General features: G+C 49.7%; 2 protein-coding genes across 5 annotated transcripts in view; both read left to right on the top strand.

Annotated features, from left to right (window-relative positions):
- naprt (nicotinate phosphoribosyltransferase) overlaps positions 1 to 43008 on the top strand; it is a 44865-nt gene extending 1857 nt beyond the window's left edge. Inside the window, exons 1-13 of one of the 4 annotated variants that reach the window (XM_063044585.1) lie at positions 1224 to 1451; positions 1822 to 1949; positions 5876 to 5958; positions 8207 to 8337; positions 13862 to 13977; positions 17728 to 17924; positions 19930 to 20070; positions 20155 to 20239; positions 20719 to 20799; positions 27284 to 27386; positions 29260 to 29417; positions 37109 to 37216; positions 41962 to 43008. In XM_063044585.1, the coding sequence (XP_062900655.1) occupies positions 1343 to 1451; positions 1822 to 1949; positions 5876 to 5958; positions 8207 to 8337; positions 13862 to 13977; positions 17728 to 17924; positions 19930 to 20070; positions 20155 to 20239; positions 20719 to 20799; positions 27284 to 27386; positions 29260 to 29417; positions 37109 to 37216; positions 41962 to 42051 (1530 nt within the window). In that variant the 5' untranslated portion in view covers positions 1224 to 1342 and the 3' untranslated portion in view covers positions 42052 to 43008. Of the gene's footprint in view, positions 1 to 1223; positions 1452 to 1821; positions 1950 to 5875; positions 5959 to 8206; positions 8338 to 13861; positions 13978 to 17727; positions 17925 to 19929; positions 20071 to 20154; positions 20240 to 20718; positions 20800 to 27283; positions 27387 to 27978; positions 28184 to 29259; positions 29418 to 37108; positions 37217 to 41961 lie in introns of those variants that run through there. The other 3 variants (XM_063044584.1, XR_010017463.1, XM_063044586.1) reach the window with 3 other exon arrangements.
- Positions 43009 to 76835: 33827 nt separating this feature from the next.
- Positions 76836 to 140815, top strand: cyldl (cylindromatosis (turban tumor syndrome), like). Its single transcript, XM_063044583.1, has 15 exons — positions 76836 to 77230; positions 79833 to 80317; positions 86427 to 86720; positions 90661 to 90766; positions 95061 to 95272; positions 105373 to 105535; positions 106308 to 106446; positions 117878 to 117988; positions 118986 to 119077; positions 120562 to 120628; positions 123592 to 123724; positions 127764 to 127872; positions 130893 to 131011; positions 134985 to 135195; positions 138377 to 140815. The coding sequence occupies exons 1-15, from the start codon at positions 77197 to 77199 to the stop codon at positions 138559 to 138561; spliced, it is 2460 nt and encodes an 819-aa protein (XP_062900653.1). The 5' UTR covers positions 76836 to 77196; the 3' UTR covers positions 138562 to 140815.
- Positions 140816 to 144179: the final 3364 nt, after the last annotated feature.

The raw sequence follows: 144179 nt of genomic DNA, 5'->3' as shown, positions 1-144179 counted from the left end.
TAACAAGCTAATTAAGGTCTGAGACCTTGGTAAAAGTTATCTGAGAGCTCAAATCTCTTGGGCTGCCCAAACTTTTGCATGGTGCTCCTTTCCTTTTTTTCACTCTAAAATTGTACAAAACAAAAATAACACACTAATCTTGCTTAAAATGCTGAAAAGAATGTTTCATCTTTAACTTTATGACTTTGGAGATTAGTTCATCTTCTACTCACTTAACTATTCACAGTAACAGAAATTCTGACCGGGGTGCCCAAACTTTTGCATGCCACTGTATGTTGAGGTCACACGAGATGTTGGTGAGGCCGCACTGGTAGCACTGTGCACAGTTCTGGCCACCTTGTTAGACAAGAGATGTTATTAAACTAGAAAAGATTTACCATAAGTAGAGGAGACACGGGAAACGCAGAGCAACAGAGACAAAATGCTGGAGGAACTCAGGGTCGAGCTGTGTCAACGTATTGGGCCAAGGCTCTTCATCGGGACTCAAAGCCAGGATCGGGAAAAGATTCTGGACTCAGGGGTCCTGAGTTACTGTAGACCAGGACGTTATTCTTGGGAAGATATGGCATTGAGGGATGGAACCATGTAAGATCAGGAGGGGCATGGACAGGGTGAAAGCACATATATTTTCCCCAAGGGAGGGGGGTGCTAAAGACAATTAGCTATAGATCAGAGACCAGAGATTTAAAACGGACATGGGGGGGGGGGGCGCAGATTCTTCACACAAAGATTGGTGCGTATTTGGAACGAGCTGCCAAAAGTAGAGATGGAGGCAGGCACATTAACACCGTTAACGAGTCATATAGATAAATACACGGACAGGAGAAGTTTAGACTACACAGAGGGAAACAGAAAGCAGAATTTCAACATTCAAAAGTAAATTTGTTTGTTCACAATCCTGGGACTCATTTTCTTGCGGGCATTCACATTAAATATGGAGGAGAATCTATGAGAGACCGCCCACAGGACAGGCAACCGGCGTGCAAAAGACAACACTCTGTGCAAATACAAAAAAAAAATACAAATATGGAGAACACGAGATGAAGAGCCCCTGAAAAGCGAGTCCATGGGTTGTGGGAACAGTTTGGTGTTGGGGCCAGTGAAGTCGTCCCCTCTGGTTCAGGAGCCTGATGGTTGAGGGTTAATAACCTGGTGGTGTGAGTCCTGAGGCTTCCTGGTGGCAGCAGCGAGTAGAGACCGTGTCCTGGTGGTGGGGTGAGGTTCCCTGATGGTGGAGGCTGCCTCCCTGCGACAGCGCTCCGTGTAAATGGTGGGATGGACTGCGTGGTATTCATTACTTTCTGTATAGTCTTGCAGTTAATAAGTGCAGAGCGAGCATACCATGTCCAAGGGTCACATCGCTGAGCGATCGAGAGTTCAAACTTTAATGTGTAAGAGGCCTGTTCAAAAGTCTGATAACAGCAGGGTAGAAGCTGTCCTTGGGCCTGACGGTACGAGCTTTCAGCCTTTTATATCTTCTGCCTGATGGGAGGGGGGAGATGAGAGAATGTCTGGGGTGGGAGGGGTCTTTGCTTTACCGAGATGGGGCGGGAAGTGTAGACAGAGCCCGTGGAGGAGAGGCTGGTTTCCGTGATGTGCTGGGCTGTCTCCAGAACTCTCTGCGGTTTCGGGCAGAGCGGTTTCCGTACCGAGCCGTGATGCACCAGGGTAGGATGCTTCCTATGGTGAGGGTTACCGGATGCGTTTGGGGACTCCCTAACAGTGACGTGGGTGGCTCCCACCCTCAGTGACTGTGGGAGAGGGTGGGGCTGGTCGCTGTTCGGATCAGAGATAACAGGGCCCCACCGCTCTTCCCCACAGACGTACAGTTCCTGCGCTCGGTGCTCCCTCCTGCCACAGAGGAAGGCTTCTTCAACTACCTGCTCAACATCAGCACCCGCGAGGTGACGGTGCGTGCTGTTCCTGAGGGATCGATCGTCTTCCCACAGGTAACCAGCGGCGGGGCACCGGGAATCCCCCCACCCCCCCCAGAACACATCTCCCCTACCTGGTCTCTTGGTGCGTGGTATGTGTGCGCGCACGCTTGTGTCCGAGAGAGAATAATATGTTTGCGTGCATGTGAGAGATAGAGGAATTGCGTGTGTGAGGGACAGAGAGGGTGTTTTGGGTGTGAGAGAGAGGAAGAGGAATATTTATTTATTTGGAAATACAGCACGGAACAAGGCCCTTTCGCACCAGCAAGCAACCTGCCGATTTAACCATAGCCTAATCGTAGGACAGTTTACAGTGATCAATGATTCTACTAATCGGTACAGCTTTGCACTGTGCCCAGAGGAAACCCACATTTGCCTGTGTGTGTGTGAGTGTGTGAGAGTGAGTGTGTGTGTGTGTGTGTGTGTGAGAGAGAGAGTGAGTGTGTGTGTGTGTGTGTGTGTGTGGACGTCTTTTGTACATGAGTTGTCTATCAGCATTTGTCTCTGCACGGTGGATTCTGGTAAATTAGGACACATTGAGACCTGTACATTTTGGCCTAATTAAGCAGCTGCCCCAATTACCTGGCTTCATGAAAATACTTAAAAGATAAACTACTGTTAACTGAATAACAAATTATGTATTTAAATGAAATACAGAGCAAATTAGAACACTATCAAAAGTAGTACAGTACTATAAAACTTTGTATTAATTCCTAATAGTTATCAACAGAGAAATTCATCCAGTGTACACTGCCAGTTCTTTTCATTGACTGTAAATGAACACAATCAATGCAGACACCGCGTGAGATAATAGACTGCCTTCATACAATGCTTTCGGTGATTACATCCAGCAAACCTTCATTTTCGTTGTAATTTTCAAGGTGATTGTTGATACCTTCAAATTCTTCATACGCCCTAACTTGTTGAAGTAGTGAAATTATTTCATTGACATCCTTGGTCATTTCTGGCATTTCCAAGCCTGAATGCTTGAAACTGCAGTGAGCAAAACAGTTTTGAACTGTCTTACTGCTTATTTCTTGCCAACTATCAGTAACAAAAATCACTGCTGTTTGAACAGTAATGTCTAACGGCCATGCAAATGATGCTAGTTTTGAAACTGTTCGGCAACAGTCTCCCGTCCCAATTAAATGGCATTGTGTTCCAAATAAACAAAGGGAATCTCGACTATATTTTGTTCTCTAAGATTCAATGAACCAGAATCCGTCGTATTTCCTTGTTTTCCTGTAGTTGCCCGCAAGGGAATGGACCCCTAGGTAGTATATCATGACATCTACATACTTTGAAACTTCGAGCATATGTGTGTATCTATACAGACATAAATTAAATCTGTATACTCATAGGTACATGTACACAGGTGTGTGCGCGCATGGGAGTGAGTGTATCCAGGTCTTGGTCTGTGCATGGGTGTGTGTGTGGACTTACACAGGACTGTGAGGGTGCACATCATTTCATGTGTCCCTGTTTCTGACCGTGCGTGTGTCCCCTTGTGAGTGCTAATGAACAGGCTCGGTTCAGACCTTCCGAAGGATCAAAGATTAACTTTATTCGCCATACACACTTAAATGGCCAATTTATTAGGTACACCTGTGCACCTGCTCATTAATGCAAATACTGGAATGAAAGGGTTACCGTATGAGGAACGTCTGGCAGCTCTTGGGCTGTATTCCCTGGAGTTCAGGAGAATGAGGGGGGATCTCATAGAAATATTTCAAATGTTAAAAGGCCTGAGCAGATTAGATATGGCAAAGTTATTTCCCATGGTAGGGGATTCTAGGACAAGAGGGCACAAGTTCAGGATTGAAGGACATCCTTTTAGAACTGAGATGTGGAGAAATTACTTTAGTCAGAGGGTTGTAAATCTGTGGAATTTGTTGCCACAAGCGGCTGTGGAGGCCAAGTCATTGGGTGTATTTAAGGCAGAGATAGATAGGTTCTTGATTAGCCAGAGCATCAAAGGGATTGGAGAGAAGGCTGGGGAGTGGGGATGACTGGAACAATTGGAACAGCCGTGATTGAATGGCGGAGCAGACTCGATGGGCCAAATGGCCTACTTCTGCTCCTATCTCTTATGGTCTTTGGGTCTTATATCTAATCAGCCAATCATGTGGCACCAACACAAAGCATAAAAGCAGGCAGACGTGATCAAGAGATTCAGTTGTTGTTCAGACCGAACATCAGAATGGGGAAGAAATGTGATCCAAGTGACTCTGACCAAGGAACAATTGTTGGTGCCAGATGGGGTGGTTTGAGTATCTTGGAAACTGCTGATCTCTTGGGATTTTCACACGTGACAATCTGTAGAGTTTACAGAGAATGGTACGAGAAACAAAAGAAAATCCAGAGGGCGGCAGTTCTGTGGGTGAAAACGGCTTGTTAGTGAGAGAAGTCAGAGGAGAATGGCCAGACTGGTTCAGTCTGACAGAAGGCGACAGTAACTCTACTAACATAGAAACATAGAAAATAGGTGCAGGAGTAGGCCATTCGGCCCTTCGAGCCTGCACCGCCATTTATTATGATCATGGCTGATCATCCAACTCAGAACCCCGCCCCAGCCTTCCCTCCATACCCTCTGATCCCTGTAGCTACAAGGGCCATATCTAACTCCCTCTTAAACATAGCCAATGAACTGGCCTCAACAGTTTGCTGTGGCAGAGAATTCCACAGATTCACCACTCTCTGTGTGAAGAAGTTTTTCCTAATCTCGGTCCTAAAAGGCTTCCCCTTTATCCTCAAACTGTGACCCCTCATTCTGGACTTCCCCAACATCGGGAACAATCTTCCTGCATCTAGCCTGTCCAACCCCTTCAGGATTTTATACGTTTCAATCAGATCCCCCCCTCAATCTTCTAAATTCCAACGAGTACAAGCCTAGTTCATCCAGTCTTTCTTCATATGAAAGTCCTGCCATCCCAGGAATCAATCTGGTGAACCTTCTTTGTACTCCCTCTATGGCAAGGATGTCTTTCCTCAGATTAGGGGACCAAACCTGCACACAACCACATGTAACAGCAGTGATATGCGGAGGAGCATCTCTGAATGCACGACATGTCAAACCTCGAGATGGATGGGCTACAGCAGCAGATCACCAGCATACAGTACATTGAGTAGTGGCTGCTTTATTAGGTACAGGAGGTACTGAATATAGTGGCTGCTGGCTGTGGTGTACATTCGCATTAATGTATTAGGAACTTACTGTGGGGTGTTGGCACAACATCTAACAGAAAAACACATTCAACACATAAACAATTATATAAAATATAAAGTTAGCGGTTAAAGTCTGGATATAGAGTAAAATGTGCATAAATACCTGCATGTATTTACAATGCAAACAACAGTATAAACATGGTTTAAAGTGTTTACGGAGTGCTGCATTGGCAGGGGTAATAGATAGAGGAGGTGGGGGGGGGTTCTAACTAGAATGGCTGATCAGATTACGTGCTTGGGGGAAGAAACTTTTAAAATAGCACAGCTTTTGCTTTCATAGCCCTTTATGCTTTCCAGAAGGGAGCTTTTGCAAAAGGCAGTTTGCGGGGTGGGTAGTGTCCGTAATGGTTTTTCCTGCTGCCCACTTGGTTGTCCCGGGCACATACGAGTCTTGCAGCGATGGTAGACGGCAGCCGATGGCCTGAGAGTTGGCTGTGGTTCTTGTACATGGTGAGAGGGTGCTGCGTCAAGCCAGACAGTAATGGCTGATGTGAGGATGCTCTCTGTGATGGCAGTGTGGAATTGTTCTGGGGAAGATGGAGTTTTACCTGAAGTACGTCCTCTGCTGAGCCCATTTGTTAATGAGGGGGACTGAGCGGGTTGAGATGGGTATTGTGAGAGGATACTGACAGCATTCACGAATCTGTCTGTGAGCCACTGTTGATGGGATTGCTTCTGAACCCCTCTCTCGGTGTTGTTTGTGAATCTCTCTCCAGGTCGCGCTGTTGGAAGTTGAGGGTCCGCTGGCGATTGTTCAGATCCTGGAGACGCCGTTGCTCACTCTGGCCAACTACGCCAGGTCAGGCCCCGTCATCTCTGGATTGTGCTCCTCCTGCTAGTTAGTTAGAGGCCTTGCACACACCACACACCACCGTCACCAAGACCAACAACCACGCGGTCAGCCTGTCGCACTGTCAAACAATCACACAGGCACTGAAAAACAAATACCCTGGAAATCTGGAGAAGATCCAGAAAATGTGGAAATTATTGACCGGCTGGGTGGTATTTATTTATTATTGTCACATGTACCCAGGTACAGGGGAAAAATATTATTTTGCATGCCGTCCATTACAGACCATTTCATTACAAAGTGCACAATATAGAGCAGAAAACAAAAACAGATGCAGAATAGAGTGTTACAGAGAAAGTGCAGCACAGGGAGACAATAAGGTGCAAGATCATAACAAGGTTGACTGTGAGGTCAAGAGTCCTATCTTATCATACTGGGAATCAGTCAGTAGTTTTCTAACGGTGGGATCAAGGCTGTCCCCAATCGTGGTGGTATGTATCTTCTGCCCGGTGGGAGGGGGCAGAAGAGAGAATGTCTGGGTGGCTGGGGTCTGTGATTTTGCCGGCTGCTTTACTGAGGCAGACAGTCAGAGGTGCAGACAGAGTCTATGGAGGGGAGGCTGAGCCATGTCCGCAGCTCTCTGCGGTTTCTTGCGGTCACGTGTAGAGCCGTTGCTGTACCGAGCTGTGATGCATCTGGATGGGATGCTTTCTAAGGCTCCGCCACAATTAAAAGTTTTTTAAAGGTCGATCGGGACGGGCTAAATTTCTTCAGCCTCCTGGGGAGGTAGGGGTGTTGGTGAATTTTCTTAGCTCTGGTGTCTCTGTGTTTGGATTGGGACAGACTGCTGGTGATGTTCTCACCACATGCTTGAAGCTTGCAACTTCAACTCTGCTAATGTAGACAGGAATATGTGCCCTACCCCGCTTCCTGAAGTCAATGACCAGCTCTGGTTTTGTTGACCTTGGCAGAAAGGTTGTCATGACAACGTGTCAGTAAGTTCTCTATTTCCATCCTGTACAACTCATCGTTGCTTGGGTACCACGGTGGTATCATCTGCAAAGGTAGAGCAGGACCTGTCCTCGCTGTCATGAGTACACAGGGAGTAAAGTAGGGGGCTGAGAATATAACCTGGTGGAGCATCAGTGTTGAGAATAATTGTAGCGGAGGTGTTGCTGCCTGTTCTTACTGACTGTGTCCATTGGTCAGGAAGTCAAGGATACATTTGCAGAGGGAGGCATTGACTCCCAGTGTCCGGAGAACTTTTGGAATAATAGTTTGAAGGTGGAGCTGAACTCAATAAGCAGCAGTCTGACATACACTCAGAGCCCCCCTTATTAGCTCACTTTGGTACCGAATGAAGTGGCCACTCAGTGTGTGTTCCTGGCCTTCTGCCAGTGTAGCCCGTCCACTTCAAAGTTTGACAAGGTTCAGAGCTGCTCTTCTGCACGCCACTGTTGTAATGCGTGGTTATTTGAGTTACTGTCACCTTCCTGTCAGCCTGAACCAGTCTGGCCATTCTCCCCTGACCTCGCTCATCAACCAGGCATTTTTAACCACAGAACTGCTGCTCACTGGTTGTTTTTTGTTTTTCTCACCATCCTCTGTGAACTCTAGAGACTGTTGTGTGTGGAAACCCCAGGAGATCAGCAGTTTCTGAGATACTCAAACCACCCCATCTGGTACCAACAATCATTCCAAGGTCAAAGCCACTTAGATCACATTTCTTCCCCATTCTGATTTTCGGTCCGAACAACACCTGAACCTCTTGACCATGTCTGCATGCTTTTATGCTTTCAGTTGTAGCCCCCTGGTTGGCAGCTTAGATTTTTGCACTAATGAGCAGGTCTACCTAATATAGTGGCCTCTGGGTGTAGGTATCTTTATTGTCCAAATGCACCAGGAATGAGTGTAGGGTGAGGGAGAGAGTGGTGGGTGGTGGGAGGAGAAATGGTTAATCTTTCAACTGGAAGCGTAGGACTGCGTGGGGGTGGAGAAACGAGATGGTGGAGGGAGTGTAGAGGGGAGAGGGAGGGTTGGGGAGAGGGGGAGGAGTTGGGACAGGGAGATGGGATGGGAAAGGGGGATTTGGGTAGCGGGTAGCTGGATTGGGGAGGGGATATGGTGGGGGTAGATGGGACGGAGATGAGATGGGAAAGGAGGGTTTTGGGCAGGGGTAGATGGATTGGGGAGGGGATATGGTGGGGAGTAGATGGGACAGGGCGATGAGAGTGTGTTGACCATATTGTTCCCCTAGCCTGGTGGCCACCAACGCAGCCAGGTTCCGTCTTGCTGCTGGACCAGACAGACGACTCCTGGAGCTGGGCCTGCGGAGAGCCCAGGGCCCGGACGGGGGGATCTCGGCCTCGAGGTACTCATACATTGGAGGTGAGGACGACGGAGGGAGAGTCTATTTCAACTCGCACCATGGGAACTGTGTGTCAGAGCAATCACACCACCCCCACCCTGGACAGGATGAGGGGAGGGAGGAGGTTACAGAGACAGGGAGGGGTGTAGGGGATGGAGGAGGTTACAGAGACAGGGAGGGGTGTAGGGGATGGAGGGGGTTACAGAGAAAGGGAGGGGTGCAGGGGCTGGAGGGAGTTACAGAGACAGGGAGGGGTGTAGGGGATGGGGGGGTTACAGAGACAGGGAGGGGTGTAGGGGCCGGAGGGGGTTACAGAGACAGGGAGGGATGTAGGGGATGGAGGGGGTTACAGAGACAGGGAGGGGTGTAGGGGACGGAGGGGGTTACAGAGACAGGGAGGGGTGTAGGAACTGGAGGGGGTTACAGAGACAGGGAGGGATGTAGGGGATGGAGGGGGTTACAGAGACAGGGAGGGGTGTAGGGGACGGAGGGGGTTACAGAGACAGGGAGGGGTGTAGGAACTGGAGGGGGTTACAGAGACAGGGAGGGGTGTAGGGGATGGAGGGGTTACAGAGACAGGCAGGGGTGTAGGGGACGGAGGGGGTTACAGAGACAGGGAGGGGTGTAGGGGACGGAGGGGGTTACAGAGACAGGGAGGGGTGTAGGGGATGGAGGGGTTACAGAGACAGGGAGGGGTGTAGGGGATGGAGGGGGTTACAGAGACAGGGAGGGGTGTAGGGGACGGAGGGGGTTACAGAGACAGGGAGGGGTGTAGGGGCTGGGGTGGTTACAGAGACAGGGAGGGGTGTAGGGGATGGAGGGGGTTACAGAGACAGGGAGGGGTGTAGGGGATGGAGGGGGTTACAGAGACAGGGAGGGGTGTAGGGGATGGAGGGGGTTACAGAGACAGGGAGGGGTGTAGGGGGTGGAGGGGTTACAGAGAGGGAGGGGTGTAGGGGATGGAGGGGATTACAGAGACAGGGAGGGGTGTAGGGGATGGAGGGGATTACAGAGACAGGGAGGGGTGTAGGGGATGGAGGGGGTTACAGAGACAGGGAGGGGTGTAGGGGATGGAGGGGGTTACAGAGACAGGGAGGGGTGTAGGGGATGAAGGGGGTTACAGAGACAGGGAGGGGTGTAGGGGATGGAGGGGGTTACAGAGACAGGGAAGGGTGTGGAGGCCGGAGGGGACTACAGAGACAGGGAGGGGTGTAGGGGATGGAGGGGGTTACAGAGACAGGGAGGGGTGTAGGGGACGGAGGGGGTTACAGAGACAGGGAGGGGTGTAGGGGCTGGGGTGGTGACAGAGACAGGGAGGGGTGTAGGAGATGGAGGGGGTTACAGAGACAGGGAGGGGTGTAGGGGATGGAGGGGTTACAGAGACAGGGAGGGGTGTAGGGGATGGAGGGGGTTACAGAGACAGGGAGGGATGGAGGGGTTACAGAGACAGGGAGGGGTGTAGGGGATGGAGGGGGTTACAGAGACAGGGAGGGGTGTAGGGGATGGAGGGGTTACAGAGACAGGGAGAGGTGTAGGGGATGGAGGGGGTTACAGAGACAGGGAGGGGTGTAGGGGATGGAGGGGTTACAGAGACAGGGAGGGGTGTAGGGGATGGAGGGGGTTACAGAGACAGGGAGGGGTGTAGGGGATGGAGGGGTTACAGAGACAGGGAGGGGTGTAGGGGATGGAGGGGGTTACAGAGACAGGGAGGGGTGTAGGGGATGGAGGGGTTACAGAGACAGGGAGGGGTGTAGGGGATTGAGGGGGTTACAGAGACAGGGAAGGGTGTGGAGGCCGGAGGGGACTACAGAGACAGGGAGGGGTGTAGGGGATTGAGGGGGTTCAGAGACAGGGAGGGGTGTAGGAGATGGAGGGGGTTACAGAGACAGGGAGGGGTGTAGGGGCTGGATGGGGTTACAGAGACAGGGAGGGGTGTAGGGGATTGAGGGGGTTACAGAGACAGGAAAGGGTGTAGGGGCTGGATGGGGTTACAGAGACGGAGGGGTGTAGGGGATTGAGGGGGTTACAGAGACAGGGAGGGGTGATGGAGAGACAGGGAGGGCTGTAGGGGATGGAGTGGGTTACAGAGACGGAGGGGTGTAGGGGATGGAGGGGGTTACAGAGACAGGGAGGGGTGTAGGGGATGGAGGGGTTACAGAGACAGGGAGGGGTGTAGGGGCTGGAGGGGGTTACAGAGACAGGGAGGGGTGTAGGGGATGGAGGGGTTACAGAGATAGGGAGGGGTGTAGGGGATTGAGGGGGTTACAGAGACAGGGAAGGGTGTGGAGGCCGGAGGGGACTACAGAGACAGGGAGGGGTGTAGGGGATTGAGGGGGTTACAGAGACAGGGAGGGGTGTAGGGGATTGAGGGGCTTACAGAGACAGGGAGGGGTGTAGGGGATGGAGGGGGTTACAGAGACAGGGAGGGGTGTAGGGGATTGAGGGGCTTACAGAGACAGGGAGGGGTGTAGGGGATTGAGGGGGTTACAGAGACGGAGGGGTGTAGGGGATGGAGGGGTTACAGAGACAGGGAGGGGTGTAGGGGATGGAGGGGGTTACAGAGACAGGAAAGGGTGTAGGGGCTGGATGGGGTTACAGAGACGGAGGGGTGTAGGGGATTGAGGGGGTTACAGAGACAGGGAGGGGTGATGGAGAGACAGGGAGGGCTGTAGGGGACGGAGTGGGTTACAGAGACGGAGGGGTGTAGGGGATGGAGGGGGTTACAGAGACAGGGAGGGGTGTAGGGGATGGAGGGGGTTACAGAGACAGGGAGGGGTGTAGGGGCCGGAGGGGGTTACAGAGACAGGGAGGGGTGTAGGGGACGGAGGGGGTTACAGAGACAGGAAGGGGTGTAGGGGATGGAGGGGGTTACAGAGACAGGGAGGGGTGTAGGGGGTGGAGGGGGTTACAGAGACAGGGAGGGGTGTAGGGGATGGAGGGGGTTACAGAGACAGGGAGGGGTGTAGGGGATGGAGGGGGTTACAGAGACAGGAAGGGGTGTAGGGGCCGGAGGGGGTTACAGAGACAGGGAGGGGTGTAGGGGATTGAGGGGGTTACAGAGACAGGGAGGGGTGTAGGGAATGGAGGGGGTTACAGAGACAGGGAGGGGTGTAGGGGATGGAGGGGTTACAGAGACAGGGAGGGGTGTAGGGGATGGAGGGGGTTACAGAGACAGGGAGGGGTGTAGGGGATTGAGGGGGTTACAGAGACAGGGAGGGGTGTAGGGAATGGAGGGGGTTACAGAGACAGGGAGGGGTGTAGGGAATGGAGGGGGTTACAGAGACAGGGAGGGGTGTAGGGGATGGAGGGGTTACAGAGACAGGGAGGGGTGTAGGGGATGGAGGGGTTACAGAGACAGGGAGGGGTGTATACCAACCTCACACTGATTCCATTCACAGCTCTCTGTCTGTGCTGTTCCCTTCGCCCATCCACACCACTTCAGAGCAGGTAGACTATAAGGTGCAAAGGTCACAACCAGGTCGACTGTGAGGTCACGAATGAAGTGACATTCAGTCAGCTAACGGCTGAAAGCCCATGAACGTACCTGAACTGCACCTCACCCAAAGCCCCAAGTAGATCTACCAGTTACGGGAGAGGAGAATCTCATTGAAACCTATTGAATATTGAAGGGCCTGGATGGAGTGGATGTGGAGAGGGTATTTCCTGTATTGAGGGAGTCTAGGACCAGAGGACACAGCCTCAGAATAGAAAGATGTCCATTTAGAACAGAGATGAGGAGGAATTTCTTATGCCTGAGAGTGGTGAATCTGTGGAATTCATTGGCACAGATGGCTATGGAGGGCAAGTCATTGGGTATATTTAAAGCAGAGGTTGATAGGTTCATGATTAATCAGGGAGTTACGGGTTTTGGGGAGAATGAGGTTAAGAGGGATAATAAATCAGCCATGATGGAATGGTGGAGCAGACTCGATGGGCCAAGTGGCCCAATTTGCTCCTATGTCTGATGGTCACTACCTCACTATTCCTTTTTTTTTTGTTCTTTTTAATTTATTTTTGTTGTGATTTATAATAATTTTTATGTCATGCACTGTACAGCTGCCAGAAAACAAAATTCCAATGATAGTAATCCTGTCTCTGATGTCACCTCGTCCTGAGTTTCCCGGGATAGAGTCACTGGTACGTGATGATTTGTCCCAGGATAGGCAGAGGTGAGGGTGGGTGTCACCATCTTGGTGTTGAGCTGCATCTTCAGCTCACATTTAGTGTCATAGAGTAATACAGCGCAGATACAGGCCTTTCGGCCCAACCAGTCTATCCCCTCTCACCCTAAGTCTATGCCTTCTAGTTTTAGACATGCCTGATCATCATGTGTCATGTTGTATGACATCATCATCATGTGCCATGTGGTATGACATCATCGTTATGTGCCGTGTCGTATGGCGAGGGCGATCACAGTCTTATCCATGACCATGACTGTACTTGGCAAATTTTTCCACAGGTTTGCCATTGCCTTCTTCTGGGCAGTGTCTTTACAAGACAGGTGACCCCAGCCATTATCAATACTCTTCAGAGATTGTGTGCCCAGTGTCAGTGATCGCATAGCCAGGAACTGTGATCTGCACCAGCTGCTCATACGACCATCCACCACCTCCTGTGGCTTCATGTTCAGGGGTTAAGCAGGTGCTGCACTTTGCCCCAGGGTGACCTGTAGGCTAGCGGGGGGGGGAAGAAGAGCCTTACACCTCCTTTGGAAGAGACTTATCTCCACCCTGTCACCGTACCCTGGTACCCTGGGGTGAGGATGGTTATCTCCATGTTTTCTGTGCCACAGCCAACTTCAAACACTTCTGTAAGACCCCCCTCATTGTCCTACATTCCAAGGAATAAAGACCCAGCCCGCCCAATCTCTCCCTGTAACTCAGGCTCTCTAATCCTGGCAAAGTCCTCATAATCTTCTCTTCACTCTTCCCTGACTAACCATATCTTTCCTCAACAGGGTGAGTAGAATGGTATTCTGCGGCCTCACCAACATCTCCTACAACTGCAGCATAACGTCCCAACTCCTGTAGTTGGTGCCCTGACTGGTGAAGGTCAGGATGCCAAGCGTCATTTTTACTGCCCTGTCTGCCTGTCTCACGGCTTTCTAAAGGTTAAAGATTAGCTCTGCTTGTCACTTGTACGTCAAAACCTACAGTGAAATGCGTCGCTCGCGTCAACGACCATCGCAGACCGAGGTGGTGGGGGCAGCCCGCCAGTGTCAGCAGGCTTCTGGCTGCAGCACAGCATGATCACAGCTCACTAACGCTAATCGGTACACCTCTGGAACATGGGAGGGAACCAGAGTGCCCACACGACGACGGGGAGAATTGTTCAAACTCCTCACAGACAATGGCGGGAGTCGAACCCCGACCAGCGATCGCTGGCACCCTAAATCATTATGCTAACCGCTAGTTACCATGTCACCTGATGCGCGTGTACGCGGAGGTCCCTCTGTTCCGTTACAGTGCCTGGTGTCCCAACACTGCTAGAAACGTATTTACCGAAATACATTGCAGTAATTGTTGCCCTTGTTCCGCGCCACAGGGTTTGACGGTACAAGCAATGTCCTGGCTGGGAAGCTGTATGGTATTCCGTTGTTTGGATCTGTGGCACATTCTTACATCACTTCCTTCACATCAATGTCAGAGGTGAAAGTTCAGGTAAGTGCTTGACCCCCCCACCCCATGGCTTTTGTCCCAGGCTCTCTGACAGCCTGTCGTCTGAAGTAACGGCGCAAGGCACGAAGAGGAAATGGGGAGGGCCTTTGGCATGTTCACTCCGGGTTTAATTGATTTTATTTTGAGAAACAGCACATGGTAACAGGCCTTGCGGTCCAGTGAGCCTGAGCTGCCCAGTTACATCCATGCCACCAATTCGCCTCCCGACCCGTACGTCTTTAGAATGAGAGCACCCGGAGGAAATCTAGGGGCTGACGGGGGGAGCAGGCAGAATTGAACCCCAGTAACTGCTGCCGTGAAGTGTTCCCCTAACCACACCACCCCATGGTTCAGCAGCAGTCCGATAACTTTGCTCTACTGTGGCCCTTGTGAACATGGTATGTAATGTGCTTCTACATACTGGTCTCCTGTTGAAGCTGTTTACGTGACGCCATGAGGCTGTGACGCTGCGGAGGAATGGAACTCAGGCCACGGGTGCTGCAGTAACATCTGGGCAGTGAGCTCCGTGTGTGTACGGGCTGGGCAGCCTGCTAACCTGGCGGCCACGACACGCAGCAGGTGAGCAGGAATGCTGGGCTGGGACGGGAGCCCCGTGGAGAGCAAACAGACCCAGTCAAGACGGGTATAATGCTCTCCTGAGGGAATGGAGAACGTCTGTGCGTGACTTGTTTAACAAGGGGAGGCTGAGGCTCGGGCTGCCACTACACGGTCCTGGATGGGTCAGGGTCAGGGTCCAGTGGCACGGAGTGCAAGGCGACTGGGGACCCTTCACAGCCGCAGCCTTCCTCCACCTTCGCTGTGTTGTGACCTGTCATCATCTTCTGTCAGGTCCACCGCTGAGGCCTTGGTGGGATCACTTTCTGTCTGGACCTTATATTTATTATTTAAATGGGGAGAGAATTCAAAGTTCTGAGATGCAACGGGACTTGGGAGTCCTCGTACAGGATACCCTTAAGGTTAACCTCCAGGTTGAGTCGGTGGTGAAGAAGGCGAATGCAATGTTGGCATTCATTTCTAGAGGAATAGAGTATAGGAGCAGGGATGTGACGTTGAGGCTCTATAAGGCGCTGGTGAGACCTCACTTGGAGTACTGTGGGCAGTTTTGGTCTCCTTATTTAAGAAAGGATGTGCTGATGTTGGAGAGGGTACAGAGAAGATTCACGAGAATTATTCCAGGAATGAGAGGGTTAACATATGAGGAACGTTTGTCCGCTCTTGGACTGTATTCCTTGGAGTTTAGAAGAATGAGGGGAGACCTCATAGAAACATTTTGAATGTTGAAAGGCATGGACAGAGTGGATGTGGCAAAGTTGTTTCCCATGATGGGGGAGTCTAGTACGAGAGGGCATGACTTAAGGATTGAAGGGCGCCCATTCAGAACAGAAATGTGAAGAAATTTTTTTTGCCAGAGGGTGGTGAACCTATGGAATTTGTTGCCACGGGCAACAGTGGAGGACAAGTCATTGGGTGTATTTAAGGCAGAGATTGATAGGTATCCAAGTAGCCAGGGCATCAAAGGTTATGGTGAGAAGGCGGGGGAGTGGGACTAAACGGGAGAATGGATCAGCTCATGATAAAATGGCAGAGCAGACTCGATGGGCCGAATGGCCGACTTCTGCTCCTTTGTCTTATGGTCTTAACACTACCACCATGGGTGACCCCACCAGGAGCAAAGCACCCAACAGCGTCACTGTCCGGGTCTCACAAACTCTCAAGCCTCCCCACCATCCTCAGGGATGAACCATCATTTTGTTTTAGAACATAGTACACAGCACAGTACAGGCCCTTCGGCCCACAATGCTGTGCTGACCCTTTAATCTATTCCAAGGTCAATCTACCTTGTACAAGATGATAAGAGACAAAGATTAAGTGGACAGCAAGGGACTTTACCCCAGGGTGGAAATGCCTAACACACGGAGGGCATGGCTACTGAAATACAGGGCAAAACAGGCCCTTTGGGCTCTTTGAGCCACACCCCCAGCAACCTCCAATCTCACCCCAGCAACCCCCAATCTCACCCCAGCAACCCCCAGTCGAACCCCAGCAACCCCCAATCTCACCCCAGGAACCCCCAGTCTCACCCCAGGAACCCCCAATCAACCCCCAGTCGAACCCCGGCAACCCCCAGTTTCACCCCAGGAACCCCCAATCGACCCCCAGTCGAACCCTGGCAACCCCCAGTTTCACCCCAGCAACCTCCAGTTTCACCCCAGCAACCCCCAGTCTAACCCCAGCAACCCCCAATCTCACCCCAGCAACCCCCAATCTAACCCCAACAACTCCCAGTCTCACCCCCGGCAACCCCCAGTCTAACCCCAGCCTTATCATGGGTCAATTTCGAATGACCAACTGCCCTCCATACCGGTACATCTGTGGACTCTGGGGGCGAAACTGGAGCACCGGGAACGGTACGTGGATGGGAGGGGTACGGAGGTCTGTGTCCGGGTGCAGGCTGATTGGACGACGCAGAGTAAAGGTTCAGCGGGTTGGATTTTAACATGAGAGAAGTTTCTATAAGTCGCTAGATGGGAGGGGAGTGGTCCAGACGCAGGTCAGATAGACAAAGTTATCAGCAGTATAGTATTGGACTGTATTCCTTGGAGTTTAGAAGAATGAGGGGAGACCTCATAGAAACATTTCGAATGTTGAAAGGCATGGACAGAGTGGATGTGGCAAAGTTGTTTCCCATGATGGGGGAGTCTAGTATGAGAGGGCATGACTTAAGGATTGAAGGGCGCCCATTCAGAACAGAAATGCGAAGAAATTTTTTTAGCCAGAGGGTGGTGAATCTATGGAATTTGTTGCCACGAGCAGCAGTGGAGGCCAAGTCATTGGGTGTATTTAAGGCAGAGATTGATAGGTATCTGAGTAGCCAGGGCATCAAAGTTATGGTGAGAAGGCGGGGGAGTGGGACTAAATGGGAGAATGGATCAGCTCATGATAGAATGGCAGAGCAGACTCGATGGGCCGAATGACCTACTTCTGCTCCTTTGTCTTATGGTCTTATAGACCAGGTAAGTACAAGCAGATGCTGCCTGGCCTGCTGAGTTCCGCTGGCACTTTGTGTGAGCAGCCCAGGTTCAGGTTCCCAGCCAGGTGTGAAGTTTGTAGTTTTTGCAGCAGCAATACAGTGCAAGACAAAGAGAATTACTATCACTTACAATAAAAAAATACTTCTAAACAGGTAGATAACCAGTGCAGAAGGGGAATAGCGGGCTGCTGGGAAATCTGATGGCGGGGTGGGGGGGGGAGAGGCTGTTGAGTGTGGGTCTTCAGGCCACTGTACCTCCTCCTCGATGTTAGTAATGAGAAGAGGAGATATCCTGGAGTGTGAAGCTCCTTCACAGTGGATGCTGCCTTCCTGAGGAATTTCATTCCGCCCACATTCCCACTAACTTCCCCCCATTTACCCGCTAAGGACTCCTTATGGCAGCCAGTGAACCGGCGGACGCTGCACTTTGTTGGAATGTGGGAGGGTACCTGGTCACGGGGGGTAAGTGTGGGCTCCACGCAGTCAGCGCTGGAGTCTGGGATCGAACCTGTCGCTCTGGAGTTACGTAGTCGACAGCTTTGTCCGCTACGCCGTGGTGCCCGCTGAGCTCTGTGTACGTAGCACTCCCCTGGTGAGGGGCACGCCGGGAAGAAGCCGTTCTCCCACAGAGCCCAGGAGAAGGATGTCCGGCCTCTTGTTCCCCGTCCCCCTGGGATTTAGTGTCTCTCTGTCTCTCGCAGGGTCTGGGGTCTGCGTGCGGGTCTACGCCAGCGCTGGACTTCGCGTCTCTCTGCAGAGACTGGCTCTCCCGGGTCTGCGAGGTCCTCGAGGTTCCCAAGCGCCAGGTCAACCTGTCCGAGCTGGCGGCCTTCGCCTCCTTCGCCTCCTCGTCGCCCAGGAACTTTGCCGCCGTGGTGGACACCTACAACGTGACAAGGTAGGCGGCCGGAGACACTCTGAGTCACGTCCGTCACGATCCCGTCACGGTGCGGGAAGGGACGGCCACTGAGATCCTCCTGGAGGGGTCGTCACTTCGTCCCGGGGGGGAGAGGCTTGTGAGCGCCTGAGATCCCGGGAGCGATGCCGGCTGGAGCTCGGCTCCTGGTAGGGTCACCCCTGGGGGTGAGGATCCAGACAGAGAGCCCAATGGTGCAGCTGGCAGGAGATGATGGCACATCAGTGAACGCAGAGAAGGGCGGCCTGTCATCTGGCGTTCCATACCTCTGCACCCTGACCCCGATCTCCGTCCAGGACCGCGTGCATCAGCCTCCCCACGTTAAACAAAGTCACGCACAGACGCCCCGTGGGAGGACGGCACGCTGGCCTCGAGTGATCGCAGAGCAAGAAGCTGAGACTGGGGGCTGTGCAGCAAGGGCAGAGGTTTCGGACTGCGGACACGCGGACTGTGGGAGGAGACGCACGCGGTCACGGTGAGAAAGTGTAAACTCCTTGCAGGCAGCAGCGGGAATCGCCAACGCGGTGATAGCGTCACGCTGACTGTACGTTACCTAATCCGATGTTTGCAATGGAGGCAGATACACCTACAGCGACACGTCAGCCAAGCAGAACAGCTAGTCCCGATACTTCTGGAACACGGGGGGGTGGGGGGTGATTTGTGGCTTGCGTGTTCCCGTTAACTTTGGAGTTGGAATTAGTTTACTTGCTGCGGAGGCCAAGCCATTGGGTTTATTTAAAGCAGGATAGGAGCCGTCCTTCAGACTGGTGATACGTGCTTTCGGGCTTTTGCATCTTCTTCCTGGCGGCAGAGAGAAGGGAGAACGTCCAGGCAACGTCCTTGTGAATCTTCACAATCCGGTTTATTAATCTGCGACGCCATGGTAACAGCGGTCAGTTACAGCCCAGTGTGCCGGAGTTCAGAGTTCAGTAAAGTTCACAGAGACTCCACGCCACTAAAACTGTCAAGCGTCCCGTGTGTGAAAAAGAAGGAACAAATGGTGCAAACAAGCCAACAATGATGCAGACAGCATGAGCCGCAGAGTTCCCGGAGCGAGCCCGCAGTCGCGGCCTCGTCGGCACGCTGTGTCACACGTACGCGGAAGCATACAGTGAGGCGCCTCGTCTGCGCTGACCGACACGACCTGGAGGATGTGCTGGGGGCAGCCTGCTAGTGTCACCTCACCTGCTGATGCCAACGTAGCGTGCCCACACGGTTCAGCAGAACAACGGCAATAACAAGCTGCTCCCCTGCCCCACTCTCGCAGACAGACAGGCTGCCACCAGACACGCCCCTCTGATCTCGGGGGGTCGTTCCGTCCTGGATTCGCAGACATCGGCTCTCAACCTCCAGACTCACCAACCTCAGACTTCAACCTTCTATTTCGACCTTTGGTATTAGACCATGAGAGATAGGAGCAGAATTAAGCCATTTGGCCCATCGAATCTGTTCTGCCATTCAATCATGGGTCAACACCATTCCCCTGCCCTCTCCCTTTAACCTTTGACACCCGTGAACCTGGGCTTTAAACACACCTAATGACTTGGCATCCACAGCTGTCTGGGGCAATGAATTCCACAGCTTCACCACCCTCCAGCTAAAGAAATGCCTCCTCTCTGTTCTAAAGGGATGTTCTTGTATTCTGAGGCTGTGCCCTCCAGCCCTAGAGTCCCCGCACTATAGGAAACATCCTCTTCACGTCCACTCTGTCTAGGCCTTTCAATATTCACAATAGGTTTCAATGAGATTCCCCTTCATTCTTCTAAACTCCATCAAGTACAGGCCCAGAGCCATCAAATGCGCCTCACACATTAACCCTTTCATTCCCAGGGCTCCCCGATCATGGACTTTGAACTCTGGGCCTAGAGCCATTGCTTTCTGCTGTCCTGTAACAGGATGACCAGACCTACACACAGTGAATCTGGTTCTGCCGGTCGCGGGTGCAGGGGTGGTGGGGACTCGCTGAGATCTGTGTTGTTGTCCACAGGAGTGGCGTGCCCAATTTCTGTGCCGTGGCTCTGGCCCTCCAGCAGCTTGGCTACCGCGCCCTGGGGCTCCGGCTGGACAGCGGGGACCTGCTCCAGCAGTCGCTGGTGGTCCGACGCATGCTGCAGGCCTGCGCAGACAGGTAAGGGCAGACACCGGCCGCCCCCGCCAGGTCCCTGTCTCCGGCTCCGGTCTCACCCGTCCCTGTCCTCACCCCCCTCTCCAGGTTTGGAGTGCCCTGGTTGTCAGAGATGCAGATCATCGTGACCAATGGCATCAGTGAGAAGGATCTGATGGATCTCCAGCAGCAGGTGAGGTGCAGGGATCCACCACGATGCAGGGGGAGAGAGGGGGGTGAAGACTGACCGGGTGATGAAAGAAAAGAGAGGTGTGTGTGTGGAGAAAGGATAGGAGTAAGGCTGAGAGGAGGGAGAGGGTGGGGAAAGAGGCAGAAAGGGGGGTTTGGAGAGGAAGAATGAGGGGGGGAGAGCCAGTGGAGAGAGAAACCAAGGGGGAAACATTTCTTCAAAGCAAACAAATATATCCCTCAATTTAACTGCTGGTTTCTGTCTTCATCCCCTCACTCCCTTCCCCATCTCTTTACCTCACTCCCCCTTCGCATTACACTCCTTCCCCCTCACTCCCTCTCCCACAATCCCTCTCTCCTTCCCCGTCAATCCCCCACTCCTTCATTTCTCTCACTCCCTTCTCTGCCTTTCCCTCACTTCGTTCCCCGTCCACCCTCAATCTCTCTCCCCCCCACCCCCCCCGTCCCTCCTGCTGCGCACAGCCGAATGCGGTGGACTCTGTGGGAGTGGGCACTCACCTGGTCACCTGCCCCATTCAGCCCTCGCTGGGCTGTGTGTACAAGGTAAGTCAAAAAAAAAACAACAAAGATTTCGTCCTCCTCAACGCCGCCGATAGGCATTTCAGCCAATCAGGCCCTTCCATACTGTTGGGTCAGAGACATGCCAGGGCACAGCAAGATTCCACAAGCATCAGAGTGATAAAAACCGGGTTAAGAGAATCACGGTGAAACTAACAGGCCCTTCGGCCCACATTCTCCCTACCCACCCATCTGCACCTTTCCTACCCATGTACCGGTTCAAATGCCCCTCCAAACTCATAGCACAGAACATCACAACACAGCACAGGCCCTTCGGCCCACAATGTTGTGCCTACCCTTTAACCCACTCCAAGACCAATCTAACATAGATTCCCTCCTACATGGCCCTCCATTTTTCTATCATCATGTGACTATAAGACCATAAGATATAGGAGCAGAATAAGGCCATTTGTCCCGTTGTGTCTGCTCTGCTATTTCATAATGTTTGCTCCAATTTTCCTCTCAACCCCAATCTCATGCCTTTTCCTGGTATTCCTTCATGCCCTGACCAATCAAGAATCTATCAACCTCTGCCTTAAATATACATAAAGACTTGGCCTCCACAGCTGCCTGTTGCAAAGAATTTCATAGATTCACCATGATCTGGCTAAAGAAATTCCTCCTCATCTCTGTTCTAAAAGGACGTTCCTCTATTCTGAGGCTCTGTTTTCTGGTCTTAGACTCTCTCACCATAGGAAGCATCCTCTCCTCATCCACTCTATCGAGGCCTTTCACCATTCGATAGGTTTCAATGAGGTCACCCCTCATTCTTCTGAATTCTAGTGAATACAGGCCCAGAGCCATCACTCTTCATATGACAAACCATTCAATACTGGAATCATTTTTGTGAACCTCCTTTGAACCCTCTCCAGTGTCAGCACGTCCTTTCTAAGATAAGGGGCCCAAAAATGGTTACAATACTCTAAGTAAGGCTTCACCAGCGCTTTATAAAGTTTCAATATTACGTCCTTGCTTTTATACTCTACTCCTCTTGAAGTGAATACTAACATTGTATTTACTTTCCTCACCACAGACTCAGCCTGCAAATTTACCTTTAGGGAATCCTGCACAAGGACCCCCAAGTCCCTTTGCACCTCACTTTTTTGTATTTTCTCTCTATTTAGAAAATAGTCAACCCTTTCATTTCTTCTACCAAAGTGCATGGCCACACACTTACTGACACTGTATTACATCTGCCATTTCTTTGCCCATTCTCCTAATCTGTCTAAATCCTTCTCTAGTCTCTGTACTTACTCAAAGCCAGGGGTCCCCCAACCTTTTTGCACCGCGGACCGGTTTAATATTGACAATATTCTTGCGGACCAGCCGACCGGGGGGTGGGGTGGGGGGTTGTTCAAGTAGGGTTAAACTCACCTCAACATGTCTTTTACAGTTTGGGTTGCCAACTTTCTCACTCCCAAATAAGGGACAAAAGTAGCAGTCAAATCCCGGGACACTTTACCCCAGGAAAGACTACCATGACCATGAAGCCTTGTGCGGGAACCTGTGTGCGTATGCGCGTACGTGCCGATTTTTTTCTCTACAAATCGGTTTTGCCTTAATCTTCCCGATTCTGTTAAGTGAAACTACACTGTACATACATTATTTCTACTTTATATAGGCCGTGTATTTATCATATCATTCCTGCTTTTACTATATGTTAGTGTTATTTTAGGTTTTATGTGTTATTTGGTTTGATTGGGTAGGTTATTTCAAGTTCAACAGTGCGTGACAGGGAATGAGGAAAGGTGCAGCTGACTCCTATCGTTTCATATCGCCAAATCATATCGTTTCCTCGCGGCCCGGTAGCTCATGCTTTGCGGCCCAGTACCGGTTGGGGACCACTGCTCAAAGCTACCTACCCCTCCACCTGTCTTTATATCTTATGCAAACTTTGCAACAAAGCCATCAATTCCATCATACAAATCGTTAACATATAACATAAAAAGAATCAGTCCCAACACAGACCCCTGTGGAACACCACTAGTCACTGGCAGCAAGCCAGAAAAGGTTCCCTTTATTCCCACTCTTTGCCTCCTGCCAGTCAGCCTCTGCTGTATCCATGCTGGAATCTTTCCTGTAATTCCATGGGCCCATAGCTTGTTTAGCAGCCTCATGTGTGGCACCTTGTCAAAGGCCTTCTGAAAATCCAAGTAAACAGCATCATCTAAATCTCCTTTGTCTATCCTGCTTGTTATTTCTTCAAAGAATTCCAACAGATTTATCAGGCAAGATTTTCCCTTGAGGAAACCATGTATATAGCAAAAAGAGTGAAATAAGAGTGTCTTAAATGTCCCTAATGTATCTGCCTCTACCACCACACCACAGGGCATTCCATGCACAACTACACTCTGTGTTTAAAAAAAACCCCTGTCTCTGACTTCCCCACTACAGTTTCCTCCAATCACCTTAAAATTAATCTCCCCTGTGTTTGTTGTTTCCATCATGGGAAAAAATCTGTGGTTAAGAAGGCGTACAGTGTATTGGCCTTCATTAGTCGTGGATTTGGATTTAGGAGCCGAGACCAAAGGTAATGTTGCAGCTATATAGGACCCTGGTCAGACCCCACTCGGAGTACTGTGCTCAGTTCTGGTCGCCTCACTACAGGAAGGATGTGCAAACCATAGAAAGGGTGCAGAGGAGATTTACAAGGATGTTGCCTGGATTGGGGAGCGTGCCTTATGAAAACAGGTTGAGTGAACTCAGCCTTTTCTCCTTGGAGCAACGGAGGATGAGAGTTGACCTGATAGAGGTGTATAAGATGATGAGAGGCATTGATCATATGGATAGTCAGAGGCTTTTTCCCAGGGCTGAAGTGGTTGCCACAAGAAGACACAGGTTTAAGGTGCTGGGGAGTAGGTACAGAGGAGATGTCAGGCGTAAGTTTTTTACTCAGAGAGTGGTGAGTGTGTGGAATGGGCTGCCGGCAATGGTGGTGGAGGTGGATACGATAGGGTCTTTTAAGAGACTTTTGGATAGGTACATGGAGCTTAGAAAAATAGAGGCCTATGGGTAACCCTAGTAATTTCTAAGGTAGGGACATGTTCAGCACAACTTTGTGGGCTGAAGGGCCTGTACTGTGCTGTAGGTTTTCTCTCCACTAGATCTATGCTTCTTATCATCTTGTACGCCTCTATCAAGTCACCTCTAGTCCTCCTTTGCTCCAGAGAGAAAACTCTTAGCTCACTCAAACTATCTTCATAAGATATGCTCTGTAATTCAAGCAGCATCCTGGTCAATCCCCTCCACACATCTCTGAGGCCTTTACTCATTGCTAAATTGGTTTATTATTGTCACGTGTACTGAGGACTCTTACTTCCTCAGGAGGCTAAAGAAGTTCAGAAGACCCCTTAGACCAGGGGCTCCCAACCTCTTTTATGCCATGGACCCCTACTATTAACAGAGGGGTCTGTGGACTCCAGATTGGGAACCCCTGTCTTAGACTGTCACGTACCTTGTGATGGGTTAAAGATCCAGCAGAAATGGAAAACACTTTGGAGTCCGGTATTGTTATTAACTAATGGTATTTATTAGTTACTACGCAATACAGTAATATAAATGCAGGTATATCAAACAGATTAGCAGTGATTATATATAAGTATATCAGTAAATGTGGAAATATATGAAAGCCAAGCTTCTTCATGTCTAGGGGTAAATAGGTAGTCTTACAATGATGAGTAAAGTTCAGTTCAGTTCGTGGTATTGGGTTGAGTAGTGATGGAGAGAGAGAGAGAGAGAGAGAGAGAGGTTTGAGTCTTCAGGTGAGCTGACGCTGTCGATCTTCCTGTTGTCCTCCAAAATCCTTTAAAAGTTACGGACTGTGACCACAACAAAAGGGGACCGTTCTTCTGTGGTGGAGCTATCAACCCAGGCGAGGGTTGGACACACAAATAACTCCCCACCGGTCACACCTTCTCCACACTGCGAGAGCCACTGATTGATCTGCCTGATCGATCCTCCAAAACCCACTTTTTCTGTGGGCACAACAAAGCTCATTCAGTGTCCAAAACCATGTGTCTGAGGTCTATCATCTGACCTTCTATTTATCTCCCCGTGCTGAATACCAACTGCCACTCAAACAGCTCCTCCCTTCTCTGTCTGTAAGAATTTGCAAGCAGGCAGCGTCCTTGTAGAAACGTAAACATACACTGAGCAGTCTTCGCCTCTCCCTCTCTTAGAAACAAGAGGTCGGTGTTAAAAACCTCTCTCTCTTTTCATAAGCATAGTTCATAGGGGTAATTCAGGACCCCGTCACATAGACCCTCACCAATTTTTATCAATTCATCATAAAAATAACCTTTTCAGATGCATCATGACTCAGTACAGAAACTGCAGAGAGTTGTGGACAGAGCTCAGCACGTCGCAGGAACCAGCCTCCCCTCCCTGGACTCTGTCTACACTTCTCACTGCCTCAGTAAAGCAGCCAACATAATCAAACACCCCACCCAGCCGAGATATTCTCTCTTCTCCCCTCTCCCACAGATACAAAAGCCTGAAAGCACGTATCGCCAGGGTCAAGGACAGCTTCTGTCATGCTGTTATGAGACTGTTGAATGGTCTCCAACTACGATGACCTCAAACTACAGTGTTATGACCTTACATCTTATGTGCCTGCACTTCTGTAACTGTACCATGTATTGCATTCTGTTACCGTTTTCCCATGCGCTTTTTAATGAAATGATCTACCTATATTTAAAAAAAAATTGGACAGGTACATGGATATGAAAGATGTAGAGAAATATGGGCCAAATAGGTAAGTAAGACCCGTTTGGATGGTCAGCATGGACGGTTGGGCTGAATGGCCTATTTCTGATTTGAATTACTCTATGAAATTGACGCATGAACCCTTGCTGCATCCTTCCTAACTTTGCCGAAGTTTGGATTGTTGACATCAGGTGGCCAGCCACGTTACTCTGAGCTCTGGGGAAATAACCCTCTCTGCTCTGGAACCTGCCTGATGGTTGGGGCATTGGGGCATTGTGGTTGAGAACCCTCTCCCTCCCGGATCTCCTGGGACAGGCTGAGACAAGGTGAAACTTCTCTTGATGCACAGTGGATGTGTCACAGCCTGTTATGGAAACACCGGTGCCCAGGAATGGGAAAGAATGACAGAAAGTGGTGGATAAACGCAGACCACCACAGGCAAAACCCTCCCCACTACTGGGCTCATTTAAATGGAGCATTGTCACGAGAAAGCAACATAGGTAATCAAAGCCACCTCCATCACAATGTGCATTGGTAATGTTGGAGCCCAAGTGCGAGGAAAGACAGACTCCGATATGGAGATGGTGACCAGAATTTATTCATAAGAATTCCAACAGAACATCGGTGGCTTGGCCAAGCGACACCGCGAGACGTAGCATTCTCAAAACTAGTGCCCCGCGATTAGCGATAATCAGGCGTCCACTTAAATAATAAAAGTAACACAGAATCCTGAGCCTATCAAAATAAACTTAACGAGCTGAAGCAGAAAGCAGTAGCAGACCGCATTACGAAGAGCGAGTTGCTCAAGAAAAACACGGAACTCTATAAACGATTAGCAACACTCATTAAACAACAAATAACCAATTCAGGTGGTCAGAACCCAGTGCTTTCCAGCGCCCCACACAGGTCTGAAGAGCTCATTACACTGCCACTATCCAGGCCCTGTTCTCTTCTCGTTACTACCATCGGAAAGGAGGTACAGGAGTCTTAGCAAGTTCAGGAACTGTTATTACCCTTCAACACCAGATATAGATAACTTCACTCACCACAACTCAGAACTGTTTATGTACAGTTGTTTCCATAAATTCTATAGTATTTCTTTTTTTTCCTGTAAATGCCTGCAAGAAAATGAATATGAAGAGAGTATATGGTAAGATAATAATAGATTTATTTTTTATAGGCATCCGTTAGTCTCATGAGACCATGGATTTGCGCCTTGGAAGGTTTTCAGGGCGCAGGCCTGGGCAAGGTTGTATGGAAGACCAGCAGTTGCCCATGCTGCAAGTCTCCCCTCTCCACGACAGCGATGTTGTCCAAGGGAAGGGCATTAGGACCCATACAGCTTGGCACCAGTGTCGTCGCAGAGCAATGTGTGATTAAGTGCCTTGGTCAAGGACACAACACGTTCCCTCGGCTGGGGCTCGAACTCACGACCTTCAGATCACTAGACGAACACCTTAACCACTTGGCCACGTGCCAAGATTTATTTATAACTTTGAATTTTGAATTGTGCTCTGGGAAAGGGAGTCTCCCCCGCCCCTCATTTATTGGGACGGATTGTGGACCAGCTACCCCCCCCCCCCGTCCGGGACAGGACAGGAGAGGTGGTTGTGGACACAGTGGTCAGATGGCCACTCAGCTGCCCGCTCTTTGGCCAGTCCCCACTTTGGGATCGATGGGTCACTTCCCAGTGATCTACAGTCATGCTCCCCGCGACTGGGGGAGTTCCTGCCTTCCAGTGGCTGACCTGCTCCTTCCTCTGCAGCTGACACAGGTGAACAGCGAACCCCGCATGAAGCTTACCGAGGATGAGGACAAGATGACCCTCCCGGGGAAGAAAACTGCGTACAGATTTTTCAGGGCTGACGGTGAGTGCTCGGGGCCGGATCAGAATCAGGTTTATTATCACTGACGTACGTTGTGAAATTTGTTGTTTTGTGACAGCAGTACAGCGCAGTACAAAAATATACTCTAAATGACAATGAGAAATATCTATAGTGCAGCGAGAGAGCAAAAATATTGAGGCAGTGTTCCTGGGTTCATGCACCATTCGGTGATAGCGTCCGCCAGTGCCTGTCTCATCCTCCCCCTCATCACTCCCCTTTGCACTCTTGGACCCAAAGCAAGGTCCTTCCTCCACAGACGCTGCCTGACGTGCTTTCCCCTTGGGGAGTCAACACTTCCCCAGAGCCCCTGGTAGTGGCCTCAGGGTCTCCCTTGGGTAGAGCCACTGCCTCACAGCTCCAGAGAACCAGGTTGGATCCCAGCCTACACTCTCTAATCTGTGATTCCTCAGCCCTGGGGAAAAGGGTGCTGAAATAGCTTATCTCCTTACTTCACCCATCATCTTGTGATTCATCCTCCCCTCCCTCCATCTCCTCTCCCTGACTCCTCACCTTTTTTTCTCCAGTTCTGATGAAGTGTCTCAGCCCTAAACGTCGACTGTATTCTTTTCCATAGATGCGGCCTGGCCTGCCAAATTCCTCCAGCATTTTGTGTGTGTTGCTTGGATTTCCAGCATCCGCAGATTTTCTCTTGTTTTTTGAGTTGGGACTACAACCAAGGGTTAAGGATGAGAAGTTTAAGCAGAACATGAGGGGAAACCTCTTCACTCAGAGGGTCGTGAGAGTGTGGAACGAACGAGCTGCCAACGCAAGTGGTGCATGTGAGCTCGATTTCAACAATTAAGAGAAGTTTGGATAGGTGCATGGATGGCAGGGGTATGGAGAGTTAGGGTCCCAGTGCAGGTCGATGGGAGTAGGCAGATTTAATGGTTAGGCATGGACTAGATGGGCCAAAGGGCCTATTTCTGTGCTGCACTTTTCTATGACACTATTCCAACAACAACAATTAATTTATGAAATTGCCAGATTCAAGTGGCATGACCCATGTTACAGAAAAACTAAGAAGTTTCTAGAAAAAATACAAAACCAGCTATGCTACAATTATTGGAAAATTCAGTGAACAATTACACATAGGGGTGATTATATAAAAATATAACCAAGCACTGGGTGTCCCTTGGTTAAAAAAGCTTACCTTTATCAGTCGAGACATTGAGTTCAAAACTCAGGAACTTATGTTGCAACTTTATAAAACCCTAGTTAGGCTGCATCTGCAGTGTTGCAGATAGTTCTGGTCATCTCTTTGTAGGAAGGATGTCGAGGCTTTGGAGAGGATCCAGAAGAGGTTTATCAGGATGCTGTCCGGATTAGAGGGCATGTGCTGTAACAAGAGGTTGAACAAGCGTGGGTTGTTTTCTGTGGAGCGGCGAAGGCTGAGGGGGGATCTGACAGAGGTTTATAAGATTATCGGAGACATAGATAGAGTAGACAGACAGTATCTGTTTCCCAGGGTTGAAATATCTAATACCAGATGACACGCATTGAAGGCAAGAGGGGGTAATTTCAAAGGAGATGTGAGGGGCAAGTTCTGTTTACACAGAGAGTGGTGGAATGAGCTGTCAGGGGTGGCGGCAGAGACAGATACTTGGGGGACTTTTAAGAGACGTTTAGAAAGGCGGATGATTGTTAGGGAGATGGAGGATATGGACATTGTGTAGGCAGAAGGGATTAGTTTGATTGGCCAGTTGGTTCAGCACAACATGGTGCATTGAAGGGCCCATTCCTGTCCTGTACTGGTCTATGTTCGTAAGAAAGTTAAACTGCAATAACAAATAACAATCATACACCCTAATCGAATGAAAGTTAATGACAGCTCTCCCTCTCACTACCTCGCCCTCAGGAAGCCCCTTTCTCGACCTGTTGACGCTGGCCAGTGAGCCGGTGCCCGAGGCTGGTGAGGAGGTTTGGTGTCACGTCCTGCGTCCCGGAAGAGGGGCTGTCCCAGTGACAGCAACCAGAGTGGAGCTCCTTCACCACGTTTACTACGAGCATGGGCAGGTGAGTGACAGCACCCCGGCATTGTGGCAGGCGAGCTGTTTGTACAGCTACTGAAAAAGCAAGAAGCTTCTAGAAAGATACAGAGTCGGCTACACGACCATCACTGGAAAATTCACCGAACAATTACACATTACAAATTATAAGCAAGCATAGGAAAGTTAAACTACAGGGAAAGTAACAATTCTAAAGCCTAATATCTTTTCCACCTTCTCACTTCATCCCCCTCCTCCACTCAGCCGCCTTTCTCTCCACCCCCCACCCCAAACCTTCTTATTGTGGCTTCTTCCTCTCCCTTTCCAGTCCGGATAAAGGGTCTGGGCCCAGATCGTCAACTGCTGCTCCACTCTGTAGATGCTGCCTGACCTGCTGAGTTCCGGCATTTTGTGTGTGTTCTCTGGATTTCCAAAAACTCTTGTGCTTATTCTAATCGGACATCTGTTCCCCTTGACTCTAAATCTATGCCCTCTAGTTTTATCAATCCCTGATATGGGGGAAAGATTCCTGCAGTCTACCCTATCTTTACCCCTCATAATCTTATAAACCTCAACCTTGATCCCTCAATCTAGCCTTCAGAAAGCAGCCAGCTTAAACGAAGACCCTCTCCTCAGATGGAAGATAGGAAAAGCTGAAAATAGGCACAACCAGATGCAAGGACAGCTTCTATCCCGCTCCTACTAGTCTCTTGAATGGATTTCTCATTCAGTAACGATGAACCATTGATCTCCCAATCTGCCTCAGTGTGACCATGGACAAGGGAGCAGAATTAGGCCATTCAGCCCATCGAGTCTGCTCTGCTCTTCTATCATGGCTGATCCCAGATCCCATTCAACTCCATACACCTGCCCTCTCACCATATCCCTTGATGTCCCAACCAATCAGGAATCTACCAACTTGGGCTTTAAATATACCCACAGACTTGGCCTCTACTGCAGTCTGTGGCAGAGCATTCCACAGATTCACCCATCTTTTGCTAAAATATTCCTCCTTACTTCTGTTCTAAAAGGTTACCCCCCAGTTCTGCACAGCCCTACCAGAGGAAACATCCTCTTCACATCCACCTTATCTGGTCCTTTCAACATTTAGTAGGTTTCAATGAGCTCCCCCTGCATTCTTCTAAATTCCAGTGAGTACAGGCCCAAAGCTGCCAAATGCTCCTCATGTGTTAACCCCTTCATTCCCAGAATCATCTTCTTGAACTTCCTCTGGACTCTCTCCAATGACAACACATCCCTTCTGAGATATGGGGCCCAAAACTGTTGACAATACTCCAAGTGCAGCCTGACTAGTGTCTTATAAAGGCTCAGCATTATCTCCTTGTTTTTATATTCTATTCCCCTTGAAATAAATGCCAACTTTACATTTGCCTTCTTTACCACAGACTCGACCCGTGAATTAACCTTCTGGGAGTCTTGCACGAGGACTCCTTAGACCCTCTGCATTTCTGATGTTTGAACCTTCTCCCCATTTAGATAATAGTCTGCACCATTGTTCCTTTGACCAAAATGCATTATTGTACATTTCAAACACTGTATTCCATCTGCCACTTTTTTGCCCATTCTTCCATTTTGTCCTGCTGCAATGGCATTGCTTCCTCAGCACGACCTACCCCTCTGCCTATCTTCCTATCTGTTACGTACACGCAACACTGTAAAAGTATCAGCAGCAATGGAACACACCTGGAGTCTGTTTTTGATGTTAAAATCCACTACCTTTATTATAACTACTAAATATAGTAACTTAACCAGGTGATGAAAAGTTAACAGTGTTATGCATATATAGGTGTAGAAGTAAAGTTCCCAAACTTATTCAAGCTCAAGATGGCAAGAGTTACAGTCCTACGATGGTGTGTAAGAAAATTCAGTTCAATCCTCGAGTTAATTAATGCCAGATATTTGGAATCCAAAGGCGAATGTTGTGAGAAGGCAATTAGGTCGAGATTCCACAGATTCCACGACAGCAATACAAAATAACAACAGCAGTAGGTTTTATCTCTGAAGTTGTTCCACTCCACACACGAACTATCACCAACAGTAGCTTATCACCAAGGGGACCATCTTCAAGGGAACCACCATCCAGGCAAGGGTAGACACACCAGTAGGTTCTACACGGTTACCCCAAACACACAACGTGATAGCCACTTATCCAGTTCCACGACATACGAAATAACTCCAACAGTGATTTGCCACAGGGGTGCCTTTCTCTGTGAACTACCACACCCAGACAAAGGGTAACACACACGTGGTATTCACAAAGGTTTTCCCCTCACCAGAGGACCCACTCCTGTGGGTTAACTACATGACAATCACACTTTCGTATCTGAATGGAATCAAACTCACCCTTACGGGCTACTTGGAGAGAGTCCAAAGAGTGATCTCTTTATCACTAGGTTTCTTCTGTTTCAAACCTTTCTCTCCCCTCCTCTTTCTCTGCAAACTTCTTCTAGTTGCAGTACTTTGTGAGAGTCGTTTATCAATACTCTGGATCGATCTCAACTTGCCCCTTTTGGGCTACTGAAAGTTTAAACCAGCGACCCCACTCACTGGTGTCTTTCCTTGATCGAAACCATCTCAACTCTGAACTGTGTCTCTGTATGTGTGTCTGTAAGAGGATCATCTGACCTTGCTTATTCAAAACAAACTGCGAAAAACCATAAATGTTCATTGTCCATCAAACAACTCCACCTCTCTCACCATAGTAACCAAGCAATTTTGCAGTCAGCAGAAATCCAACAGTGTCCCAAAAGTCACTCTCATTCTCTCAGTGTTTTAAAGTGACAGTCCAGAGAAAAAATGAACCCTAGGGGTATATAACAGCATCATCTGCAAACTTTGCCACAAAGCCATCAATTATCCAAATCATTGACTAACATTGTGCAAAGCAGTGGTCCCAAAACTGACCCCTGAAGAACACCACTAGTCACTGCTGCCTGTCAGCCATTCCGCTGTCCATGCCAGTACCTTTCCTGTAACACCATAGGATTTTATCTTGTTAAGCAGCCTCGTGTGGCACCTTATCAAAAGTCTTCTAAAAATACAAGTAAATGACATCCACTGCCTCTCCTTTGTCCACCCTGCTCATTACCTCTTTGAAGAACTCTAAAAGATTTGTCAGACAAGATTTCCCTTTTCAGAAACCATGCTGACTTTGACTTATTTTATCATTAGTCCCCAAGTACCTCGAAACGTCATCCTTAATAATCGACCCCAACACTTTCCCATCCATTGAGGTTAGGCTAACTGCCCTATAATTTCCTTTCTTTTGTCTTCCTCCCTTCTTAAAGAGTGGAGTGACATTTGCAATCTTCCAGTCCTCAGGGACCAAGCCAGAATCAAGTGATTCTTGAAAGATCTTGACCAGTGCAATCGTTATCTCTTCAGCAACCTCTCTCAGGACTCTGGGATGTAGTCCATCTCGCCCAGGGGACTTATCCGCCTTAAGAACTTTGAGTTTGCCTTGCCCAGCACTTTCTCCTTTGTAATAGCGATGGCACTCACTCCTGCTCCCCGACACTCATGGACCTCTGGCACGCTGCTAGTGTCTTCCACAGTGAAGACTGAGGCAAAGTAGGCACGAGCACAAGCTGCTCTAAAAAGCCTTCTCGTGGGCATTCAACAAATTCCCTCTCTTGCGATTGAACACCAAACTGTTTTTTTCCCAGTCCCCTTGCATATTGAAGTCCCCCATTTCAATTGTGTCATTACTCTTATTACATGCTCTTTCCAGCTCCCTTTGCAGTCTCAACCCCACATCTTGGCCACTGTTTGGAGGCCTATATATGATTCCCATAATGGTTTTTTACCCTTGCAGTTTCTTAGCCTTACCCACAAAGACTTAACATTCTCTGACCCTGTCACCTCGTTCTAAGGATGTAATTCCATCTCTTACCGACAGAGCCACACCACCGCCTATGTCTTCCTGCCTGTCTTTTTGATACAAAGTCTATCCTATGATGTTAAGCTCCCAACTATGGCCTTCTTTCAGCCACGACTCAGTGAGGCCCACAACATCATACCGACCGATCTTTAACTGCGCCATGAGTTTGTCCACCTTATTCCAAATGCTACGAGCATTTAAATACAACACCTTCAGTCCTGCGTTCTTCACCCTTATGAATTTTGCTTCTGTGGTACAATTAGTCTTTGCTCTGTCTGCATTTGTACCCAGTCACTGGCTTGTCGTTCCTTACATTCATGATCTGTCTGAGTGGAATGTGAACATCAGCCTGTCACTAGACATTCTCTCTTCTCCCCTCCTCCCTTGGGCAGGAGATACAAAAGCTGAAAGCTCGTACCACCAGGATCAAGGACAGCTTCCATCATGCTGTTATACGAATATTGAAAAAGCTTTTCACTGTGCCTCAGTACACCTGATAGTATAGCTAATAATCACAATGATATCTCCACCTAATCCCCCCTGCTCCAGGGGAAACAGACCAGTTTTTCACCCTCTCTACCCTGCGACATTCTTCAGTTTGCTGGTCGTACCTAGTCCTCCACGTTCGGGGGAGAACAACCTGCCCAACCTCCTTCAACAGTGAAAACCTTCACACTGCTGTTGAGGACAGAAGGCTGCTTGCCGTCCCTGAATAACGTCGGTAAATTTGTGTATTACTGTCACCTGTACCGAGCTTCAGTTTTAAATAAAAACTTGTTTTCCATGCCGTTCTGAGGTAAGACCTGAGGTTTGCTCGATTTAACCGCTGGGCCGAACTGGAAAGGTGGCAGGGTCCAGGCCTGAGAGTGTATCAAGCAACAGGACCAGGGTCTCTGAGCGAGGATCAACCCCAGGTTTGCTCGATTTGAGCGTTAGCATGTAGTGTTGACTGGTTTTGTGGCTGTGGACTTACTTTGGTGAAATTCAATTCTGATTCCTATTTGCTTATTTTCATTGTTTGCGCGATTTGTTTATTCTCCCCTGCACATTGGGTGTTTGACAAGTCTTTTTTTTTAAAATTGAACTCTGTTGAGTTTCTTTGTTCTGTGGCTGCCTGTAGGGAAATGAGTCTCAACATTGTACACATACTTTGCACTTGGATCCTTACAGATAATTCCATCACTGAATTGAGGTAGTGTGAGGGAAAACAGTAACAATGCAGAATAGAGTGTTACTGTTACAGAGAAAGTGCAGTGCAGACAGACAATAAGGTACAAGGTCATAATGAGGTAGATTCCAAGGAGTGAATATCACCAATTGCCTCTCCTGGTCCAACCACATAGAATCCACAGCCAGCTCTACTTCCCCATGAGTCTAATGGAATTCAGAACATCCTCTTTACCTCTCACCAATTTTTATTGATTCACCATAATAAAAAAAATCCTGTCTGGATGCTTCCCGGCTCGGTACAGAAACTGCTCTGCCCGGGACCACCAGAATCTGCAGAGAGTTGTGGACAGAGTTCGGCATGTCACAGGGCCCCAGCCTCCCCTCCCTGGTCTCTGTCTGTACTTCTCGCTGCCTCAGTAACGCAGCCAACGTAATGACAGACCCCTCCCACCCCGGACATTCTCTCTTCTCCCCTCTGCCACTGGGCAGGAGATACAAAAGCCTGAAATCTCGTAGCACCAGGCTGAAGGACAGCTTCTAACCTGCTGTTATAAGACAATCAAACAGTTCCCTGGTACGAAAAGATGAGCTCTTGATCTCACTGTCTATCTCGTCACGGCCTTGCACCTTCTTGTGTGCCCTGTACTACACTGTGCAACTGTAACACTCTATTCTGCATTCTGCGATTGTTTCCCCCGTGCCACCTCGATGTGACTGGTCTGCAGGGCCAGTGTGGCAGTAATCAAACACTTCCCATTGTGTCCAAACCCAGAGGGCACACACAGGTCCTCACGTGGGATCTGAGGATGAATTTCTCCCCCAGAGGGAGGTTAGAATCTGGAACACACTGCCTGATGAGGCAGAGACTTGCAGAATGTTGAAGGGTTCCATCTCCAAGACACCTAAAGCTCTGGACTAGGTGTAAGTAGATGCCTAGTATGGAGGCTCCAATGCACAGGATCGAAAGAGGTTACAGGAGCTTGTAAACTCAGCCAGCTCCATCAAAGGCATCTTCAAAAGGCGATTCCTCAAGAATGTGACGTCCATCGCGAAGGACCCTCACCATCTGGGGCATGCCCTCTTCTCATTCTTACTGTCAGAGAGGAGACCCACACTCAGTGTTTCAGGCAACACACATCAAAGTTGCTGGTGAACGCAGCAGGCCAGGCAGCATCTCTAGGAAGAGGTACAGTCGACATTTCGAGAACTCAGTGTTTCAGGAACTGTTTCTTCCCACCGCCACCACATCCCTGAAGAGTTCGTGATCACTACCTCACTATTCCTCTTTTGCAGTTGTTATTCTTATCCTTATTACTTACAGTAATTTTCTTGTCTTGCTGTGACAGAACAACAAATTTCATGGCACGTTGCCACAGGAGTGTAGAGGTTAACATAAGAACGTAAGAAACAGGAGCAGGAGTCGGCCATCTGGCCCATCGAGCCTGCCCTGCCATTCAGTATAAGATGATGGCTGATCTGACCATGTCACTATTACATCTGGTGGGGTGGAGATACGTCTCTACCTAAGGAGGTGTAAGGTGAACCTTCCCTTCGTTAGCCTGCAGGTCACCCTTGGGCTAGGTGTAGTATCTGCTTAACGCCGTGATCAGGGTGACGTGAAGCCGTGGGAGCAGGTGGTGGATGGTCGTATGAGCAGCCGGTGCGGATCACAAGTCCCGGCTCTGCAGCCACTGACGCCAGGCGGACAATCTCCGAAGAGTATTGATAATGGTTGGGCTCACCCAGGAAAAGGCAATAGCAAACTTTGCTTAGAAACATTGGCCAAGAGCAATCATGGTCAAAGACCATAATCACCCACGTCATACGACACGGCCCATAATGAATGACATCTCCAACGATCCGGGTACAATTCCCGTCACTGTCTGTACGTTCCCCCTGTGACCGCGTGGGTTTCCTCCGGGTGATCTGGTTTCCTCCCGCGTTCCAAAGTCATGCGGGTTAGTGGGTTAATTGGTTACGCGGGTGTAACTGAGCAGTAGGTGCTCATTGGTTAATTGGTTATGTGAGTGTAACTGAGGAGTAGGTGCTCATTGGTTAATTGGTTACTCGGGCGTAACTGAGCAGTAGGTGCTCATTGGTTAATTGGTTATGTGAGTGTAACTGAGGAGTAGGGCTCATTGGACCAGGTGGTCCTGTTACCATGTCGTATCTCTGGAGCTGTGATGATTAAATGGGATTAGTGTGGATGGGCTAGCATGGACAGAGTGGGCCAAAGGGCCCATTCTGCTGGACACCTCTCAGTTGCAGGAAACGTGGGAGTAGAGCAGAGTCTAGGACCAGAGGACACAGCCTCAGAATAGAGGGACGTCCATCTAGAACAGATATGAGGAGGCGTTTCTTTAGTCAGAAGGTGGTGAATCTGCGGAATTCGTTGTCACAGTTGGCTGGGGAGGCCGAGTCACTGGGTGTTTTTAAAGTGGAAGTTGACAGGTTCTTGATAGTCAGGGCATCAAAGGTTAGTCATGGTAGTCATAGTCATACTTTATTGAGAGGGATAATAAATCAGCCAGGATGGAATGGCAGAGCAGACTCAATGGGCCGAATGGCCTAATTCTGCTCTTATGGTCTTAGAAGGCAGGATGGAACCAACGCCTCCCGTTCTAACTCTGCATCCCTTTTGGTTTCAGATGTCCAGGGATGCACCCAGCACGACGGAGATCAGGAGCTATGCCCAGGACTCACTGAGCAAGCTCCCCGCCCAGCACAAACGCCTCGTGGAACCCGTCCCGTACCAGGTAGGAGACCAGATCTGCCGCTGCCCCGGATTCGGTGTTGGCTCAGTGAAGTGTTTACTCAGAATGTTCTTCCTTGTCCAGAGTGCGGAGTAGAATTGAATGAGAAAGATTAGTTTTATCTATCAAAAGTACATCAAAACATACAGTAAAGTACATAATTTCTGTCAGATCAATCCAGCAATGTTTTAAGATGAAGATAAAGATTAGCGTTATTTGTCACGTGTACGTCCAAACATGAAAACACAGGGAACAACAGGAATTCTGCAGATGCTGGAAATTCAAGCAACATACATCAAAGTGGCTGGTGAACGCAGCAGGCCAGGCAGAGGTACAGTCGACGTTTCAGGCCGAGACCCTTCGTTAGGACTAACTGAAGGAAGAGTTAGTAAGAGATTTGAAAGTTGGAGGGGGAGGGGGAGATCTAAAATGATAGGAGAAGACAGGAGGGGGAGGGATGGAGCCAAGAGCTGGACAGGTGATTGGCAAAAGGGGATACGAGAGGATCATGGGACAGGAGGCCCAGGGAAGAAAGACCGGGGGGGGGTGACCCAGAGGATGGGCAAGAGGTATATTCAGAGGGACAGAGGGAGAAAAAGGAGAGTGAGAGAAAGAATGTGTAGAAAAAGGAGAGTGAGAGAAAGAATGTGTAGAAAAAGGGGAAACACAGGGGAAGTGTTTCGTTTGCGTCAACGACCAACACAGTCCAAGGATGTGCTGGTGATAGCCCGCAAGTGTCGCCGTGCTTCTGGACACCATAACGTGCCCACAACTCACTCACCATAACCCCTATGTCTTTGGAATTTGGGAGGAAACCAGAGCACCCGGAGGAAACACACATGACAGGGAGAACAAACAAGCCCTTTACTGACGGCAGAAGGAATCGAACCGCAGTCATTGTCTGCTGGCGCTGTAAAGTGATTGCGCTGACGGCCATGCTACCGGATTTACAAAAACGGCGCCAGGACTCGAGGGTCTGAGTTATAGGGAGAGGTTGGGCAGGCTGGGACTTTGTTGTTAGAAGGTGGGGAACTGAGTGGTGACTTTACAGAGGTGTATAAAGTCAAAATGGTTCAATAGCTCCATTTAATATCAGAGAATGTATACAATACACAACCTCTAACTCTTACTCGTCACAGACATCCTGGAATATCAGAGAACGTATATGGTATACAATCTGAAACTCTTACTCTTCACAGACATCCACGAAGCAAGAAACCCCAAAGACTGAATGATAGGAACATCAGAACCCCAAAGCCCCCCTCCCTCTCCCTGCCCCCTCCCATGCACAAGCATCGACCCTCCCCCTCCCCCCACTTGTGCCAGAGTAATCACCGACCCTCCCCCCAACCCCCACTATGCAAGCAATGGCAAAAACCCCAAAGAGACCGTGATCCATAGTCTATCAAAAGCTGCAGACGGTTAACCCAGCACCTGCGTATCTCATCATCGGGTCGGGCAGGGTGAACGCTGGCAGATGTACTCACCAGGGAAAGGGAACCACAATCCAGAAGGGAAAGATTTAAAACAGACCCAGGAAGCAGCTTTTCCGCATGGAGTGTGGCTCATCTATGGAGTGAGCTGCCAGAAGAAGTGGCTAGGACAGGTATATTAACCATTGAAAAGCTACAACAATAGGAAGGGGTTAGAGAGATATGGGCCAAGCACAGGCAAATGGGAACAACAGGAATTCTGCAGATGCTGGAAATTCAAGCAACACACATCAAAGTTGCTGGTGAACGCAGCAGGCCAGGCAGCATCTATAGGAAGAGGCGCAGTCGACGTTTCAGGCCGAGACCCTTCGTTAGGACTAACCTGACGAAGGGTCCCGGCCTGAAACGTCGACTGCGCCTCTTCCTATAGATGCTGCCTGGCCTGCTGCGTTCACCAGCAACTTTGATGTGTGTCACAGGCAAATGGGACCAGTTTGAGATGGGAATTGAAATGAATTGAATTGACTTTATTTCTTACATCCTTCATATACATGAGGAGTAAAAATCCTTATACTATGTCTCCATCTAAATGTGCAATTTATAGTAACTTGTAATAAATAGTATGTACAACAGGACAGTCAATATAATGTAGAAATACAATTGTATCAGTGTGAATTAATCAGTCTGATGGCCTGGTGGAAGAAGCTGTCCTGGAGTCTGTCAGTCCTGGCTTTAATGCTGTGGTACCGTTTCCTGGATGGTAGCAGCTGGAACAGTTTGTGGTTGGGGTGACTCAGGTCCTCAATGATCCTTCAGGCTCTTTTTACACACCTGTCACTGTAAATGTACTGAATAGTGGGAAGTTCACAACTACAGATGCACTGGGTTATCCGCACCACTCTCTGCAGAGTCCTGCGATTGAGGGAAGTACAGTTCCCATACCAGGCAGTGATGCAGCCAGTCAGGATGCTGTCAATTGTGCCCCTGTAGAAAGTCCTTAGGATTTGGGGACTCGTGCTAAACTTCTTCAACTGTCTGAGGTGAAAGAGGCCCTGTTGTGCCATTTTCACCACACAGCTGTTCACCCTCTCGACCCCTGATCCATTGATGTCAATAGGGGTTAGCCCACCTCCATTCCTCCAGTAATCCACAACCAGCTCCTTTGTTTTTGTGACATTGAGGGAGAGGTTGTTTTCTTGACACCACTGTGTCAGGGTGATGAATTCTTCCCTGTAGGCTGCCTCATTATTGGTTGAGGTAAGGTCAATCAGTGTAGTATCATCGGCAAATTTAATTAGCAGATTGGAGCTGTGGGTGGTGACACGTTCATGGGTATACAGGAGGGGTCTTAGGACACAGCCCTGAGGGGCTCCTGTGTTGAGGGTCAGAGGGGCAGAGGTGAGGGAGCCCACTCTTACCACCTGCCAGTGATCTGACAGGAAGTCCAGGATCCAGCTGCACAAGGTAGGGTCAAGGCCGAGGTCTCTGAGCTTCTTGTCGAGCCTGGAGGGCTCGTAAGCATCTCACATAAGCATCCTTCTTCTCCAGGTGTGTAAGGATGGTGTGTAGAGCAGTGGTTATTGTGTCACCTGTCGATTTGTTGTGTCAGTAGGCGAATTGTAGGGGTCCAGTGTGGGTGGTAGCAAGCTGCAGGTGTAGTCCTTGACCAGCCTCTCAAAGCATTTGCTTATTATTGAGGTGAGTGCAACAGGACGCCAGTCGTTCAGACATGTTACCTTGGTCTTTGTAGGAACAGGAACAATGGTGGATGTTTTGGAGTAGGAGGGCACTCTACACTGGGAGAGGGAGAGATTAAAAATGTCTGTTGGGCCGAACAGCCTGTTTCTGTGCTGTGGTGACGCAGTCATAGGTAATGAGTGGTATAAAACCCTCAGCAAATGACTGTGTCCAGTTACCTACCCTGGGCACATTCACCAGGCTGACACAGTGGTGTAGCGGGTCGGGCTGCTAACCTCTCATCTTCCGAGACCCCGATTCGATCCTGAGCTATGGCGCTGTGTCCGCGCGTTTCCAATGATGTGTGCGTCAGCAGGTGAATCAGCCACTGTAGGTTGTTCCTAGAGTGTGAAGGTGGTGGTGGGGGGGAGATAGAACCTGGGGGGCAGTCTGTGGGACTGAGGGGAGATTACTAAAGTGAGACAAGTCTAAAATGTCATCATAAAGTGTCACTTAAAATGGGTGCCACAAAGTTTTCAAAAGTCCATCCGGTTCCTCACACCATCCGCGATTAAGCGGCCGGTGAGCTAGATGGCACGGAGGCTGGAGGAATTCTTTCCGAGGTTGAGTGGAGCCCAGGGGCAACACCACTGGTCCCAGTAGCCAAGAATAATGGGCCCGGCTAGTTCAGTAGGTCGAGTGTGGGGCTCTCGATCCCAGGGTCAAGGGTTTGGGCCTCATGTTGGGCGCCTTGCTTAAAGTAAACCTGAAGTTAGACCAACATTAAGGACTCCCATGTCTTCCTGTTACAAAACATAACATAGAGGAATAAATGCTTCCTAAATGACATTATTTATAAAATCCATTCTAAAATTAGAACAACGAACAGGAGCAGGGCCTTCAGCCCACGATGCTGTGCCGAACTAATTTAGCTAATCCCAGAAGAACACGCAGAATGCTGCAGGAACTCGGCAAGCCAGGCATTATCCATGGTGAGGAGCAGACAGAAGATGTTTTAGGTCGAGGCCCTTCATCGGGACTAACTCCTGACAGAGGTTTATAAGATTATGAGAGGCATAGATAGAACAGACAGACGGTATCTGTTTCCCAGGGATGAATCTCTAATACTAGAGAGCATGCACTTAAGTTGAGGGTGGGAAGTTGAAAACTTGCGGGGCAAGTTTTTACGCAGAGAGGAGCTGCAACCTCATTTTCTTGCCTTCTCGTTGTAACCCTTAACCCCCTTAAAGACCCATCAGTCTCTGCCTCAAATACCCCCAATCACTTGACCTCCACGGCCGTTCATGGCAACGAATTCCACAGATTCACTGCCCTCTGGCTAAAGAAATCCCTCCTCACCTCAGTTTTAAAGGGACTTCCCTTCATTCTGAGGCTGTGGCCTCCGATCAGAGACTCTCCTATTGGGGGAGACGTCCTCTCCATGTCTGCTGTACCCTGGCCTTTCAGTATCTGATAGGTTTCAATGAGGTCCAGCCACCCCTCCCCCATCGGTTTCACTTCCATTTAGGACCCTCCTGCCACTGAATTGGAGACGGAGATTTGCAAAGTTGTGGCTTCTTTCCTCCACCTGATTTAGCGGCTGTTTAAATGCAGGGCTTTCTTTGTCTTCTGCTGCAGGTTGCCATCTCGATGGAGCTTCACAGACTACTGAGCGAGCTGGCACAGGAGAGGGCCCCTGTCCCCGAGGAGTCCCACTGCGCAGAGTAAAGTTCGGTTCCACTGGGATGTGAAATCAGATGCGTTCAGAGCCTTAGAGCCAATCCCCTGGAGAGGGGAGTCGTCACCTCACTTGTTCCAGGTTCTCAGACACAGATCAAGGGGCTCGATCTCCCCCCCCCACCCCCCGCCACTGTCCATGGGGTTGGCGATGGTGGGTGTCATATGACTTCCTGAACCCACAGCTACCCCGCCCCCTGCTCCCCCATTGGTCAGCAGTGCAGCCAATGGGAGCGCAACCAAGCGATTTCACCTGCAGTGGTTGATTCTAAAATGTCAGGTTTGCTCAGCAGGGAAACTGGCCCTTCGGCCCATCTGATTCATGCCAACCAGGAAGCCCCTTCCAAACTAGACCCATTTCACCATGTCTGACACATAACTTTTTCACCCTTTCCAATTCGTGTACCTGTCCAACTGTCTGTTAAAAGTTGTTATACACTACAGGCCTCTCAGCTCACTGGCTTCTTACCTACTGCAAAACACAGAGCTCTCCATTTTTCTTTCATCCATGTGCCTACCTAATAGTCTTTTAACTGTCCCTAACGCGTCTGCCTCTACCACCACCCCGGACCAGGTGTACCACGCACCCACCACTCTCTACGCCAATCCTGTCTACACACATTGGGTCTGTAGCTGCTCCTCCCTTGGAGATTCGTGGGCTTGTCACTGTCTCTGCCTCCTCAGGCAATGGCCACTGTGTCAGTCACTCTAAACCTCCTTCCTCACACCTTAACCGATTTCCTCCAATTATCAGAGACTGGAGGGGCTTTTGATGGCGACTCTGTCCTCTGACCTGCTCCTGTGACAGGTGGTCAGCTCCAGTGACCCACGACTCGCCCATTCCGCCTCGGTCCAGCCTGGTAGGCCCTGTGCCCACCTGCTGTGTATGTGGCCTGTTTACACAACTAATTTATTAATAAAAACGCTGGAGACGGGAACTAAGTTTCATGGTTCTTTACTGGTAGAGTCTTAACTTTGACACACACACATACAGATCCATATGTGCCTGATAGTGCATGCAACAACGTGTTACTAAAACATAATGTAGTCCCTTATTATAATGTAAGCTATACAGTACTCTCCTCCCCTTTTATTTTAATAGTGTATCAACTTTTTTATGTTTAAGTATGGGGTTAGTAGAGAAACAAAAGAAAAGGAAAACAAATAAAAGGCGCCAATAATCTCATAATCATGTCCAGTGCACAAACGTTGGAGCTCACGGATTCCCTTTCGCTGAGCGACCCCTGGGCTCCAGCCCCAAGCCCAGGCCCAGCGGATCCGGCAACTGTCTCCTCAAGCCACGTCTTCTCTCTTCATCCTCTTCGCGCCTTCTCCCCCAAGCCCGCGCAAACTAACAGCTTTCACACAGACAGAAAGAATAACATCTATCCCAATTGGTTAGTAAATGAATACAAGTCCCATTATCACTAATTTTAACCCAAACATGCTGCTACAGAGAACATTACCTCATCAGTTAACATTATAGAGAAGCCATTTCATTATTAGCCATAGCAAGTAACATGAAAGAAGAAACCCTTACAGCTGTAATGGTCTTTTCCGATGTGGTTGTCTTCATTTTGATGACCTCTGGCCATTTGGAATGTGCATCAACGGCGATTAAAAAGATTGTCCATAAATCGTCCAGCAAAGTCGATGTGCACTCGTTGCCATGGTGATGAGGGCCACTCCCATGGATGGAGAGGGGCTTGTAGTTGTGTGTTGTGGATCTTTTGACATGCAGAGCAGTTCTTGGTCAAGTTCTCAATCTGCTTATCGATTCCTGGCCACCACACATAAGCACAGGCAAGACTTTTCATCTTCACGGTACCCGGGTGCCCCTTGTGCAGTTCCTCCAGCACTGGTGTGTAGCTTGGGAGGAATCACAACTCGTGAACCACACATTAGTGTTCCTCGACACACTGACAACTGCTCGTTCCTCGCTGAGAAGGCTGGAAACAGTGTGTTACCCCGCACTGGCCATCCCTTTACCGTGATGTCATACACTTTTGACAATGTAGGGTCATTTTATGTTTCCCTTTCAATGAGGCTGTTTGTCACTGGTAATTGTTCAACTATTGTTGTGTGAAAAACCTCTAATGAACACCATTTGTGTCGTTATCTCTGAAGTGGGCAGTGGTAAACGTGACAAACCATCTGCATTGCCATGTTGCTTGGTCCCCTTGTGTTCAATGTCATACCTGTGACCTCCTAAGAGAAGATTGAATAAACAAAACTGATTTATTAAGAAACGCTGGTTTAGAAGATGATCAGTCTAAAATTGGGTCTAGCCAACAGTTAAAGTCTCCTCCCATCACCAAAGAATAAAGATTCAGATCTGGTAAAAATGCTCAAAGAATCCTGGATCATCTACATTTGGGGCATACACATTGGCAAATACTATTAATTTATTATCTAGTTTTCCTGAAACTATAACAAAATGTTCATTAGTATTAGACACTACTTTATGTTGGACAAAGGAAAGTGTATTATCTATAAGAATTGAAACTCCTCTAGATTTGGCCTGAAAAAAAGAATGAAAACGAAAGTCCGTTCCAACGGCTAAAAAATCATGGATTATCACATTTGCGTATGTGAGTTTCTTGTAAGAAAATATTAGGGACCTTAAATTTCCTAATATAAGCAAAAATCTTATTACATTTAACAGGGTGATTTAACCCTTTCAGGTTAAAACTAAGTAAATTAATAGTTTGGTCCATTTTTAATATTATTTAAAGGAAGGGTTAAAATGTAAGTTAAAACCAAGCCATAAACCTTGAGAAATGGTAACCAAGCAACAAGTTGGCTAAGACTTTGAAAACAGCTTCTGAGAAAAAAAACCATACCCCCGCCCACCTCCCAAAGAAAGACCGACCGATAGAAAGTTGGCATCTACAACTACGGACAACCCCCCAGTATTCAAACGAAACCATTCGAAGGATCCATCTTTAATGAGATTTTCAGTCAAACTGGGTCGCCAAGGGACGGGTTAAAACCCTTGTTTAAAAAATTTCAACAAAGCTTGTTTAAACTTAGCACGTTCCTGCATAACCTCAAGCGAATAATCTTCGAGAATCTTAATATTCCACCCTATAACTAATTACGCCCCTTCAACGGGATTTGCGAATTAAAAGTTTCTCATTTAATCTTGTGTCTTCTTGTAAGGACAAACTAAACAGCTAGCCTTCGGATTTAGCCTTTGGATTTTAAAAACCTTTGTGCTTCAACAGTTGAACCGAACCATTCGAAAGATCCATCTTTTAGTGTGATTCTGAGTCGGGCTGGGTAGTGAAGGGAAGGCTTGAAACCCTTATTAAAAAGCTTGGACATAACTTCTTTGAACTTAACATGTTCCTGCGTAACCTCAGACGAGTAATCTTTGACAATTCTAATCTTGCGACCATTATAATCAATCATGCCTCTTCGACAAGATACGTGAATTAAGAGTTCCTTTGTTTTAAATTCCTGAAAACAGATTATTACTGATCTTGGTCTCTGACCCTCAGGAGGTCTAAATGCAGGAGATCTGTCATCTCGATCAATCATAGGCACAGACGTCAAAATCTCCAGAAATAATTCTTGCAAAAGGCTTGTAAAAAATTCCACAGGATGATTACCTTCGATTAATTCTTCAAGACCCAGAACCCGTAGGTTGTTTCTTCTACTTCGATTTTCTAGGTTGATGATCTTCTGCCTTAACTTTTCATTGGACTTCAATTGCTTTTCACAAAGCTTTTGCAAATCATCCACCTCCGTTTCCAGAGACGCCAAAATGTCTTCATTATTTATTATATGTTTATCATGTTCATTAAGAGTTTGTTGAATAGAATCCAAATTTACCATCTAAATTCAAAGCTGAATTGTTGAAACTTCTCAGAGGCTTCTCGTGTATGACCTTGCAGTAAGTCCATAATAGAATCCAAAGAAGCAGGGAAATCATCCTTTTTAGTACCTCTGGCCCTCCTTGTATCCATAATGAAAGAATATCACACTTAAAAAATAAGTTTCGAGACAGGTTGGAAATAGTAAGATAATTAAAGTTGGAGCAACGGCAGATTGCTGTTACTCCATCAGCCACCACCAGGAAATCTCTCAGCACTGATTTAAACAGGGCGATCACACAGCACCCCACTGAATCAAATCCTGGAGGAGCCCCCACATTGTAACACTTGTTTTGCCTAGTGGCATGATCTCGGGCTGATAACCCCCTGCCCGGCCAAACCTTAGAAATCTTGTTTGGGTGGATGCTGCGCAATGTGTCCCCTGTTTCAAATCAGTACCCCGTAATGACAAGCCGTACACAGGATGCGTTTAAATAATTAAGATTTTATAACTGTTACTTGAACTAAGGGATTAGTGGAGAACCAAAATATAAAATAAAAAAGCACCAAGAATAATAGACAGTTCATGCACCACGTTGGAGCTCATGCAATATCCTCGGTCCACCATTCGATTTCCTCTGAACTCCGCCGGGTCCCGAGCCCCCACTCGGGGTCCGTTCCATTGGCCAGCTCACAGCATCTCCTTGTCTGAGTCTTCTCTCATCCCCACGGTGCCTTCTCCCCAGATCCCGCGCAAACAACAGCTTTCAGATACACAAGAAAGAATAACATCTCTCCCATTGGTTAGCAACTGAGTACAAATCTCGTTATCTCTAAGTATAACCCAAACATGCTGCTACAGAGAAGCCATTTTATTAGGCTTAGCAGTTAACATGAAAGAAGAAACCCTTACATAAGTTATTAATAAAAACGCTGGAGACTGGAACTAAGTTTCATGATTCTTTACTGGTAGAGTCCGAACTTTGACACACACACACATACAGATACATACGCGCCTAATAGCGCATGCAATGATGCGTTACTAAAGCATAAAGTAGTCCCTTATTATAATGTAGGCTGTACGGTACACCACCCATTATGCCCCATGGTCTCCATTCCAACTCGTTCCAACCCAGTGGGCCCCGTGCCCACCCATTATGCCCCCTGTCCATTCCACCTTGTTTCGACCCAATAGGCTGTCTGCCCACCCATTGTGCCCCATGGTCTCCATTCCACCTCGTTCCAACCCAGTAGGCAGTGCTCCCACCCATTATGCCCCCTGGCCTCCATTATGCCTTTTGCCTGCCCAGTCGCTCACACACTGACCACTTGATAATGCACTTGTTATAAACAAGTCATTACGCGCACTCCTCTGGTATTCATCCCAGTACACTAGGTCAAGTTCAAGTTTAATTCTCATTCAACCGCACACTAATACCCATGTGTTGGTGCACCGCACAGCTGTGGAAGATGTGACAAAGTAAAGGTTACGGTAATGTCCAGGCAGGGATTGTTTACAGAGAGTGTGCAGACAACCCAGGGAAGGGAGGTACACTCAGACCCTGCTTAACACTGAGGATGTATTCCTCGGAGGTGAAGCACTGTGTAAATCAGCACTATGCAGAGTCATTATAACAGTACATAAATCTTTCTTTCTTTTTAAATCTTTTTATTGAGTAAGTATACAAAAAAGGTAAGCCATATAAACATTAATACAATGTTAAAGTATAATAAAATTCCAAAAGATAACAATACCAAAAAGAAAATACTACAAACAATGTAATTTAAGCATAAGAAACCAAGATAACATAATAGTATACTAGATTTTATATATATCAATGGAAAAAAAAAGAAAAAAAACCCCCCAAAAAAAAACCCACCGTGCAACTAACTAAAAGCAAAGCAAAGCAATGGGCTAACTTGAAACCAAACAGAGTTAAACTTAAAATCACGTCCTCAATCCCGACCTCCATTAAAACAGTGAAAAAAAAACAAGAAGGGTAAATATTACATTAAATGAAAATATCGAATAAAAGGTCCCCAAATCTGTTCAAATTTAAATGAAGAATCATAAAGGTTACTTCTAATTTTCTCCAGATTCAAACATAAAATCGTCTGAGAAAACCAAAAAAAGGTAGTTGGAGCATTAAGCTCTTTCCAATGTTGTAAAATACATCTTTTCGCCATTAAAGTAAGAAATGCAATCATTCTACGGGCTGAAGGGGAAAGATTACTAGAAATTTTAGGTAGTCCAAAGATAGCAGTAATAGGGTGAGGAGAGATATCTATATTTAATACCTTAGAAATAATATTGAAAATATCTCTCCAAAAAGTTTCCAAAGTAGGGCAAGACCAAAACATATGAGTTAAAGAGGCTATCTGCCCCGAACATCTATCACAGAAAGGATTAATATGCGAGTAAAAACGCACTAACTTATCTTTGGACATATGTACTCTATGAACCACTTTAAATTGAATTAGGGAATGTTTAGCACAAATAGAGGAAGTATTAACTAATTGTAAAATCTGCCCCCAATCATCCACAGAAATGGTAAGCCCCAATTCCTGTTCCCAATCTACCCTAATCTTATCAAATGGAGCTTTCCTAAGTTTCATAATAATATTATAAATCATAGCCGATGCACCTTTCTGACATGGATTAAGATTAATTATCGAATCTAAAATATATATAGGAGGAAGCATTGGAAAGGAAGAAAGTATAGTACTTAGGAAATTTCTAACTTGTAAATATCTAAAAAAATGTATTCTTGATAAGTTATATTTATTAGATAATTGTTCAAAAGACATAAGGGAACCATCTAAAAATAAATCCAAAAACCGTAAAATACCCTTAGTCTTCCAAGTTTGAAAAGCGCGATCCGTAAAAGAGGGAGGAAAAAATATGTTACCTAAAATAGGAATCGCTAACCCGAATTGATTAAGATCAAAAAATTTTCTGAATTGAAACCAAATGCGCAAAGCATATTTAACTATCGGGTTAGAGACCTGCTTAAGGCGTTTCGAATCAAAAGGAAGAGAGGAACCTAAAATAGAACCAAGTGTATAACCCTGAACAGATTGTAATTCCAATGCTACCCATTTAGGAATAGATAGTATGTCCCGGTCAAGTAACCAAAATTTCATATGTCGAATATTAATAGCCCAATAATAAAATCTAAAGTTAGGTAATGCTAAACCTCCATCTCTCTTAGCTTTCTGTAAATGTATTTTACCCAGTCTCGGATTCTTATTCTGCCAAATAAATGAAGAAATTTTAGAGTCAACTTTATCAAAAAAAGATTTAGGAACGAAAATTGGTAATGCCTGAAACACATATAAAAATTTTGGCAAAAAAAACATCTTAACTGCATTAATACGACCAATCAAAGTTAAATATAAGGGAAACCATTTAGATGAAAGTTGAGTAATATGGTCTATTAATGGTAAAAAGTTAGTCTTAAATAAATCTTTATGTTTACAAGTAATTTTAATCCCAAGATATAAAAAGTAATTATTAATCAATTTAAATGGAAATTTATAATATAAGGGAAGATGTTTATTAATCGGAAAAAGTTCACTCTTACTAAGATTTAATTTATAACCTGAGAAAAGACCAAATTGTGCTAATAACTCTAAAACAGCAGGAATGGATCTCTCAGGATTAGAAATATATAAAAGTAAATCATCAGCATAGAGTGATAATTTATGGGACTTTGATCCCCGAGTTATCCCAGTAATATTTGAAGATTCTCGAATAGCAATTGCAAGAGGTTCTAATGCAATATCAAATAATAGGGGACTAAGAGGACAGCCTTGTCGAGTACCACGAAAGAGAGGAAAAAAAGGTGAGTTTAAGGAGTTAGTACGAACCGAGGCTACAGGGGAGTGATATAACAGTTTAATCCAGGATATAAATTTCAAGCTAAAATTAAACATTTCAAGCACCTTAAATAAATAAGGCCATTCTACTCTATCAAAAGCTTTCTCGGCATCTAAAGAAATAACACACTCAGGAACATTTTGTGAGGGAGTATAAACGATATTTAACAATGTACGAATATTATAAAAAGAGTAACGACCTTTAATAAAACCCGTTTGGTCTTCCGAAATAATAGAAGGAAGTACTTTTTCTAGTCTATTTGCTAATAACTTAGAAAAAACTTTAGAATCAACATTTAATAAAGATATTGGTCTATAAGATGCACATTGAGCAGGGTCTTTATCCTTCTTTAGTATTAAAGAAATTGATGCTCTATTAAAAGATTCCGGAAGTTTACCAAGTTTCAAAGAAGCCTCAAAAACCTTATAGAGCCAAGGAATCAATAAAGAAGCAAAACATTTATAAAATTCAACGGTAAACCCATCAGGGCCAGGAGCTTTCCCCAGATTCATAGAAAAAATAACATTCTTAATCTCATCCATTGTAATGGAAGTATCTAATAAAGAAGACATATCCTGTGAAATCTGAGGGAAGTCTAACTTATCTAAAAAATCATTCATATATTTAGAATCTCGAGGAGACTCTGATTGATATAAAGAAGAATAAAAATCACAAAAGGTTTGATTAATCCCCACATGATCCAATATCAATCGATCATTTTGGTTATAAATCTGATTGATTTGAGATTTAACATAATTAGATTTCAATTGATTAGCCAGCAGCTTGCCAATTTTATCACTGTGAACATAAAAATCACTTCTTGTTTTCTTTAATTGGTTTACAATCGAGGACGAGAGTAGTAAACTGTATTCCATTTGAAGTTCAGTTCTTTGTTTGTATAGCTCCTCAGAAGGAGCCATAACATATTTCTTATCAATTTCTTTAATCTTGTCCACAATTGCCATCTCCTCCTGCTTCTGTTTCTTCCTCAAAGCAACGGAATACGAAATAATCTGACCCCGAATATAGGCTTTAAAAGTGTCCCAAAGAGTGTTAACCGAAATATCTTCTGTATGGTTAATTGTAAAAAAAAGCTCAATCTGTTCATTCATAAAATTAACAAAGTCCGAGTCCTGAAGCAACAGCGAATTAAAACGCCATTGTCTATTGTTTGGTATATTGGCCATAATTTTAATAGAAAGCTTAAGTGGAGCATGATCCGAAATGGTTATAGAATCATAATCACATTTAATCACTGAAGGAATGAGACGAGAATCAATGAAAAAATAATCAATTCTTGAATAAGAATGATGAACATGTGAAAAGAAGGAAAAATCTTTTTCCTGAGGATGCAGAAAACGCCAAATGTCCGTCGACCCAGAATCAGAAAGGAAAAAATTAATCAAATTTGCAGATTTATTAGGTAAAGTCCGTAAAGGAGCCGAACGGTCCAAAGCTGGAGATAAACAGGTATTAAGATCTCCGCCCCAAATCAATGAAAACTCGTTCAAATTCGGAAACTGATCAAACAATGATTTATAAAATTCCGGACAATCCATATTAGGAGCATAAACATTAACCAAAACTACTTTTTTATTAAATAGTAAACCACTAACCAATAAAAATCTACCATTCGGATCAGAGATAATATCCTGTTGTATAAAAGTAACTGAGGAGTCTATAAAAATAGAGACGCCTCGAATCTTAGCATTGGAGTTCGAATGAAATTGTTGTCCCTTCCAGAATTTGAAAAAACGTAGTCTGTCCCCCCTCCGTACATGGGTCTCTTGTAAAAATAAAATTTGTGCTTTAAGTCTCCGGAACACTTTAAAAACTTTTTTCCTTTTAATAGGATGATTAAGACCATTAGTATTCCAGGAGACAAAATTAATAATAGACTCCATAAATCCTAAAGTCAACCCATAACAAGGAGGATTGACAATAGGCGCGACCCACAAACCCGGAGAGGAAACAGAACATACAAAAGATACCGGGGAAAAGGACGCAACCAATACTTCAATAATGTATATAGCCCAAAGAGAAACAAACTAAAACGTGAAGCCCCTCCCACCACCCCCCACCCCAAGACTCCAAGGCGAAATCTAAAGCAGACCCGCCAGAAAGAAGCAAGCGCTAAAACTACCCCCATGACTTCCGGTATACGCTCCCTAAAAAAAAGGTATAAATATGAAAAGGATCAGCTAATTGTAAAACAGTAAAAAAATAAGTAAAAAAAAGTTAGCTCAATTAAAATACACACAGAACAGAACAAAAGCCGGAAAGTATATATTAAAAAAAAACCACAATAAACCTCAAACTCATGAATAGACACAGCAACAAAAAAAATAGGATTATTAACATAAAATGATTATAAAAAGCAAAACAGAATAAAATTTAAAAAAAAACTACAAAATTTAAGGCCGCACAGGAAATACGTAAGATGACAAAAGGGAAGTAACCACCCAGAATCCCCTGGGAAAAGAAAGAAATGACGCAGTTAAAAAGAAAGTTTAGCAGCCATATTAAGAAATCGAAAGTAAACTTTTCTGCCCAAATAGGGCACAGAAAAGTTAAAACCAACTAACAGTACATAAATCGAGATGTGTGCCTGATTTTAAAAAAATCCAAACCCGAGATATGATATTTTATGTAAACACAGTAATTCGTGGAGTAACAAACACATGAAGCAGTTCTCAGTAGCAGGAACTCATGTCAAGAACACCTCTCTTTGCCTTACTGCTTCAGTCCCAGTCGGGGTCATTATCGATGAACTGGTCCATTTGCGTGATTGTGGTGATGCTAGTGCTGAGGAGTTTTGTGGTGAGGTTTCTTGCTGGTGTTTCCTCTTTTCCATCTGTGCCCTCAGATTCACCCAGGAGGCGCCGCTCTGCCAATTCTCGAAGCTCTTCGTTATTAACTGACAACTTTGAGGTCGTCGTCGCAGAAGCTTTTATCTTGTCTGCCTTTCTTTTTAAATGAATCTGATCATCGATGTAGCCAATTTTGAAGAGGTGCCAACATCAACCCGACACTCACCAGCTTCCAAACGTCATATCACTTTGCAGCTTCTTATCCATGCTGATGCTTTTCCGACATATCTTAGATACTACCCTTACTGCAAGTTACAGGTCTTTTTCCAGATAGCATGGGTGAAAAAATGGAATAAATTGGCAAGGGATTAAGAACGTGTACACACGCGGGGGAGGCAGAGTGTGAACTAATATGTGTACATGGCCCAGAGCGTGTGTAAAGTGCTCTCATTGGCTGATTGAATATTTACTGTAAGGGTAGCCACTCGAGAAGTTTTAAGTGTTTATGATTTTTGTCATTTTTAAATAAATTTCACTAAAGAATTGAATAACTGTGTTGTAATGAATCAGCACTATGCAGGGTAGCGTTACACAGGGCCTGAGTGAATTTGAAGAACATAGCTTCCCTTTGCAGAGCAAGAGACTGGGGCCATTTGGCAAACTGAGACAAGATAAGGGTGAACATAAGAAACATAAGAAATAGGAGCAGGAGTCGGCCATCTGGCCCGTTGAGCCTGCTCCGCCTTTCAATAAGATCATGGCTGATCTCCACCTACCCGCCTGTAATCAAACGATGCAAGACACACACCAACTGGGGGACGGTTACTTTACTGATTTCAAAGTATTATTGATTGTTAACTTGTAGTTTTTATTAATTTTAACGCCTGTATTTGAATGGTGATTGATCATACAAATAAGGAATTTGAACATACACACTTTATCGAAAGATCAGTACCCATAAATGCTCATCATTTCTGGATAAAAATGGCATTTCTCTGTTCAGGTTTCAGAAGAGTTTGGTGAGAGGCCTGGCTGTTCTCCTTGTGCACGAGTAAATAAAGTGTGATTGAGGAACGACTGTGAGATTTCAGAGTTCTGTTCATCGGCCACAACATTCAACGGTTAGCAAGAATTACATAAAAATAAGTTAGGGGTTAAAGCATGGATATGGAAATAAAATGTGTATTAATACATAAATAACAGCATTATTTACAGTATCAACAGCGTTAGAAAAAGTGGTTGAACTGTTTACATGCAGACATGGGGTAACAGATGGGGGGGTGAGGGAACTAGAATGGTGAATTAGATTAACTGCCTGGGGAAGAAACTTTTTAAAATAGCATGAAGTTTTTATTTTAATAGGCCTTTAGAGTCATAAAACATTACAGCACAGAAACAGGCCCTTTGGCCCATCTAGTCTGTGCCAAACCATTAATCTACTCAGTCCCGTCAACCTGCACCCAGTCGACAGCCCTCCATAACCCTCCCATCCATGGACCTATGCAAACTTCTCTTACATCGACCCCACACCCACCACTTGCACTGGCAGCTCATTCCACACTCTCACCACCCTCCCAGTGAAGAAGTTCCCCCTTATGTTCCCCTTAAACATTTCACCTTTCACCCTTAACCCGTGACGTCTAGTTGTATTCTCACCCAACCACAGAGCTTGCACTTAGATAGATAGATAGATATACTTTATTGAGCCCGAGGGAAATTGGGTTTCGTTACAGCCGCACCAACCAAGAATAGAGCATAAATATAGCAATACAAAAACCACAAACAATCAAACAACAAAATGCAAACTATGCCAGATGGAAATAAGTCCAGGACCAGCCTATTGGCTCAGGGTGTCTGACCCTCCACGGGAGGAGCTGCAAAGTTCGATGGCCACAGGCAGGAACGACCTTCCTTGTCGCCCAGTGTTGTATCTCGGTGGAATATGGCCGGGGTCCAACAGTAAAAAGTTCAATATCCGGTCTACAAACACGTCCCTCGATCGTAATATGACCAGAATTGCACCATCCGTTGTTAACCACAACAGTAAGCACCCAACTCCTTTACGCTTACCGCTCTCAGTGCACGTCCAGTCAGCCCGAACGGTCTGGAAGCCGTCCATGGAGAAGTTTTGATCGGGAATGTCCTCATGCAGCCCTGTTCCAGTGAAACACATAACACTGCACTCCCGAAATGTTCTCTGACTCCTGGCTAGCGCCGTCAACTCGTCCATTTTATTACCTACTGAACTCCTCTTCTCCATAATTCTCTTTGTCTCGACCTGGTCCTCCTTCCTCGCCCTGTCTATACCTTCATAACTTTGTATACCTCTATCAAATCTCCCCTCAGTCTATGTTCTCAGCCATGAGGATCTACCCTCCCTCATTTACCTCAAGACAGCAATCACGTCTTCCTCTGTAATCTGTATAGGGTCCATGACCATGCTGCTTTGTTTCACTTCTATAGACTCTGTCCAACTCCCGAGTAAACACTGATGCAAAAAATCCATTTAATTGCTTCTTCGCTTCACGCCATTTTGGCACGAAAGGTTTCATAGGAACCCCCCGCCCCCATCTCTTCTGGCTGCACGCAGATTACCACTCTGATCTTCCAGAGGGCCAGTTTTGTCCCTTGCCATCCTCTTGCTCTTAATATATCTGTGGAAGCCCTTCTTCACCCTCTGCCAGGGCAACCTCGTCTTCTTTTAGCCCTCCTGATTTCCTTCCTAAGTGATCCCTTGCATTTCTTGTGGTATATAAGAAATGTGCTACCGGGCCGCGAGGAAACGATACGAGTCAGCTGCACCTTTCCTCATTCCCTGTCACGCACTGTTGAACTTGAACACAGGGTTGCCAACCGTCCCGTATTTGCCGGGACATCCCATATATCGGGCTAATTTGGTTTGTCCCGTATTTCCCCCGCTAAGGTAGAGCGTTCCTATCAAACCTTCCGTGCCGAAATGGTGTGAAGCAAAGAAGCAATTACCATTAATTTACATGGGAAACATTTTTGAGCGTTGCTAGACCCAAAAAATAACCTACCAAATCATACCAAATAACACATAAAACCGAAAATAACACTAACATATAGTAAAAGCAGGAAGGATATGATAAATACACAGCCTATATAAAGTAGACATAATGTATATACAGTCTAGTCTGGAAGGTGAAGGCAAAACCGATTTGTGGGGGGGGGGAAGAGAAAAATCGGCACATACACGCATGCGCACACAGGAGCCCACGCAAGGCTTCATGGTCATGGTAGTCTTTCCTGGGGTAAAGTGTCCCAGGATTTGACTGCTACTTTTGTCCCTTATTTGGGAGTGAGAAAGTTGGCAACCCTAACTGTAAAAGACATGTTGAGGTGAGTTTAACCCTACTTGAACAACCCCCCCCCACCCCCCGGTCGGCCGGTCCACAAGAATATTGTCAATATTAAACCGGTTCGTGGTGCAAAAAAGGTTGGGGACCCCTGTCTTATACCCTCAAACCTCATTTGTTCCCGCCTGCTGTTACTCCTGCCTTTTATTCTGACAGAAACACACAAACTCTGTACTCTCAAAATTACACTTTTGAAGGCCTCCCACTTACCAAGTACATCTTTGCCAGAAAACAGCCCGTCCCAATTACACTTGCCAGATCATTTCTGATACCATCAGAATTGGCCTTTCTCCAATTTCCAGAATCTCAACTTGAGGACCCCATATATCCTTTTCCATATTTACTTTGAAACTAATAGCATTATGATCACTTCTTATATAGGCATCCATTAGACTCGAGAGACCATGGATTTGTGCCTTGGAAGCTTTCCAGGGCACAGGCCTGGGCAAGGTTGTATGGAAGACCGGCAGTTGCCCATGCTGCAAGTCTCCCCTCTCCACGCCACCGATGTTGTCCAAGGGAAGGGCACTAGAGCTGATACAGCTTAGCACCGGTGCCGTCACAGAGCAATGTGTGATTAAGTGCCTTGCTCAAGGACACAACACGCTGCCTCAGCTGAAGCTTGAACTAGTGACCCTCAGATCACTAGACCGATGCCTTAACTACTTGGCCATGCGCCAACACTATGATCACTAGATGCAAAGTTTTCCCCAACACAAACTTCTGTCACCTGTCCCCTCTCATTCCTTAATAGCAGGTCCAGTGTCGCACACTCTCTTGTTGAGACCTCTAGGTACTGATTAAAGAAACGTTCCTGGACACATTTGTCAAATTCTATCCCATATAGTCCTTTTACAGTATGGGAGTCCCAGTCAATATGTGGAAATTTAAAATTACCTATTAGCACAACCTTATGTTTCATACAACAGTCCGGAATCTCTCTACAAATTTGTTCTTCTAAATCCTGTGGACTGCTGGGTGGTCAATAATATAATCCCAATAATGTGATCATACCTTTCTTATTCCTCAGTTCTACTCATAAACCTCACTGGACGAGTTTTCCAGTCTGTCCTGTCTGACCACTGTTATGACATTTTCCCTGACTAGTAACACCACCTCCTCCCTCAATCCCTCCCATTCTGTCGCATCTAAAACAACAGAACCCCAGAACATTGAGCTGCCAGTCCTGCCCCTCCTGCAACCAGGTCTCACTAATGGCTACAATGTCATAATTCCACATGCTGATTCAAGCCCTAAGCTCAACCGCCTTTCCTACAATGTTCCTTGTATTGAAGGGCATTAGTCCCAACCATGCTTAAGCAGGTGGGGAAACTCAGACACGGCAAAGCATTGGGATCGGATGGTGTGAACCCCAAGGTCTTGAAGGAATGTGCTAAGCAGTTGTGTGCAGTTCTCCAGCACAGTTTCAGTCTGAGTCTCAGCCTGGAAAGGATCACGACTGTGTGGAAAACATGTGTGGTCCCAGTACCCAAGAAGGGCCAACTGAAAGTCTTGAATGACTACCGTCCAGTGACCCTGACCTCACACATCATGAAGACCCTGGAGAGGCTGGTGCTGGCTCATCTCCGACCCCTCAATCTCTGCAGTTTACCTACCTGGAGTACATTGGGGCTGACGATGCTGTCACCTACCTGCTGAGCAGAGCTCACTCCCATTTGGATAAGCAGCACTGTGAGGATCGTGTTTTTTGATTTCTCAAGTCCCTTCAATACCATAACAGCCCTTATTGCTGGGGGGAAAAGCTTCGTTCCGTGCAGGCTGGCATTTCTATTGTATCCTGGATAATGGACTACCTGACCGGCAGACCACAGTTCATGCAGCTTCAGAGCAGTGTGTTAGACATGGCTATAAGCAACACTGTGGCCCCACAGAGGACTGCATCGGCTCCCTTCCTGTTAACACTGCGTCATGTCATCTGCTGAAATTCTCTGATGACGCAGCAATAGTTGGGTGTATAAAGGGAGAATGAGAGGATGAATACAGGGCTGTAGTGTGGGACTTTGTCAAATGGTGCAAGCTGAATCATCTGCAGCTCAACATCAGTAAGACAAAGGGGAAGGTGATGGACTTTAGGAAGACTGACTGCACTGCTTCCTGTTACTATTGATGGTGAGGATTTGTATGTGGTGAGGAGCTACAAGTGGGGATCAGGGGTGAGGGGTGAGGGGTCAGGGAGTGTAGAGTGGGGATGAGAGGTGAGAGGGAGTGTAGGATGGGGATGAGGGGTCAGGGAGTGTAGGGTGGGGATCAGGGGACAGGGATGTAGAGGGGATGGGGGTGAGAGAGGGAGTGTAGGTAGGGATGAGGGGTCAGGGAGTGTAGGATGGGGATGAGGGGTCAGGGGTGTAGGATAGGGATGAGGGGTCAGGGGGTGTAGGATGGGGATGAAGGGTGAGGAGAGGGAGTGTAGGATGGGGATGAGGGGTCAGGGGTGTAGGATAGGGATGAGGGGTCAGGGAGTGTAGGATCGGGATGAGGGGTCAGGGGTCAGGGGGTGTAGGATGGGGATGAAGGGTGAGGAGAGGGAGTGTAGGATGGGGATGAGGGGTCAGGGGTGTAGGATAGGGATGAGGGGTCAGGGAGTGTAGGATCGGGATGAGGGGTCAGAGGTCAGGGATGTAGAGTGGGGATGGGGGGTGAGGAGAATGAGCGTGGGGGGGGGAAAGGAAGGGTGTAGGGGTAATTGCGAGGGAAGGGTAAGAGATGCCTCGCCGGCAGCGGTGTTTCCGGGAGGCGGGGAGCGGGCCCGAGTCAGGGCCCCGCCCGGCTGCCGTTTGGACTCCGATCGGCAGAGGGGGATCCCGAGGCGGAAGCGGCTGCGGAGCTGGAGCGCAGCATCGGATCAGCCTGACGGTAAGTGCCGGACTGGACCTCTCACCGCCCCCTCTCCCGGGAGCTCCAGACAGGGCCCCTTCCCCTCTACCCCCTGACCGGCGACCGTACATGCTGGGGGCCCCTACCCCCACCCCCACCCCTGGGGCCGTGAAAGGTTGTCAAGTCCCCGGTCACGGTTCCTCCTTTCGTACTACCTCACCTTACCTTCCTTGTCCCTACCCCTCCCTAACACTAAATTACCTTCTCCCCTCCCCTCCCTCCCCCTCCCCCTCCCCTCCCTCCCCCTCCCCCTCCCCTCCCCTCCCTCCCCCTCCCCCTCCCCCTCTCCCCTCCCCCCCCCCTCCCCCTCCCCCCTCCCCCTCTCCCCTCTCTCCCCCTCCCTCCCCCTCCCTCTCCCCCTCCCTCCCCCCCTCTCCCCCTCTCCCCCTCTCCCCCTCTCCCCTCTCCCCTCTCCCCTCTCCCCTCTCCCCTCTCCCCCCTCCCCTCTCCCCCCTCCCTCCCCCCTCTCCCCCCTCCCTCCCCCCTCCCCTCTCCCCCGTCCCTCCCCCCTCCCCCGTCCCTCCCCCCTCCCCTCTCCCCCCTCCCTCCCCTCTCCCCCCTCCCTCCCCTCTCCCCCCTCCCTCCCCCCTCCCCTCTCCCCTCTCCCTCCCCCTCCCCCTCTCCCCTCTCCCCTCCTCCCCCTCTCCCCTCCTCCCCCTCTCCCCTCCTCCCCCTCTCCCCTCCTCCCCCTCTCCCCTCTCCCCTCTCCCCCTCTCCCCTCTCCCCTCCCCCCTCTCCCCTCTCCCCTCTCCCCTCTCCCCTCTCCCCCCTCTCCCCTCTCCCCCCTCCCCCTCTCCCCTCTCCCCCCTCTCCCCTCTCCCCTCTCCCCTCTCCCCCTCCCCTCTCCCCCTCCCCTCTCCCCTCTCCCCCTCCCCTCTCCCCTCTCCCCCTCCCCTCTCCTCTCCCCCTCCCCTCTCCCCTTTCCTCCCCCTCCCCCCTCCCCTCTCCTCTCCCCTCCCCTTTCCTCTCCCCTCCCCTTTCCTCCCCCTCCCCTCTCCCCCTCCCCTCTCCCTCTCCCCTCTCCCCCTCCCCTTTCCTCCCCCTCCCCTTTCCTCCCCCTCCTTCTCCCCTCTCCCCCTCCCCTAATTCTCCCCCAGTTCCACCCCCATAGCCTAATTCTGCTCTAATGTCGGATGAATTTTCTGGTGTCAGTCCCTCTCCCTCCTCCCCAGGGGACAGATCTACCCGGAATAATAATAAACAGGAGGCAGTTTCATTTTTTTACAGCCGGTGTGTTCAGTGTTCAGTCTGTGTTTCGAGCTGCCAGGGGAAGTGGTTGAGGCTGGTATTTACAAACAAATTCTCTCGCCTGCCACTTCTCTGTTAGGCAACTCATCAATGGCTCCCTGTTACCACATCCTATCTTTCTGTTTTTTAAACCCTTTCTGTTCCTATCCTTACAACAGCTTGAAATTAGGGCAACTTGTGGCCTTAAAGGCTTGGTTTAGTTTCATTATCAAGTACTACAGTTTAGATAAAAGGCCCTTCGGCCTATTTAGTCAATGTCAGCATGACCTTTTGCCTCATCCCATCCACCTGCTCCTGGAGCACAGCCTCTCATCCATGTACCCACCCCATCCGGTCACTCCTGCGGAGAGGTCGTCAGCCTTTCCCGGGAGTCACAGCCTGTCGGTGTCATGCCTGTAGTCAGTTACTGTGATCTAACCTTTGTCAGTCAAGAGTTGGAACTGGAAGATGGTACCAACACTGGAAGGTTTCCATTGTGAGGAGAGACGCATTCCCTGGAGTGCCTGGAGTGTTGGAGCCTGAGGGGAGACCTCATGGAAGTTTATAAAGTCATGAGGGGTGTGGGTGAGGGCCCCCTCATGAGAGGGGAGTCTACAACTGGAGAACATTGATTCTAAGTGAGAGTTAAAAGATCTATGAAGGACTTGAGGCGCGAAAGCCTTTAAAGATTATGGATTCACTTTCTTTGTCACACGTAACCCTCAAGGGTAGCCACGCTTCTGGTTCCAACATCTCTTGCCGACAACTCACTAACCCTAACCTGTCCCGTACGTCTCTGAGAAAGCCCACGCAGTCACTGGGAGATATCGCATGCCACAACTCACTAACCTTAACCCGTCCCGTATGTCTGTGAGGGACCCACGCGGTCACTGGGAGACATCTCATACCCACAACTCACTAACCCTAACCTGTCCCGTACGTCTCTGAGAAAGCCCACGCAGTCACTGGGAGACATCTCATGCCACAACTCACTAACCCTAACCCGTCCCGTACGTCTGTGAGAAAGCCCACGCAGTCACTGGGAGACATCTCATACCCACAACTCACTAACCTTAACCCGTCCCGTATGTCTGTGAGGGACCCACGCGGTCACTGGGAGACATCTCATACCCACAACTCACTAACCCTAACCTGCCCTGTACATCTGTGGAAAAAGCCCACGCAGTCACTGGGAGACATCTCATACCCACAACTCACTAACCCTAACCCGTCCCGTATGTCTGTGAGGGACCCACGCGGTCACTGGGAGACAACTCATACCCACAACTCACTTACCCGTCCTGCACGTCTGTGAAGAACCCGCAGCATGCGAAGGATACCCGTGCGGTCACTGGGAGACATCTCATGCCCACAACGTACTAACGTAACTTGTACACGTGGGAGGAAACCATAGTGGGAGAACGTACAAACTACCCACAGGCAGTGGTGGGAATCGAACCTGCTCAGAGGTTTCTGGCACTGTGATAAATTTATGGTAAGGCGCAGAGGATGGTGGGTTTGTGGAACGAGTTGCCAGAGGACTTAGTAGAGGAGGGTACAATTACAGCATTTACAAGGAATTTGGACAAGTACGTGGATAGCAAAGGTTTAGAAGGAGGATATGAGCCAAACATAGGCAAATGGCAGGCTTGGGCTGGCATGAACCAGATGGACCAAAGGGTCTGTTTCCCTGCTGTATGACTGTACAGTTGGCTAGCACAGTGGTTTTCAATGTGGGCCATTTGGCCCTCAAGGGGGGGGGTCAGGCCTGATTTTAGTGGGGAGGGGCACAAGTCAACAAGAAACTGGGGGGCCACAGGAATTTGTGAATGGAGCATAGTAAGTTTACTGCTTTAATGAGGAGGGCCCTCCGCTAGTCGGGCAACCGTGGATGTTGCACCCCAACTGGCGGTTGGCTGCTGCCCCTCTCCGGGCAGCTGATCAGCCCAAAGGAACTGGAGGAGTTCCACGTACGAGAGGTTCTGCGGATGCTGGAAATCCAGAGCAACGCACGCAGAATGCTGGGGGAGCTCGGCAGGCTTATTCATCTGTCAGAATGAATAAACAGTCAGTTTTGGGCGGAGGACCTTCAAGACGCAGGAGAGTCTGATAGAGTTTTGCACCCGCGGCTTTGCAGAAGTTGCCGGTCAGCATTGAACTCAACGTCGGGGCTCCAGCTCCAGATCTCTCACCCAGGGTTTACTCCCGAAGCCTTCCGCGTGAGTGGGTACAGTCGCTCAGAGTTTTCCTGCTCCGAGATGAGCTGCCAACCCCGGCTGACGGACCCCGTCTACTCAAAGTGACTGGTTTTAAGGAGCCAGTAACCCACCTTTGCGCCTTCTCCTGTCAGTAGAAACGGTTCCGCCGGGCTTCGTAGCTAAACCACACGTGTGGGTCAGGGGCTGGACTGTTTCGTCAGAATCAGAATCAGGTTTATTATCACCAGCATGGGTCGTGAAATTTGTTAACATAGCAGCAGCAGTTCAATGCAATACATAATATACTGTAGAAGAGAAAATAAATAAATTGTAGTTATACCTATATTGAATAGATTAAAAAAGTGCAAAAATCAGAAATACTGTATGTTAAAAAAAAGTGAGGTGGTGTCCAAAGCTTCAAAGTCCATTTAGGAATCGGATGGCAGAGGGGAAGAAGCTGTTCCTGAATCACTGAGTGTGTGCCTTCAGGCTTCTGCACCTCCTAGCTGATGGTAACAGTGAGAAAAGGGCATGTCCTGGGTGCTGGAGGTCCTTAATAATGGACGTTGCCTTTCTGAGACACCGCTCCGTGAAGATGCCCTGGGTACTTTGTAGACTAGTACCCATGATAGAGCTGACTAGATTACAACCTTCTGCAGCTTCTTTCGGTCCTGTGCAGTAGCCCCTCCATACCAGACAGTGATGCAGCCTGTCAGAATGCTCTCCATGGTACAACTATAGAAGTCCTTGAGTGTATTTGTTGACATGCCAAATCACTTTAAACTCCTAATAAGGTATAGCTGCTGTCTTGCCTTCTTTATAACTACATCGATATGTTGGGACCAGGTTAGATCCTCAGAGATCTTGACACCCAGGAACTTGAAACTGCTCGCTCTCTCCATACATCAACTGCAGCGAAATTCTAATGTTCCATTTCCCTCGATGCCTCGGTCGACAACACCATCCTGGAATTGTTTGTCCATATGCTCCACCCCGGAGGCACCATCTCCCAAGCCTCTCCTGGAGAATGTTGGAAAATGGTCGGCCGGCCGGCGAGCTCCAGAATCAGGAACTCACCCACCATAAAAACACACTGTTTAAGTGGCACTTGCAGATCAGGGACCTCGATAGAACCCCAACCACCTTGAAAAGGCAAAAAGGAGACATCAAAGAGAGGAATTTAGTCTGTTTTTGCAGACAAGCTCAGATATTCAGTGGTTTTTGATATTGGTAGGGATGGTTTTGGGGACGGCGGGGAATTTGGGGTCAGGTTAGGGTTTAGGGATTTAGAGGTCAGGGGCAGGAGCTGGTGGTCAGAGCACTCCGTGGTCACGGCCACTGATCCTCATGGACACACGTTGAGTCAGCAGGCGGGGAGGATGAAGACCAGTGATCTTCGTGGGCAAGGGACGAGGCTGGCGGCTCCTGAGGACGAGGGCTGGTGACCTTCCAGGCCGGTCAGGTCTGGGGTCAAGGCCCATGTGGGCAGGAGGGTCAAAGGACAGTGGTTCAGTGATGGCCCCAGTGCAGCGGGAGAGATGCAGACCCAGAATGAACTGTACAGAACAAAGGAAAATAATAGGGCAATAGGGCCACAAACCAAACACTCTCAAACTACGTGTGACAAATAAAGTTGATCTTTATAAAACATTCAAGAGGCATTTACAGCATAGACAGGATCAGACAGATATATTCCGCGTGCAGCTTAACTTGGCATCGTGGTCGGCAGAGACAATGTGGGCCGAAGGGCCTGTTCCTGGTCAGTATCGTTCTATGTTTCGTGATGAAGGTGTTGAGAAGCGCGGCAGTGTTGATATCATGCAAGAGTCGTTGGTTAGACTCCCACAGGTTGGGATCCCCATCTCCTTGTACTTGGGTGGGATGAATCATGAGATGGTGCCAAGCTGCCGTCTCCATTCAGGTCCTGCCTCGGGTTTAAATGCTGCAAATGGTTCTGTTTAGTATCAGAGAACGTATACAACCTGAAATACTTAACCTTCAGAAACATCCACGAAGAACAGAAGGACCCCAAAAGAATGAACCCCCCCCGCACAAGCATCAACCTTCCCTCTCCCCCCACCCCCAGCAAAAGCGTCAGCACCCACCACCCAGCAAGGCACCCAACCAGAGACCATGAGCAAAAGCTATTGCTGACCCAACAGTTCGACATGCCACAGGCTCTCTCAATGGACAGAGAGATATCACCCATTTCATAGCGAGAGAGGAGACTTTACCAGTCGCTGTTACGATATTATGGTGTGCCGCATCGCTTTTATTCCAAGATTCTCCGACTCGAGAATCGGCAGCAAAATCTCTCCATCATTGAGAGAAAGAAAGAGAGTACGATCGCTCACCTACAGAGACCTCAGAATCAGGTTCATTATCACCAGCATGTGACACGAGATTTGCTAATTTAGCAGCAGCAGCTCAATGCAATACATATTCCAGCAGAAAAGAATAAAATAATAATAAATAAATCTTATTCCGTATACTTTATACAGTATACATATAATGAATAGATTAAAAATCGTGCAAAAAACAGAAATACTAAATATTAATGAAGTGAGGTAGTGTTTGAAGATTCAGTGTCCATTTAGGACTCGGATGGCAGAGGGGGAAGAAGCTGTTCCTGAATCTCTGAGTGTGTGCCTTCAGGATTCTGCACCTCCTAGCTGATGGTAACAGTGAGAAAAGGGCATGTCCTGGGTGCTGGAGGTCCTTAATAATGGATGTTGCCTTTCTGAGACACTGCTCTGTGAACATGCCCTGGGTACTTTGTAGACTAGCACCCATGATAGAGCTGACTAGATTACAACCTTCTGCAGCTTCTTTCGGTCCTGTGCAGTAGCCCCTCCATACCAGACAGTGATGCAGCCTGTCAGAATGCTCTCCATGGTACAACTATAGAAGTCCTTGAGTGTATTTGTTGACATGCCAAATCACTTTAAACTCCTCATAAGGTATAGCTGCTGTCTTGCCTTCTTTTTAACTACATCGATATGTTGGGACCAGGTTAGATCCTCAGAGATCTTGACACCCAGGAACTTGAAACTGCTCACTCTCTCCACTTCTGATCCCCCTATGAGTATTGGTATGTGTTCCTTCATTTTACCCTTCCTGAAGTCCGCAATCAGCTCTTTCATCTTACTGACATTGAATGCCAGGTTGTTGCTGTGGCACCATTCCACTAGTTGGCATATCTCAGTTCTGTACGCTCTCTTGTCACCACCTGAGATTCAACCAACAATGGCTGTATCGTCAGCAAATTTATAGACGGTATTTGAGCTGTGCCTAGCCACACAGTCATGTGTATATAGAGAGTAGAACAGTGGGCTAAGCACACACACCCGAGGTGCGCCAGTGTTGATCGAAGGCGAGGAGGATATGTTATCACCAATCTCCACAGATTGTGGTCTTCTGGTTAGGAAGTCGACGATCCAATTGCAGAGGGAGGTACAGAGACTCAGGTTCTGTAACTTCTCAATCAGGGTTGTGGGAATTCCTAATCAGTTCCCCTCTACCACCACTCTGCTCCGTCTAGTGGAATTAGTCCTTACTCTTAATAATTTCTCCTTTGGCTCCTCCCACTTCCTCCAAACTAAAGGTGTAGCTATGGGCACCCGTATGGGTCCTAGCTATGCCTGCCTTTTTGTTGGGTTTGTGGAACAATCTATGTTCCCTGCCTATTCTGGTATCTGTCCCCCACTTTTCCTTCGCTACATCGACGACTGCATTGGCGCTGCTTCCTGCACGCATGCTGAGCTCGTTGACTTTATTAACTTTGCCCCCAACTTTCACCCTGCCCTCAAGTTTACCTGGTCCATTTCCGACACCTTCCTCCCCTTTCTAGATCTTTCTGTCTCTGTCTCTGGAGACAACTTATCCACTGATGTCTACTATAAGCCTACTGACTCTCACAGCTATCTGGACTATTCCTCTTCTCACCCTGTCTCTTGCAAAAACGCCATCCCCTTCTCACAATTCCTCCGTCTCCGCCGCATCTGCTCTCAGGATGAGGCTTTTCATTCTAGGATGAGGGAGATATCTTCCTTTTTTAAAGAAAGGGGCTTCCCTTCCTCCACTATCAACTCTGCTCTTAAACGCATCTCCCCCATTTCACGTACATCTGCTCTCACTCCATCCTCCTGCCACCCCACTAGGAATAGGGTTCCCCTGGTCCTCACCTACCACCCCACCAGCCTCCGGGTCTAACATATTATTCTCCGTAACTTCCGCCACCAACGGGATCCCACCACTAAGCACATCTTTCCCTCCCCCCCTCTTTCTGCATTCCGCAGGGATCGCTCCCTACGCAACTCCCTTGTCCATTCGTCCCCCCCATCCCTCCCCACTGATCTCCCTCCTGGCCCTTATCCGTGTAAGCAGAACAAGTGCTACACATGCCCTTACACTTCCTCCCTTACCACCATTCAGGGCCCCAAACAGTCCTTCCAGGTGAGGCAACACTTCACCTGTGAGTCGACTGGGGTGATATACTGCGTCCGGTGCTCCCGATGTGGCCTTTTATATATTGGTGAGACCCGACGCAGACTGGGAGACCGCTTTGCTGAACATCTATGCTCTGTCCGCCAGAGAAAGCAGGATCTCCCAGTGGCCACACATTTTAATTCCACATCCCATTCCCATTCTGACATGTCTATCCACGGCCTCCTCTACTGTAAAGATGAAGCCACACTCAGGTTGGAGGAACAACACCTTATATTCCGTCTGGGTAGCCTCCAACCTGATGGCATGAACATCGACTTCTCTAACTTCCGCTAAGGCCCCACCTCCCCCTCGTACCCCATCTGTTACTTATTTTTATACACACATTCTTTCTCTCACTCTCCTTTTTCTCCCTCTGTCCCTCTGAATATACCCCTTGCCCATCCTCTGGGTTCCCCCTCTCCTTGTCTTTCTTCCCGGACCTCCTGTCCCATGATCCTCTCGTATCCCCTTTTGCCTATCACCTGTCCAGCTCTCGGCTCTATCCCTCCCCCTCCTGTCTTCTCCTATCATTTTTGATCTTTCCCTCCCCCTCCAGCTTTCAAATCCCTTACTCACTCTTCCTTCAGTTAGTCCTGACGAAGGGTCTCGGCCTGAAACGTCGACTGTACCTCTTCCTAGAGATGCTGCCTGGCCTGCTGCGTTCACCAGCAACTTTGATGTGTGTTGCTTGAATTTCCAGCATCTGCAGAATTCCTGTTGTTAGGGTTGTGGGAATGATGGTTGGTATCAGAGACTATCTGAAGCACTCGCCATTGGGAGCATTTAACAGCTAGTGGGAGCTTGTCCCCGTTACTACCCTCGGCTATAACAACCTTCAGGGACCACCTTAATGGTTTTAATGAAATATTACTAAAATATAGAAATAAAAAAGAAATTAATATGTAATTTTATTGGAACCCTGAATAAAATAAATGGAGAATTGTTAGATTATGCAAATAAGGAAACAAATCAAAATATAATAATAGCTATAACCAGTATAAGCATAAATATTGACTGAATATGAGAATAATTAGTACAGCTGACCAAAGCAGGGCAGCGGTTAGCGTGACGCTGTTACAGATCAAGGTGTTCCGGAGTTTGGGGTTCAGTTCTGGCGACCTCTGTGAGGAGTCTCTGTACATCCGTCCCATGGAATGGGTGGGTTTTCCCCTGGTACCCTGGTTTCCTCCTACAGTCCAAAGACGCACCGGGGAGGTTAATTGGTCATTGTAAATCGTCCCATGGTTCAGTTAGGGTTAATTGGGTTTGTTGGGTGTTGCCGGGGCAACATGGCTCCAAGGGCCTACTCTGTTCCTGAATCACCAAATAAAAATAAATAAACATGTTAGCAACTAACGGAGACGAAGGGACCACAATGGTAAATGGAAGTCACAAATGGGTCATGAACAGAAAAAGATTGAGACCCCTCAGTCGCGCCCCACCATTCAAAGCCGATCTAAGCTGGCCTCAGTTCCTCTTCTCTGATAGTTCCCCGTCATCCTCAGTGCTTCAGATATCGATCCATCTTAAACCCTCCACCATCCCTGGGGGGGGGGCGGGGTGGCAGAGAATTCAACACTGTCTGAGAGAAGAGAATTCCATGCACAAGCATTTGAAACGACCAACTCTTTATTTCGTCGTCGTGTCCCCCTGTTCGTGACGCTCTCACTGGTGGAAACGTCTCAGGACCTATGGTTAGGCCCTCGCAGAATCAGAATCAGGTTTATTGTCCCCGGCTTGTGCCGTGAAACGTTTTGCAGCAGCAGTACTGTGCAGGACACAAAAAGTACAAAGAGATATAAAAATATACAAATACAGGAATAGTGCGGCAGTGATCCTGGATTCATGGACCGTTCAGAAATCTGACAGCAGACGGGAAGAAGCTGTTCCTCAGTCACTGGGTGTGGGTCTTCAGGCTCCTGTGTCTCCTCCCTGATATTGGCAATGAGAAGAGGGCATGTCCCGGGTGGTGAAGGTCCTTAATGATGGATGCTGCCTACTTGAGGCACTGCTCCTTGAAGGTGTCCTTGATGCTGGGGAGGATTGTACCTGTGAAGGAGCTGGTTGAGCCTCTTGTGATCCTGAGCATTGGAGACTCCAGAGCAGGCTGTGATGTAACCCGTCAGGATGCTCTCTGCTGCGCCAGAGTGCTCAGTGACATACCACATCTCCTCAAACTTCAAATCAACCTCATTCTTATGAAGTCCAAGGGAGACGGAGCCAAACTGTCCAGCCTCTCTTGGTACGATGAAGGAGAGATTAGCATGCAACAGTGTCACGGGTACATTGAAATGCATTTTGCTTGCGTCAACGACTAACACAGTCGGAGACCGTGCTGAGGCCAGGCCGCAAGTATCGGCACTTTTCCGTAGCTACAACTTACTGATCCTAATCACATGTCTTTGGAGTGTGGGAGGGAACCCAAACACCCGGAGGAGTCCGACACAGTCATGGGGAGAATGTACAAACTGCTTACAGACGGCGGTGGGAATTGAACCGATTGCTAGCGCTATAAAGCGTTTCACTAACCATTCATCCCAAGAAGTAACGAGTGAGTATCCGTGGGGCTGCCTCCACTGCCACTATAACCTCCTTTGGGTAGGGAGGGCAAAATTGCACTGTGTTCCAGATGAGGCCTCAACAACTCTCTGCACAACGGTAACCAAGAAAACCCTATCCTTTCACCCTAACCCCTTTGTGATAAAGGCCAGTGCATTGTTTGCCATCTGACCTACTCGTGGGAGCTTTGTATCTGTGACAGAGGTATCTCTGTTTGCAGTCTGTCTGTGTCTGTCTCTCCCTAGATCAGGGGTTCCCATCCTGGGTTCCATGGACTCCTTGCTTAATGGTACTGGTCCATGGCAGAAAAAAGGTTGGGAACCCCTGCTTAAGCAATCCGCCATCTGATTTCTCTTACTAAAATGCATGACAGCAACAGTGTTTAAAAGACAGGTTCAAGGATAGGCAAGGTTCAGACCAGGGGTTCCCGACTTGGGGTCTGCAGACCCATCGGTTAATGGTAAGGCTCCATCGTATTAAAAAAAGGCTGGGAACCCCTGGTTTAGAGGGATGTGGGCCAAATGCAGGCAAGTGGGACTTGCTCAGACAGGCACCTTGGTCAGCAATGTTCCCTCTCATTCTTTTTACAGCTGTGTGGACTAACCATTTCTCTGAGCGGGAAATTTCTTTTACACAGACTGAAAATTGTGCGGCACTTTAAATGTTTTTTTGAAATATGCATACCATGAATATTGACTAGAGACCATCAGCGTACAGCAGGCCGGTGGTTTATTGACAATGAGCTACCGACTTCCATTCTGTGTTTATTGTTACAATTTGTAACAGTGTTGTAATTTGAAACACTGACAATGTAAATACAATGAAGCTGCAAAGTGTTTCAAAGTAAAAGTAGTGGTATGTTTATTATTTAGAAAATTAAGGACCATGCAATCAGCAATTGCCTCTGATTCGCCAAACAATTGATACTAGAACGTACAGAATCAAATATCGCTGTGATGATTGTACGTACTAGCATCAATTGTTTGGCGACAATAAAGTATAAAGTAAAGTATCTGGGCTGACATTTATGTGCCAGGCAGCACCTAATTAATTAGCTTGTTTATTTTGGCTTTTTTCTTAAAGTTATGTGCTGGGTGCGTTCCGGCCACCACTGCACCCCTGCATGCTTCGCGGCAATGTATCGGTCTGCAGCCCGGAGGTTGGGGACCACTGGGCTAGAGGGAACAATGTTGGTCAACATGGATCAATGGGCTGAAGGGCCTGTTTCTGTGCTCTATAACTATGTGATCTCAGGCTTCCCTGTGTGAAACTCCTCAGGGCAGTTTTTTAACCCACTTACCTGCACCTCTATGCAGAACTACAGCACAGAAACAGGCCCTTTGGCCCATTGATCCATGCTGACCACGGTTCCCACTTGAGTTAGTCCTGTTTGCCCTTGTTTGGCCCATATTCATAGAAACATAGAAAACCTACAGCACAATACAGGCCCTTCGGCCCACAAAGCTGTGCCGAACATGTCCCTGCCTTAGAACTACCTAGGCTTACCCATAGCCCTCTATTTTTCTAAGCTCCATGTAGCCATCCAGGAGTCTCTTAAAAGACCCTATCGTTTCCGCCTCCACCACCACCGGCAGCCCATTCCACACACTCACCACTCTCTGCGTAAAAAAAACTTACCCCTGACATCTCCTCTAAACCAGGGGTCCGTAACCCTTTGGATGCCGTGGACTTCTTTGGCAGTCTGGTGAATTCTAAGACCCCTCTCAGAATAACATGTTATCACAACTGTAACAAGATATGAAAATATCTGTGATTTATATTGGTGACAAAGTCACAGGTACTGCTAATACTTCATCATTGAAGGAAATGCTACGTTCAGTTAGAAGTTAGTGAAAATAAAGATGTAACTCTTTTCCCATGCAAGTTCACGGAGCCTCTAGAATCTATCCACAGACCCCCGAGGAGTCTGTGGACTCCAGGTTAAGAACCCCTGCAATAAACCTTTCCTTTCCCTGCCTTCTTCATGAGATATCTGCCCGCTTAGTTATGTATCATCAGCAAACCTGGAACTCTTACATTTTGTTCCTTTAACCAGGTGATTAACGTAAAGAGTCTTGGATTGTAATTATTTTGTTATCTGGTGTTCTGAGAGGCGTTTTGTTTGTGAGCCATCCAGACAGATCATTCTGTAGAGAGGTGTGTCAAGGTAGGGCAAAAAGAAAACCAACAGAATTAATGCAGAATAAAGTGTTACAGTTACAGAGAAAGTGTAGTGCACACAGACAATAAGGAGCAAGAACATAAAGAGGTGGATTGAGAGTACAGGAGTCCATCTTATCTACAGGAAGACCATTCTGTATTCTTCTAGCGGGTGGGAGTGGGGTTTGGTCGATGCTTTTGCTAAGGGGGAAGGGGGACCTCGGGGCTTCAATGTTTCCATCGTTCATTCTATGGGGTTTCGAGTTTGGATTTCTTTGTAGCTGCATTCTAGGTGAATACGGCAGGGAGGTGGCCTGTAATAAAACATCATCATCAAGTCGTATGACGTGGGCGATCAGGCCTTTGGCCATTTTTCTGCAGGACTGGTGTGCCATTGCTGTCTTTACAAGACGATGACCCCAGTTGTCTCAATGCTCTTCAGAGATTGTCTGCCTGGCATCAGTGGTCACATAACCAGGACTTGTGATATGCACAAGTTGTTCCCCTGGCTTCATGTGACCCTGATCAGGGGGACTAAGCGGGTGCTACACCTTGGCCAAGGGTGACCTGCAGGCCAGCGGAGGGAAGGAACGCCTTACACCTCCTTTAGTAGAGACGTATCTCCACCCTGCCGCCCCATTTAACAACAATTATACAATTGCTTTTGAATCTGTCAAATGCCAACACAAGTACTCTCTCAGCCTATTTTTACTCTGTGGGAGATATGCGGAAAAGGCTCTGCTGTCACTTGGCCGTTCTCCAGCGTATGAATCAGGAGCAGGGCTTCCACTTAGCAAAGTCACGGGTATAATTGCAACTTCAAGGTGCATTTGCGTGGGTACGTGGGAGGGAGGTGCTGAACACAGACTACTGGGACCAGCAGGGAGGATGCTGTGGTCAGCATGGACCTATTGGGCTGAAAGGACTCTTGGCCTCTGGGGTTCCCTGCCTGAAGGGAATGGGTTGTTTACTCAGTGGGGGCATGGCTACTGTTACTGAAGGAACACAGAATCTGCTGGAAGAACTCATTGGGTCAGAGAGCATCTGTCAGTCCTGATACAGGATTTCAGCCGGAAACATCGACAATTCCTTCCTCCCTCCACGGATGCTACCCGGTCTGCTGAGTCCCTCTGCCAGATTCTCTGTTGCTCCGGATTCCAGCATCCGCAGTCTCTTACCTCCATTTTCATTACTGAAAGGCTGTTTCAGATTTAATTTCCCCTTCTCTCCTATCAAATTCCTTATTGGGACAGGTTGTTTTCTGGCAAGGATGTGATCGGTAGGTGGGAAGCCTTCAAAGGAGAAATTCTGAGAGTGCAGAATTTGTATGTTCCTGTCAGGATTAAAGGCAAAGTGAATAGAAATAAGGAGCCTTGGTTCTCAAGGGATATTGCAACTCTGATAAAGAAGAAGAGGGAGTTGTATGAAATGTATAGGAAACAGGGAGTAAATAAGGTGCTTGAGGAGTATAAGAAGTGCAAAAAAATACTTAAGAAAGTAATCAGGAGGGCTAAAAGAAGACATGAGGTTGCCTTGGCAGTCAAAGTGAAGGATAATCCAAAGAGCTTTTACAGGTATATTAAGAGCAAAAGGATTGTAAGGGATAAAATTGGCCCTCTTGAAGATCAGAGTGGTCGGCTATGTGCGGAACCAAAGGAAATGGGGGAGATCTTAAATAGGTTTTTTGCATCTGTATTTACTAAGGAAACTGGCATGAAGTATATGGAATTAAGGGAAACAAGTAGTGAGATCATGGAAACTGTACAGATCGAAAAGGAGGAGGTCCTTGCTGTCTTGAGGAAAATTAAAGTGGATAAATCCCCGGGACCTGACAGGGTGTTCCCTTGGACCTTGAAGGAGACTAGTGTTGAAATTGCAGGGGCCCTGGTAGAGATATTTAAAATGTCGCTGTCTACAGGTGAAGTGCCGGAGGATTGGAGAGTGGCTCATGTTGTTCCGTTGTTTGAAAAAAGATCGAAAAGTAATCCGGGAAATTATAGGCCGGTAAATTTAACATCGGTAGTAGGTAAGTTATTGGAGGGAGTACTAAGAGACAGAATCTACAAGCTTTTGGATTTACAGGGACTTATTAGGGAGAGTCCACGTGGCTTTGTGTGTGGTAGGTCATGTTTGACCGATCTATTGGAGTTTTTCGACGAGGTTACCAGGAAAGTGGATGAAGGGAAGGCAGTGGATATTGTCTACATGGATTTCAGTAAGGCCTTTGACAAGGTCCCGCATGGGAGGTTAGTTAGGAAAATTCAGTCGCTAGGTATACATGGAGAGGTGGTAAATTGGATCAGACATTGGCTCAATGGAAGAAGCCAAAGAGTGGAAGTAGAGAATTGCTTCTCTGAGTGGAGGCCTGTGACTAGTGGTGTGCCACAGGGATCAGTGCTGGGTCCATTGTTATTTGTCATCTATATCAATGATCTGGATGATAATGTGGTAAATTGGATCAGCAAATTTACTGATGATACAAAGATTGGAGGTGTAGTAGACAGTGAGGAAGGTTTTCAGAGCCTGCAGAGGGACTTGGACCAGCTGGAAAAATGGGCTGAAAATGACAGATGGAGTGTAATACAGACAAGTGTGAGGTATTGCACGTTGGAAGGACAAACCAAGACAGAACGTACAGGGTTAATGGTAAGGCACTGAGGAGTGCAGTGGAACAGAGGGATCTGGGAATACAGATACAAAATTCCCTAAAAGTGGCGTCACAGGTAGATAGGGTCGTAAAGAGAGCTTTTGGTACATTGGCCTTTATTAATCAAAGTATTGAGTATAAGAGCTGGAATGTTATGATGAGGTTGTATAAGGCATTGGTGAGGCCGAATCTGGAGTATTGTGTTCAGTTTTGGTCACCAAATTACAGGAAGGATATAAATAAGGTTGAAAGAGTGCAGAGAAGGTTTACAAGGATGTTGCCAGGACTTGAGAAACTCAGTTACAGAGAAAGGTTGAATAGGTTAGGACTTTATCCCCTGGAGCGTAGAAGAATGAGGGGAGATTTGATAGAGGTATATAAAATTATGATGGGTATAGATAGAGTGAATGCAAGCAGGCTTTTTCCACTGAGGCAAGGGGAGAAAAAAACCAGAGGACATGGGTTTAGGGTGAGGGGGGAAAAGTTTAAAGGGAACATTGGGGGGGCTTCTTCACCCAGAGAGTGGTGGAAGTATGGAATGAGCTGCCAGAGGAGGTGGTAAATGCGGGTTCTTTTTTAACATTTAAGAATAAATTGGACAGATACATGGATGGAAGGTGTATGGAGGGATATGGTCTGTGTGCAGGTCAGTGGGACTAGGCAGAAAATGGTTTGGCACAGCCAGGAAGGGCCAAAAGGCCTGTTTCTGTGCTGTAGTTTCTATGGTTATCAAGCAGTAGTAAACCAAGGCAACTGGACTTGCTGTGTTGTCTCGAAGACGTTTCACCACTCATCCAAGAGGCTCCTTCAGTTCTAAGCCCTGGTGGGTCGTTTTCTGGTTTATAAACTCTGTGAGTTGTTTAAAGGTATCGCAATCACATGCGGGTCATTAAGAGTCGTAGAGATAATGAGAGGGTCATTAGCCTTATCTTTGCATGAATGGAGTTGTGTCTGGCCGATAAACAGATGTGTGCAGTTCTCATTGCACTGGACAGTATGTACAATATTGCTCTGTTTATGTCTGGGTGTCAGGTCCTTGGGATGCACATGTGGTGGGTGTCTGGAATGCACTGCCTGGGGGTGTGGTAGAGGCAGAAACATTAGAGTCTTCTGAGAGGTGTTTCAATAGGCGCATGAATGTGAGTAAAGTGGGAGGATATGGACATCGTGCAGACAGAGGGGATTAGTTTGGCTGGCTGTTTGATTACCACTGTAATTGGTTCAGTATGACACTGTGGGCCGAAGGGCCTGTTCCTGTGTTCTACTGTTCCATGTCTAACAGTACAGTACAGCGCCGGTCCTTCAGTTACTATGCTCCTGTGCTGTGTGCAATACCATAGAAACCATAGAAAAACTACAGCACAGAAACAGGCCTTTTGGCCCTTCTTGGCTCTGCCGAACCATTTTCTGCCTAGTCTCACTGACCTGCACACGGACCATATCCCTCCATACACCTTCCATCCATGTATCTGTCCAATTTATTCTTAAATGTTAAAAAAGAACCCGCATTTACCACCTCCTCTGGCAGCTCATTCCATACTCCCACCACTCTCTGTGTGAAGAAGCCCCCCCAATGTTCCCTTTAAACTTTTCCCCCCTCACCCTTAACCCACATCCTCTGGTTTTTTTCTCCCCTTGCCTCAGTGAAAAAAGCCTGCTTGCATTCACTCTATCTATACCCATCATAATTTTATATACCTCTATCAAATCTCCCCTCATTCTTCTACGCTTCAGGGAATAAAGTCCTAACCTATTCAACCTTTCTCTGTAACTGAGTTTCTCAAGTCCCGGCAACATCCCTGTAAACCTTCTCTGCACTCTTTCAACCTTATTAATATCCTTGCTGTAATTTGGTGACCAAAACTGAACACAATACTCCAGATTCGGCCTCACCAATGCCTTATACAACCTTATTATGACATTCCAGCTCTTATACTCAATACTTTGATTAATAAAGGCCAATGTACCAAAAGCTCTCTTTACCACCCTATCTACCTGTGACGCCACTTTTAGGGAATTTTGTATCTGTATTCCCAGATCCCTCTGTTCCACTGCACTCCTCAGTAAATACCCTGTAAATACCTCTTTGGAACAACTCTCACTGCAGGGTGTGGTTTCCCTTTAAGCAATGTACCTTTAAATTGACTTAATCAACTACAGATGTCATGATCTTCTGAAGGACTCGACAGACTTGACTCTCAAGCAAGCAAGTACGGCGCCTTTAAGTGGTGGCTGGAGGGGTGGGGACTCCAGGCCAGGCTGAAGCTTAGAGGGCTGAGGCCCCCTCTTCCTGGTATCTTGTCACTTGTTGACAAATGTGCTGTTGCTGGAGAGTAAGACTGAGGACCTGAGGGCAAGATTGCTGTATCGAGGGGGGATGAGGAATTGTTGTGTTCTGTGTTTTACTGAGACGTGGCTAACTCAGAGTTTGGCAGATGCAGCGATCAGACCCAAAGGCCTCTCGATACACAGAACGTACCAAACTGCCGATTTGGAAAAGGCAAAAGGTGGAGGTGTGTGTTTCATGATAAACCCTTTGTGGAGCTCCAATGTGGTGGTTTTGGTGAAATCATGTTCCCCTGATTGAACACCTAACGGTCAAATGCCGTCCATTCTATTTATCAAGAGAGCTTTCCTCCGTAATCCTGACCACAATTTACATTCCACCATCGGCTGACTGTAATCAGTCACTTGAGATACTGCATGATGCCGTCACCAAACAAGAAGCAGTCCATCCCAACACATTTCAGATCACAGCTGGGGATTCCACTTAGGCTTGTTTGAAGAAATCCCTCCCCAGTTACAATCAGCATATAACCTGTAGCACCAGAGGTCCCAAGACACTGGACCACTGCTAGACTAAGATAAGGAATGCCATCCGTTCCATGCCCGGTCCCGACTTTGGGAAATCGGATCACTTGGCTGCCCTTCTCCTCCCTTTATACAGGCAGAGGCTAAAGAGCAAAGCTCCAGAGATTAGGACAACAAAGAGAAGATCGCGAGGGGCAATGAGTGGCTACGGGGCTGCTTCGAGTCGCTGGACTGGACCGTTTTCAAGAATCCATCTGTGGATCTGAATGGTTATCATGGACTTTATAAAAACAGTTGTAGGTGAGTGTGCCCCCACAAAATCATTCCGAGTCTTTCTTCCCCAACCAGAAACCCTGGATGAACCGTGATATCCACCATCTGCTGAAGACCAGATCAGAGGTGTTCAAGATTCACGACCAAGAAAGTTACAAAAGGGCCAGGAATGATCTCTGGAAAGCCATCTTGACGGGCCAAGTGGCAATTCCAGTCCAGACCAGGCTTGAATCAATGAAGGATGTTGAAAGCATCCAGTGAAGGATGCTTCGCTTTCAGATGAGCTCAGTGCCTTCTATGCTCACTTTGACTGTCAAATCACGAAGTAACCTTCGCGAACTCCGACAGCCGCTGACGATCCTGGGTTTCGGTCTCTGAGGCTGATGTGAGCGCATCCTTCAGGAGGGTGAACCCACGGAAAGCATCCGGTCCAGGTGGGAAACATGGCCAAGTACTAAAGATCTGTGCTGATCATCTGGTTGGAGTGTACACTGAGATCTTTAACCTCTCACTTTGGCAGTCTGAGTTACCCACCGGCTTCAAGCGGGATTCAATCATACCAGTGCCCAAGAAGATTGTAGTAACTTGCCTCAACGACTATAGTCCAGTGGCACTTGCATCCACAGTGATGAAATGTTTCTGAGTTGAAATATATTTATTCCTGCCTGAGGAGTGATGTGGATCCACTCCAGTTTGCCCCCCGAAACAACAGATCCACAGCAGATGCTATTTCATTGGCTCTTCACTCAACCCTGGAACATCTGGACAGCAAAGGTGCACACGTCAGGATGCTCTTCATTGACTACAGCTCGGCATTCAGTACCATCATCCCCTCAAAACTAATCAATAAGCTTCAAGAACTAGGCCTCAATACCTCCTTATGAAATTGGATTCTCGATTTCCTCAGTTGCAGATTGGATAACCTTCCTCAGTTTGGATTGGCAGCAACATCTCCTCCACAATCAGCGTCAGCACAGGGGCCACGCACGGCTGAGTGCTTGGCCCCCTGCTCTACTCACTTTACGCTTACGATTCCGAGGCTCAACACAGCTCCAGTGCCGTACCTCAAGTTTGTTGGTGACACCACTGTCATAGGCTGATTGAGCTGACGAGTCAGCATGTCGGAAGGAGATTGAGAATCCGGCTGAGTGGTGCCAAAGCAATCTCTCACTCGATGTCAGCAAGACCAAGGAGCTGATTATTGACTTCAGGAGGAGGAAATGAGAGGTTCATGAGCCAGTCCTCATTGGGGGATCAGAGGTGGAGAGGGTCAGCAACTTTAAAATCCTCAGTGTTATCATTTCAGAGGGTCTGTCGTGGGCCCAACATGTAACTGCAATTAAGAAAGCATGACAGCACCTCTACTTCCTTAGGAGTTTGCAAACATTTGGCATGACAACCAAGACGTTGACAAACTTCTATTGATGTGTGGTGGAGAGTATATTGACTGGCTGTTTCTTGAACAGAAAATCCTACTAAGAGTAGTGGATCCAGCCCAGACCACCAGGGGTAAAGCCCTCTCCACCACTGAGCACGTCTACATGGAGCATTGTCACAGGCAAGCAGCATCCATCATCAGGGACGCCCGCACCCAGGCCGTGCTCTCTTCTCACTGCTACCATCAGGAAGGAGGTACAAGAGCCTCAGGACCCACACCACCAGGTTCAGGAACAGTTAATACCCCTCAACCATCAGGCTCTTGAACCAAAGGGGGATAACTTCACTTAACTCCACTTGCCCCATCACTGAACTCTCCCGTGATGAATGGATTTGTATGGCTACCATGCAAAACAAAGTTGTTCGCTGTATCCCAGTACATGTGACAACAATAAACTTCCAAACACATTTCATAGGGAATGCAAGTGCAATGTTAACATTCACTTCGAGAGGACTAGAATATAAGAGCAAGGATGTAATGCTGCGGCTTTATAAGGCATTGGCCAGACCACTTTCGGAGTATTGTGAGCAGTTTTGGGCCCCGTTATCTGAGAAAGGATGTAGGTCCAGGAGGTTGTGAGAATGATCCAGGAATGAAAAGGTTAATGTATAAGGAGTAATTGATGGCTCTGGGCCTGTACTCGCTGGAGTTTAGAAGAATGAGTGGGTATCTCATTGAAAACTACCAAATACTGAAAGGCCCAGATAGAGTGGACGTGCAGAGTAAGTTCCCAATGGTGGGAGGATCTAGGAGCAGAGGCCACAGTCTGAAGAGAAGGACATCCCTGAAGAACAGATTTTTTAAAAATGCACAGTTGAAATTTCACACCCCTTTTCTGAATGTCCCCAAATGCTACAGATGAGGAGGAATTATTTTAGCCAGAGGCCGGTGAGCCTGTGGAATATATTGCCATAAACGCCTACTGGAGGCCAAGTCATTGTGTATATTTAAAACAGAGGTTGGTAAGTTGCCAATTAGTCAGGGTATCAAAGGTTACGGGGAGAAGGCAGAGAGTGGGGTTGAGAGGGATAATAAATCGGCCATGATAGAATGGTGGAGCAGACTCGATGGGCTGAATGGCCTTAATTCTGCTCCTACAACATGTCTGATGGTCCTACTGAAAGGGGCAATGTTTGCTTTGTCTCCCACCTCCCAATCCGTGTTATTTTCTAATTATTTCCCACTCTTCAGGTCACTTGGATGTAACTACACCAAACTGTGATCTCCTTTCTGTCAAGAAGGAAATGAAGCGGCTCTACTTCATACTACTGTTGGACCTCCCCTTAAACAGCCGCGTGTTCCCCGCCGGAACGCTGGCCGCCATCCCCGAGTCGGACTACCTGAAGGAGATGGAGAGGGAGAGGGAGGTGGGTTCGGGCCGCCGACTGAAATTCCAGCTGGTGGACGCGGAGGTGAGCCTGGAGCTGGAGCTGGACACCCTGCAGCTGCTGAGTGAGCAGGAGGCAGGGCTGCTGCAGGCCGTCAGCCCCTCGGCCCGGCGGCTGTACTTCTACCTGGAGGAGAAGAATGCACTGCAGGCCGCCTTGCAGCTGAAGCCGGGCGACCCGGTGATGCTGGAGCACAACTCCGAGGCCCTTCCCGGCATCCTCAGGTACAAAGGCAGCATCGTGGACAACCTCGTGCTCTCCGGCACCTACTTCGGCATCGAGCTGCAGGTAAGCCTCTTTTGCTCCCGATTTGGCACAGAGGACATTTACGGGGACGTTGCTGGGATTTGGGCACCTGAGTTATAGGGAGAGGTTGAACAGGTTAGGATTTGAATCCCCAAAGTGTAAGAGAACAAAGGCACACCTTGTTGCTGTGGACAGGATTATGAGGGGTACAGTGGTTAGTGGTTGTCCGTTGTGTCCGACGTTGACAGGAAACTTGTGTGGGAGAGCTTTTAAAGTGGAAAAGCCATTGTATTGGGGCAAATCCACTGTCTCAGTTTTCTGCAGGTTTGGTCCCCTAATCTGAGGAAAGACATTCTTGCCATAGAGGGAGTACAAAGAAGGTTCACCAGATTGATTCCTGGGATGGCAGGACTTTCATATGATGAAAGACTGGATCAACTAGGCTTATACTCTCTGGAATTTAGAAGATTGAGGGGGGATCTTATTGAAACGTATAAAATCCTAAAGGGATTGGACAGGCTAGATGCAGGAAGATTGTTCCCGATGTTGGGGAAGTCCAGAACGAGGGGTCACAGTTTGAGGATAAAGGGGAAGCCTTTTAGGACCGAGATGAGGAAAAACTTCTTCACACAGAGAGTGGTGAATCTGTGGAACTCTCTGCCACAGGAAACAGTTGAGGCCAGTTCATTGGCTATATTTAAGAGGGAGTTAGATATGGCCCTTGTGGCTACAGGGATCAGGGGGTATGAAGGGAAGGCTGGTGCAGGGTTCTGAGTTGGATGATCAGCCATGATCATAATAAATGGCGGTGCAGGCTCGAAGGGCCGAATGGGCTACTCCTGCACCTATTTTCTATGTTTCTCTCGACCTCAGAAGTCTGGGTCCAGTGATACCAGCAAGCATCACCAACTGGGGTCTTCCTCAGTTCCTTCTTTCTTTTCAAATCTTTTTATTGTTATATTATACAGAAAAAATAACATGAGTATATTGAAGTAACAACACTTACAATGTCTCAAAAAAGACATTATCTTAAAGATTGAAAAAAATTTTTGTGATATCAAAAAAAACCTACTAAGCAGAAAAGTGAGAAAAAAAGAGAACCCATTAGGTGTACAGCCCCGGAGCCATGCGTCATACACAAAGCTTCTAAAAATAAACATCAAACCGCCAGCAAGAAAAGAAAATATACTAAAAAATTTACAATTAGATCGTGGAAAAATTATATCAATTACCTCAAATGATAATAACAAGCAAATGAGCCCCATCTTTTCTCAAAATCAAATAAAGGTTCAAAGGTTCGACTTCTAATTTTCTCCAAACTAAGACACAGCATCACTTGAGAGAACCATTGTGACCAGGTGGGAGCTGATGTATCCTTCCACTTCAGCAAAATGGCCCTCCTAGCTATCAATGTAACACATGCAATAACATTTTGGTCAGACACAGAAATACCATGAATATTTTGAGGAATTATTCCAAAAAGCACAGTCAATTTATTAGGTTGTAGATTAATTTTACATGCTTTAGAAATTGTTGAAAAAACCAACTTCCAGAACTGTTTCAATATAGAACAAGACCAAAACATATGTGTCAGTGTAGCTATCTCAGTTTTACATCTATCACAATGACTACCAACATTAGAAAGTCTCTCTTTTGTCAAATGATAACGATGTACAATTTTGAAATTGAATCAATGAATGGCTAGCACAAATTGAAGAGGAGTTAACCAACTTCAAACTCCGCATCCAATCCTCCGAAGATAAAAGTCAAATTAAGTTCCTTTTCCCAATCCTGTTTAATCTTAGATAAAGGACGCTTATCCCAATGTAAAAATAAATTACAAAAATATTTAAGTAATTTTCCTTACATATTGGAGGCTGACCTGTTAGATACTATTATGAGTATGAATCCTTTGATTAAGGGGTCTTCCTTGGTTTCATTGGATGACCATGACATCTTCTGTGCCTTGCCGTGCCCTTCGCTCTCCATGGAGCGTTGCAGAGCGGCCTTCCTGTCCGTTGGATCTACCCGTTGACCTCACCCGCCCGGTCTGCCAGAGCTGACTCGGTGTTCTGGGACAGGCACGTCTCTGTCTTACCGGGGCGTGAGTCCCGCCGAGCACCTCTGCCTGGTTTAGCCTGCCAGTCGAAGCGGTGTACTGGGGTGTGGCCTCTCTCGCGTGCGAACGGCTGCTCGGAGCCACAGGTGAGAGCTGAGTACCTGGTGGGGAGCAAAGGTGAGTGAGCTGCCCCAGAATGGGCACAGCAAGCCCCTTCGCCAGAGGTGCTACCCCTCCCTGGACACCCCTTACTCCCCAGGAGGGGCATAGATAGGGAGACAGCAAGCAGGCTTTTGACAGTGAGACTAGAATGAGGTCACAGGTTGAGATTCAGATTTATTCATTGCATGTACATTGAAACAAGCAGTGAAATGTGCCCTTTGCGTTAATAACCAGTGCACCCATGGTTAACCCACAAGTGTCGCAACACATTCCAGCACCAACACGGCACCCCCACCGTGCTCGGCAAAGCAGCAACAACACAAATATTAGCAAAACAAGCCCCTTTCCCATCCCTCTCAAACACAGGCAGGCCAGGACAGGCGGCCTTTGGCCCTCCAGTCCTTGTCCCCGGATTCTCAGGCCTGTAAGTTCGGACTTCACCCAGCTCACTTGCTGATCACAGCCCGGGCCTTGATGTACACATGGTGGATAGTTTTAGGGGAATCCGAGGGGGATCATCCTCACTGGGAGGGTGGTGAGAATGTGGACGTGGACCTGGGTTTCACTGCTTAAGAGAAGTTTGGATAGGAGGGGTGTGGAGGGCTATGGTCCAGGTGCAGGTCGAGGGAACTAGGCCAAATATCAGGCCAGCACAGACTAGCTGGGCTGAAGGGCCTGTGTCTGTGCTGTAGTGTTCGATGACTTCCTATAAACCCCAACACACCTTAGATAAATTCCAGGACATCTTCAATGCCTTAAAAAGACAGCATCCATCATTAAGGACCATATCACCCAGGTCGTGCCCTGTTCTATTGCTACTAACAGGGAGGAGATACAGAAGCCTGAAGGCGCACACTCAACAATTCAGGAACAGCTTCTTCCCCTCTGCCGTCCCATTTCTGAATGGACATCGAAACCATGAATACTACCTCACTGCTTTCTAGTTTTCCACTACTTATTTAACTAATACACACACACACACACACACACACACACACACACACACTCACACTCACACTCACACTCACACTCACACACACTCTCACACTCATACACACACATTCACACGCACGCACACACTCACACACACTCACACTCACACACACTCTCACACTCACACTCACACACACTCACACACACACACACATGCACACACACTCACACTCACACTCACACACACACTCACACTCACACCCACACACACATGCACACACACTCACACACACACACACACTCACACTCACACTCACACACACATGCACACACACATGCACACATACTCACACACACTCTCACACACTCACACTCACACACACATGCACACACACACTCACACACACTCACACTCACACTCACACTCTCACACACACACACTCACGCACACACACACACTCACACTCACACACACTCACACTCTCACACACACACACTCACACACACTCACACTCACACTCTCACACACACACACTCACGCACACACACACACTCACACTCACACACACTCACTCACACTCACACTCACAGTCTCACACATGCACACATACTCACACACACTCTCACACACTCACACTCACACACACATGCACACACACACTCACACTCACATTCACACACACGCACACTCACACACACACACACACACTCACACTCACACACACTCACACACACTCACACTCTCACACACACACACACACACTCACACTCACTCACACTCACACTCACAGTCTCACACATGCACACATACTCACACACACTCTCACACACTCACACTCACACACACATGCACACACACACTCACACTCACAGTCTCACACACACTTTAATTCAGCATTTCTTGCTATTATTATGTTTTGTGCTGTGCTGCTGCAGCAAAGGCAACTAATTTCACAGCATATGTTGGTGATATTAAACCTGACCCAGTTTCCCGCCTGTAACTCATTCTCAGGGATATAGCCTGCTTATTCCATCCAGTATGTATGTATTTGCACAGATATTAAAATAGTTCAGTAACTTGTGCACAAATAGAATTGTTAAAGAAGTGCTGAGGTAGTGTTTGTAGGGCAAATGTCCATTCAGAGGTCTGATGGCAGAGGGGAAGAATCTGTTTGTGAGTCGTTGAGTGTGTTCCTGTACCCCCTCCCTGATGGCGGAGGGGAAGAAGCTGTTCCTGTATCACTGAGTGTGTGTCTTCAGGCTCCTGTACCCCCTCCCTGATGGCGGAGGGGAAGAAGCTGTTCCTGTATCACTGAGTGTGTGTCTTCAGGCTCCTGTACCCCCTCCCTGATGGTAGCAATGAGAAGAGGGCACGTCCCGGGTGATGGGGGTCCTCAATGATGGACGCCGTCTTTTTGAGGTGTCACTTTTTGAAGCTGTCCTGGAATTTGTCTAAGGAATATTGGGGTTTATAGGAAGTTGTGGAGTATTGGAGCTGGCAGACCATAAGGGTGCAAGAGTATAACAAGGTAGACTTGCTGTTAAAAGTTTATTTTATTGCACTAGGGGACTGTTGAACAGTTGTGTACTTGACCTACAGTACATCCCTTGCCATTCCCCGCGTATTCGTGGTCTAACAAACTCTTAATCATTGCGATTGTATCTGCGTCCACCATTGCTTATAGCGGTACATTCCAGGCACCCTCCACACTGTGCGGGGGCAAAAAATGCCTCTTTGAATTTGCCCCCTCTCACCTTAAATACAAGCCCTCTGGTATCACCCTGGGGAAAAAATTCTGACCATCTACTCATAACTATCACTCTCATAATTTTATAAACTTCCATCAGGTTTGCCCTGAGCCTGCTATTCTGTATATATTTGCCCAAAGTTTGTAACTCATTCCTGGGTATCTGTTAATCCATGTAGAAGTCCTCCAAATTCCTCAATTATAGTCCAGCCTGTATCCCACTCATGGGCATCTGTTATTCCATACATCATCATCGTGTGCCATGTCGTATGACATCATCATTATCTGCCATTTCAATGACATCATCATTATGTGCCATGTCGTATGATGTGGGCGATCACGCTCGTTGACCGTGATTACTCTTGACAAATTTTTTCACAGAAGTGGTTTACCATTGCCTTCTTCTGGGCAGTGTCTTTACAAGACGGGTGAGCCCAGCCATTATCAATACTCTTCAGGTGTTGTCCGCCTGGCGTCAGTGGTCGTGTAACCAGGACTTGTGATGTGCACCTCTGCTCCCATGGCTTCCCGTGACCCTGATCAGGGGAGGGCTAAGCAAGTGCTACACCTTGCTCATGGGTGACCTGGAGGCTAACAGACAGAAGGAACACCTTACACCTCCTTTGGGAGAGGCATATCTCCACCCCACCACCCAAATTCCATATGCATTACCTCCCAGATTCCCACTTGTAACGGATACCCGGGAGGGAGGTATACATCAGAATCAGGTTCGTTATCACTAATGTATGTTGTGAAATCCTTTGTTTTGTGGCAGCAATACATGAAAAATGACTGTAATTTACAACAGTTTGTACTGTGGTGGAGTCCAGGACCAGAGGGCACAGTCTCAATCCCTTTAGAACGGAGACAAGGAGGAATTTCTTCAGCGAGAGTGGTGGTGAATCTATGGAATTCTTTTACACAAGTCATTGGGTATATTTATAGCGGTGGGTGATAGATTCTAGATTAGTCAGGATGTCAAAGGTTATGGGGAGAAGACAGAAAAATGGTGTGATGGAATGGGGAGCAAACTTGGTGAGCTGACTGGCCTTATTCTGGTCTTATCGTGTTATTAAAAAAAACAAATAGCTCCAAAAACAATCAAATGTCCTGAATCCCACAATTTTCCTTCACACATCGTCAAACATTGAATACTTACTGGTGTTGAAGGGGTGGGGGAATTCACTCATCTGTCCCACCCTCTCCACTGCAAAACCTCCCCTTCTCTACTTCTTGTTGCTTTGTCCAGGTGGAAGCAGACTTTGACGGGCTAAATGATGGAATGTATGGCGGGAAGCAGTACTTCCAATGCAGGGAAAACCATGGGTTCTTTGCGCCTTTCATCAAGGTGAAACCGCAAAGGAGTTCTGTGGATACTAGACAGCTGGCACTCACGGTGAGCCCGAATCACACCAGTACCGAGCACAGTTGTCCTGTGAACCCTGGAGACCGCGTGGCCATCTACACGGAAGACGGGATAAAGGAAGGGACGGTGATGGGCCTCTTTCAAAGGGGATCGATGGTTGCAGTCAGCTTTAAGCAGGTGAGTGGTCACATCTCAGACTGTTCAATGGGAGATAGAAACTAGACTTGGAGCACACAGGTTTATCCCATGAAGGAAGGTTGGGCAACCAAGGCTCCAGTTTTCAGCTGGAGTTCAGAAGGATTGATTGGTTTACTATTGTCTCATGGACTGAGATACGGTGAAAAACATTCGTTTGGGTGCCATGCAGACATATCACACCATATACAAGTACAGTGAGGCCGAGTCAGAGCACTACCACACAGAAACAGGCCCTTCAGCCCCTCTAACCTGCCAAACTGCTACCACAGCCCTCCATGCCTCTCCCAGCCACATACCTATCCAAGTTTCTCTTTAAGTGTTGAAATCGAACCTGCATCCACCACTTCCACTGGTGGCTCGTTCCATACCCTCACCAGAGTTCACAGTAAATTTCTTTCTTTTTGTAATTTATTTTTTATTGAATTTCATCATCAAACAAACATTTCCAGAAGATGTATTTCAGATACTGTACATATATATCATATTTGTCACAAATCTCCACATAATATTTGTCTGAGGTATACACTTACAGAAAGGAGAGGAAAGAAAGAACAATCGAAAGAAGAAAACTATGTACAGAGTAGGGAGTGATTTTTTTTTTACAACATATTCATTGACTTGTGAGAATAAAATCAGGCCTATGAGGTGTTATGTAGTGAAACCACTTTTCCCAGTATAAATAAAATTGTTCCAATTTATGATTAACAGATGCTGTTATCTTCTCCATTTTGTAAATGTCCATTGTAACTTCCATCCATACATTTAAAGTTGGGCTCTCCTGTGATAAACATTTCCTGGTAAGGGTCTTTTACCAGCCACCAGCTGTACATTCATTAAATATTTATCTCTTTTCAACCATTTTTGAGGCATATACCCAAAATATATGGTCTTACTCTCTAAGGGTATTTCACATTTAAAGATGTCTTGTAGGGCATTATGTATCAGTAGTCTTTGATTACGGGGTATTCACAGAAAATATGATAATGGTTTGCATTTTAATTTCCACAATTTCTCCAGCAAGCGGTGGGGGGGGAGGTGGGAGTTACAATCATAATGGGATTTCTGAGAGGGTGTAATAAAATCTCTTATCAAGTTTTTCCACCCAAACTCTCTCCATTTCTGTGAACTGGTACACATCCATTGATACCTCCATATTATTGTCCAGTCTTCCTCAGATATTATTATCCCTCCTTCCTTCTCCCATTTTGTTTTAATGTATGAAGTCGAATGTGTTTTAAGATTTGACAAACCCTTATAAACACTTGAAATTATTCTACGACCGTTGCCTGAATTATATGCTTTTCTAAATAGCTCTATCAGACATGTACTTGCCTTGGTTACATTTTTAACCATTCTATTAACATACTGTCGCATCTGTAAATACTGGTAAAAGTCTTGTTTTTCTAATAAGTGTTTCTCTTTGAGCATTTCAAAACGGAACAATGTTCCTTCTTTCATTATATTGCAAATAGCTGTTGTTCCTTTAGCTGTCCAGTCATTAAATCTAGCATCCAGTTTCTTCGGCGTAAGATCCCAGTCATATGCACACCATTTAAGAGTTGCAATGTCTCTCTCTAGTTTATATTCTTTTATAATGGTTTTCCATATTTTAAGAGTCCATTTCATCCACGGGTTATCAATAGTAGTTATGTAACTTTGTAGGTTGTTATTGGCCAAAATTGCCTGTATGGGGATGGAAAGTATCCTCTCCTCAATGTTTTTCCATTGAGCGTCATACGATGGGTTGCACCAGTATATCACAGCTCTCAACTGGGCTGCAAAATAATAATCTCTAAGAGAAGGTAGGCCCCATCTTCCCCTTTTCTTTGGCTAATTGCAAAGTTTTGAGACAAACCCTAGGCCTTTTACCTTGCCATATATATCTTGTTCCATTCATTGAATTGATTTTGGTTTATCTTTATTGGTAGGGTCTGAAAGAGATATAGTAGTCTGGTCAGTATATTCATTTTAATAGACTCAATCCTTGAACTGAGACCAAGAAAAGGAATAAATATTGAGAACATGAGCTGAAGAGCCCTTGGCAGTGAATCCATCGGTTGTGGGAGTTCAGGGATGGGGCAAGTGAAGTTATCCCTTTGGTTCAAGAGCCTCATGTTTGAGGGTTAGAAACTGTTCCTGAACCTGGTTGTTACCCCCTCTGAGTGAAGAAGTTCCGCCCCATTTTCCCCTTAACCTTTAACCCATGACCTCTTGTTCTAGTCTCACCCAACCTCAGTGGAAAAAGCTTCTTGCAGTACAAATTCGATTATCATTCAACCATACATGAATATAGCCAAGAGAAAAGGCATTCCCCCAGGGCCAAGCTGTAAAACACATTACCAACAACACACAGCATACTACACGTGATACATAGTACAAATAGCATATATGGTTACGATTTCATAAAAACATAAAGTCAGAACAAAAAAAAAATATATATATAGTCCAAGTCCCTGAGTGGCACGACTTGATTGATGGAAAGTTGTCCTGGTCCAGTTTGTTCATTCACCGAGCAAACACTGGAGAGCAGCACTTATGGGAGGGGCCAGCCGCCAACCCAGTACGGATTCGAGTGTGCCCTACAGAGGCCCTCCCACACTGCCCTTTCTCCTGGATGGCTGCTGCAGGCGAGTCCGCGGCCGAGGCCTAGTCTTCGCCACAGCCGAGGCAATGCAGCTCCCTCGCCAGGACAATCACTTGCCCCATTTGTTGGATCACACACTATCTTGGCACAACGATACACAATGACAGTGGTCCCCAACCTCCGGGCCGTGGACCGATACCGATCCGCGAAGCATGCAGGGGTGCAGCGGTGGCCGGGACGCACCCAGCACATCGTTAAGAAAAAAGCTGAAATAAACAAGCTAATTGATTAGGTGCTGCCTGGCACGTAAATGTCGGCCCAGATCAGAGGTGATTGCCGATTGCGTTGCCTCTGATCTGGGCCGACATTTACGTGCCGGGCAGCACCTAATCAATTAGCTTGTTTATTTCAGCTTTTTTCTTAACGATGTGCTGGGTGCGTCCCGGCCACCGCTGCACTCCTGCATGCTTCGCGGCCCGGTATCGGTCCACGGCCCAGAGATTGGGGACCACTGCACAACAAGCCCAGACAACAACAACAGTACACAATAATTCTGGCTCCATTGCTATCAAGCAACTCACTAATGTGATGGTCCTTCAGCACTTGATCTTCTTAGTATCCAGCAGTGACTTATGATCATGAAAAAGACATAAAAGACGAACAAATGTACCTTTGATTGGACCCGGTGTGGCCACTGCATCTGAGCGAGCCCTCATCTTACTGTTTACTATTTACCCTAACTATACTCCTCATATCTATGTCTCTATCAAATCTTCTCTCATTCTCTTGCGCTCCAGGGAATAAATTCCTAACCTAATCACTATTTACCTATAACTCAGGTCCTCAAGTATTGGGAACATCCTTGCAAATTTTCTCTGCACTATTACAATCTTATTGATATCTTCCTCGTAGGTGGACGACCAGAACTACACACGGTTCTTCAAATTTAGTCTCACCAATTTTGCAACTTCAGTATGATATCCCAACTTATGCACCCAGTTCTTTGGTTTGTGAAGGCCAAGGTGCCAAAAGCTTTCTTTACGACCCTATTTGTACCCCTGATGATTTTATTGACCTCTGTAAGATCGCTCTTCATTTTATCTCCAATGGTTCAGTGAATAAAAATCCTAGCCTGTCCAATCTGCTCAGTCTCTCGAATCCTGCCAACATTCTTGTGAATCTTTTCTGCGCTCTTTCCAGTTAAGTAACATCTCTCCTGTACCGCGGTGACTCCTCCGGGTATGGCCTCACCGGCGTCCTACACATCTGCACCATGACCTCCCAACTCCAGTTTTTTGCACCGACCCGCCTGAGGATCTGCCCCCTCTGTTCCAGGACCCATCGAAGGGAGAAAGGCTGGAATCCATGATGACCATCCCACTGGAGTCCATCATCAAGACGGAAATGCTGCAGCCCCCCCGAAACGTCCAACGCAGCGTCTGTGAGTGGTGTGGGGGGACGCCTCAGAGGCTGGGTAGCGGGAGGTCAGGCGAGGTGGGGAATGGAGAATGGGGGGAAGAGACCAATCTGCAGAATTCTCTGTTCAATGAAGCAGTGGAGGCTGCCTCAGTAAATATACTTAAGACAAGGTTGGATAGAGTTTTGCATTGTAGGGGAGTTAAGGGTTATGGGGAAAAGGCAGGTAGGTGGAGATGAGTCCATGGTCAGATCAGCCATGATCTTATTGAATGGTGGGGCAGGCTGGACGGGCCAGATGGCCGACTCCTCCTATTTCTTATGTTCTTGTGACTCTAGTGGGGGGGGGGTTAGGGGATAGAGGCAAGGAGTTTTGATGGGCTGAGAGGGAGAGGTGGGTTTCTACATGTGGGGGATTTTCTGTGTGGTACGAGGAGCTGGGGTGGGGGGGGATCCGTGTTGGTCTTGGACGGGCTCAGTGGAGTTGTCGGCCTGGCACAGTCCAGCCGTTCTTTGCTTCATCCGCTGCTTCTGCCGATAACATTCCAGGCATACAGCACGGAAGCAGACGCTTTGATCCGACCGGTCCATACTGACCAGGATTCCCCGTCAAAGCTAGCCCCATTAGCTTGCACTTGGCGTAGAAACTTCCAATCCTTTCCTACCCCTGCCGTCTTTTTAAATGCTGTTAGTGTACATAAATAGTCAGCCGGCGCTGCAGTGGCATCAGCCCGGACTTTCGGGCGAATGGTCCCGGGTTCGAATCCGGCCAGCTCCCTGCACGCTTCCCATCCGTTGTGGGTTGAACGTCGAGCTAGCAACTCGGCCTCGTAAAATCAGTCAAATGTTACGGAAACGGCAAAAAATGCCACCCACTGCGCCACAGGGCGTGAAAAGGAACAGCAACGATTTGCAGAAATAACAATTCAAGGACAGTTGGACAGGTTCAGCCTCTTCCCCTGTAAGGTCATTCCATATACTGTCCACTCACTGGATGAAAAATTGCCCCTCAGGTTCTCATTAAATCTCTCCCTCCCCAACTTAAACACTCAGTGGCCACTTTATTAGGTACAGGAGTGGAACATGGTGCAGCCATCCACTTCAAGGTTCGACTTCTACGTTCAGAAATGCTCTTCTTCACCGCTGTTGTTAACGGGTAACCATTTGAGTTACTGTTGCCTTCCTGTCTGCTTGAACCAGTCTGGCCATTTTCCTCTGACCTCTTATTACGTCTGCAGAATTAGCATTCACTGGGTATTCTGTGCTTTTCACACCGTGCTCTGTAAACCTGACTGTTTTGTGGAAATCCCAGGAAATCAGCAGTTTCTGAGATACTCAAACCACCCCATCTGGCACCAACAATCATGCCACGGTCAAAGTCACTTAGATCACATTTCTTCCCCATTTTGATGTTTGGTCTGAACAACAATTGAACCTCTTGACCACGTCTGCATGCTTTTATGCATTGAGTTGCTGCCACGTGATTGGCTGATTACATATTTGCATTAATGAGATGGTGTGCAGATGTATCTAACAATGTGGCTATTGAGTGCCCTCCAATTCTTGGTTCCCCAGCTCCGGGGAAAAGACAGTACATTCACTCTGTCTATGGCCCTCAGGACATTATCCACCACCGTTGAGTGGACCTTCCAAAGGTAACACCCATTGTGGGCCTCCATCACCCAGGGCATGCCCCCTTCTCATTGCTGCCATTAGACAGCAGGTACGAGAGCCTGAAGACGCACGGTCAATGATTCAGAAACAGTTTCTGCCCTCCACTATCGGATTTCTGAACAGTCTGTGAACTCACTATTTGCTCGCTTTTTGCACTCATTTATTTTCTTTATTCCTTGTTATAAATTATACAAATTTAAAAAATATCTTTACACAGTTCTGCTGCCGTAAAACAACAAATTTCCAGGCATATGTCAGTAATAATAGACCTGATTCTGAACTTGGTTCACCCCTAGTCACTTTATACCCCTCGACCGCGTCGCCCCTCCTCATTCCGTACCCCTCGACCGCGTCGCCCCTCCTCACTCCACACCCCTCGACCGCGTTGCCCCTCCTCACTCCACACCCCTCGACCGCGTCGCCCCTCCTCACTCCACACCCCTCGACCGCGTTGCCCCTCCTCACTCCACACCCCTCGACCGCGTCGCCCCTCCTCACTCCACACCCCTCGACCGCGTCGCCCTCCTCACTCCGTACCCCTCGACCGCGTCGCCCCTCCACACTCTGTACCCCTCCTCACTCCACACCCCTCGACCGCGTCACCCTCCTCACTCCACACCCCTCGACCGCGTCGCCCCTCCTCACTCCACACCCCTCGACCGCGTCGCCCCTCCTCACTCCACACCCCTCGACCGCGTCGCCCCTCCTCACTCCACACCCCTCGACCGCGTCGCCCCTCCTCACTCCACACCCCTCGACCGCGTCGCCCCTCCTCACTCCACACCCCTCGACCGCGTCGCCCCTCCTCACTCCACACCCCTCGACCGCGTCACCCTCCTCACTCCGTACCCCTCGACCGCGTCGCCCCTCCTCACTCCACACCCCTCGACCGCGTCGCCCCTCCTCACTCCACACCCCTCGACCGCGTCACCCTCCTCACTCCGTACCCCTCGACCGCGTCGCCCCTCCACACTCCGTACCCCTCCTCACTCCACACCCCTCGACCGCGTCACCCTCCTCACTCCGTACCCCTCGACCGCGTCGCCCCTCCTCACTCCACACCCCTCGACCGCGTCGCCCCTCCTCACTCCACACCCCTCGACCGCGTCGCCCCTCCTCACTCCACACCCCTCGACCGCGTCGCCCCTCCACACTCCACACCCCTCGACCGCGTCGCCCCTCCTCACTCCACACCCCTCGACCGCGTCGCCCCTCCTCACTCCACACCCCTCGACCGCGTCGCCCCTCCTCACTCCACACCCCTCGACCGCGTCGCCCCTCCTCACTCCACACCCCTCGACCGCGTCGCCCCTCCTCACTCCACACCCCTCGACCGCGTCGCCCCTCCACACTCCACACCCCTCGACCGCGTCGCCCCTCCTCACTCCACACCCCTCGACCGCGTCGCCCCTCCTCACTCCACACCCCTCGACCGCGTCGCCCCTCCTCACTCCACACCCCTCGACCGCGTCGCCCCTCCTCACTCCACACCCCTCGACCGCGTCGCCCCTCCTCACTCCACACCCCTCGACCGCGTCGCCCCTCCTCACTCCACACCCCTCGACCGCGTCGCCCCTCCTCACTCCACACCCCTCGACCGCGTCGCCCCTCCTCACTCCACACCCCTCGACCGCGTCGCCCCTCCTCACTCCACACCCCTCGACCGCGTCGCCCCTCCTCACTCCACACCCCTCGACCGCGTCGCCCCTCCTCACTCCACACCCCTCGACCGCGTCGCCCCTCCTCACTCCACACCCCTCGACCGCGTCGCCCCTCCTCACTCCACACCCCTCGACCGCGTCGCCCCTCCTCACTCCACACCCCTCGACCGCGTCGCCCCTCCTCACTCCACACCCCTCGACCGCGTCGCCCCTCCTCACTCCACACCCCTCGACCGCGTCGCCCCTCCTCACTCCACACCCCTCGACCGCGTCGCCCCTCCTCACTCCACACCCCTCGACCGCGTCGCCCCTCCTCACTCCACACCCCTCGACCGCGTCGCCCCTCCTCACTCCACACCCCTCGACCGCGTCACCCCTCCTCACTCCACACCCCTCGACCGCGTCGCCCCTCCACACTCCACACCCCTCGACCGCGTCACCCTCCTCACTCTGTACCCCTCGACCGCGTCGCCCCTCCTCACTCCACACCCCTCGACCGCGTCGCCCCTCCTCACTCCACACCCCTCGACGGCATCACCCCTCCTCACTCCACACCCCTCGATAGCGTCACCCCTTGTGACCTTACACACTCGATAGCATCACCTCGCGTGGCCTTACACGCTTGCTCATGTCACCCCTCGTGACCTTACACACTCGATAGCGTCACCCCTTGTGACCTTACACACTCGATAATGTCATCCCACATGGCCTTACACACTTGCTAATGTCACCCCTCGTGACCTTACACACTCTGTAACTTCACCCCTCATCAGTTTTTCCTCTCCGTCAGGTTGCTCCCCGCTTCTCCTGTGGTCCAATGAAGAGAGTGCTGAACCACGTTCGGAAAGTTAACTCACCTTGTAATCCTGCAGCTCCTGCACGGGGATTCCCAGACACCTCCACATCTGCAAGCTTTGTGCTTCTCACAGGGGCTGGCCCTGGACTCTCGCTCACTTACCTGGGCCCTGCTTTGTTTTCTTGCAGCCCGAGAGAGCCAGATGTGGGTGGACGGCGTAGAGAAAGGTGGGAGCCTGCGACACCAGGCCCTGGTGAATGGAGGGAGCCCTCCTCGCAACTGGCTGGGAGTCAATTCTGTCGTGCAGATTAACATGGACCAGGGACCTCCTGTGACTGGGGTCATCCGGTGGACAGGACAGCTGCCGGGGAAGTCCGGAGAGCAGGCCGGTGTGGAGCTGGTGAGTTTAGCACGGGGAGGGGAATCGCAGGGCTCACTGCACCCTCATGGAAGTTGTAATGGGTTTCATTACGTTGTGCAAGCATGAAGCAAGCTGCCAGTAGAAGTGGGAGACATTCAAAGGAAGTTTAAAATAAATTTATCATCAAACAACCCACGTCACTGTGCAAAAGTCTTGGGCAGACTAGATTTTTCAATGGTTTCAGATGGTTTGGCCTCCACAGAGCCCTGATCTCAACATCCGCAGTGCTGTCTGGGATTACCCGGAGAGACGGAAGCAAGTGAGAATCCGGAAGAACTGTGCCAAGTTCTCCAAGATGCTTGGAACAACCTACCAGTCGATTTTGTTTAAAACTGCACAACAGTGTAACTAAGAGAACTGATGCAGTTTTAAGGGCAAAGAGTGGTCACACCATAGAACCATAGAAACTACAGCACAGAAACAGGCCTTTTGGCCCTTCTTGGCTGTGCCGAACCATTTTCTGCCTAGTCCCACTGACCTGCACACGGACCATATCCCTCCATACACCTCCCATCCATGTATCTGTCCAATTTATTCTTAAATGTTAAAAAAGAACCCGCATTTACCACCTCCTCTGGCAGCTCATTCCATAGTCCCACCACTCTCTGGGTGAAGAAGCCCCCCCAATGTTCCCTTTGAACTTTTCCCCCCTCACCCTTAAGCCATGTCCTCTGGTTTTTTTCTCCCCTTGCCTCAGTGGAAAAAGCCTGCTTGCATTCACTCTATCTATACCCATCATAATTTTATATACCTCTATCAAATCTCCCCTCATTCTTCTACGCTCCAGGGAATAAAGTCCTAACCTATTCAACCTTTCTCTGTAACTGAGTTTCTCAAGTCCTGGCAACATCCTTGTAAACCTTCTCTGCACTCTTTCAACCTTATTAATATCCTTGCTGTAATTTGGTGACCAAAACTGAACACAATACTCCAGATTCGGCCTCACCAATGCCTTATACAACCTCATCATAACATTCCAGCTCTTATACTCAATACTTTTTCAAAACATCTTTTAAAAGTTTCTAATGTATCTGCCTCTACCAACACTCCAGGCAGCACATTCCACTGTGTAAAAATATTGCCCCTCATACCTCCTTTGAAATTACCCCCTCTCACCTTCTGGTATTGGACATTTCAATCCTGGGAAAAGGAAGTGTGTTTCTACTCTGTCTATGCCTCTCATAATCTTAGACCATAAGACATAGGAGCAGAATTTGGCCATTCAGCCCATCGAATGCGCTCTGCCATTCCATCATGGCTGATCCCAGATCCCACTGAACCCCAGACACCCGCCTTCTGGCCATATCCTTTGATGCCCAGACCAATCAGGAAACTATCAACTTCTGCATTAGGCACACCCACTGACTTGGGCTCCACCGCAGTCTATGGCAGACCATTTCACAGATTCACTACCATTTGGCTACAAATTGCTCCTTACCTCTGTTCTAAAAGGCCACCTCTCAATTTTGAGGCTGTGCCCTCTATTTCTGGATACCCCCACAAGAGGAAACATCCTCTCCAAATCTATCCTATCTCGTCCTTTCAACATTCAGTAGGTTTCAATTAGATCCCCACGTTCTTCTAAATTCCAGTGAGTACAGGCCCAAAGCTGCCAAACACTCCTCATATGTTAACCCCTTCATTCCTGGAATCATCTTCGTGAACCTCCTCTGGACTCACTCCAATGACAACACATCCTTTCTGAGATATATAACCATATAACAATTACAGCACAGAAACAGGTTATCTCAGCCCTTCTAGTCTGTGCTGAACTCTTACTCTCACCTAGTCCCACCGACCTGCATTCAGCCCATAACCCTCCATTCCTTTCCTGTCCATATAGCTATCCAATTTAACTTTAAATGACAATATCGAACCTGCTTCTACCACTTCTGCTGGAAGCTCGTTCCACTCTCATGGCTACCACTCTCTGAGTAAAGAAGTTTCCCCTCGTGTTACCCCTAAACTTTTGCCCCCTAACTCTCAACTCATTTCCTCTTGTGTGAATCTTCCCTACTCTCAATGGAAAAACCCTATCCACGTCAACTCTATCGATCCCCCTCATAATTTTAAATACCTCTATCAAGACCCAACTTGTTCAATCTTTCTCTGTAACTTAGGTGCTGAAACCCAGGCAACATTCTAGTAAATCTTCTCTGTACTCCCTCTATTTGTTGACATCTTTCCTATAATTCGGTGACCAGAACTGTACACAATACTCCAAATTTGGCCTTACCAATGCCTTGTACAATTTTAACATTACATCCTAACTCCTATACTCAATGCTCTGATTTATAAAGGCCAGCATACCAAAAGCTTTCTTCACCACCCTATCCACATGAGATTCTCCCCTCAGAGAACTATGCACCATTATTCCTAGATCCCTCTGTTCTGCTGCATTCTTCAATACCCTACCATTTACCTTGTATATCCTATTTTGATTAGTCCTATCAAAATGTAGCCCCTACATTTATCAGCATTAAACTCCATCTGCCATCTTTCAGCCCACTCTTCTAACTGGCCTAAATCTCTCTGCAAGTTTGAAAACCTGTCTACAACTCCACCTATCTTAGAATCATCTGCATACTTACTCTTCCAATTTACCACCCCATCATCCAGATTATTAATGTATGTGACAAACAACATTGGACCCAGTACAGATCCCTGAGGCACACCACTAGTCACCAGCCTCCAATCTAACAAACATTTATCCACCACCACTCTCTGGTGTCTCCCATCCAGCCACTGCTGAATCCATTTTAATACTTCAATATTAATACCTAATGATTGAACCTTCCTAACTACCCTTCCGTGTGGAACCTTGTCAAAGGCCTTACTGAAGTCCATATAGACAACATCCACTGCTTTACCCTCATCAACTTTCCTAGTAACCTCTTCAAAAAATTCAATAAGATTTGTCAAACATGACTTTCCACGCACAAATCCATGTTGACTGTTCCTAATCAGACCCTGTCTATCCAGATGATTATATATACCATCTCTAAGAATACTTTCCATCAATTTACCCACCACTGGCATTAAACTCACAGGCCGAAAATTGCTAGGTTTACTCTTAGAACCCTTTTTAAACAATGGAACCACATGAACAATACGCCAATCCTCCGGCACCATCCCTGTTTCTAATGACATTTGAAATATTTCTGTCAGAGCCCCTGCTATTTCTATACTAACTTCCCTCAAGGTCCTAGGGAATATCCTGTCAGGACCCGGAGACTTATCCACTTTTATATTCCTTAAAGCGCCAGTACTTCCTCTTCTTTAATCTTCATATCTTCCATAACTTCCCTACCTGTTTCCGTTACCTTACGCAATTCAATATTTATCACTTCTCTAACTTCCGCTAGGCCCCACCTCCCCCTCGTACCCCATCTGTTACTCTTTTTTATGCACACATTCTTTCTCTCACTCTCCTTTTTCTCCCTCTGTCCCTCTGAATATACCTCTTGCCCATCCTCTGGGTCACCCCCCCCCCCGTCTTTCTTCCCGGACCTCCTGTCCCATGATCCTCTCGTATCCCCTTTTGCCTACCACCTGTCCAGCTTTTGGCTCCATCCCTCCCCCTCCTGTCTTCTCCTATCATTTTGTATCTCCCCCTCCCCCTCCAGCTTTCAAATCCCTTACTCACTCTTCCTTCAGTTAGTCCTGACGAAGGGTCTCGGCCTGAAACGTCGACTGCGCCTCTTCCTATAGATGCTGCCTGGCCTGCTGCGTTCACCAGCAACTTTGATGTGTGTTGCTTCAATATTTTTCTCCTCAGTGAATACCGAAGAAAAGAAGTTGTTCAATATTTCTTTTGGTGCCACACATAGCTGTCCACTCTGATTCTCTAAGGGACCAATTTTATCCCTCACTATCCTTTTACTATCAATATAACTGTAGAAACCCTTTGGATTTATTTTCACCTTACTTGCCAAAGCAACCTCGTATCTTCTTTTAGCTTTTCTAATTTCTTTCTTAAGATTCTTTTTCCATTCTTTCTATTCCTCGAGCACCTCATTTACTCCATGCTGCCTATATTTATTGTAGATATCTCTCTTTTTCCGAACTAAGTTTCCAATATCCCTTGAAAACCATGGCTCTCTCAAACTTTTAACCTTTCCTTTCAACCTAACAGGAACATAAAGATTCTGTACCCTCAAAATTTCACCTTTAAATGACCTCCATTTCTGTATTACATCCTTCCCATGAAACAAATTGTCCCAATCCACTCCTTCTAAATCCTTTCACATCTCCTCAAAGTTAGCCTTTCTCCAATCAAAAATCTCAACCCTGGGTCCAGACCTATCCTTCTCCATAATTATATTGAAACTAATGGCATTGTGATCACTGGACCCAAAGTGCTCCCCAACACATACCTCCATCACCTGATTCAACACTGCCCCTTCTCTAGTTGGTACCTTTATGTATTGCTGCAAAAAACTATCCTGCACACATTTTACAAACTCCAAACCATGCAGTGCTTTTACAGTATGGGCTTCCCAGTCTATGTGTGGAAAATTAAAATCTCCCACAATCACAACCTTGTGCTTACTACTAATATCTGCTATCTCCTTACAAATTTGCTCCTCCAATTCTTGCTCCCCATTTGGTGGTCTATAATACACCCCTATAAGTGTTACTACACCTTTCCCATTTCTCAATTCCACCCAAATAGCCTCCCTAGACGAGCCCTCTAATCTATCCTGCCAGAGCACCGCTGTAATATTTTCTCTGACAAGCAATGCCACACCTCCCCCTCTTGTCCCTCCAATTCTATCACACCTGAAGCAATTAAATCCAGGAATATTTAGTTGCCAATCACACCCCTCCTGTAACCATGTTTCACTAATAGCTACCACATCATACTTCCAGGTATCAATCCATGCTTTAAGCTCATCCAGCTTTCTTATAATGCTCCTAGCATTAAAATAAATGCATTTAAGAAATTTTCCACCTCTTTCTCTCTGTTTACCACTCACGGTGCAAACAACTTTACTATTTTCTTTTTCTTCCTTCTCCCCTACATCTGTTCCTACACGCTGGTTCCCCTCTCCCGTTGTATCTAGTTTAAATCCACTGGAGCCTCTCTAGCAAACCTACCTGCAAGAATATTTGTCCCCCTCCAGTTCAGGGTAAACTGTCCCACCAGAACAGGTCCCACCTTCCCTGGAAAACTGCCCAATTATCTATAAATCTGAAGCCCTCCCTCCTGCACCATGTCTTCAGCCACGTGTTGATCTGCGCTATCTTACTATTTCTAAACCCGCCTGCATGTGGCACTGGTAGCAATCCTGAGATTGCTATCCTGGAGGTCCTGTCCTTTAACTTGGCACCTAACTCCCTAAACTCACCTTTCAGGACTTCCTCACTCTTCCTACCCACGTCATTGGTCCCTACATGGACCACGACATCCGGCTGCTCACTCTCCCTCTTGAGAATACCGAGAACTCGATCCGAGATATCGCAGACCTAGGAACCAGGAAGGCAACATACCATCCGGGATTCTCGATCTCTTCCACAGAACCTTTTATCTGTCCCCCTAACTATCGAATCCCCTTTCACTACTGCTCTCCTCTTTTCCCTCCTTCCTTTCTGAGCTGAGGGTCCTGTCTCGGTGCCAGAGATGCAACCACTGCAACTTGTCCCTGGTAGGTTGTCCCCATCAACAATTTTGGGGCCCAAAACTGTTGACAATTCTCCAAGTGCAGCCTGACTAGTGTCTTATTAGCCTGATTAGCTTTATCTCCTTGCTTTTATATTCTATTCCCCTTGAAATAAATGCCAACATTGCATTTGCCTTCTTTACCAAAGACTCAACCTGTAAATTAACCTTCTGGGAGTCTTGCACGAGAACTCCGAAGTCCCTCTGCACCTCTGATGTTTGAATTTTCTCTCCATGTAGATAATAGTCTGCACTATTCCTAGGAAGAGGTACAGTCGACGTTTCAGGCCGAGACCCTTCATCAGTTAGTCCTGACAAAGGGTCTCGGCCTGAAACGTCGACTGCACCTCTTCCTAGAGATGCTGCCTGGCCTGCTGCGTTCACCAGCAACTTTGATGTGTGTTGCTTGAATTTCCAGCATCTGCAGAATTCCTGTAGTCTGCACTATTGTTTCTTTTACCAAAATGCATTATCATACATGCCCTAACACTGTATTTCATCCAAGTCCTGCTGCATTACATTTCCTCCTCAACATTACCTACTCCTCCACCTATCTTAGTATCATCTGCAAACTTTGCCACAAAGCCATTAATTCCACTATCTAAATCACTGACTAACAATGCGAAAGTACTGGTCCCAATGCTGAACCCTGAGGAACACCACTAGTCACTGACAGCCGACCAGAAAAGGCCCCTTTTATTCCCACTCGCTGCCTCCTGCCTGTCAGACATTCCTCTATCCATGCTAATGTCTTTCCTGTAAAGTCACAGGATTTTATCTTGTTAAGCAGCCTTATCAAATGCCTTCTGAAAATCTAAGTAAATGACATTTACTGCCTCTCCTTTGTCCACGCTGCTTGTTACTTCCTTGAAGAACTTTAACAGATTTGTCAGGCAAGATTTCCCTTTACAGAAACCATGCTGAACTTGACTTATTTTATTATTAGTCTCCAAGTACCCCAAAACCTCATCCTTAATAATAGACTCCAACACTTTGCCAACCATTGAGGTTAAGCTAACTGGCCTATCATTTCCTTTCTTTTGTCTTCCTCCCTTCTTAAAGAGTGGAGTGACATTTGCAATCTTCCAGTCCTTCGGGACCACGCCAGAATCAAGTGATTCTTGAAAGATCATGACTAATGCATCTGTTGTCTCTTCAGCAACCTCTCACAGGACTCTGGGATGTAGTCCATCTGGTCCAGGGGAGTTATCCACCTTAAAACCTTTGAGCTCCCTTAGTATTTTTCCTTTGTAATAGCAATGGCGCTTACTCCTGCTCCCTGACACTCACGGACCTCTGGCACACTGCTAGTGTCTTCCACAGTGAAGACAGATGCAAAGTACACACTAAGTTCAATCTGCCATTTCTTTGTCCCCAATTACTACCTCACCAGCATCATTTTCCAGTGGTCCAATATGAACTCTCAACTCTCTTTTACTCTTTATATAATTGAAAAAACTTTTATTATCCTGCTTTATATTATTGGCCAGTCTGTCCTTATAGTTCATCTTTTCCCTTCTTATAGCTTTTTTAGTTGCCTTTTGTTGGATTTTAAAAGCTTCCCAATCATCCACTCTCTTTTGCTACCTTATACGCCCTTTCCTTGGCTTTTATGCAGTCCTTAACTTTCCTTGTCAGCCACGGTTGCTTTCCCCTGCCATTTGAGAACTTCTTCCTCTGTAGTCGGGAAAATGCTTGAAGCTGTCATTAAGGAAGAAATAGTGAAACATTTAGAAAGGAGTGGTTCCATTAGACAGACGCAGCATGGATTCAGAAAGGGCAGGTCCTGTTTGACAAACTTACTGGAGTTCTTTGAGGACATAATGTGCAGTGGATTGAGGGGAACAGGTGGATGTCGTATACTTGGATTTCCAGAAGGCACTATGGTCATGTTCAGTTGTTCTTTGTTGCTTTTTAAAGTTTTCCCAATCCTCCAGTCTCCCACTACTCTTTGCGACTTTGTACACGAGATTTTAATTTGATACTGTCTTTTATTTACTTAGTTATCAAAGGCTGGCTCTCCCCACACTCACTGTCCTTACTTTTGACTGGAATATACTTTTGTTGAGCACTGTGAAAAACCTCTTTGAATGTATTCCTCTGTTCCTCAACTGCCCTACCAAATAGCCTGTGCTCCCAATCCACATTAGCCAACTCCTCCCTCATCCTGTCGTAGTCTTCCTTATTCAAGCATAATACACTAGTTTTAGATCTAACTATTTCATCCTCCATCTGTATGTGAGATTCAATCATACTATGACCACTCTTTCCAAGAGGACCCCTGACTACAAGATCGTTAATCTTACCTGTCTCATTGCACAGGACTAGATCAAAGGTGGTATTTTCCCTTGTAGGTTCACTAACATGCTGCTCAAGAAAGCCGTCACGGATGCATTCTATGAAGTCCTCCTCAAGACTTCCTTGACCAACCTGATTCACCCAGTCTATGTGGAAGTTAAAATCCCCCATGACAACTGCCCTGCCGTTCTTACAAGCCTCAGTTATTTCCTGGTTAATCGCCTCTGCCACTGCATTATTTTTATTAGGTGGCCTATAGACAACACCCACCAATGGTTTTTTCCCTTTACTATTCTTAATCTCTACCCAGATGGACTCAATATTCTGCTCTGTAGATCTTATATCGTCTCTCATAATCGCCCTGATCTCATCTCTAATCAAGAGTGCCACCCCACCTCCTCTGCCTTCCTGCCTATCTTTCCGTACTACCTGATACCCTTGGATATTTAATTTCCAATCATCTCCACCTTGCAACCAGGTTTCTGTAATGGCCACCAAATCATATGCCTTGGTACTGATCTGTGTCACAAGTTCACTAACCTTGTTTCTAATACTACGGCCATTTAGATAAAGTGCTCTTATACTCATTGTCCTTTTAGAATCTAGTGACCTATGCGATTTTTGCTTTTTACTTTCATGCACTCTACTCTAATTGTTTTCTTCACTAACTCAAGCTTTGGTCTCTGCCTCACTTCCCTCTTCTTTTCCGTGTGGGTTCCCATCCCCCTGCCATATTAGTTTAAAGCTTCCCCAACAGCACTAGCAAGCAATCTCCCTAGGACATTGATCCCGGCCCTGCCCAGATGTAGACTGTCCAGACGGTACTGGTCCCACCTCCCCCAGAAGCGGTTCCAATGCCCCAAGAATCTGAAACCCTCCCTCCTGCACCACCGCTCAAACCACATATTCATTCTAGCTATCCTGCTATTCCAACTCTGGCTAGCACGTGGCACCGGTAATAATCCTGAGATTACCTTTGAAGTCCTACTCTTTAATTTGTCTCCTAGCTCCCTAAATTCAGCTTGTAGGACCTCATCCCTCTTTCTTCCTATATTGTTAGTACCACGACAGCTGGCTGCTCACCCTCCCCTTTCAGAATGCCCCGCAGCCTCTCCGAGACATCTCTGACCCTTGCACCGGGAGGCAACACACCATACAGGAGTCCCATTTGTGGCCACAGAAGCTCCTCTCTATTCCCCTTCCCATGGAATGCCCTCCCACACAGCTCCGCCACTCTTTTTCTTGCCCTCTTGCGCAGCAGAGCCACCCACGGTGCCATGATCCTGGCTACTGCTGCCTTCACCTGATGAGCCACCTCCCCCAACAGACTCCTCTCACGTACCCACACAGTATTCGACATGCTCCTCACATGTACCCACATGGTACTCCACATGGTCTTCACGTACCCACACGGTACTCCACACGGTCCTCACGTCCTCACACGGTACTCCACACGGTCCTCACGTCCTCACACAGTACACCACACGGTCCTCACATACTCCACACGGTACTCCAGACGGTCCTCACGTCCTCACACAGTACACCACACGGTCCTCACGTACCCACACGGTACTCCACACGGTCCTCACATACTCCACACGGTCCTCACATACTCCACACGGTCCTCACATACTCCACACGGTACACCACACGGTCCTCACGTACCCACACGGTACTCCACACGGTCCTCACGTACTCCACACGGTCCTCACGTACCCACACGGTACACCACACGGTCCTCACGTACCCACACAGTCCTCACGTACCCACACGGTCCTCACGTACCCACACGGTACTCCGCACGGTCCTCACGTACCCACACGGTACACCGCACGGTCCTCACGTACCCACACGGTACTCCGCACGGTCCTCACGTACCCACACGGTACACCGCACGGTCCTCATGTACCCACACGGTACTCCGCACGGTCCTCACGTACCCACACGGTACACCGCACGGTCCTCACGTACCCACACGGTACACCACACAGTCCTCACGTACCCACACGGTACTCCACAGCATCTTGGTTCTCTGCAGTGTTCTCCGAGCTGAGGTGAGGGAGGGGGAGGAGGTGTGTGATCACTGGAGGGTGACCTGATCTTGTATGTCCCCGTGCAGGATGAGGACAAAGGGCTGACTGATGGCACCTGGAAGGGGAAACGGTACTTTGAGTGTGGACCCAAGAGGGGATTGTTCGTCCACTTGACCTCCTGCCATCCTGATGCCAGGTTCCAGTCTCTGGCCATAACCCGGGACAATTTGCAAGACACCGATCGAACTAGTAAGACTCTGCTACTTCTCCTGGCGGGCTGTTGGGGCGGGGGGAGAGTGGCGCTGTGTGGGTCGGAGGTGAAGGACAAAGCCAAGGTGGTCAAGAGAGCCGGGAGTGATAGGGGAGTGGTGGGGAGCGGGTGGGGTGGGGTGGTCACGAGGAGGATGTGACATCTGATCGACCCTGGGAGGGCATGGAGGGATTGGGCTCTGGTCAAGAACCATGTCTGGAAAACAAAGGACCCTCCTGGGAGTCGGTGGAGGTTCCCAGCAGCTTCCGGAGTCAATTCTTGTGAGCCTCGACGGGAATGTTGTGGTTGGTGATCTGCCTGCATCCCCCTTCGGTAAAGGATTTGGGTCAAAGTGCTGCAGGGGAGAGGGCAGGGAGGGGAGAGAGAGAGGTCGGGAGTTTGTGGAGTGGGGGAGAGGTTAGAGAAGGGGAAGGGAGGGGGTTTTTGAGGTGAGATGGAAGGGGAGGGGAGGAGGTTGGAGTGAAGGGGAGAGTGACGGAGGGTCACTGCTATGGGGAGGGGAGATGGAGGGGGACAAGGAGAGCATCAGGAAGGGGACAATGGGGAGGGGGAGAAATGGACGAAAGGGGTTGTGAAGATGAGTCGGGTAGGAGAGATGGAGAAGGGGTGAGTTTGGGAAGAGGGTTAGAGGTCAGGTCAGGGAGAGGAGTGAGGTGTGCAGGCAGAAAGGGGTGGGTGTTTGGAGGGTTTAGTACTATTTGATGTACCCAGTCCCTGCCCTCACACCGAACTGCTCCCTTTCCTTCCCAGCCGGCAGCCGGGAGAGTTACGTGGTCTCCGAGGACATCCCTCCGCCAAGGAGCGAGGACGCTGTGAAGATCTTCCGGGGGAGAATGTGTGGGATCCAAGGCCACTGCAATTCCTGCTACATGGACTCGGCCCTCTTCAGGCACGGACCCATAACCACCTGTGGGAGTGAGACCCGCAGGCCTTAATCCGGGGCTGCGCTGAGCTGCTGCTGTCAGATACCCAGTGGGGGTTGAATCAGCCACTCTTTGCCTTGGGGCCCCAGGGTTCCTTGGCTGGAGGTGGGATGGCTCCTAGTGTTCTTGGCTATATGGCTAGGCTGCGGCCTACCAAGATTGGGCCTAGGACTGGAAGTTATCCAAGGAGAAGAGGCACAGGCCTGTACTCGCTGGAGTTTAAAAGTATGGGGGGTGGGGTAGTCTCATTGAAAGCTATTAAATATTGAAAGGCCTAGTTAGTGTGGACATGCAGAAGGTATCTCCAGGAGTGGAACAGTCTAGGAGCAGGGGCACAGCCTCAGAATACTAGCACGTCCCTATGGAACAGAGATGAGGAACCCAGTGGGTGGTGATTCTGTGGAATTCATTCCCACAGCTGGCTGTGGAGGCCAAGTCAATGGCATAGTAAATGGCCTAGTTCTATTTCTATGTCTTATGGTCTAAGAAATCCATTTATCCCTGTGGGATTGCAGTTTCCCACTGGAAAATCAGATACAGTTTGATGCAAATAGGCAGTCTCCAGAAATCTGTCTGGATTAAGGCCCCAGCAGAAAGCGCTGGGCACTTCTTCTTGCCTAGGTGGATGTGAACAGGCTTGTTCAGGCTCCAACATCCCAGGACAACCCCCCTCCGTCCCCCCCAGCCCCTGAGCCTACCCTGGAATGTGCAACACACTGGTTAGCGGGACAGACCTGGGTCGCTCGCTACAGGTTGGCCAGAATCACAATCAGTTTATTATCTCGGACTTGTGTCATGAAATTCAGGGGTTTTTTTTGGCAATAAAAGAGAAATGAATGTGCAAAAGAGGAATAGTGAGGTGGTGTTCATGGATCATTCGAAAATCTGATGGTGCAGGGGGAGAAACTGCTCCTGAAACATTGAGAGTGTGTTCAGGATCCTGTACCCCCTCCCCACTGAGAAGAGGGCATGTCCTGTACAGTAAGGGTCAGGTCCTCAGTGACAGCTGCTGCCTTATTGAAACTCTGCCTATTGATGGTGGGGCCGGTTGTGACGGTTTATTCGCCCTGTACGTGGGGTGACAGCGTTGTGACGGTTTATTCCCCTGTACGTGGGGTGACGGCTGACGGCGTTGTGACGGTTTATTCCCCCTGTACGTGGGGTGACGGCGTTGTGACGGTTTATTCCTCTGTACGTGGGGTGACGGCTGACGGCGTTGTGACGGTTTATTCCCCCTGTACGTGGGGTGACGGCGTTGTGACGGTTTATTCGCCCTGTACGTGGGGTGACAGCGTTGTGACAGTTTATTCCCCTGTACGTGGGGTGACGGCGTTGTGACGGTTTATTCCCCCGTGCGTGGGGTGACGGCGTTGTGACGGTTTATTCCCTCCATACGTGGGGTGACGGCGTTGTGACGGTTTATTCCCCCCGTACGTGGGGTGACGGCGTTGTGGCGGTTTATTCCCCCGTACGTGGGGTGACGACGTTGTGACGGTTTATTCGCCCTGTACGTGGGGTGACAGCGTTGTGACGGTTTATTCCCCTGTACGTGGGGTGACGGCTGACGGCGTTGTGACGGTTTATTCCCCCTGTACGTGGGGTGACGGCGTTGTGACGGTTTATTCCTCTGTACGTGGGGTGACGGCTGACGGTGTTGTGACGGTTTATTCCCCCTGTACGTGGGGTGACGGCGTTGTGACGGTTTATTCGCCCTGTACGTGGGGTGACAGCGTTGTGACAGTTTATTCCCCTGTACGTGGGGTGACGGCGTTGTGACGGTTTATTCCCCCGTGCGTGGGGTGACGGCGTTGTGGCGGTTTATTCCCCCGTACGTGGGGTGACGACGTTGTGACGGTTTATTCGCCCTGTACGTGGGGTGACAGCGTTGTGACGGTTTATTCCCCTGTACGTGGGGTGACGGCTGACGGCGTTGTGACGGTTTATTCCCCCTGTACGTGGGGTGACGGCGTTGTGACGGTTTATTCCTCTGTACGTGGGGTGACGGCTGACGGCGTTGTGACGGTTTATTCCCCCTGTACGTGGGGTGACGGCGTTGTGACGGTTTATTCGCCCTGTACGTGGGGTGACAGCGTTGTGACAGTTTATTCCCCTGTACGTGGGGTGACGGCGTTGTGACGGTTTATTCCCACGTGCGTGGGGTGACGGCGTTGTGCCGGTTTATTCCCTCCATACGTGGGGTGACGGCGTTGTGACGGTTTATTCCCCCGTACGTGGGGTGATGGCGTTGTGACGGTTTATTCCCCCGTACGTGGGGTGACGGCGTTGTGACAGTTTATTCCCCTGTACGTGGGGTGACGGCGTTGTGACAGTTTATTCCCCCGTACGTGGGGTGACGGCGTTGTGACGGTTTATTCCCCCGTGCATGGGGTGACGGCGTTGTGACGGTTTATTCCCTCCATACGTGGGGTGACGGCGTTGTGACGGTTTATTCCCCCCGTACGTGGGGTGACGTGTTGTGGCGGTTTATTCCCCCGTACGTGGGGTGACGGTGTTGTGACGGTTTATTCGCCCTGTACGTGGGGTGACAGCGTTGTGATGGTTTATTCCCCTGTACGTGGGGTGACGGCTGACGGCGTTGTGACGGTTTATTCCCCCTGTACGTGGGGTGACGGCGTTGTGACGGTTTATTCCTCTGTACGTGGGGTGACGGCTGACGGCGTTGTGACGGTTTATTCCCCCTGTACGTGGGGTGACAGCGTTGTGACGGTTTATTCGCCCTGTACGTGGGGTGACAGCGTTGTGACAGTTTATTCCCCTGTACGTGGGGTGACGGCGTTGTGACGGTTTATTCCCCCGTGCGTGGGGTGACGGCGTTGTGACGGTTTATTCCCTCCATACGTGGGGTGACGGCGTTGTGACGGTTTATTCCCCCCCGTACGTGGGGTGACGGCGTTGTGGCGGTTTATTCCCCCGTACGTGGGGTGACGACGTTGTGACGGTTTATTCGCCCTGTACGTGGGGTGACAGCGTTGTGACGGTTTATTCCCCTGTACGTGGGGTGACGGCTGACGGCGTTGTGACGGTTTATTCCCCCTGTACGTGGGGTGACGGCATTGTGACGGTTTATTCCTCTGTACGTGGGGTGACGGCTGACGGCGTTGTGACGGTTTATTCCCCCTGTACGTGGGGTGACGGCGTTGTGACGGTTTATTCGCCCTGTACGTGGGGTGACAGCGTTGTGACAGTTTATTCCCCTGTACGTGGGGTGACGGCGTTGTGACGGTTTATTCCCCCGTGCGTGGGGTGATGGCGTTGTGCCGGTTTATTCCCTCCATACGTGGGGTGACGGCGTTGTAACGGTTTATTTCCCCCGTACGTGGGGTGACGGCGTTGTGACGGTTTATTCCCCCGTACGTGGGGTGACGGCGTTGTGACAGTTTATTCCCCTGTACGTGGGGTGATGGCGTTGTGACAGTTTATTCCCCCGTACGTGGGGTGACGGCGTTGTGACGGTTTATTCCCCCGTGCATGGGGTGACGGCGTTGTGACGGTTTATTCCCTCCATACGTGGGGTGACGGCGTTGTGACGGTTTATTCCCCCCGTACGTGGGGTGACGGCGTTGTGGCGGTTTATTCCCCCGTACGTGGGGTGACGGCGTTGTGACGGTTTATTCGCCCTGTACGTGGGGTGACAGCGTTGTGACGGTTTATTCCCCTGTACGTGGGGTGACGGCTGACGGCGTTGTGACGGTTTATTCCCCCGTACGTGGGGTGACGGCGTTGTGACGGTTTATTCCTCTGTACGTGGGGTGACGGCTGACGGCGTTGTGACGGTTTATTCCCCCTGTACGTGGGGTGACAGCGTTGTGATGGTTTATTCGCCCTGTACGTGGGGTGACGGCGTTGTGACAGTTTATTCCCCTGTACGTGGGGTGACGGCGTTGTGGCGGTTTATTCCCCCGTACGTGGGGTGACGACATTGTGACGGTTTATTCGCCCTGTACGTGGGGTGACAGCGTTGTGACGGTTTATTCCCCTGTACGTGGGGTGACGGCTGACGGCGTTGTGACGGTTTATTCCCCCGTAAGTGGGGTGACGGCGTTGTGACGGTTTATTCCTCTGTACGTGGGGTGACGGCTGACGGCGTTGTGACGGTTTATTCCCCCTGTACGTGGGGTGACAGCGTTGTGATGGTTTATTCGCCCTGTACGTGGGGTGACGGCGTTGTGACAGTTTATTCCCCTGTACGTGGGGTGACGGCGTTGTGACAGTTTATTCCCCCGTGCGTGGGGTGACGGCGTTGTGACGGTTTATTCCCTCCATACGTGGGGTGACGGCGTTGTGACGGTTTATTCCCCCCGTATGTGGGGTGACGGCGTTGTGACGGTTTATTCCCCCGTACGTGGGGTGACGGCGTTGTGACAGTTTATTCCCCCGTACGTGGGGTGACGGCGTTGTGACGGTTTATTCCCCCGTGCATGGGGTGACGGCGTTGTGACGGTTTATTCCCTCCATACGTGGGGTGACGGCGTTGTGACGGTTTATTCCCCCCGTACGTGGGGTGACGTGTTGTGGCGGTTTATTCCCCCGTACGTGGGGTGACGGTGTTGTGACGGTTTATTCGCCCTGTACGTGGGGTGACAGCGTTGTGATGGTTTATTCCCCTGTACGTGGGGTGACGGCTGACGGCGTTGTGACGGTTTATTCCCCCTGTACGTGGGGTGACGGCGTTGTGACGGTTTATTCCTCTGTACGTGGGGTGACGGCTGACGGCGTTGTGACGGTTTATTCCCCCTGTACGTGGGGTGACAGCGTTGTGACGGTTTATTCGCCCTGAACGTGGGGGGACAGCGTTGTGACAGTTTATTCCCCTGTACGTGGGGTGACGGCGTTGTGACGGTTTATTCCCCCGTGCGTGGGGTGACGGCGTTGTGACGGTTTATTCCCTCCATACGTGGGGTGACGGCGTTGTGACGGTTTATTCGCCCTGTACGTGGGGTGACAGCGTTGTGACGGTTTATTCCCCTGTACGTGGGGTGACGGCTGACGGCGTTGTGACGGTTTATTCCCCCTGTACGTGGGGTGACGGCATTGTGACGGTTTATTCCTCTGTACGTGGGGTGACGGCTGACGGCGTTGTGACGGTTTATTCCCCCTGTACGTGGGGTGACGGCGTTGTGACGGTTTATTCGCCCTGTACGTGGGGTGACAGCGTTGTGACAGTTTATTCCCCTGTACGTGGGGTGACGGCGTTGTGACGGTTTATTCCCCCGTGCGTGGGGTGATGGCGTTGTGCCGGTTTATTCCCTCCATACGTGGGGTGACGGCGTTGTAACGGTTTATTTCCCCCGTACGTGGGGTGACGGCGTTGTGACGGTTTATTCCCCCGTACGTGGGGTGACGGCGTTGTGACAGTTTATTCCCCTGTACGTGGGGTGATGGCGTTGTGACAGTTTATTCCCCCGTACGTGGGGTGACGGCGTTGTGACGGTTTATTCCCCCGTGCATGGGGTGACGGCGTTGTGACGGTTTATTCCCTCCATACGTGGGGTGACGGCGTTGTGACGGTTTATTCCCCCCGTACGTGGGGTGACGGCGTTGTGGCGGTTTATTCCCCCGTACGTGGGGTGACGGCGTTGTGACGGTTTATTCGCCCTGTACGTGGGGTGACAGCGTTGTGACGGTTTATTCCCCTGTACGTGGGGTGACGGCTGACGGCGTTGTGACGGTTTATTCCCCCGTACGTGGGGTGACGGCGTTGTGACGGTTTATTCCCCTGTACGTGGGGTGACGGCTGACGGCGTTGTGACGGTTTATTCCCCCGTAAGTGGGGTGACGGCGTTGTGACGGTTTATTCCTCTGTACGTGGGGTGACGGCTGACGGCGTTGTGACGGTTTATTCCCCCTGTACGTGGGGTGACAGCGTTGTGATGGTTTATTCGCCCTGTACGTGGGGTGACGGCGTTGTGACAGTTTATTCCCCTGTACGTGGGGTGACGGCGTTGTGACAGTTTATTCCCCCGTGCGTGGGGTGACGGCGTTGTGACGGTTTATTCCCTCCATACGTGGGGTGACGGCGTTGTGACGGTTTATTCCCCCCGTATGTGGGGTGACGGCGTTGTGACGGTTTATTCCCCCGTACGTGGGGTGACGGTTTATTCGCCCTGTACGTGGGGTGACAGCGTTGTGACGGTTTATTCCCCTGTACGTGGGGTGACGGCTGACGGCGTTGTGACGGTTTATTCCTCTGTACGTGGGGTGACGGCTGACGGCGTTGTGACGGTTTATTCCCCCTGTACGTGGGGTGACAGCGTTGTGAGGGTTTATTCCCCCTGTACGTGGGGTGACGGCATTGTGACGGTTTATTCGCCCTGTACGTGGGGTGACAGCGTTGTGTCGGTTTATTCTCCTGTACGTGGGGTGACGGCTGACGGCGTTGTGACGGTTTATTCCCCCTGTACGTGGGGTGACGGCTGATGGCGTTGTGACGGTTTATTCCCCCTGTACGTGGGGTGACAGCGTTGTGATGGTTTATTCGCCCTGTACGTGGGGTGACGGCGTTGTGACAGTTTATTCCCCTGTACGTGGGGTGACGGCGTTGTGACGGTTTATTCCCCTGTACGTGGGGTGACGGCTGACGGCGTTGTGACGGTTTATTCCCCCTGTACGTGGGGTGACGGCTGATGGCGTTGTGACGGTTTATTCCCCCTGTACGTGGGGTGACGGCGTTGTGACGGTTTATTCCCCCCGTACGTGGGGTGACGGCGTTGTGGCGGTTTATTCCCCCGTACGTGGGGTGACGGCGTTGTGACGGTTTATTCGCCCTGTACGTGGGGTGACGGCGTTGTGACGGTTTATTCCTCTGTACGTGGGGTGACGGCTGACGGCGTTGTGACGGTTTATTCCCCCGTACGTGGGGTGACGGCGTTGTGACGGTTTATTCCCCCGTACGTGGGGTGACGGCGTTGTGACGGTTTATTCCCCCTGTACGTGGGGTGACGGCGTTGTGACGGTTTATTCCCCTGTACGTGGGGTGACGGCGTTGTGACGGTTTATTCCCCCTGTACGTGGGGTGACGGCGTTGTGACGGTTTATTCCTCTGTACGTGGGGTGACGGCTGACGGCGTTGTGACGGTTTATTCCCCCTGTACGTGGGGTGACGGCGTTGTGACGGTTTATTCGCCCTGTACGTGGGGTGACGGCTGACGGCGTTGTGACGGTTTATTCGCCCTGTACGTGTGACAGTTTATTCCCCTGTACGTGGGGTGACGGCGTTGTGGCGGTTTATTCCCCCGTACGTGGGGTGACGACATTGTGACGGTTTATTCGCCCTGTACGTGGGGTGACAGCGTTGTGACGGTTTATTCCCCTGTACGTGGGGTGACGGCTGACGGCGTTGTGACGGTTTATTCCCCCGTAAGTGGGGTGACGGCGTTGTGACGGTTTATTCCTCTGTACGTGGGGTGACGGCTGACGGCGTTGTGACGGTTTATTCCCCCTGTACGTGGGGTGACAGCGTTGTGATGGTTTATTCGCCCTGTACGTGGGGTGACGGCGTTGTGACAGTTTATTCCCCTGTACGTGGGGTGACGGCGTTGTGACGGTTTATTCCCCCGTGCGTGGGGTGACGGCGTTGTGACGGTTTATTCCCCCGTACGTGGGGTGACGGTTTATTCGCCCTGTACGTGGGGTGACAGCGTTGTGACGGTTTATTCCCCTGTACGTGGGGTGACGGCTGACGGCGTTGTGACGGTTTATTCCTCTGTACGTGGGGTGACGGCTGACGGCGTTGTGACGGTTTATTCCCCCTGTACGTGGGGTGACAGCGTTGTGACGGTTTATTCCCCTGTACGTGGGGTGACGGCATTGTGACGGTTTATTCCCCTGTACGTGGGGTGACAGCGTTGTGTCGGTTTATTCCCCTGTACGTGGGGTGACGGCTGACGGCGTTGTGATGGTTTATTCCCCCTGTACGTGGGGTGACGGCTGATGGCGTTGTGACGGTTTATTCCCCCTGTACGTGGGGTGACGGCGTTGTGACGGTTTATTCCCCTGTACGTGGGGTGACGGCGTTGTGACGGTTTATTCCCTGTACGTGGGGTGACGGCGTTGTGACGGTTTATTCCCCTGTACGTGGGGTGACGGTGTTGTGACGGTGTATTCCCCCCGTACGTGGGATGACGGCGTTGTGACGGTTTATTCCTCTGTACGTGGGGTGACGGCTGACGGCGTTGTGACGGTTTATTCCCCCTGTACGTGGGGTGACAGCGTTGTGATGGTTTATTCGCCCTGTACGTGGGGTGACGGCGTTGTGACAGTTTATTCCCCTGTACGTGGGGTGACGGCGTTGTGACAGTTTATTCCCCCGTGCGTGGGGTGACGGCGTTGTGACGGTTTATTCCCTCCATACGTGGGGTGACGGCGTTGTGACGGTTTATTCCCCCCGTATGTGGGGTGACGGCGTTGTGACGGTTTATTCCCCCGTACGTGGGGTGACGGTTTATTCGCCCTGTACGTGGGGTGACAGCGTTGTGACGGTTTATTCCCCTGTACGTGGGGTGACGGCTGACGGCGTTGTGACGGTTTATTCCTCTGTACGTGGGGTGACGGCTGACGGCGTTGTGACGGTTTATTCCCCCTGTACGTGGGGTGACAGCGTTGTGACGGTTTATTCCCCTGTACGTGGGGTGACGGCATTGTGACGGTTTATTCCCCTGTACGTGGGGTGACAGCGTTGTGTCGGTTTATTCCCCTGTACGTGGGGTGACGGCTGACGGCGTTGTGACGGTTTATTCCCCCTGTACGTGGGGTGACGGCTGATGGCGTTGTGACGGTTTATTCCCCCTGTACGTGGGGTGACGGCGTTGTGACGGTTTATTCCCTGTACGTGGGGTGACGGCGTTTTGACGGTTTATTCCCCTGTACGTGGGGTGACGGTGTTGTGACGGTGTATTCCCCCCATACGTGGGATGACGGCTTTGTGACGGTTTATTCCCTGTACGTGGGGTGACGGCGTTGTGACGGTTTATTCCCCCCGTACGTGGGGTGACAGCGTTGTGACAGTTTATTCCCCCCGTACGTGGGGTGACGGCGTTGTGACGGTTTATTCCCCTGTACGTGGGGTGACAGCGTTGTGACGGTTTATTCGCCCTGTACGTGGGGTGACAGCGTTGTGACGGTTTATTCCCCTGTACGTGGGGTGACGGCTGACGGCGTTGTGATGGTTTATTCCCCCTGTACGTGGGGTGACAGCGTTGTGACGGTTTATTCCCCTGTATCTGGGGGGACGGCGTTGTGACGGTTTATTCCCCCTTACCTGGGGTGACGGCGTTGTGACGGTTTATTCCCCCGTACGTGGGGTGACGGCGTTGTGACGGTTTATTCCCCCCGTACGTGGGGTGACAGCGTTGTGACGGTTTATTCCCCCTGTACGTGGGGCGACAGCGTTGTGACAGTTTATTCCCCCCATACGTGGGGTGACGGCGTTGTGACGGTTTATTCCCCTGTACGTGGGGTGACAGCGTTGTGACGGTTTATTCGCCCTGTACGTGGGGTGACAGCGTTGTGACGGTTTATTCCCCTGTACGTGGGGTGACGGCTGACGGCGTTGTGATGGTTTATTCCCCCTGTACGTGGGGTGACAGCGTTGTGACGGTTTATTCCCCTGTACCTGGGGGGACGGCGTTGTGACGGTTTATTCCCCCTTACCTGGGGTGACGGCGTTGTGACGGTTTATTCCCCCGTACGTGGGGTGACGGCGTTGTGAAGGTTTATTCCCCCTGTACGTGGAGTGACAGCGTTGTGATGGTTTATTCCCCTGTACGTGGGGTGACAGCGTTGTGATGGTTTATTCCCCTGTACGTGGGGTGACAGCGTTGTGAAGGTTTATTCCCCCTGTACGTGGGGTGACAGCGTTGTGACGGTTTATTCCCCTGTACGTGGGGTGACAGCGTTGTGACGGTTTATTCCCCCGTACGTGGGGTGACGGCGTTGTGAAGGTTTATTCCCCTGTACGTGGGGTGACAGCGTTGTGATGGTTTATTCCCCTGTACGTGGGGTGACGGCGTTGTGAAGGTTTATTCCCCCTGTACGTGGGGTGACAGCGTTGTGACGGTTTATTCCCCTGTACGTGGGGTGACAGCATTGTGACGGTTTATTCCCCCGTACGTGGGGTGACGGCGTTGTGAAGGTTTATTCCCCCTGTACGTGGGGTGACAGCGTTGTGACGGTTTATTCCCCTGTACGTGGGGTGACAGCGTTGTGACGGTTTATTCCCCTGTACGTGGGGTGACGGCTGACGGCGTTGTGACGGTTTATTCCCCCTGTACGTGGGGTGACGGCGTTGTGACTGTTTATTCCTCTGTACGTGGGGTGACGGCTGACGGCGTTGTGACGGTTTATTCCCCCTGTACGTGGGGTGACGGCGTTGTGACGGTTTATTCCCCTGTACGTGGGGTGACGGCTGACGGCGTTGTGACGGTTTATTCTCCCTGTACGTGGAGTGACGGCGTTGTGACGGTTTATTCGCCCTGTACGTGGGGTGACAGCGTTGTGACGGTTTATTCCCCTGTACATGGGGTGACGGCTGACGGCGTTGTGACGGTTTATTCCCCCTGTATGTGGGGTGACAGCGTTGTGACGGTTTATTCCCCTGTACGTGGGGTGACAGCGTTGTGACGGTTTATTCCCCTGTACGTGGGGTGACGGCTGACGGCGTTGTGACGGTTTATTCCCCCTGTACGTGGGGTGACGGCGTTGTGACTGTTTATTCCTCTGTACGTGGGGTGACGGCTGACGGCGTTGTGACGGTTTATTCCCCCTGTACGTGGGGTGACGGCGTTGTGACGGTTTATTCCCCTGTACGTGGGGTGACGGCTGACGGCGTTGTGACGGTTTATTCTCCCTGTACGTGGAGTGACGGCGTTGTGACGGTTTATTCGCCCTGTACGTGGGGTGACAGCGTTGTGACGGTTTATTCCCCTGTACATGGGGTGACGGCTGACGGCGTTGTGACGGTTTATTCCCCCTGTATGTGGGGTGACAGCGTTGTGATGGTTTATTCCCCTGTACGTGGGGTGACAGCGTTGTGTCGCGGTTGGCATTGCCCGGGGTTCAAATCCCACCGCTGTCTGTAAGGAGTTTGTCCGTCCTCCCTGTGAGTATGTGTACGGGTCAGTAGGTCAGTTGGTCACATGGGTATCATTGGGTTCGATGGGCTGAAGGGCCTGTTGGCAGGCTGTATCGCTGAAATCTGTAGATGTTACCTGTCCGCTATGCCGTGTGTGTTGCTTAGGTTTCCCAGCTGCTACAGAGTCCTTTCATGTGTCTACAACCCTCTGAGGCGTCCCGGCCAGGGGGGATTGTGGGGTGGGGGTAAGGAGGGATGGGTTCGCACCCACGGGTGGATGAGTGACGTGTTGCCGTTCCCCTACGCAGCCTCTTCTCCTGCTCCATGGTGCTGGACTCTCTGCTGTACAAGAGCACAACCCACCACAACGCCCACATCCAGCAGATCCTCCGCGAGGAGATCGTCAATCCTCTCCGCAGGTCCGTACTGAAGGGCTGGGAGGGCAGTGGCTGTTGGGTGGAGGAGGGTGAGATTGAGGGGGGGGCAGTCAGGGGGTTAGAGGGGTGGTGGACGGGTTATCCCAGGGAGATGTTTCCAGGGGTGCATTATCCCAGGAGGGGGTGGTATGAGCTGGCAACTGACCTCAGTGGGGAAGGGGGTTTCGACAGGGAGCACCAACTGCCCCTCCCACGTCCTCATGGGGCACCTCAGTGGCACATCTCCCTCATGGGTTAGAGTTCCTACGCCGACTCTAAGTACTTTGTGCGTCTTCCCGTGACTGCGGGGGTTTCCTCCGAGTGCTCTGGTTTCCTCTCACGGTCCAGAGACACACCGATTAGCAGGTCAGTTGCTCGTGGTCAGCTGTCCTGAGCTTTGGCCAGGGTTACACAGGTGGGTTGCTGGGTGGTGAGGCTCGTTGGCCTGTCTGTCCATCACCCCCGCGGAGCCCATCGTGGGTGGGAGGGGGGGTCACCGATCCAGGGAACGGCCTAACAAAACTAGAGAAAGGTGGGTACCAAACACAGCCCCATCCTTTCACTTCCCTCACCAACCTTCTCCCCCCCCACCCTCTGCACCAGCGTCGGGGGAAAGATTGCTCTCTGTTCCTTATGTTCTGTGCCTCAGTTCATTCATTTCCTGTGTTTTCCCACTCCCTACCTCTTCTGCTCCCGTTTCCATCTCCCCCACCCCACCCACTGCTCCCGTTTCCATCTCCCCCACCCCACCCACTGCTCCTGTTTCCATCTCCCCCACCCCTACCCCTCCCACTCCCCACCCACCGCTCCCATTTCCATCTCCCCCACCCCTCCCACTCCCCACCCACCGCTCCTGTTTCCATCTCCCCCACCCCTACCCCTCCCACTCCCCACCCACTGCTCCCTTCCCATCTCCACCTCACCTCTTCTCCTCTCTCCCACTCCTCATCCTGTGCTCTCCCCCATCTCCCCCACCCCGTCTGTCCCGGTCTGTGCACAGGGACGGGTTTGTGGACTGTAAGAAGGTGATGAACCTGCGACAGGAGCTGACCCAGGGCGGATACTGCGCGGGCTTCACGTCCGAGGAGAAAGGTCCGTGAGGAGTAGGGGAAGTGTTTGGCTTATTTTTATCACTGAGAAAGGGTGAAAAGTTTTATATTTGCTGCCATCCAGGCATACTTGCATTGAGCTGGTCCAAAAGGGAAACACTATGCCGAATGTAAGATCATAACACACAGAAACAGGCTCTTTGGCCCATCTCGTCCATGCCAAAACCATTTAAACTGCCTAGTCCCATCAACCTATCCCAGGACCACAGACCTCCATACCCCTACCATCCATGTACAGTGCCATGTACAGGGGAGGTATTCACCCCCCCTGTAAGTTTTCACGTTTTATTGTTTTACAACATTGAATCACAGTGGATATAATTTGTTTTTTTTTGACACTGATCAACAGAAAAGGACTTGTCAGAGTGAAAACAAATTTCTACAAATTACGCAGCATTGTGTCTCAAATAAACAAATGACGATCTTCTCAATGAGTTTTTGTTCTGTAAGAGTTGTCCCAAATAACTAGCTGCCCTGATTAACCAATAGTCCAATTAACACTTGTAAACGTGTATGGTGAATAACGTTTATTCTTGGACCAAACGAGAATGAGGACTGAAACTGTGTGGTGTATAAAGACTGAGTATGGCTAGTCTTTTTCCTAGGATTGGGGAGTCGAGGACTGAATCAGGAAATGGGAAGCTCGGTAGAGTAGTGGATTGTGTAACATTATTACAGCGGCTTGTGATCACGGTTCAATTCCCACCACCAACTGCAAGGTGCTTGTACGTTCTCCCCATGACTGCGTGGGTTTCCTCCGGGTGCTCCGGTTTCCTCCCACAGTCCAGAGACATACCGGTGTGTAAGTCAATTGGTCACTTAGATATGTAGGTCGATTATAGACAGAAGAGACTGTAATCCTGCGGTATCTCTGGATAGACAGATAGGTAGGTAGGTAGGTTTTGACAAAAGAGCCTGATATCCTGCAGTATCTCCGGATAGACAGACAGAGGGCATAGACTGAAGGTGAAAAGGGGAGATTTACTAGGAATCTGAGGGGCAACATTTTCACCCAGACAGTGGTAGGTGTGGAATGAGCTGTCAGAGGAAATGGCTTACAGGGAAATGGGATGATCTTGCTTTGACATCTCAGTCAGCTTGTGTAAGTTGGGCCTGTTTCTGTGCTGTGTGACTTTTTGACCCTATGATGACCAGGGTGCGGGGGGGGGGAAATGTTGGGCAGACCCTGTTAGACACAGTGACGACCTCCGTAACCGTGCTTTTCAGATGCTGAGGGGATGGGAGGATGGGAATGTTGGATAGACCCTGTTGGACACAGTGACGAGCTCTGTAACCCTGCTTTTCAGATGCTGAGGGGATGGGAGGATGGGAATGTTGGATAGACCCTGTTAGACGCAGTGACGAGCTCCGTAACCATGCTTTTCAGATGCTGAGGGGATGGGAGGATTGGGGTGTTGGACAGACCCTGTTAGACACAGTGACGAGCTCCGTAACCCTGCTTTTCAGATCCAGAGGAGTTCTTGAATGTCATAATGCATCAGGTTCTGGGACTGGAGCCGCTCCTGAAACTGAAGTGAGTCTGATTTTGCTTCAGGCCCATAAGATGGGCCAAATGGCCTAATTCTGCTCTTGGTTTTATGGCAATAAGACATGGGGGTGGAATTCAGCCCATCGAGTCTGCTCCGCCATTGCATCGTGGCTAATTTATTTATTTATTTATTTTGGCATGTGTGTGCGTCTGTGTGTCCGTGCGTGCGTCTATGATGATGGATTTTTCATGGCTTTTTTACAAGGTGCTGAGCAAGAGAGAGAGGGACTGTGTGACGGGCCACTCCTCACACAGACAGTTTCGCAGTATTTTCCCTTTATTTTACGAGGTTGAGTTGCGATCTCGACACTCAACCCGGCACGGATGGAGAGCGTACTCGGGGCGGACCGGACTAGTTTCGAACCCGGGAATCTCCGCTCCCGGGTCCAGCGCCGATGTCATTGCACCACCAGCCGGCCCATGGCTAATTTATTTTCCCTCTCAACCCCCTTTTCCTGCCTTCTCCCCGTAACTGACACCTCGACTAATCACGAATCTATCAGCCTGAGACTTTGGCGATCCAAAGATCCTTCAGAAGTCAAGAATGAGGCATAACGCTTGTTGATTATGACCATTTTACAGGAGTTGCCAGTCAGCGTTGAACTCAATGTCGGACTGCCTTAGGGACTCCGGTTCTGGATTTTCCCTCCGGATTTACTCCCAAAGCCTCCCCTGTGAGTGGGTTTAGCCAACCACGACTGACGGGCCCCATCTGCCCGAAGCGACTGGTTTTAAGGTGTCAGTAACCCCCCTTTGCCCCTTCTCCTGTCAGTAAAAATGGTTCCGCCGGGCCTAGTAGCCAAGCCATGCGTGAAGGCCAGGAGCTGGATTTGGTTGTCAGAGGCTGTTTGAGGTGCATGTCACTGGGAACATGTAGTAGGTAGTGGGAGCCTGCCCCATTACCACCTTCAGCTATAACAAACTTCAGGAACCAAATTGTTTACGTATGTGACCAACAACAGATCTGTCCTTCCTTGTTACAGAATCAACAGTGTCTAACAGGCCCTTCAGCCCATCTCGTCCATGCTCACTGTGTTGCCCAGTGAGTGAGTCCCAGCTGGCATGTTTGGCCCATGACCCACAGCCCGCTAACCCTCTCCTATCCACGTACAGTACGTATCCAAATGGCTTTTCAATAGTGCTAATGTGCCCACCTCAGCCACTATCTCCAGTAACCAGCAGGTCAGCCTCTTTGAACTAAACTCCTCAGCTGTGGAATTCAACACCTAAAACTAAACAGGACACTTTTAAACACCAGCTCAAAACCTATTTATTTATCCTTGCTTTTAACTAACATCTTTGCGTCTTTTACTTGCATGTTCATTTTTATTTTTTATTTTATTTTCACATTTGTGCCTTCAACCAATGGTAAAGGACCTCGAATTGCGTCATCTGCATGAAATGTGCTCTCTAAGTAAACTTAATATTATTATTGTTCCTCCTTCCGGCAGATCATTCCAAATACACACCATCCTTTTGCGTGAAGAAGATCACCCTAATGTTCGTTTTAAATCATTCGCCTCTAACTTAAACCTCTGCCCTCTCGTTTTTAGCACCCCCCCCCCGGGGAACGAAGGCTGTGTCCTTTTACCCTGTCTAGGTCCTTCCTGATCTTGTACACCTCTCCCAGGTCACCCCTCCACGGAGTCATAGAGAAGTACAGCATAGAAACAGGCCCTTCAGCCCATCTAGTCCGTGCCAAAATCATTTCAACTGCCTACTCCCAATGACCAGCACCAGGACCACAGCCCTCCATACCCCTGCCATCCATGTACCTATCCAAAATCCTCTCAAATGTTGAAATTGAGCTCACATTAAACCACTTGTGCTGGCATCTCATTCCACACTCTCACGACCCTCTGAGTGAAGAAGTTTCCCCTCATGTTCCCCTTAAACTTTCCGTCTTTCATCCTTAACCCATGATCTCTGGTTGTAGTCCCACACAACTTCAGTGGAAAAAAGGCTGCTTTTATTTACTCTATCTATACCCCTCATAATTTTGTATACCTCTATCAAATCTCCTCTCAATCTTCTACTTTCTAAAGAATACAGTCCTAACCTACTCAATCTTTCTTTATAACTCAGGTCCTCCAGACCCAGCAACACCCTTGTATATTTTCTCTGTACTCTTTCAACCTTGTTTACATCTTTCCATAAGACCACAAGCCAGAGGAGCAGAATTAGGCTATTCAGCCCATCGACTCTGCTCTGACATCCCATCTCCTGGTCTACGTTACAATTCCTTGTAACTGAGGTCCCCGAGCCCAGGCATCATCCTGGTAAATCTTTTTTGCACTCTTTCTTGTTTAATAACATCTTTCCGATAACAGGGCAACCAAAACTCTACACAATACTCCACATGTGGCCACAGGTAACTGCAACACAGCTCCAACACTCAATGCCCTGACTGATGAAAGGTTTCTTCGCCAGGCTGTCTCCACTTTCACACTCCAAATTTTCTGATTCTGTAACCCCAAGAGGGAGAAGATTAGCTTTATTAAAGATTATTTGTCACATGTACATCGAAACACCCAGTCAATGACAAAAACAGTCCAAGGACATGCTGAGGGCAGCCTGCAAGAGAAATGTTCGTGAGAGTAAACCTATTTCTGATTCTGCAATGCTGCCCCGTTTCTGGTGCCAGTGTACCGTGCCCACGACTCACTAACCCTAACCCTAACCTGTACGTCTTTGGACTGTGGGAGGAAACCAGAGCACCTGGAGGAATCTCACACAGTGACGGGCAGAACGTACAAACTCCTTACAGCCAGCAGCAGGAACTGAACCCCGATCACCTGCACTGTGATGGGGATACGCCAACCAATGGGCTGCCAGCTGCTGTTCCCGTGAGTCTGAAACCCCGGGAGTGCAGTGAGGGCCCCGGGTGATGCAGGCTACAGTCGCAGTGCCTGTGGTGGGGGGTAACCCTGTCTCTCTCTGCGCCGCAGGTCACAAGGACTGAAGGACCAGGATTGTTTCTGCCACCAGATATTCATCGATGAGGACGATGAGCTCCTTGTGCCGACTGTACAGCAGCTGGTGGAGCAATCCTTCCATTGTAACCACCTCAAGCTGACAGAGGTGAGTATCTCCAGTGACCCAGTGTAACAAAAATACTCCAGCATTCACACTCCCCCTCACACCCCCCTCTCCCTCACACCCCCCTCTCCCTCACACCCCCCTCTCCCTCACACCCCCCTCTCCCTCACACCCCCCTCTCCCTCACACCCCCCTCTCCCTCACCCCCCTCTCCCTCACACCCCCCCTCCCTCACACCCCCCCTCACACCCCCCTCTCCCTCACACCCCCCTCTCCCTCACACCCCCCCCTCACACCACCCTCTCCGTCACACCCCCCTCTCCCTCACACCCCCCCTCCCTCACACCCCCCCCTCACACCACCCTCTCCAGCACACACCCCTCTCCCTCAAACCCCCCTCCCTCACACCCCCCCTCACACCCCCCTCTCCCTCACACCCCCCTCCCTCACACCCCTCTCCCTCACACCCCTCTCCCTCACACCCCTCTCCCTCACACCCCCCTCTCCCTCACACCCCCCTCTCCCTCACCCCCCTCTCCCTCACCCCCCTCTCCCTCACCCCCCTCTCCCTCACACCCCCCTCTTCCTCACCCCCCTCTCCCTCACACCCCCCTCTCCCTCACACCCCCCTCTCCCTCACCCCCCTCTCCCTCACACCCCCCTCACACCCCCCTCTCCCTCACACCCCCCTCTCCCTCACACCCCCCTCTCCCTCACCCCCCTCTCCCTCACCCCCTCTCACACCCCCTCTCCCTCACACACCCCTCTCCCTCAAACCCCCCTCCCTCACACCCCCCCTCACACCCCCCCTCCCTCACACACCCCTCTCCCTCACACCCCCTCTCCCTCACACCCCCTCTCCCTCACACACCCCTCTCCCTCACACCCCCTCTCCCTCACACCCCCTCTCCCTCACACCCCCTCTCCCTCACACCCCCTCCCCCTCACACCCCCTCCCCCTCTCACCCCCTCCCTCTCACACCCCCACTCCCTCTCACACCCCCCCTCCCTCGCACACCCCTCCCTCTCACACCCCCCTCCCTCGCACACCCCTCCCTCTCACACCCCCCTCCCTCGCACCCCCCTCCCTCTCACACCCCCGCTCCCTCACACCCCCCTCTCCCTCACACCCCCCTCTCCCTCACACCCCCCTCTCCCTCACACCCCCCTCTCCCTCACCCCCCTCCCTCACCCCCCTCTCCCTCACCCCCCTCTCCCTCACACCACCCTCTCCCTCACACCCCTCTCCCTCACATCCCCCTCTCCCTCACACACCCCTCTCCCTCACACCCCTCTCCCTCACACCCCCCTCTCCCTCACACCCCTCTCCCTCACACCCCTCTCCCTCACATCCCCCTCTCCCTCACACCCCCCTCTCCCTCACACCCCCCTCTCCCTCACACACCCCTCTCCCTCACCCCCCTCCCTCACACCCCCCTCTCCCTCACCCCCCTCCCTCACCCCCCTCCCTCACCCCCCTCTCCCTCACCCCCCTCTCCCTCACACCCCCCTCTCCCTCACACCCCTCTCCCTCACACCACCCTCTCCCTCACACCCCTCTCCCTCACACCCCTCTCCCTCACCCCCCCTCTCCCTCACACCCCCTCTCCCTCACACCCCCTCTCCCTCACACCCCTCTCCCTCACACCCCTCTCCCTCACACCCCCCTCTCCCTCACCCCCTCTCCCTCATACCCCTCTCCCTCATACCCCTCTCCCTCACACCCCTCTCCCTCACACCCCCTCTCCCTCACCCCCCTCTCCCTCACACCCCCCTCTCCCTCACACCCCCCTCTCCCTCACACCCCCCTCTCCCTCACTCCCTCTCCCTCACACCCCCCTCTCCCTCACACCCCCTCTCCCTCACCCCCCTCTCCCTCACACCCCCCTCTCCCACCCCCCTCTCCCTCACCCCCCTCTCCCTCACACCCTCCCCCTCACACCCTCCTCTCCCTCACACCCCCCTCTCCCTCACACCCCCCTCTCCCTCGCACCCCCTCTCCCTCGCACCCCCCTCCCTCGCAGCCCCCTCCCTCGCACCCCCCTCTCCCTCGCAGCCCCTCTCCCTCGCAGCCCCTCTCCCTCGCAACCCCTCTCCCTCGCACACATCTCCTCCCTCGCACACATCCCCTCCCTCTCACACCCCCCTCCCTCGCATCCCCCTCCCTCGCATCCCCCCTCCCTCTCACACCCCCCTCTCCTACCCCCCTCTCCCTCGCATACCCCCTCTCCCTCTCACACCCCCTCCCTCGCACACCCCGCTCCCTCGCACACCCCCTCTCCCTCTCACACCCCCTCTCCCTCTCACACCCCCTCCCTCGCACACCCCGTCCCTCGCACACCCCGTCCCTCGCACACTCCCGTCCCTCGCACATCCCCCCTCCCTCGCACACCCCTCCTCCCTGCACAACCCTGTCCCTCGCACACTCCCCTCCCTTGCACACCCCTTCCCTCGCACACCCCCCTCCCTCGCACAACCCCGTCCCTCGCACACCCCCCCTCCCTCTCACACCCCCTCCCTCTCACACCCCTCTCCCTCACACCCCCTCTCCCTCACACCCCCCTCCCCCTCTCACCCCCCTCCCTCTCACACCCCCACTCCCTCTCACACCCCCCCTCCCTCGCACACCCCTCCCTCTCACACCCCCCTCCCTTGCACCCCCCTCCCTTGCACCCCCCTCCCTTGCACCCCCCTCCCTCTCACACCCCCGCTCCCTCGCACACCCCTTCTCCCTTGCACACCCTCTCCCTTGCACCCCTTCTCCCTCGCACCCCCCTCCCTCTCACCCCCCCCTCTCACACCCCCGCTCCCTCTCATCTCCTCTCTCCCTATCACTCTCACACCTTCTATTTCCCTTCTCCATCTCCCTCTCTGATCCCCTCCTTCCCTCCTCCCTCTCTATTCTCAAGACTCCTTTTTAAATGGACGTCCCTCTATTCTTTGGCTGTGCCCTCTGGCCCTGGACTCCCCCGCTATAGGAGACGTCCTTTCCACGTCTTTCAGTTTTCGGCTGAGGTAAGATTAAAATCATCTTTATTTGTCACGTCTACATTGAAGCACACAGTAAAATGTGTTAACTACTAACACAGCCCGAGGATTGTTCTGGGGGTAGCCCTCAAGTATCACCATGCTTCCGGTGCTGACAGAACACGCCCACAACTCACTAACCCCAACCCCTAGGCCTTTGGAATGTTGGAGGAAACCAGAGCACCCGGAGGAAATCTGCACGGTCACAGGAGACCATACAAACTTCTGACGGGCGGGTGGGAATTTAAGTTCAAGATTAATTGTCATTCACGTTACTCTAGGGTCAAGGTACAAAACACAGCACCAACAGTCACACACAGCACAAGGCACACATAGCACATACAAGATATCAGTAAACATATAGTCATACACACACTAAAAAAACTACGTATGTCTGTATATTCCTTGTCCCTGAGTGACATGCCCTGTAAATCAGTGGTGTATGTGTGTTATCAGCAAGAACAAGCGGTTCTCAGCAGTCTGCAGAGAAATGTGTACACGCATTTGTCTTGCGATTGTAAAAGAGACAATTAAAACAGACAAAAACACTTTTGATGGGCTCCTGAGAGGGCTGCTGCATCTTCCCGGGGTATTGTAACCAGATCGTCTGTTTGCTGGTGTTGTAAAGTGCTCTACTAACTGTTGCACTACCGCCCCCACCCCCCATTTCATCCTTCTAAACTCCAGTGAGTACAGACTCAGAGACATCAAATGCTCCTCGTATGTTAACCCTTTCATTCCTGGCATTGTCCTTGTGAGCCCCTCCAGGGCCATCACACCTTTCCTTCGATGCCAGCTCCAGAACTGCGTAGAGTATTCCCACATGCAGTCTGGCCAGCCTCGGCAGTACAGAGCATGGCCGGGCGAAGAGCTTTCTTGAGCTTGGTGGGATCTGCTGACATCCGAAGGTCAGCACCACCCCAGTGCTCCACTAGATAGCGCGCCTGGTTCCTCTGTGCCTGTCTTTGCAGTGGGACTGGATTCACTCTGTGGACAGGGGGAATTACCCCACCCTCTCAGATTAATTCTTTACCTCCTCCTCCTCCCCTCCCAGGTTCCCTCCTGCTTCTTCATCCAGATGCCTCGTTTTGGGAAGAGTTACAAGATGTTTGAGAAGATTATCCCCTCGCTGGAACTGGACATCACTGATCTGCTGAGTGACAGTAGGCAAAAGGGGGTGTCCCGCGGGTGTCGAGCGCACGGTCACCCCCCCCCCACACCGCTGACGTGGGCTGAGCAAGGAGTGGGGGTGGGGTGGACTTGATAAACTGAGTTTAGAATCCGGTTAATTATCACTGAAATCTTATGAAATTTGTTGTTTTGTGGTAGCAGTACAGTGTAATATGTTAAAAATCACTGGAAGTTATAAGATATATTAAAAATAATATATAGTGCAAAAAGAGAGCAAAATAGAATTAGAATCAGGTTATTATCACTGACATATGTTGTGAAATGTGTTATTTTGCAGTAACAGTAAATAATTTAATGGGGTTGAGAGGGAAATTAAATTTGCCGTGATGGAATGGCAGATCAGATTGGGCCAGATGGCTTCAAAACTTTGACCATAGAGTACAGAATCAGGCCCTTCAGCCTGACCCACACGTGCTGACCAACTGTCCTACCAGAGCTCGTCCTATTTGCCTGCATTTGGCCCATTTCGTCCTTCACCTCCCCCTCCCATGTACCCAACCAAGTTTGTGATTCCACCTGCCTCTACCACTTCTTCTGGCAGCTTGTTACATATTCTCACCATCTTTTGTGTGGAAAAATAATGTTCCATCGATCCCTTTAAAATCTTTCCCCCGTCAGGGTAAAGCTTTGCCGTCTTGTTTGGGACTGCCCTACTCTGGTATAAAGACTGTGGCCATTCACCTTACCAATGCCTGCGGTGATGTCATAAACCTCAGCCTCCTACACTCGAGGGAAAACACTTAGTGTTTCTAGCCTCTCCTTGTGACCCAGCTCCTCCTGTCCCAGTAACAAATTCATAAATTGTATTTTGCACCCTCTCCATTTTAATGACAATCTTCCTGTAGCAGGGTGACCGGACTCTGTGCAATACTCCATGTACTCAATGTTTTAGGAAAAGCTTCTTCCCCTCTGCCATCAGATTTCTGAATGGACATTGAACCCATGAATGTCACCTCACTATTCTTGCTTTCTCTTTGCAGTAATTACTTGGATTTTAAAATATATATTTAGAGAGTCATAGAAAATTACAGTCCAGAAACAGGCCCTTCAGCCCATCTAGTCCGTGGTGAAATATTTAAACTGCCCACTCCCATCAACCTGCATTGGGACCATAACCCTCCATATCTCTACTGCCCATGTACCTATCCAAATTTATCTTAAATGTTGAAATTGAGCTCACATGCACCACTTGTGCTGGCAGTTCGTTCCACACTCTCACAACCCTCTGAGTGAAGAAGTTTCCCTTCATGTTCCTCTTAAACTTTTCACCTTTCACCCTTAACCCATGACCTCTATCTATACCCCTCATAATTTTGTATGCCTCTGTCAAATCTCCTCTCAATCTTCTACGTTCCAGGGAATAAAGTCCAAACCTGTTCAATCTTTCCTTTAACTCAACTCTTTAAGTCCCAGCAACATTCTTGTGAATTTTCTCTGTACTCTTTCAACCTTGTTTACCTCTTTCCTGTAGGTAGGTGACTAAAACTGCACACACTTCTCCAAATTAGGCCTTACCAACATCTTATACAATTTCAACATAACATTGCATCTCCTGTACTCAATACATTGATTATGAAGGCCAATGTGCCAAAAGCTTTCTTGTGACACCACTTTCAATGAATTATGGACCTGTATTCCCAGATCCCTTTGTTCAACCACACTCCTCAGTGTCCTGTTGTTCACTGTGTAAGAACTATCCTGGTTGGTCTGACAGAAGTATAAAAACCTCACACTTGTCTACATTAAATTCCATCTGCCATTTTTCAGCCCATTTTTCCAGCTGGTGCAGATCCTCGGCAAACTATAATCGTCTTCCTCACTGTCCCTTACATCCCCAATCTTGGTGTCATTGGCAAATTTGCTGATCCAGTTAATGATGTTACCATCCAAATCGTTGATACAGATGACGAACAACAGTACCAATCCCTGTGGCACACCACTAGTCACAGGCCTCCAGTCAGAGAGGCGACCATCCACTACCACTCTCTGGCTTTGTTGTGGCCAGTTCACAAGACTCTGATAACTCAGCGCCACCCCTTACCTGTGCATGAGAGAAGAGCCCGGCTCCTGTCGCCAAACTCTTCTAAAGTTTGAATAAAGAACTGACACTTTTATACAGAAACTAACTAGCCGTTACAGATATTGGCCAACTGGCAATCTGTATATGTTCAAATTATTTATTTTCAACCATCATTCACAATGCAGCTGTCAAAAGTCAATAGGAACTACAAGCTAACAACTAGTTTGAAATTAGTAATTGTCCCCTAGTTGATGTGAGTTTTGGATCTTTTGATTACATCCTTATCTTGTCTCAGTATGCCAAATGGCTCTGGGCCTGCTGTACGAAGGGAAACTTTGTTCTTCAAAGACCTCTCTTGCCTGGGATGTCTGCACACTGTCTGTAAACTCTCCTGGTCTGGACATTATCCCTGGGATGTCTGCACCCTGTCTGTAAACTCTCCTGGTCTGGCTATTATCCCTGGGATGTCTGCACACTGTCTGTAAACTCTCCTGGTCTGGACATTATTCCTGGGATGTCTGCACCCTGTCTGTAAACTCTCCTGGTCTGGACATTATCCCTGGTTTGTCTGCACACTGTCTGTAAACTCTCCTGGCCTGGACATTATCCCTGGGATGTCTGCACACTGTCTGCAAACTCTCCTGGTCTGGACATTACTGCAACCTTTGCCTTTGTGCAGCTTCCACAGCTTCTATCAAGCCAATTTTGAATCGAATTTCTTCTCTTCTCCTCTCCTCACCAGCCCATCATCTCCCTCTGCTGCCCCTCTTCCCTCCCGTTCTCCCATGTTCCACTGTCCTCTATCAGCTTCCTTCTGTTCCAGCCCTTTACCTTTTCCATCCACCTGACTTCACCTGTCACCTGTTGGTGGTGTCGGGTTGGGAGCTGAGCATCCCTTCCAGCTGCCAGCAGGGTGTTGACATGGCTACATTGTCCAGGGCCAGGTATTAACCCTTTCCCCTGCCCTTTCAGGTCCCCGAGAATGCTGTCTGTGTGCAGATCTGGCCACCCAGGAGTGCGAAGAATGCTTCAAGGACAAGCTGTTTTCAAAAACAGGCCTCAAGCAGTACTGTGACGCTTGCTGGTATCAGGTACTGTATGCGTTCCTCATCTGTGGGGTAGGATAGTTTCCTGTAATTACGATCAGCTTTGCTAACGCCGACTTGTACGTTGTGAAATGTGTTGTTTTGTGAAGGCAGTACAGTGCACAAGCATTAAACATCGAACACGACAGCGCACAGGCATTAAACATCGAACACGACAGCACAGTACAGGCGTTAAACATCGAACACGACAGCGCACAGGCATTAAACATCGAACACGACAGCGCACAGGGATTGAACATCGAACACGACAGCGCACAGGGATTGAACATCGAACACGACGGCACAGTACAGGTATTAAACATCGAACACGACAGCACAGTACAGGCATTAAACATCGAACACGACGGCACAGTACAGGCGTTAAACATCGAACACGACGGCACAGTACAGGTATTAAACATCGAACACGACAGCACAGTACAGGCATTAAACATCGAACGTGACAGTACAGGCATTAAACATCGAACACGACAGCGCACAGGGATTAAACATCGAACACGACAGCGCACAGGGATTGAACATCGAACACGACAGCACAGTACAGGTATTAAACATCGAACACGACAGCACAGTACAGGCATTAAACATCGAACACGACAGCACAGTACAGGCATTAAACATCGAACACGACGGCACAGTACAGGTATTAAACATCGAACACGACAGCACACAGGGATTAAACATCGAACACGACAGCGCAGTACAGGCATTAAACATCGAACACGACAGCGCACAGGGATTAAACATCGAACACGACGGCACAGTACAGGCATTAAACATCGAACACGACAGCACAGTACAGGCATTAAACATCGAACACGACAGCACAGTACAGGTATTAAACATCGAACACGACAGCACACAGGGATTAAACATCGAACACGACAGCGCAGTACAGGCATTAAACATCGAACACGACAGCGCACAGGGATTAAACATCGAACACGACGGCACAGTACAGGCGTTAAACATCGAACGTGACAGTACAGCACAGGGCCTCTTGTTGGACCATTGCTAAATCTGATGGCAGAGGGGCAGAAGCTGTTTCTGAGACATTGAGTGTGAGCTGCAGGCTCCTGTCGATGACCTGAATGGTGAGGATGCAAAGTGATGGATGCTGTCCTGTTGAGGCACTGCCCGCTGAAGATGCCCTCCATGGCAGCGAGGGTTGGACCCGTGGTGGAGCTGGCCGAGTTTACGATCCTGTGCATCGGCGCCTTCACCCCAGGCCGTGATACAACCGGTCAGAATCCTCTCGGCGATGCAACTACAGAAATTGATATAGTGGGGTTGGCCCGCGCCATTTCACCGGGACTTTGATGGTCTGCCCCCACCCAGTACGGATTCAGGCAGCACCCAGAGGCTCTCCCACACCACTTCAGTGTCTGCTGTCCTGGGTGACTGCAACAGGTGATCCTACAACCCACCAGTGTCCACTCATTCTGACCCTCCAGTGACCCCACCCCGGTGTCCGCTCATTGCTGACCCCCACCCCCGTGTCCACTCGTTACTGACCACATCACCCCTGTGTCCACTCATTCTGACCCCCAGTGACCCCACCCCGGTGTCCGCTCATTGCTGACCCCCCCCGTGTCCCCTCATTACTGATACACCTCACCCGTGTCCACTCATTCTGACCCCCCAGTGACCCCACCCCGGTGTCTGCTCATTGCTGACCACACCCCCCCCCCCGGTGTCCACTCATTGCTGACCCCCCCCCCCCCGTGTCCACTCGTTACCGACCACATCACCCCTGTGTCCACTCATTCTGACCCCCAGTGACCCCACCCTGGTGTCTGCTCATTGCTGACCCCCCCCCCTGTGTCCACTCGTTACTGACCACATCACCCCTGTGTCCACTCATTCTGACCCCCCAGTGACCCCACCCCGGTGTCTGCTCATTGCTGACCACACCCCCCCCCGGTGTCCACTCGTTGCTGACCACACCCGCCCCCCGTGTCCACTCGTTACTGACCATATCACCCCTGTGTCCACTCATTCTGACCCCCCCAGTGACCCCACCCCGGTGTCTGCTCATTGCTGACCGCCCCCCCCTTGTCCACTCATTACTGACCACATCACCCCTGTGTCCACTCATTCTGACCCCCAGTGACCCCACCCCGGTGTCTGCTCATTGCTGACCCCCCCCCCGTGTCCACTCATTACTGACCACATCACCCCTGTGTCCACTCATTCTGACCCCCCAGTGACCCCACCCTGGTGTCTGCTCATTGCTGACCATACCCCCCCCCACCCCGGTGTCCACTCATTGCTGACCCCCCCCCCGTGTCCACTCGTTACTGACCACATCACCCCTGTGTCCACTCATTCTGACCCCCCAGTGACCCCACCCCGGTGTCTGCTCATTGCTGACCACACCCCCCCCCCGGTGTCCACTCGTTGCTGACCACACCCGCCCCCCGTGTCCACTCGTTACTGATACACCCCACCCGTGTCCACTCGTTACTGACCATATCACCCCTGTGTCCACTCATTCTGACCCTCCAGTGACCCCACCCCGGTGTCCGCTCATTGCTGACCCCCCCCCCGTGTCCACTCGTTACTGATCCCCCCCCGTGTCCACTCGTTACTGACCACACCACCCCCGTGTCCACTCATTCTGACCCCCAGTGACCCCACCCCAGTGTCCGCTCGTTGCTGACCCCCCCCGTGTCCACTCGTTGCTGACCCCCCCCAGTGTACGCTCATTGCTAAAACCCCCCCCCACCAGGTGTCTGCTCATTGCTGCCCTCTCCAACTCCAGTGTCCATTCGGTGCTGCCCTCTAGTGTTCGCCTGGTGAAACAAGCTGGACCAGGACAACTTGCTATCCATCAAGAGTCACACCACTTGGGTTCTATATTTTTTTTTCTTTGTGACTGTTTTTATGAAATCATAACCATATATGCTATTTGTGCTATGGGCTGTTGGTTATGTGTTTTGCAGCTTGGCCCCAGAGGGAAAATGTTTCATTTGGCAGTATTCATGTATGGTTGAATGAGAATTAAACGAACTATAATTCAGCAGGTCAGTCAGCATCTGTGGAGGGGGATAAATGGTCAATGACTTGAGCTGAGTCACCTCATCGGCACTGGGAAGGAAGGAGGAAGGAGCCAGGATAAGAAGGTTGGGCGAGGAGGAGGAGGAGGAGGGGACAAGCTGGCAGGTGATGGGTGAGACCAGGTAATGGGAAGAAGGATAACGTGAGAAGCTGGGAGGTGATAGGTGGAAGAGATAAAGGATTGAGGAAGGAGGAATCTGGTAGGGGAGGTGAATGGACCATGGGAGACAGGGGAGGAGGAGTGGAACCAGAGGGAGGAGATGAATTTCCACCTCTTGGCCACTTTGCCATCAGTGATATGAGACTGATGGTGTCTGTTGGTGTCATCAAGTCAGTTACTACCCATGTGGTATCAAGTTCTACCTTTATACAGCCTTTTTAAGGGGTGGCACGTCACGTGGTGGTTAGCGTAACAGTTTACACGGAAGCAGTCAGAGATCGGGGTTCAATTCCCACCACTGTTCACAAGGAGTTTCCACGTTGTCCTCATCACCTCGTGGTTTCCTCCCACGTTCTCCCCAAAGACGTATCAATTCGGGTTGGTAAGTTTTATCGTTTATTATGAAGATACAGGCGCGAACAGCCCATTTCGGCCCTTTGAGTCACACCACCCAGCAATCCCCCGAATTAGTCACAGGACGATTTACAATGACCAACTCACCTACCCACAGATATGTTTTTGCACTGTGGGAGGAAACCAGAGCACCCGGACGAAATCCATGCAGACACGGTACATCTGCGGAGATCTGCTAGAGTCTTTGGTGACGTAGGCTCCTGATGTAGTATAGCCATGGTCATGCCTTCTTTGTGGGTCCCAGGACGGACCTTCAGGACGAACCCTGTGACTGACACAGAGGTGTTTCTGATTGATGTGCGCTCCTCTTCACCTCGCCCGCAGGTTCACAAACATCCTTCCCGACGAGCACACAAGTCGATGATGCTCCAGTGCCCTCCCGAATACGAGCGGAGCCAGAGGGCACGGGTGCCTCGTGAGAAGATGCAGCTCTTCGCCATGTTGTGCATTGAGACCAGCCACTACGTCTCCTTCATCAAGTACGGCCCCGGCGACGGAGACTGGATGTTCTTTGACAGCATGTCAGATCGGCACGGTGAGAGCACAGCCGGGTATGGGTGACAGGCACAGGGCGGGGGGTGGTGAGGGATTCCAGAGGGCGGGGGGCGGTGAGGGATTCCGGAGGATTCCAGAGGGCGGGGGGCGGTGAGGGATTCCGGAGGATTCCAGAGGGCGGGGGGTGGTGAGGGATTCCAGAGGGCGGGGGGCGGTGAGGGATTCCGGAGGATTCCAGAGGGTGGGGGGTGGTGAGGGATTCCAGAGGGTGGGGGCGGTGAGGGATTCCGGAGGATTCCAGAGGGCGGGGGGCGGTGAGGGATTCCGGAGGATTCCAGAGGGCGGGGGGGCGGTGAGGGATTCCGGAGGATTCCAGAGGGCAGGGGGTGGTGAGGGATTCCAGAGGGCGGGGGGCGGTGAGGGATTCCGGAGGATTCCAGAGGGCGGGGGGTGGTGAGGGATTCCAGAGGGCAGGGGGTGGTGAGGGATTCCAGAGGGCGGGGGGCGGTGAGGGATTCCGGAGGATTCCAGAGGGCGGGGGGTGGTGAGGGATTCCAGAGGGCGGGGGCGGTGAGGGATTCCGGAGGATTCCAGAGGGCGGGGGGCGGTGAGGGATTCCGGAGGATTCCAGAGGGCGGGGGGTGGTGAGGGATTCCAGAGGGCGGGGGGGCGGTGAGGGATTCTGGAGGATTCCAGAGGGTAGACCCTGGGCGGCTGAAAATGGTGGGACCTTAAACACGACCCTGTCTTCTATGCACAAGCCAGTTGTGAATCCAAACAGCCCATTCCCTACGAACTCCGTGCATCTTCATCTTCTGGATTAGCCTCCCATGAGGGTCTTAGTCAAACGCCTTACTGAAATCCATATGGACAACATCTACTGCCCTACCCTCATCAATCTCTGTCGTCACCTTGTCAAAAAACTCAATCAAGTTGGTAAGGCACAACCGGCTCTCCCTAATTAGGACATGGGTTTTCCAAATGCTCATATGTCCTATCCCAAAGAATTTTCACCAGCAATTTTCCTGCAACTGACGTGAGACTCACTGGGCTATAGTTCCCAGGATTTTCCCCTATTCCCTTCGTAAATAGAGGTACAAATTAGCCACTCTCCAGTCCTCCAGGACCTCGCCTGTGGCTAGAGAGGACACAAAGATACTGGTCAAGGGCTCAGTAATCTCACGTTTTGCCTCCTTCAATAACCTGGGGTAAATCCCATCAAGCCTGGGGACTTATCCATCTTAATATGCATTAGAAGGCCCAACATTTGCTCCTCCTTAACCTCTAAATGCCTTAACATATTTATACACTCAGCACTGATCCCCTGGCCCTCCATATCCTTTTCCTTTGTAAATACTGAAGCAAAATACTGAATAAGTACCTTTCTCACATTCTCCGCATCCGAGCAAATGTTCCTCCCTTTATCCCTGAGAGGTTCCATCCCCTCCCTAGTTATCCTCATACTCTGGATGTATAAGGGCCTTTCATGGCCCCTCCTGGTCTCCTAATGTCCTTCTTTAGTTCTCTTCTGGCTTCTTTAAAGCCCTGATGTGCTTCATTTGATCCTAATTTCTGAAGCTTTACATACTTCTCCTTTCTCTTCTTGACCACATTCATCACCTCCCTGGATTTCCAAGGCGCTCTTACTTTTCCATTCCACCTTTTCTTTCTAACAGGAACATACCTTTCCTGTACTCTGTGCAATTGATCTTTAAACACCCTCCACATGTCTGATGTGGACTGGCCGGAGAAAAGGAGTTCCCAATTAATCCTTCGTCCCTGCCTAATGCCCTTGTAATTTGCCCTACTCCAGTTTAAAACTTTCCCACAAGGACCATACCTAACCTTATCCATAGCTATCCTGAAAGTTCAGGAGTTGTGGTCCCTAAATATTCACCACTGAATGGTCAGTCACCTGACCAGACCCATTGCCCAACTCCAGGTCCAGTACGGCCCATCCTCTCGTTGCACTGCCTACATACTGATTTAAGAAACCTTCCTAATTCTGCCCCATCTAAACCCCTTACCCCTAAGGAGGATGCAGTTTATGTGAGGGAAGTTGAAGTCCCCCATGACAACAACCCTATAATGTTTATACATTTCCTTAATCTGATTCCCTATCTGTTCCTCGATGTCCCAGTAACTATTACCGGGTCTGCAGTACAATCTCAGTGTGTTTGCACCCTGACTATTCCTGAGCTCCACCCAAATGGAATCAGTGTCTGACCCCTCCATTATGTCTCCCCCGAGTGATATTACCCCTGATTAGTAGTGTAACCCCACCCCCCTTTTACCTCCTCCTCTATCATTTCTAAAACTTCAAAAACCTGGTACAGTAATCATCCATTTCTGTTCCTCCCCCTCCCTCTACCTCTGTAGAGAATCCCAGCCCAAACAAATCTCCTCCACCCTCTCACCCCAGGTTCCCGGCTGTGGGTTTAAGTTGGGCGTGGTGGTAGGGACGGAGATGTTTAAGAAACTCCTTTACCTATGTGCCTATGTAAGAGTTGTGTTTAACGTCCCTAATTGACCAACACCCCTGGCAGCATGTACCACACATACTTCACTCTGTGTGGGGGAAGAGAAAAGATCTCCCTCCCCACTCACTCATGTTAGCCTTTGTATCTCTGGGAAAAGTCTCTGGCTGTCTACTCATTCTATGCCTCATATCATCTGGTACACATCTGTCAGGCCATCCCTCATGCTCGGCTGCCAACAGCAATGCCTGGACCTCGCTCAACTTTGCCCTGAGTCTTTCCCCCGCTATATTGGCTATCTCCCCTCGGTCTCACAGCTGAAATGAAGAGTCACCCAGATCAGTACAGGCCCTTCGGCCCATGATGTCTCGACCCGAAAGATGAAGGGTGTGGCACTGGGACTAAGATGTGGGGGTGCTTGCCCAACAGGGACAGTTTCCCATCCTTCACACCGTCCATGTTGGTTCTGTCTGCCCGGCTAAACTGTGGTGACCGTGGTCCACCTGGTCTCAGCCCTCTCCATCCACCTCACTGCACCTTCCTCATCCCACCCTCATTTTCTTCCCTCCTCCTCCCCCTCCGTCAGGACCCACTGGGCTCCTCCAGCGCTGCCCGCGCCCCAACCATGCGCGCGTGACTGACAGTGTCTAGACTGGGATCTTGCTGAGCTGCCGGCCCAGAGCGCTGGGGTGGCTGGAGTGGCCTTGGGCGGGTGTGCTCTGACGGCTCTTGTGATCCCTACAGGCGGAGAGAGCGGCTACAACATCCCGTCGGTGACGCCTTGCCCCGAGGTGGGGCTGTACACCCACGTGCCCCCCGCCCGCCTCGCCAAGCTGAGCCCCCGGGACCTGGAGGGGGTGGCCAAGCGGCAGCTGTGTGACGCCTACATGTACCTGTACCAGAACCCCAGGATGGCCGTCTACCGGTGACCCCAGGCCCTGGGCCCCGGCTTGCTGCAGGAGACGATGGGGGGGGAGGGGGGGGCGGCAGGTTGGAGGGCAGTCACCTCAACCAGCCGGGCTTCGTCACAACTGGCACCGGCTCTGCTACATGAATTTGCACTGGGTCGTGTTCTGGCACTCAGTCAGAGACTGGCACTGTAACGAGGACGCTGTGTCTGGGTCAGGAACGTGCTGTCTGACAGCGGGGCTGAAGGGCTTGGGAAATGGGTCCAGCTCACCATCCTTCAAACCATCCGTGGCCTGGCCGAGTTGTGGTGACATCTTAGCCCCCCTCCAACCCACCTGTCCCTCCCTCAGCCACCTTCTATCCTCCTCCCCCCGGTTGCTCCGTGCTGTAAGAAGCCATTGCTGTGTGGTTTAGTCCTGAGGTTTATCGTGTGCTGAGTTGTCCAGATGTTTGACCTATGTCATGTCCAGATGTTTTCCCAGTGCCAGTTTGTCCTGTTGTAAGGATCACACCTGTAGGCACATATTTACCGACAAGTAACCCTTATTGTCTCAACTAAAACGCACGTGGGTTCACTACCAATGTGCACCCACCAGGATTTCCCAACCCTCCATGAACAGTCGATGAAGAGAAAAGGTATTACCCAAGAAAGGAGACAACGCTGGCCAAGTGTGACTCGTGGTCCCGATCCCCACGTGTCCCTGGGGTCCTCCTTATCCGTGATGGTTGGTCTCTGCTTGCTTTAGAGTCATCACCGTTGGGTACTTGGAGCTCCTGACTCTGTTCCTCGTCAATTAAACTGGTGCATCTCCATCCCATTGGCGCCAGGTCACCTGACCTACCTGGGTCCCCACCTTACCGGTTCTAGTCCGGGTCTACAACCAACGTTGTTTCATGCTTCTACCCTCCAGCCTTGTGTATTTGTGTCTTTCAACTCTGACTGGTCCAAACCAGTTAAACTAGGGGACTCGGGCACTGAGTCTAACAAGATTACAGATTGATTCTTTGGTAGGGCTGGCACCTTACATGATAAATATCTACTCATCTGAGAATGGTCTCAGGTTTAGCAGCTCCTTCTGTCCACATTCAGTTGCTCTCGTTAGGTGATCCCAGAGCAGGAACCAGTTCAGAGTTCACAAAATGGGGGAAACACGGACAATTAGTTTGTCAACTTCCCCTGTCCTTGAATCATCTGAATCCACTAATTTGTAGACTGTAGTTCCTTCTGGCCAACAGTCCTGTGACAGTCTGTCAATCTGTTTGTCCTGTGACGGTATGTCAATCTATTTCTCCTGTGACGGTCTGTCCTTCTGTTTGTCCTGTACTGGTCAATCCAGATGTTTGTCCTGTGCCAGATTATCCAGATGTTCATCACGCTGTTCGGTTGCCCAGATGTTTGCTTGTCCCTGGCTGCATCAGCCAGATGTTCACCCTTTGGCCCAGGGCAGCCCTGGCCCACCCCTGCCCCCCCTCAGGCTTCACAGACAAACGGAAGGTTTGAGTGATTTTCTCTGAGAAGGCCAGCGTTCATTACCCCTCCGAAGTTGTCGTGATGAGTCGATATTGGAACCATGGCACCCCCAGTGAAGGTGATTGCTCCCACAGTGTGGAGTTCCAGGATGTGACTCCGGTGACCCTGAGGGACAGGCTGTTGGTCTTCAGGACGAGAAACGTCGGCGTTGGTTTCCTGCAGCCCATTTGTTCTCAGTGCCTCAGATTCAGGTTCGTCTGTTTGCCACTTGTACGTGGAACTGTACAGTGAGACGCATGGTCTTCATTAACAACCGACACAGACTAAGGATGTGCTGGGGGCAGCCCACACGTGTCACCACACGTTCCGGTGCCAGCTTTGCACATCCACAATATTCAGCAGAACAATACAACAGCACAAGGCAACAGAAAACAAGCCCCTTTCCCACCCATTCACACAGGACAGGCTGCCAGTCCTGTTCCCCAGACCCTCCCATTCACAGGCATTGGGCCCCCAACCTCCCATCCCTGGTTCAGACGCAGCCTCGGCCTCTGGACCTGCCGAGCTCTGAACTTTGACCTCTGGACTTTGCTGACCTCTGGGTAGCGACCCCTCCCAAAACTGACTGGATCATAGGATTGACCTTCGGGCCTTGACCGCCTCTGGCTTTCCTTTGCCAGGGGTGTCTCCTCACCGTCCGCCCCAGCCCTTGACGCTGGTCCCAGCTACCCGCTTCAGGCTCCAGTCTTCAGTGCCAGTTGTTTTGCATATTCAACTTTATAAATAAAAAGATTTAATTTTAATATTGTGGTGACGATGTGCAGAAATGTCTTTCCCTCCCTCCTGCCCGAATTCACTCCCACTTTATCTCTGCCGAGTGAGTGGCAGGGTGCTATGTGATTCATGTAAATCTATAATCGAGTCAGCTGTGAGATTGGGATTCCAATTTCCACCGCTGTTTGTCAGGAGTTTGTACGATTTTCCCATGACTGCTTGGGTTTCCTCCCACAGTCCAAAGACGTACGGGTTAGGGTCAGTGAGGTGTGGGCGTGCTACGTTGGGGACAGTGAGGTGTGGGCGTGCTACGTTGGGGACAGTGAGGTGTGGGCGTGCTACATTGGGGACAGTGAGGTGTGGGCGTGCTACGTTGGGGTCAGTGAGGTGTGGGCGTGCTACGTTGGGGACAGTGAGGTGTGGGCGTGCTACATTGGGGACAGTGAGGTGTGGGCGTGCTACGTTGGGGACAGTGAGGTGTGGGCGTGCTACATTGGGGACAGTGAGGTGTGGGCGTGCTACGTTGGGGACAGTGAGGTGTGGGCGTGCTACGTTGGGACAGTGAGGTGTGGGCGTGCTACATTGGGGACAGTGAGGTGTGGGCGTGCTACGTTGGGGACAGTGAGGTGTGGGCGTGCTACGTTGGGGACAGTGAGGTGTGGGCGTGCTACGTTGGGACAGTGAGGTGTGGGCGTGCTACATTGGGGTCAGTGAGGTGTGGGCGTGCTACGTTGGGGACAGTGAGGTGTGGGCGTGCTACATTGGGGACAGTGAGCTGTGGGCGTGCTACGTTGGGGACAGTGAGGTGTGGGCGTGCTACGTTGGGACAGTGAGGTGTGGGCGTGCTACATTGGGGACAGTGAGGTGTGGGCGTGCTACGTTGGGGACAGTGAGGTGTGGGCGTGCTACGTTGGGGACAGTGAGGTGTGGGCGTGCTACGTTGGGGACAGTGAGGTGTGGGCGTGCTACGTTGGGACAGTGAGGTGTGGGCGTGCTACATTGGGGACAGTGAGGTGTGGGCGTGCTACGTTGGGGACAGTGAGGTGTGGGCGTGCTACGTTGGGGACAGTGAGGTGTGGGCGTGCTACGTTGGGGACAGTGAGGTGTGGGCGTGCTACGTTGGGGACAGTGAGGTGTGGGCGTGCTACATTGGGGACAGTGAGGTGTGGGCGTGCTACGTTGGGGTCAGTGAGGTGTGGGCGTGCTACGTTGAGGTCAGTGAGGTGTGGGCGTGCTACGTTGAGGACAGTGAGGTGTGGGCGTGCTACATTGGGGACAGTGAGGTGTGGGCGTGCTACGTTGGGGACAGTGAGGTGTGGGCGTGCTACGTTGGGGACAGTGAGGTGTGGGCGTGCTACGTTGGGGACAGTGAGGTGTGGGCGTGCTACGTTGAGGTCAGTGAGGTGTGGGCGTGCTACGTTGGGGACAGTGAGGTGTGGGCGTGCTACGTTGGGGACAGTGAGGTGTGGGCGTGCTACGTTGGGGTCGGTAAAGTGTGGGCGTGCTACGTTGGGGACAGTGAGGTGTGGGCGTGCTACGTTGAGGTCAGTGAGGTGTGGGCGTGCTACGTTGGGGTCGGTAAAGTGTGGGCGTGCTACGTTGGGGACAGTGAGGTGTGGGCGTGCTACGTTGGGGACAGTGAGGTGTGGGCGTGCTACATTGGGGACAGTGAGGTGTGGGCGTGCTACGTTGGGGACAGTGAGGTGTGGGCGTGCTACGTTGAGGTCAGTGAGGTGTGGGCGTGCTACGTTGGGGTCGGTAAAGTGTGGGCGTGCTACGTTGGGGACAGTGAGGTGTGGGCGTGCTACGTTGAGGTCAGTGAGGTGTGGGCGTGCTACGTTGGGGTCGGTAAAGTGTGGGCGTGCTACGTTGGGGACAGTGAGGTGTGGGCGTGCTACGTTGAGGTCGGTAAGGTGTGGGCGTGCTACGTTGGGGACAGTGAGGTGTGGGCGTGCTACGTTGAGGTCAGTGAGGTGTGGGCGTGCTACGTTGGGGTCAGTGAGGTGTGGGCGTGCTACGTTGGGGACAGTGAGGTGTGGGCGTGCTACGTTGAGGTCAGTGAGGTGTGGGCGTGCTACGTTGGGGTCAGTGAGGTGTGGGTGTGCTACGTTGGGGTCGGTAAGGTGTGGGCGTGCTACGTTGGGGACAATGAGGTGTGGGCGTGCTACGTTGGGGACAGTGAGGTGTGGGCGTGCTACGTTGAGGTCAGTGAGGTGTGGGCGTGCTACGTTGGGGTCAGTGAGGTGTGGGCGTGCTACGTTGGGGTCGGTAAGGTGTGGGCGTGCTACGTTGGGGACAATGAGGTGTGGGCGTGCTATGTTGGGGTCGGTAAGGTGTGGGTGTGCTACGTTGGGGTCAGTGAGGTGTGGGCGTGCTACGTTGGGGTCGGTAAGGTGTGGGCGTGCTACGTTGGGGTCGGTAAGGTGTGGGCGTGCTATGTTGGGGTCGGTAAGGTGTGGGCGTGCTACGTTGGGGTCGGTAAGGTGTGGGCGTGCTACGTTGGGGACAGTGAGGTGTGGGCGTGCTACGTTGGGGTCGGTAAGGTGTGGGCGTGCTACGTTGAGGTCAGTGAGGTGTGGGCGTGCTACATTGGGGTCAGAAGCATGGCCACACTTGTGGGCTGCCCCCGGCACATCCTCAGACTGTGCTGGTCATTGACACAAACGACATATTTCTCAGTACGTCCGGTGTACGTGTGACAAACAAAGCTAATACTGTTAATTTCTGTCTCACTCCTAAGCTTCCTCCTGTCTGAACTCTCTTCACTCCTCCTCACCCCTCTCCCTCCCTTCTGTCTAAACTTCCCCCTTCCCTCCCTTCCTCTCCCCCTCCCTCCCGTGCCTTCCTCACCTCTCCCCCTCCGCCCTTCCCCTCCACTGCTCAAGAAAAAGGCAATTAAGTGGGCAACATACATCAAAGTTGCTGGTGAACGCAGCAGGCCAAGCAGCATCTGTAGGAAGAGGTGCAGTCGACGTTTCAGGCCGAGACCCTTCGTCAGGACAATTAAGTGGGCAGCTCTTTTTCAACTGGCACAGACAAGATGGGCCAAATGGTCTCTAATGAACTCCAGGTTGCTCACCAGGTGGTTGGTCATTAACCGCCTCCCATTTCGGGAGCGTTACCGAATGGGCAATGCAGTTTAGCAATGCTACCTCCCCCAGCAGTAAACTCATCTACAAGTTCGGATTCAATGTGCATCATTCCCCAGTCTACCAGAGAGAACTTATCGACCTCTGCTGGAAATATACCCGAGGGCTTGGCCGCCACAGCCGTCTGTGGCAGTGAATTCCAGTTTCATCACCCTCTGGCTAAAATATCCTCCTCATTCTTTCAAAGTCCAGAGAGTGCAGGCTCAAACCTTGCTCCGATGTCTTAAGGTCTTAGAACCGCCGG

Source organism: Mobula hypostoma, chromosome 3 (genome assembly GCF_963921235.1).
Source record: "Mobula hypostoma chromosome 3, sMobHyp1.1, whole genome shotgun sequence".
NCBI lineage: Eukaryota > Metazoa > Chordata > Chondrichthyes > Myliobatiformes > Myliobatidae > Mobula > Mobula hypostoma.
The sequence above is the reverse complement of the archived record's forward strand: the minus strand, read 5'-3'. Positions and strand labels throughout refer to the sequence as shown.

Excerpts from the sequence above, each read along its gene's own strand:
- cyldl (XM_063044583.1), top strand. The coding sequence starts at position 77,197 with ATGGTTATCATGGACTTTATAAAAACAGTTGTAG. Across the intron at positions 120,629-123,591 it reads GAGCCGCTCCTGAAACTGAA|GTCACAAGGACTGAAGGACC; the intron begins GTGAGTCTGATT and ends TCTGCGCCGCAG. Across the intron at positions 131,012-134,984 it reads GTGACGCTTGCTGGTATCAG|GTTCACAAACATCCTTCCCG; the intron begins GTACTGTATGCG and ends CCTCGCCCGCAG.